Source organism: Anolis carolinensis, chromosome 2 (assembly GCF_035594765.1).
Source record: "Anolis carolinensis isolate JA03-04 chromosome 2, rAnoCar3.1.pri, whole genome shotgun sequence".
NCBI lineage: Eukaryota > Metazoa > Chordata > Lepidosauria > Squamata > Dactyloidae > Anolis > Anolis carolinensis.
The window spans coordinates 23,226,112-23,356,911 of NC_085842.1; the positions used below are offsets into that span (position 1 = coordinate 23,226,112).

The 130,800-nt window shown below is 41.9% G+C and overlaps 2 protein-coding genes across 2 annotated transcripts; both read right to left on the minus strand.

Moving 5' to 3' along the window:
- Positions 1 to 549: 549 nt before the first annotated feature.
- LOC103278127 (uncharacterized) lies at positions 550 to 17,973 on the minus strand. Its single transcript, XM_008105902.3, has 6 exons — positions 16,573 to 17,973; positions 11,859 to 11,966; positions 10,121 to 10,176; positions 9,007 to 9,133; positions 6,211 to 7,317; positions 550 to 3,559 (listed from the first exon to the last, which is right to left on the minus strand). Exons 3-6 carry the CDS (start codon positions 10,166 to 10,168, stop codon positions 2,865 to 2,867), a joined length of 1,977 nt encoding a protein of 658 aa, XP_008104109.3. The 5' UTR covers positions 10,169 to 10,176; positions 11,859 to 11,966; positions 16,573 to 17,973; the 3' UTR covers positions 550 to 2,864.
- A 2,133-nt stretch (positions 17,974 to 20,106) lies between these two features.
- Positions 20,107 to 112,080, minus strand: LOC100554736 (complement C4). Its single transcript, XM_003218071.4, has 41 exons — positions 111,937 to 112,080; positions 101,701 to 101,890; positions 94,462 to 94,651; positions 92,611 to 92,681; positions 92,158 to 92,246; positions 91,243 to 91,325; positions 89,975 to 90,065; positions 87,895 to 88,000; positions 87,471 to 87,594; positions 86,036 to 86,151; positions 83,505 to 83,681; positions 82,948 to 83,127; positions 79,828 to 80,010; positions 75,600 to 75,755; positions 73,657 to 73,783; positions 72,416 to 72,487; positions 68,657 to 68,857; positions 67,049 to 67,157; positions 61,132 to 61,202; positions 59,492 to 59,631; positions 57,845 to 58,054; positions 56,624 to 56,675; positions 56,018 to 56,107; positions 54,062 to 54,265; positions 52,584 to 52,659; positions 52,140 to 52,296; positions 48,665 to 48,796; positions 47,029 to 47,200; positions 44,474 to 44,688; positions 43,957 to 44,115; positions 42,473 to 42,532; positions 41,637 to 41,730; positions 39,396 to 39,567; positions 38,223 to 38,313; positions 36,511 to 36,585; positions 35,432 to 35,537; positions 31,833 to 31,922; positions 28,404 to 28,496; positions 25,398 to 25,481; positions 22,919 to 23,051; positions 20,107 to 20,588 (listed from the first exon to the last, which is right to left on the minus strand). Exons 1-41 carry the CDS (start codon positions 112,011 to 112,013, stop codon positions 20,447 to 20,449), a joined length of 5,160 nt encoding a protein of 1,719 aa, XP_003218119.3. The 5' UTR covers positions 112,014 to 112,080; the 3' UTR covers positions 20,107 to 20,446.
- Positions 112,081 to 130,800: the final 18,720 nt, after the last annotated feature.

Sequence of the window (130,800 nt, forward strand, 5' to 3'; positions counted from 1 at the left end):
TGAAGGGGACTCAGAGCGGCTTACAAATTAAATTTACATACAATATTATATTATTACCATAGCACAATACTGGCATTAAATTACTATATTGTACTATATCAATATATTGTAATATTATTAGTAATATTACATGCAATATATAATTAATATTATTATATTGTATTAATTAGTATTATAATGCATTTCAGCACTATTTTATCACGAGAAGAACATACTGGGAAGGCCTTCGTTGCTGGTGATAATATTGAACAGTTCAGTATCTTCCCCATTGATTAAAAAATGTATTGTATGTCCCCCGTATCTGCAGGAGATACACATCTGACCCTCCTTTGAAAACAGGACACAGTGGATAATAGCAAACTCTACTGAGATGTCTGTTTACATATCATACGATGCAACACTTAACTTCTGTTTATTGTAAGACTTGGGATTTTTGGTTTCATTTCCTCCTGCTTTTCAGTAGATAAATCTAAGATGCCTCTTTCTACATATCACAGAATGTAACACTTAACTGCCCTTTCTGTAGTATAAGACATGCCGTACTCACAATTTTGCTTGTACAAAATTAAGGCTTTTATTTTTGTTGTTTGTTTTTTTTAAAAATCATAAATACACCAGATAGTACAATCCTAATATGCCTACGGTATGAAGGAAGCATTTTATGTTGCTAAAGTTTGGATTTGAAATTAAAAATAAGTATTGCATATAAATCCTCCACTTAATCCTTTTCCTAGGAAAAACCCCCCAAACATTTCACCCCTCATGGCTTTCAAATTTCAAGAAATGCTGTCTCTGCAAAAGAATCTAGACAATGGAGAGTCTTGATTCGCCTCCTCCAACGTGGTGCCCACCAGATGTGTTGGACTACAACTCCCATCACTCCTAAAACCACACTGCCGACTTTTAAAATAAATTATATTCTCAAGCCTCCTCTGCACTCTAGGCATTTCAAGCAGAAGATCATAGAATAGAAAATGCCAGAATTGTAGAAGAATAAAATCGTAGTAAACATTCTCTTGGCAAATAATAGGTAAAGGCAAATATATTCCCCTGATAATAAGTCTAGACACGTCCAAAACTAAGGGTTGGTGCTCATCTCCATTTCTAGGCCGAAGAACCGGAGTTGTCCATAAACGTCTCCTAGGTCATATGGCTGGCATGACTGCATGGAGTGCCATTAAGGCTGGCAAATAATATCCAACCTTAAAACAAAGCAGCCCTTTTTGCTGCAGTGGAGGATGATTAGTCACAACTGCGCCAAAAGAGTTGACTTAACTTTTATTTTCCACTCTGTTGGAAGATTAAGTGGAAGGCAGCAATGCTGGTGATGCAATATTGGCCATTGTACTGCAAACTATTTTTTTAAAAAAATCCAGATTCAAGTTTAGTAAATAATAATAAGGTAAGAAGACCCAGAGTAGGATTAAGGAACATGCCAATCTCTTGATGCTGAACTATAACTTCTATTCTGGAAGTTGCAGTCCATCAACATCTTCTGAAACTTCGGAGGCCTGCATTTTTTAATTTCTTTTTCATAGGGAAGTTGTTTTAGTCTTTCCTGACTCCGCTATCCCCTTTTGTTTTTTTATCGTGTCAGAAACGACTTGAGAACATACTACAAGTTGCTTCTGGTGTGAGAGAATCGGCCGTCAACAGAGACGCTGCCCAGGGGATGCCCGGATGTGTTACCATCCTGCTGGGAGGCTTCTCTCATGTCCCCACAAGCTAGAGCTGACATATGGGAGCTCACCCTGTCTTGTGGATTCGAACCGGCAGCCTTTAGGTCAGCATTCCCCTTTTGTTGAGAAATGGGGATCAGTGTTCTTAGAGTGGCTGTGCCGCTATACTATTCTTGGGCTCAAAGTCCTTAAGTTCATTAGGATACTCTATTGTCCATGTATTCACCCAACATCTGGGGCCGGGCTGTGGCACAGGCTGGTTAGCAGCCAGCTGCAACAAATCACTCTGACCAAGAGGTCATGAGTTCGAGGCCAGCCTGTGCCTGCGTCTGTCTCTGTTCTATGTTATGGCACTGAATGTTTGCCTTATATGTGCAATGTGATCCGCCCTGAGTCCCCTTCGGGGTGAGAAGGGTGGAATATAAATGCTGTAAATAAAATAAATAAACATATCCCAAGTGGATATGGGGGTTGTACGGTACTTGCAATGGACGTTCTAAGGTAATTTTGTCCACATATAAGGATGTTTTGCAAATATTTTCCTGCTCACAAGAGAAACAATGACACTTTAAGACAATGGTGTTAAAATGTTAAGCCCTTGAGGCTCTACCAGACTTTTAAATTTTTTTGTCAGAAGTGATCATGCTACAAGTAGCTTCTGGTGTGAGAGAATCGGCCACCTACAGAGACATTGCTCAGGGGATGCCCAGATGTGTTACCATCCTGCTGGGAGGCTTCTCTCATGTCCCTGCATGGGAAGCTAAGGCTGGCAGACGGGAGCTCACCCCATCTTGCGGATTTAAATCGCCAAGTTTTAGGACAGTAGTTCAGCTGGCACAAGGATTTACCACATTGCGCCACCGTGGCTCCTAGTCTACCAGACTGGAATCACATAAGTCCCAGTCAGCACAGCCAATGGTGAAAGACAATTTGGTCTGACTGAGTCAACTTGTCTCCTATCTTTCCCCTATGGATGGCTTATGATAAAATGCCATGAACGCAATTAAAACATAAAATGAAGAAAAGCATACAAATTTAATGCACAACTTGGAAAAAATAGAACACAGAAAAAAGATACTGATGGGAGTTGTAATCCAATATCATCTGGAGGGATGAGTATCCCTCAAGCCTTGTCTTCAGGCTATTATCGCTTTCTGCTACTTTGGTCTCATCCCACCCCATCCATTAGGTGTCTTTTCCTTCTTCTGAGGCTGATTTCTCAGTTAGAGGAGACTCTTTTGGGGGGCTTCCAGGACTCCCCTTATTAGGCAGCTGGGAAGGAGATGGCGTGGTACTCTCTTGTCCAACCGTTACAGGCGTCCCGTCTCTAGAAGCCCCTGAGGAGGACTGCGGAGTAGCCACCCGCCCATTTAATGAGTCTGCAATACGCTCCAACAGAGTTGTTTGCCTCTCCAAGGCGGCAGTATAGCTCTCCATGCACCGCTGGAAGGCTACGTCTGAGTCACGCATGGCCGTGGCCATCGTCTGGCTGGAGTCCCGTATGCTTTTGGCAATATGCCTGGCGCACCAGAAGGCCACCCGGCGGTCATCCACCCGCCGCTGCGACTCCTTGCTGTCGAGGTCATAGAGAGCATCCCGAATTTGCTCCCCTGTTTCCTTGGTGGCTTTGATGAGGTCCTTAGCCAGCTGAGCTCTCTCTATTTTCCTCTTGTTCCTGAATCTAGCGGCTCTTTGGGCACTGGTTAACGGGGCATCGCCATCGAAGTCGCCAGGCGGCAGGACGTGGCTTAAGGGGGGTTCGTCACCAACAGTATCGCCACCAGAGTTGGGATCCTTGCACCCCACAATGTCCAAGAGGATAGAGGCTGCATCGGCGTTTTCAAGTGCTTTGCGTTCCTGTTCCTGAATGAGACTTTCAGCTGCAGAGAAGTAGAAATATCACCATTAGTACCCTGAAATAGAGCTCTACATCAGTGGTGGGGTGTAATGAAGTATGAATTTTGGTTTACAGATGTTATGTTTAATTATAGGTATATGTTTGGAATGGGTAAGTATTATAGTTATTGCATGAAGGGAGTAGCCATGTCAGCATTCTGTGGCAGGTTGCCATAGAAACGTAGCTGCTTCTGTAGAAATTAACTATTTCGAAGCTAGCAAGAAAAGGGGCGGAGCTAGTTGGATGAAAAAGGAGGGAATGTTTTGAAGAGAGTTCAGTCTGTGATCGGAAGAATCACAGGGGAAGACTAGTTCTGAGGTGGTTAGAACCAGGAAAGTTCAAATCTCAGTCTGTGCTCTGATGAGGCACAGGGAAGATCGATTCTAGGTTGATGGGATCAAGGAGACTCAATTGTTCATTTTGAGTCTGTTTTAAATAAGTTTGGTGACTTATTTAATGTAGTCTGTGTCCTGGAAAGGCACAGAGAATCTGTGATAGTATATCACAGGGGTGACTGTGGTTTGAAGTCACTGGATAGTCCAAGTTTCAGACTTTGGGAACCAATCCCAACTGGACTCACAGAGATCCACTGAGGTAACAGTTAGAAAGGAGCAGAGGAATAGGTTTTAACTACTTTAAAAGAAGTGATACTTTAGAGAGTTGATTTATCTCATTCTAGTATTGTAACTGTTAATAAGAATACCTCTAAGTGAAACATCTTTGTAACCACCAAGCTTGTGCCTGAATAAACTTGTTATTGTTCTCTCAACATCCAACCCTCTGTCACATATATACTAAACCAAGTTACGCTACCATCTAAAGTGAAGAAGAAGAAAGGAAAAAAAAAGTAAAAAGGTCTCCTCCCAGAGTCTTCGGTGGTCGCACATTGCTGAAATAGGAGACACCTCCTTGCCAATTGGTGGTTGCATCTTTCCAAATTGGTGGCAGCCGTGGGATAAAAAGATTCCCCCTGCCTGAAGGAGTCTTAGATGTTCATAGTCCCTTACATATTGGTGGCAGCGGTGGGATAAAAACGATTCACCCTGCCAGAAAGAGCCTTAGTCGTTATTAGCTCTTCGCATGGGGCAATTCACCATCTAAATGGCTCTCAACCTGGGGTCCCCAGATGTTTTTGGTCCTAGACTCCCAGAAATCCCAACAGCTGGTAAACTGGCTGGGATTTCTGAGAGTTGTAGGCCAAAAACATCTGGGGACCCCAGGTTGAGAACCACTGACCTAGATCTTAGGTTTCTCCCTCTAGTATTAGTGTACCTCTATTATAATCTCTGATTGGAAATAAGAGATAAGGCAAAAGAGCAAGCGTTCCTCAGCACTGTGTTGGTAAGCTGCACTTTTATCTCTGATTAGATAAAGACATTTAATCTTTAAATAAGTTTCCAAAAATGCTTCTCCTACAAGATAAGGTGGACCTCCATCCATACCGCCAGCTACAGAGGATCTTGTCGACCGGAAGGTCAGCAGTTCAGGCTGTGGTGGGATGAGTTCCTGCAATCAGCCAACTTCTGCCTACCTAGTAGTTCGAAAACAGCAATGTGAGTAGATAAATAGGTACCACTTTTAGCAGGGAGGAAAAAGGTACCACTTAAAAATATGCCAACGGTTTGATCAGGAAGGTGTCTATGAACAACAAAGCTCCTTGATGTGGAAGAATGGAGCAGCAACACCTCATGGCTGGGTCGAGCATAGCCTCCAGATGCCGGAGATGGAAAAAAGTGGGAAGCCTGCCTCTGTTTATGTACTGTTCTGTCTTTGTCAATTGTATAATGGCATTTAATGTTTGCTGTATATGTACGTGTAATCTGCTGTGAGTTCCCTTGGGGAGATAGAGCGGAATATAAAGTTGTTGTTATTATTATTATTATTATTATTCCTTGCTTTGACTCAAGATAGTCTTTTCAGAAAAAGGCAACCCGTGTGTGTCCATGACCCACAAGGAACTTTCAAAACAAAAATGCAGTCCTGAGGCTGAGAAAGGGTTTACCATTCCAGCCTAATACGTACGGTCAGAACAAGATTTCTCAACCATAGTTCACCAAAACTTTAGGATTCTATGAAAAGTCACTCGGGGTTAAGATGCAGATATAATAATTTTTAAAACATTATTTGAAGAGTCCCTACTGTGTAATAAGGTGGAGCAGTGGTTCTCAACCTGGGGTTCCCAGATGTTTTTGGCCTACAACTCCCAGAAACCCCAACCAGTTTACCAGCTGTTAGGATTTCTGGGAGTTGATGGCCAAAAACATCTGGGGACCTTAGGTTGAGAATCACTGAGGTAGAGAAACTCAACCTTTGGCCCTCCAGTTTAAGACTTCTAGAAAGCACGGCCAATGGTCAAGATGAGGGATCTGCAGATAACTAACTCTATTAGAATATGGTGATAATGCTTATGGAGCAAAGTCAAGTTATCTGCAAGTATGGGTTGCTTAGAATTATGGAGTTAGAACAAACCACAAGTGGGTTTTCTTAAGTCAGAAGTACTTAGAGGTGATGTCTTCTGAAATAGAGCCCACATCACCTGCTGTTCACTGGTGCTCTCTGTTCCAAGTACTAACCAGAGACAATCCTTCTCAGCATTTAGGATCCGGTGCTTTCAGAATACTGAAACCAACTCACCTGTAGATAAAGCTCTGGAGAGCGGGCGCTCTTGGTCTCCTTTTTCCCGGTCCAGAATGCTGTCTTCAAGCCCTTGGTAAGAGGAGAATCGGTCTTCCAAAGACTGCAACAAATCCCCGGGCACATCTTCAGCCTCACCGTATAGTTCCTCTGAGAACTCTGATAGCCCATTGGGGTCCATCTGGATGGCCACAGCTTCTGGAGGGTCACCGTCAGCGACAATACTTTTTATGAGCTTGGTGTCAAAGTCCATCTCAGTATCGGCAGTCTCAGGATTTTCCTCTTCCTCGTCCTCATCCTCCTTTTCTTGTTTGCACTCCACTGAGGCAATAGTGATGCCGTTCTCGTCCACCACCCGGACTTCGACAGGCAGGAGGATACTTGGAAGCACAGCGGAAATCGAGCTGCTTTGCTCGTCCTGTGGCTCTTCCTCCTTGATTTTTGGAGTGAGCAGACCCAGGTGGTTTTTGCCTGTCTGTGCCGAAGTCATGCTCCCACTAGGAGTAGGGGATGCCTGAGTGAGGCCAAACTTACTATCTGGCAGAAGGCGAGGCTGCTTCTGAGGGGGTGGCTTGCCTTGGGTGGTGGACAGTGCCGATCGCAACACTGGCGCAGCTGTTAACGGTGCTCTTGCGGCCTGTCCAGAAGTCCCAAGAGCAAGTGGGGAGGTCTGCCTGGCCAGCGCCAGGTTCGACTGCCTTTGCCACTGTCCTTTCTCAGAAGCACCGCTTGAACCAGACTTCGGTGTAGTGTCCCTTTTCTCCAGGATCATGGCAAGTTTGTTGTAGTAAGGCATGACGCTCAGATCGACTCCAGAGCCTTTACTCTGAGTGGTGACTTCCTTGTACTTCTTCTTCAGAGCGTTCATCTTCTCGCGGCACTGGCGGGCCGAACGGTTGTACCCGCGCAGACCCATTTCCGTGGAGAGCCAATTGAAGACGGCCTCATTGTGGTACATATTCCGGAGTTCATTTTGCACCTCTGGGCTGATCCAGAGGTCAACAAAGAGCCCGATCTCTTCCTTGCTCCAAAATTTTGCCCGCTGCCTTTGGGACTCTTGGGTATCTTTTGCTGTGGCAGTGGGGGCCTGTGAGATGGGAGACGTGCCTGCCAGGAAAACACAAAAGAGATCAAGGTGACTAGGGAGAAATTGCTAGTTAGGTGTCATCCCTAAAAACTCATTTGTAAGTAATCCCTTCTCCCACTAATAGCATTCCAAATCACAGAGTTGGAAGAGAACAAAAGGGCATCCAGTCCAAGCCTCTGCCTTTCAAGATCATACAATAAAAGCTGGGCATATTACAATGTAATTTAAATAGATAAATTTATTCATTTTGTAGTACAATTATGCCCCATGTGCCATGAGTGTTGAATAAGGCAGATGAGGACAATGTTTTGTTTCATAGGACAACAGGTTGTAGTGCATAAATATTTCTAACTGGGAAAAACTATGCAGCTACAGTACTTTTGAAAATTAATTTATCATTTTATTTATTATTTATTTATTTCATTTATACACCACCTTTCTCACCTTGCTCAACTCAAGGCAGATTACAGATACCAGCAAAATTCAATGCCGCATATGAACATAACAATAAAAACATATCCCGTCCAACTACCCTGTTTCCCCGAAAATAAGACATCCCCGAAAAATAAGACCTAGTAGAAGTTTTGCTGAATTGCTAAATATAAGGCCTTCCCTGAAAGTAAGACCTAGCAAAGATTCTGTTTGGAAGCATGCCCAACGAACACAACACCAGAGCACGCAGGATTGGTAAATGTACATACCAGTTGTACATGGAAATAAAGGCAGTAACAAGAAATTATTGATAGGATTTAGTTTGTCTGGTTATGTTTGTTTGTGATGACAACTACTGTACAGTATATAATAAATGTTCATTTTTTAAAACAATAAATGTGAATTCTTCATGGAAAAATAAGACATCCCCTGAAAATAAGACCTAGCACATCTTTGGGAGCAAAAATTAATATAAGACACTGTCTTATTTTCAGGGAAACACGGTATAAAACAGTTAAAACGCATGAGCAAACAAAACACATAGAACAATAAAACAGATTTTAAAACATATAGAATCATAGAGTTGGAAGAGACCTCATGGGCCATCCAGTCCAATCCCCTGCCAAGAGGCAGGAAAATCACATTCAAAACACCCCCAACAGATGGCCATCCATCCTCTGCTTAAAAGCCTTCAGAGAGTTCCCCTGCTGAACAGCTCTCCAAGTTAGGAAGTTCTTCCTAATGTTCTGTTGGAATCTCCTTTCCTGGAGTTTAAAGCTGTTGTTCCACGTCCTAGTCTCCAGGGGAGCAGAAAACAAGCTCACTCCCTCCTCCCTATGACTTCCCCTCACATATTTGTACATGGCTATCATGTCTCCTCTCAGTTTTCTCTCCTGCAGGCTAAACATGCCCAGTTCTTTAAGTCGTTCCTCATAGGGCATGTTCTCCAGGTCCTCGATCATTTTAGCCGTCCTCTGGACACATTCCAGCTTATCAACATCTCCCTGCGCATGGCATGTGTAGAGTTGGCGGCAGCGCTGCCCCACCTCCAAGTCCATGCACAAAGCCCTCTGCAGCTTGATGGCCACTTAAAACAGTAGGTACTGTACATTAAAAGAGGGAGGCAGGGAGGCTATACAGTATTTATTAAAATAAATATAAAGTCCCTACTTCGTGGATTTTCACTTATGGCGGGTGGTCCTAGAACGGAACACCCGCAATAAGTGAGGGAACACTGTATATCTTTTTAAAAAGAAACAGATGGACGAGGTTCTTACCCAGCGACATCACATTTTGGTAATTCTCCTGCATGACCTCTTTGTAGAGGGCTCTTTGTGTCCAGTTCAAGAGAGCCCACTCTGCTTTAGTGAAATAGACGACCACATCCTCAAACGTCACCGGACCCTGGAACAAAATCCGAGAGTTGGAAGGAACAATTTTAACGATTGTTTTTACTGTAATTGATGTTTTTATTGGATAACTGTTTTATTGCTGTGTTTTGATATTTGATTGTTTTATCGGGCAAGGCCCCATGTAAGCCGCCCCGAGTCCCTTCGGGGAGATGGGGCGGGGTATAAAAAGTTATTATTATTATTATTATTATTATTATTATTAACTGTCAGGGACCCAATGAACCATTCAGTCCAATCTCATTTTGTTTGATAGGAATACACAATTAAAGCACTCCCAAGAGATGGCCATCTAGTCTCCGATTAAAAACCTCCAGAGAAGGAGGCTCTGCCACACGCCCAAGCAGTATATGCCACTAGTGTTTTAACAAAATGTTTTTTCATCCAGATTGAATCTAGTACCATGATATCACTGCTATGGCCCCATTCTATAGAATCATAACATTTGTATTGGGGGATATTGAATATTTTCATCCAGTACCTCACCAGACTACAAACTCTAAGATTCCATAGGATGTAAAAATAGCAGTTAAAATAGTGGTAATTATAGTGTGACAAGGCTTTTCATCTATCCAGTGGTTCTGAACCTGTGGGTCCCCAGCTGTTTCGGCTACAACTCCCAGAAATCCCAGCCAGTTTACCAGCTGTTAGGATTGCTGCGAGTTGAAGGCCAAAACATCTGGGGACCCACAGGTTGAGAACCAGCGATCTAATCAGTATTTTGTTTTCCATCAGATAGCTTTTTACCTTTCCCAAACTATGGTAAAAATCCCATTATTCCACAGGGTGCAGTAACGGCAATACACCGCTCTCACTAACAATACCTTGGAGCCACCTTGGAGGTTTTGATGCCTGAAGCAATTGCCACATTTTGACCAATGTGGGCTGATTTATAAGGCTGCTAACCCATCCTGGGGTGCATTTTCACAAAGTCCCTCAGTACAAATCCCACCAATAGTTTTGGGAACTAAGCCCCACTTACCAGATTAATCTTCTGTTCGTTGTCCCCACCAACGAACAGGGAGGTCATTCCGCAGCCTGTGGAAACAAACAGAGATGAGTGTTGTTGTCAACAAAGTTAACAAATAATATTGCATCCCACCCCATGATGCAGGCGTGATTATATACCACAGAAGGGATGAGGATATTAATCTAAAAGCAACATGATGTCATTAAGCTTCTCAAATGATCTATCCTGGAAGTTCATCTGAAGTCCCCAGGAAGACTTAAAGTGTCATGTAGGGATTATAGTTCTGGACTAGGAGTTGGGAATAGGAGACATAGTCTTAACAACAGGTATCCATCAGGAATGGGAAGGCACCGTGCCCAACAAAAGGGAAAACTAAAGTCAACTTATTCTCATTTTGACTCCTTCATTTCCCTTTACAATGATACAGTAATACAAATCCTTACTATTTAATTTCTAAGCAAGCTCAGAAAGCTTTCCCATGATCAGGCTTTATTTTCTTTAGTTACTGGAGCAAATCCAGCAAAGTGAAGGATTTGATCTTCAGGGGCAACTATCAATGGTTGGGGGAGCAGCACCGACTCTTTGCAGAACCAACTACAACTTTGTTTATTTTAGTAGACTTTACTATGAGGAGTATAGGGTTTTCCTGGCTATAAATCATCGCCCTGTCCAAAGATGGTAGTAGGGCTTTTTTGGGTAGGGGGATGCTTTATGGCCAGGAAAGCCCTGCCTAGTCCAGAGACCTTTCGCACTACACAATTACAGTAGCCCATCCTTTTTCACTTGAGTGAGATGGAAAAATAATTCATCTAAGAAACGATATTTTCTTTAACCTGAGGGAATACATATCAAGGAAACTCTAGGTCCTCCACATGGATCTATCACCAACATCTGTCAGAGGTTGACACCAAAATTGCACTGGACAAACTACAAATGCCCAAAGAAGTGTTCTGCCTAGGTATCTCTATGTTGTCCAGTACAATTTGTCAACGTGTAGGAGAAGTTGACAGTGTCATTGCATTGGAGGACCTAGACATTTCTAGAGAGACCATGGGCTGGGCTTTAGCACAGCAGGTTAACCACCAGCTGCAGTAAACCTTGCCAATCAAAAGTTTGACAGTTCGAAGCCCGGGTTGGGGTGAGCTCCTGGCCTCTAGCCCAGCCTCTGCCTATCTAGTAGTTTGAAAGCAAAATGTGAGTAGACAAATAGATACCGCTTAAAAGCATGGAGGTATTAAGGCATCCATAAGGAAACGCCAGGAAATGCCGGTGATTCAATCAAGGAGGAAATGTATGAACAAAGCTCTTCAGCAGGGAGATAAAGTGACAGCATCCGCCCGTGGCTGGAACAGAGCACAAGACTCCAAGATGCCAGCAGATGGGAAAAGCCTATATATACCTCTATGTATGTAAAATTGTCTGTCTTGTCAATGTATAAACGGCATTGAATGTATGTGTGTTCTGTGGTCTGCCCTGAGTCCCCTTTGGGGTGAGAAGAGCAGAATATAAATACTGTAAATAAATAAATATTGCTCAAATTCACAAATGATTAAACCCCATAGGATGTTGTGAAATGCAATCAGTGCTCTAGTTGTGTAGTGTGAAAGGTCTCTTTCACTAAGCACCAGAGCACTCTAGTTGGTACATGGATGCCTATCTTTCCAATCTTAACAGAGTTCGGTTGCATTGTTTGGAACACGGACACTGTAACCATGCATTAAGATGGGAAGGTGGGATGATTTCCACTTACTTCCAAGCGCGGGGAGCCAGCGCTGCGGCGTTCGGGGGCCCTCCTGCTCATTCTGTTAAAGGCACCCTGGCAGCGTTTCCCACAAAATCCGGTCCTGTTGCGGCACCACTGGATTGCAAGGATAAAAGCAGACCACCATGTATACCATCTGAGCTTTCAAATTGATAAGTATGAATTCACACCAGCATGCAGCATCAACAAAGAAGAAGAAAACCCACAACTTTGGATACTTGAGCTACAGCAGATACCTGCATACACATACATACACTTCTTTCTTTGCAGCTTTCAGGAGATCACTAGTTTCACACATTCAGTTGATCTAGTCCAAGCAGAAAAAGTCTTAATACAAAGGACTAAAGAAGAAAGAGATGGGCCTGCATTTTAAGAGTATTTGTTTTTAAATCTCTCATCACAACTATTACTTTTTCTAGGCAAAATGACTCTGGCACACATGTCGGCACCCTCATTTATTTTTCGCAAAAGCCATGGAGTTGGGTGGGAAAAGATCCAGAGAGACTTGTTATAGAGATTAACAGTGAAATCTTATCCACATCTGTTTCATATTACAGTCATCCCTCCACATTTATGGTTCTGACTTTTATAGATCTAAATATTAATATGTTTGATTAAGATGTTCTCTATGAATCTCAGTGTGACTCTATAGCCAACATCCTCCAGTCATGCTGGGGAACCTAGAGATTTCTAGAGACAACACATCGCTAGAAGTCTCTATGTCCTCCAATGAGATTCTATGGCCAGCTTTTAGTGGACCACAGAGCCATGCTACAGACACAGCAGTATTTATTATTGCGGAGTTTCACTTTCCCAGGGGTCCTGTGCTCCTTACCCCAGCCAATGTGGAGGGATGACTGCATATTACACTGGAGAGGAGGAACCTGTTGAATTCCAAATTTTGCTAGATGGCAACTCCCATCATCCCAGACCACTGGCGGTAGGAGCTGGGATATAGCAGTATCTGGAGGACAGAATATCCCCCATCCCCAGGGATGAAGTTCTGAATCTTGAAAAAGTTACATTCTTTTTGGACTACAACTCTTAGAATCTATACGTTATGCTGGCTGGAGGGATCCTCAAATCTGTAGCCCCAAAACTTTCCCAAGCTGTTTAATACCAGCTCAATAGAACTGCCATATTTAGAAGAAGGTAAAGGTTTCCCCTGACGTTAAGTCCAGTCGTGTCCGACTCTGGGGGTTGGGGCTCATTTCTACTTCTAAGCCAAAGAACTGGCATTGTCCATAGACACCTCCAAGGTCATGTGGGCGGCATGAGTGCATGGAGTGCCATTACTTTCCCGCCAGAGTGGTACCTATTGATCTCACATTTGTATGTTTTCGAACTGTTAGGTTGGCAGAAGCTGGAGCTAACAGCAAGCGCTCACTCCGCTCCCTGGATTTGAACCTGCAACCTTTCGGCCTGCAAGTTCAGAAGCTCAGCGCTTTAACACACTGCACCACCGGGGTAGAAGAAGTATACCTCCAATCCCCAGGCTCAAAGAATAGGGCTGGGCCAATCTGTTGATATACCTAGAAGTTACACACCCTTCAACAGTTGTGTTGTCGTGTGCCTTTGGGTCATTTCTGATGACCATATCATAGGGCTTTCTAAGGTTGACAGAGTCTCGCTCACCCAGGGCCCTTCCACACAGCCATATAACCCGGAATATCAAGGAAGAAAATCCCACAATATCTGCTTTGAATTGGGTTATCTGAGTCCATACTGCCATATATTCCAGTTCAAAGCAGAAAATGTAGGATTCTACTTAGTTGTGTGGAAGGAGCCTTAGTGGGTTTCCATGGCTGAGCAGAGATTTGGACCTTGGTCTGCAGAATTGCAGTCCAAATCTCAAACCACTACACCAAGCTAGCTATAACAAAACGTCCTTTGTAACTACTAGGTTTAACATTGCAAAGGAGGACTTATTGATCTATCAGATGTGTTCTAGAAAACTTTCATGCCCAGAATATTTGGGTTGCTATGAATTTTTTGGGCTGTATGGCCATGTTTCAGCAGCATTTTCTCCTGGCATCTTTAGAGATGCCAGCCTCTGAAGATGCCAGCCACAGATGCAGGCAAAAGGTCAAGAGAGAATGCTGCTGGCACATGGCCATACACTCCGAAAAACTCACAGCAACCCAGTCTACCAGATCTTTCCTGTTCCAGATGGGAATTAAATTCAAAACATAATTTAAAAGAAAGATTATAAATGTAAATACTTCAGAGCTGTACGGAATGCAGAGCTTGACCAAGTTCCCCTTTCTGGACCAGTTCTCAGAATCAAGTTCTGGGAACTGGAGTCCAAACACTAAAGTTTTCCCAAACTCCACTAAGATCACACACTACAGGCCTATCTATCCCAGTGTCCTCTTTCCCCACCAGTTGCGCCAGTACTGGAGTAGCTGGGAATTCAAAGGTATTTTTCACATATACAATGGCTATTCACCAAAGCTTGTGGACTCATACAAACAACCAGACTATCTGCAGACTGTAAGAATTCCTTTGGTTATTTGCATGTGTCTGCTAAACACAAATAGGGATGATAATGATGATAATAATAATAAGTACTACTACAGACTGGGCATTACTGATCCAAACAAGTTGGGAACAGAAGTGTTTCCAGAATTTGAGGAAATTCTGAAATACTTGTATTGGCACAAATGTAAATAAAGAGATATTGTGGTGATGAGACCCAGATCTAAACAGGAAAACAATTGATGTTTCACAGTAGACAGTTAAATATATCCTGGAGGCAACCTTATACAAAATATCTTTCAATAATGTTGCATCTGAAACAAAGTTTGCTTAACACTGAACAATCAGAAAGCAAGGATGTCACTGGGTTGCTCTGAGTTTTCCGGGTTGTATGGCCATGTTTCAGAAGCATTGTCTCCTGACGTTTCGCCCATATCTATGGCAGGCATCCTCCGAGGTTGTGAGGTCTGTTGGAAACTAGGCAAGTGGGGTTTATATATCTGTGGAACATCTGGGATGGGAGAAAGAACTCTTGTCTGTTGGAGACAAGTGCGAATGTTGCAATTAATCACCTGGATTAGAATTGAAAACTCTTGTAGCTTCAAGGCCTGGCTGATTCCTGCCTGGGGGAATCCTTTGTTGGGAGGTGTTAGCTGGCCCTGATTGCTTCATGTCTGGAATTCCCCAGTTTTCTGAGTGTTGTTCTTTATTTACTGTCCCGATTTTAGAGTTTTTAAATATTGGTAGCCAGATTTTGTTCATTTTCATGGTTTCCTCCTTTCTGTTGAAATTGTCCACATGCTTGTGGATTTCAATGGCTTCTCTGTGTCGTCTGACATGGTAGTTGTTACAGTGGTCCAGCATTTCTGTGTTCTCAAATAATTTGCTGTGTTGATGAACCAACAGTAAATGAAGAACAACACTCTGAAAACAGGAGAATTCCAGATATGAAAACAGGAACCAGTCAGGATTTGAAGCCACAAGGCTTTTCAGTGCCAATCAAAGTGATTAATTGCAACATTCGCACTTGCCTCCAACAGACAAGAGTTCTTTCTCCCACCCTGGACATTATTCCACAGGTATATAAACCCTACTTGCATGGTTTCCAACAAACCTCACAACTTCTGAAGATGCCTGCCATAGATGTGGGCAAAATGTCAGGAGAGAATGCTTCTGGAACATGGCCATATAGCCCGGAAAACTCACAGCAACTAAGTATGTATAAAAGGTAAAGGTTTTCCCCCCGACGTTAAGTTCAGTCATGTCTGGTGGTTGATGCTCATCTCCATTTCTAAGCTAAAGAGCCGACGTTGTCCGTAGACACCTCCAAGGTCATGTGGCTGGCATTACTGCATGGACCGACGTTACCTTCCCGCCGGAGCGGTACCATTTGATCTACTCACATTGGCATGTTTTCGAACGGCTAGGTTGGCAGAAGCTGGAGCTAACAGCGGGTGCTCACTCTGCTCCCGGGATTTGAACCTGGGACCTTTTGGTCTGCAAATTCAGCAGCTCAGTGCTTTAACACTGTGTAGGTATGTATATATGTGTATATGTGTGTGTGTGTATATATATATATATATATATAATGGATATGGATGCTGATATGCAAGGAAGGAACACACACAAGACATATGGATGAAACATCCGCTGTATATACACATAGCCTTGTAAAAAGTTAGAAGCACAATCCTGACCAACAATGCAAAAGGAGTATTAAAAGGAGGGGATATATTAGATTTGGAGAAAGGGAAGAAAAGGGGAGATAGAGGGAAGGTCCCAACTCCAGGTCTACAACAGGCAAGGGCAAACTTGGGGCCCTCCAGGTGTTTTGGACTCCAACTCCCACCATTCCTCACAGCCTCAGGCCCTTTCCTTTTCCCCCTCAGCCGCTTAAGCGGCTGAGGGGGAAAAGGAAGGGGCCTGAGGCTGTGAGGAATGGTGGGAGTTGGAGTCCAAAACACCTGGAGGGCCCCAAGTTTGCCCATGATGTGAGCTATAACCCGACTTGCCTAAAATATGGGTTGGCTGTGTAGAATCAAGGCAGTTCGCGGACTACTTTAACTGCAGTGCAATCCTGGGAGTTGTAGTTCGCCAGGGCACCCGTCCCTCGCTCCTTGCCAAAACTACAACTCCCAGGACCCCAGAGCAGCGAAAGTGCTTCCGAAACAGATCCGAAACGCGAAACCTTTTTTGCAAAGAGACAAAAGAAAGCCGCACTTACTACTAATGGAACCCACCGGAGGAACTCGGGGAGTTTAGCTGCGCTTGATCCGGTTCGGGTGTAAACAGGCTCGCTCCGTAGTAAAGCAAGGCAATGGCGGCCAGCAGAGGCTGGAGGTGGCGGGATCCATGCGACCGGGGCCGGGATCTGCTCTCCTTGGGCCACCTTCCCCTCTCCAGTCCCAAGCACCGGGCGCCAAGGCCTTTGCTTTGCCTTGCCCTCCTCCTCCTCCTGGGCTTCTCCTTCTCCTTCTTCCTGCTCCTCCCCAAGCGATCTGTTCTAGCCAATGGGAGAGGGATCCACCCCTCTCCTCGCTTGGGATCCTCTCGCTTCTGATTGGCCGCCTGGTCAATGGAGGCAGGCAGGCAAGGGAGCGGGATCCCCAGCTCAGGCTCTGGTGGGTCTCCCCCATTCTTCTGGAGGAGAGCCACGTGGAGAGAAGAAGGAGCTGCCCCACGTTGCTTCTCCCAGTCACAATAATAGCCTGGGGTTCAATCCTGGTGGGCTTGTTTACATCTTCCTTGGGGGGGGGGGGGGGGCATCTAGATTAGCTGATGACCAGGACGTAAACTCATCTAGAGGACCAAATACATTGATATTGACACCGCAATTGAAGGGAGATGTGTCCAGAAGAGGGCGACAAAAATGATCCAGGGTCTGGAGAACAAGCCCTATGAGGAGAGGCTCGAAGAGCTGGGCATGTTTAGCCTGCAGAAGAGAAGGCTGAGAGGAGACATGATGAGGGCCATGTATCAAGATCATCATCATCATCATTTAATTACTTATTAATCACCCTCCATCCAAGATGCTCTAGGCGATTTACAAGATAAAATTGTAAAGGATAAAAATACATACATACAAATATTGATAAAATTAACATAGATCAAAGGCTCTAGTAAAAAGCCAGGTCTTAAGTGCTAGGGTAAAAGGCCTTAACTCACGCATGGCTCTCATATAGGGCGGCAAGGCATTCCATAAGGCAGGGGCAGAAATAGAAAAAGCTCTGCGCCTGGTCCTTTCCAAGTGCACTTCTCTAGGACCCGGTACATAAAGTAAGTCACGTTGGGATGGTCGTTGCGACCTCCGATGATGGGAGAAAAAGAGATGGTCCCTAAGGTACGATGGGCCCTGGCCATAAAGAGTTTTAAAGGTCAGAACTAGCAACTTATATAGCCCACAGTAATCAGTTGGAAGCCAATGCAACACTGGTGTTATATGGCATTTCATGGGTGTTCTTGTGAGTAGCCTGGCTGCCGCATTCTGAACAATACGGAGCTTTCGGGTCGTGGACATCGGAAGGCCAACATACAGGGCGTTGCAATAGTCCAGCCTAGATGTGACCGTGGCCTGGATGACTGTTGCCAGAGCCTCATCAGATAGATAGGGTGCCAGTTGCCTCGCTTCTCGTAGATGGAAAAAGGCCTGTTTGCTGGCAGCAGCGACCTGAGCTTCCATTGTCAGCTGCGAATCCAAAATGACACCCAGGCTCTTAACGGTAGGCGAAGGAGATAGGGCAGCACCATTGAAGGTGGGTAGCAAATGGGTCAGACCAGTCGAGCGGCCATGCCAGAGAATCTCAGTCTTCGCCGGGTTCACCTTCAGTCTACTAGCACGTAGCCAGTTCGACAGAGCCTCCAGACATAAGGTGAAATTGTCTGGTATTGACGTTGCTCCAGGCTCCAAGATGTGAGGGGAAGTCACAGGGAGGAGGGAGCAAGCTTGTTTTCTGTTGTCCTGGAGGAAAAGGAAGGGGCCTGAGGCTGTTAGGAATAGTGAGAGTTGAAGTCCAAAACACCTGGAGGGCCCAAGTTTGCCCATGATGGGAGCTGTAACTCTATGATGCAGAAGAACGGCTTCAAACTACAGGAAAGGAGATTCCACCTGAACATCAGGAAGAACTTCCTCACTGTGAGAGCTGTTCAGCAGTGGAACTCTCTGCCCTGGAGTGTGGTGGAGGCTCCTTCTTTGGAGGCTTTTAAGCAGAGGTTGGATGGCCATCTGTCTGGGGTGCTTTGAATGCGATTTTCCTGCATCACACTGGGACCCACATATTAAAACTTCTTTTTTGTTGGCCAGCCAGACTCCTAAAATAACACACAAAACAACCCTTTTCCTATTCAAACACAGCTGAGAATTGCATATTTGGAATTAATTGGGGTAAACTGGAGGTGATGCAGATATTTGACCTGAACGGGATCTTGTTAACAGCTTGTTTATTTTAACTTCGTTTGTATCGCGGGTTGTATGTTGTATGTATGTCTATGTGTTAAATGTTTTGATACAGCCGATGGGCTAATCAATAAAACGTGATTTAATTTGATTTGATTTTCCTGCTTCTTGGCAGGGGGTTGGACTGGATGACCCATGAGGTCTCTTCCAACTCTATGATTCTATGTCACTGGCACTTTAATGTTTGAAATTTGGTTGGGATACTGTGAGTTTTCCGAGCGGTATGGCCATGTTCCAGAAGGATTCTCTCCTGATTTTTCGCCCACATCTATGGCAGGCATTCTCAGAGATTGTGAGGTCTGTTGGAAACTAGGCAAGTGGGGCTTATATATCTGTGAATAATCAGGAACATGGATGAAATAAAAACAGAAAAATATAACAAATTAGAAAAAAAAGATGGTATAGAACTCCTGAACAATATGGGAAAAGGCAAGAATTCGAAGTATTGGCATTGTAATAAAGAAAAGGTACTTGTTCACATATGTGGTGGGAATGTTCTGAATTTTAAAACATTCTGGCAAACGATACAAAGAAAAATTCAGGAGATAATACAGATAAAAATTCAAATTAATAATAATTTGCTACTGTGGAGAGTGTTGGATTACCTGATTATAAAAATCAACTGCCAGGAATTATTTAAAGTAACAATAAGAGCAGCACACGTGGTGATTGCTAGAGGATGGAGAGACAAATGGAAATGGACGTTAAGTAATTGGAATGATTATATGTACCAGCAAGTATATATATCTGTGAATGTCCAGGGTGGGGGAAAAAACTTTTGTCTGTTTGAGGCAGGTGTAAATGTTGCAATTGGCAACCTTGATTAGTCTTTAATGGCCTTGCAGCTTCAGAGCCTGGCTGCTTTCTGCCTTGGGGAATCCTTTGTTGGAAGGTGTTACCTGGCCATGATTGTTTCCTGTCTGGAATTCCTCTGTTTTCTGAGTGTTGTTCTTTATTTACTTTATCTACGCTTAGCTTAAGCGGCTGAGGGGGAAAAAGAAAGGGCCTGAGGCAGGTAGGAATTGTAGGAGTTGGAAGTCCAAAACACCTGGAGGGCCAAAGTTTGCCCATGCCTGCTCTAACCTCAGTGAATGGCTGACTATATGCAAGTGAGACATGAAAAGAGCTCAAAAATAGTAGTACTTTTATATAGTACTTTTTATGTACTACAACTCCCAGGCTGCTTGTATGGAAATTAAAACTGGGTCTGCCAGTTGGCTCCATTGCAAAAAAACTGGTTGTGGTTCAATGGAAGAACACCAAAAGCACATTCAGATCAGTATTACTGCACAAAGAACCAGTAGGTAAAGGATACAATTTTTTTATTGAGTAAACAGTAGTTTAAAATAGTGCAAACAACTTGCAAGTCATGACTGCTAGTGCAAAAGGCAAGAAGGGTTTAAAAAATGTAAAATGTTAATAAAAAAAACAATGGCAGCAGGATTAGTTGCAGTGTGCTCTGAGGGCAGTTCTGGAGGATGATGGGTCTTGTTAACTATGTGTGCTTTGATCATGAAGCCTGAAATGGCAATTGATAGAGGGAATAAAAAGTAGATTATTGTGTAGTGATCTCTCATCCCTCTAAAGAGTCAGCGTTTTGGGTGCATTGATATGAAAGAGGGCTGGAGGGATCCTGTTTTCTGGCTCAGACGCGACAGCCATTCTCAGCAAAGGAGGACATGAAGCTTTGGAGCTGAGAGCAAGCATTGCGATTCCTGGTGGCTCCACAGATTTTGGGGGGAGGAAGCTCCTCCACCCAGGAGTCCTTATCCAGTAGGTACTGGGGGCTGCAAAGAAAGAATGGGGTCAGAATGTAGAAGAATTCGAATCATAGACCTATAGAATCATAGAGTTGGAAGAGACCTCACGGGCCATCCAGTCCAACCCCCTGCCAAGAAGCAAGAAAATCGCATTCAAAGCACCCCCAACTGATGGCCATCCAGCCTCTGCTTAAAAGCCTCCAAAGAAGGAGCGTCCACCACATTCTGGGGCAGAGAGTTCCACTGCTGAACAGCTCTCACAGTGAGGAAGTTCTTCCTGATGTTCAGGCGGAACTTCTTAACTGTGAGAGCTGTTTGGCTGAGAATTATGAAGGGACAACGTCTAGGAAGTCATCATAATTTGACAATACTCCCATATATGCAGACCATCACATACAGGCACTCCGCAAATTATGAACAAGACAGGTTCTGTAGGCTTGTTCTTAAGTTGAATTTGCATGTAAGTCGGAACAGGTACATTTTTTAAGTATAACTCCAGCCGCATGCATGCACGCACGCACGCACACACACATATTTACTTTGCATACCATAGGAAAGGGTTAACACCCCTATGGCATTTTTTTTGCTTTCTGTGCCCCTGTTCCGAAGATTTCAGTTTATTTTCAGTTCCTGTGATCATTGAGTTTTGAAAATGTGGCTTGTTGTGGAAACAAGAACTGGGGATAAAGCTTCAGTGGAGACACCTTTTCCCCATGATAATAACTCTTTCAGGAGTGCATTTCCCTTCCGAGGTAGATTTCTCTCACTTACTGTTGTCTCACCCCCATTTGTAACTTTGAATCATTTGTAAGTCAGATGTTTGTAACTCAGGGACTGCCTGTATACTCATGTACAAATTGACCTCATGTAAAAGCTGAGAGCAGGATTTGGGGCAAAAATTAGAGATTTTGATATGACCTGTGGATAAGTTAAGGGTCATTCTCAGAGGCCAGCTATATAGGGTAAGCTATATAGGGTGAGCATGTCTTTCCTTCCTTCCTTCCTTCCTTGTTTGTTTGTTTGTTTGTTTGTTTGTTTGTTTGTTTGTTTTCTTTCCTTCTTTCTTGTTACTGTATTGCAAAAGCTGGTAAAGTCGGCCCTCCACATCTATGGAATCTGCACCCATGGATCAACTATCCCGAAAAACAAACATTTGCATTTTATATAAAGGGTACCATCCACAGATTTTGGTATCTGGGAGGCCGAGGGGATATCCTAGAACCAAATTCAATGGATAACGAACAACCACTATATTTAGTTTCTCCCTCTGCAAAGAGAAAAACCTACAACTTACTATTGAGATCCAGCTCATGTCCAGACACAGAATGATTACATGATTACACGAGCTGGCAACTCCAGACAACTTCAGCTAATTATGTAACCCATCTGAATCTGACTATTGGGAGATACTTAGATGCTTTTCCAATTCACTTGCCCTCGCTTTCCACCAGCCATTGAGTGGCCACGGAGAACTACAAAAGTTAAATATTGAGTTTTCTGATTAAGAAGTATACTTTTGCCGGGCTGTGGCGCAGCTGGTTAATAGCCAGCTGCAATATATCACTACTGACTGTGAGGTCATGAATTCGAAGCCAGCCCGCATCGGAGTGAGCACCCGACTATTAAAAAATAGCCCAGCTGGTCATTGACCTAAGCAACCTGAAAGATAGTTGCATCTATCAAGTAGGAAAATTTAGGTATCGCTTATGCGGGGAGGCTAATTTAACTAATTTACAACACCAAAAAAATCATCCAGCAGCATGCAGAAAGGAATGAGGAACCAATCCATCAAGGACTTGGTGTTACAGTGAATGATGAAGCGGCAGCTCCCCCTGTGGCCGGAATCGAGCATACTCTCATGAAGCCTGGAAGCTGGAAAATGTTAAATTGTCTCTGTGTCTTCATTTCTGTTTCTGTCTGTATGTCTAATGGCGTTGAATGTTTGCCATGTGTGTGTACATTGTGATCCACCCTGTGTCCCCTTCGGAGTGAGAAGGGCAGAATATAAATACTGCAAATAAATAAATAAATTATGTTTCACCGTACTGGGTCTCAGTTGATCCCTGAATAAAAATATCTTAACGTGCTTGTGGGAAGAGGGAGACGATGAATTGGATATTTTATGTTTATTATGCAACTATTAAGGGTACAAGAGCACCACTTACTGTTCTTGTTATCGGATCACCTCTGATTTTATTTAAACCTCCCAATCTTCATCAATGGGCATAACCCCCTCCTGCACTCTAAACTAATTCTCTGTATCATTGAACTCTCCACAATCCACAATGCCTGTACTTCTGCTTTCCCACCGATCCCACTACACGTCTAATTCTTCTTCCTTTCCCTTATTGACTTACCGGCCTTCGGAGTCACGGGTTTCTCCATCACGGCCCATCAAGAGGTACTCGCGGCCTGTGGCCAAGCGTGTCCGACACGCTGCACGCACCACGAAGCGCCGTGTTGCATCAGTGGCAATCCCACTGTCTGCGGCTGGTAAAGAAAAGAACGAGAGGATGACGGAGTCAGTGGGGGAGATGATGAAATCCTCTAAGGAGGCAGCGGTCCTGAAACTAAGTGAGCTGAGACAATCTCTGGAAGTCCTTTCTTCCTCCTTGTGTTTGTCTAAGATGATCTGCTAGATCTTGAGCATGCCTAGGTTTTTCTTACCAAGGTCTTTAGCCTTCTCTGCCAAACATGTTGGTGCCTCACCAAACTACAAAATCTAATGCTTCCATAGCACTGAGCCATGGTAGTTAAAGGAGTATCAAACTGCATTAATTTTATGGGCAAACTTCGGCCCTCCAAGCCTGTTGGACTTCAACTCTCACAATTCCTAACAGCCTAGCGATTCCCTTTGAAATGGATTTTATCTGATAATGTTGGATCATGTTCATTGTGTGTCTTCAAGTCATTTCCATCTTAAGATGACCTGATCACAGGGTTATCTGGACAAGATTTGTTTAGAAGAGACCTGCATACCTTGGCAGTTGTAAAGAGCCATTAAAAAAAAAAACTTTTGCAGGCCACTTCTCCCCCCTTCCTCCTTAGTTAATTGCAATGGGTTGTGTTAGGATTTGAAAAATACCTGCCATTTTCTAAGTGATAGCAAAGTTAATACTTTTGGCCTAACCATCTGTAAGAGAGTCAAGCCACTTTGATTAGGGTGTGGTGGTTAAGGCAATAGTAGTATATAGGTTGTAGTGATATTGAGTAAGTTTGATGAGGGTTGATGAAGGAACCGATAGTGTTTTGGAGAGTGTGTTGGACAATTGCTGCTCTGAGTGGTGAGGAAGAGGAAGCTGTAAAGTTGTATATTGTGTATATACTTTCTATATTGCTGCAACAAAGGAGAAAAAAAGCCTTCCTGCTTGTTTAGGAAAGAACAAAAATCTCTGCAGATTGTGTTGTTCAAGAATAATAATAATAATAATAATAATAATAATAATAATAATAACTTCAAAGACTCTGGCAGGAACCAGTGCAAGTGGTCCCGGTGGTGATCGGCACACTGGGTGCCGTGCCAAAAGATCTCAGCAGGCATTTGGAAACAATAGACATTGACAAAATTACGATCTGCCAACTGCAAAAGGCCACCCTGCTGGGATCTGCGCGCATCATCCGAAAATACATCACACAGTCCTAGACACTTGGGAAGTGTTCGACTTGTGATTCTGTGATACGAAATCCAGCATATCTATCTTGTTTGCTGTGTCGTAATAAAATAATAATAATAATAATAATAATAATAATAATAATAATAATATACTTTAAAGCTTTGCTTTATCTCCCCAAAGGGACTCAAGAGCTGATTACAGTATGCATATAAGGCAAACATTCAATGCTTTTTACACAACAACAACATATGATACATGTACACAAAAGTAAAGGCCATCCCCTTTTTCATCTTTAGTGTCTGGAAGCAATGCTCAACTCTGGCCATGGGGAGGTGCTCTTGTTCCATTTTCCATGCTGAGGAGCCTGTTGTCTGTAGACATCTCTGATCGTGTTTTTGCCAGCATGTCTGCACGGGGCAGCCTTTTACCTTCCCACCGAGGCTGTACGTATTGGGCTCTTCGCATTGCATGCTTTCGAACTGCTAGGTTGGCAGAAACTAGGGCTAACAGTTGGGAGCTCACCCTGACCCGCGGCTTCAGACTGCCAACCCTCCAATCAGCAGCTTTCCTGAAGCTAGTGGTTTAGCCCACTGAGCTACCACGGCCCCTAGAAGACCCTTCCAACTGTGCTTTTGGATACCTGGATCCTTAACCGGAACTAACAGAGTCATTTCTGCAAGAATAGGAGTTTTATGACTGCATAGAGCCCTTGACAGACTACAACTCTTCCGAACCTTCAAAATTTTCAGCAATTGAAAGGAGGAAAATTGAAGGAGGAAAGAGAAACTAGGGCATTTTAAAAGCAGCTGAGGAAGTGGGATGAAAAAGGATCAATCCCATGCCTCACAACCTCTGAGGATGCCTGCCATAGATGTGGGCGAAACGTCAGGAGATAATACTTCTAGAACATGGCCATACAGCCTGGAATACATACAACAACCCATAGGGAAGCCCTTTGTGGGTCGCATGAAGCAATTGGCCGTATGTTGTGCAGGCCTGGTTTAGAGAGTTCCTTCTCAGAAGTTGAGAGCGTAGGATGCACAGTACCCAAGTCCATGGGATTCGAACCCTGCTCAAAGCACTATACTCCATGAAACACTAAAATCACTAACTCCATGAAATTTCGGTAGCAAGTTGCCAACTTCTGCTTGTCACTGCAGTACTGCCAGAAAGCATTGAATCTAAAGGGTTGCTGAAGACCCCCAACCAAACTATTACTCACTGAAGTACAAGGGCTCCAGGATTGTCACTTCATAGACGCGGAAGGCGCTTTCCTGACTCTCACGTGCCACTCGGGCTCGGAACGCTGCAGATAAGAAAGAAAGGCTTGCAGTAAGATGGGCAGCAACTTGTGTTTGAGAATTCATCATTTTATACTGTATACTGTGCTGTTAGCCAGAAAAGGAAACTATACACCCTGTAAATAAATAAAAGACGCATAGATAATAACCTGCCCATTCCTGCAGTTGTGGCTTTAAAATGAGCTTGAGTTAAAAATCAATAATAAATCAACAACAAAGCTTTATTTATATTCCGCCCTATCTCCCTGGAGGGACTCAGGGTTGATTCCAAACATAAAAGGCAAACATTTGATGCCTGAATACAACAACAATACACCCATAATAATAAAAAATCACAACCCAACGTATAAAAATAAATTATGACTTAACAACTAAAATTAGATTAAAAATGCAAACTGTTATATTGGACAAAAAGCAAAACATCTAAACGTCGAACAGAAGCCTTCCCAATTCCTTGGAGGCAAATAATTGATCAAGGGAATTATTTCATGCCAGTAGTGATTGCGGAAATTTAATAGTATTTGACTATTAAATATCTGTATATAATATGTTGTAAAAACAACATTGTGCTGTTTACTGGACAATGTCGGTTTTTAAAACATATATACAGTAGAGTCTCACTTATCCAAGCCTCACTTATCCAAGGTTCTGGATTATCCAATGCATTTTTGTAGTCAATGTTTTCAATATACTGTGATATTTTGGTGCTAAATTCGTAAATACAGTAATTACAACATAACATTACTGCGTATTGAACTGCTTTTTCTGTCAAATTTGTTGTAAAACATGATGTTTTGGTGCTTAATTTGTCAAATCATAACCTAATTTGATGTTTAATAGGCTTTTCCTTAATCCCTCCTAATTATCCAAGATATTCGCTTATTCAAGCTTCTGCCAGCCCATTTAGCTTGGATAAGTGAAACTCTACTGTAATACTATATTAAAATAGAGAAACAAATCATAATTTATAATCTTGTTTTAATCTCATCCACCACCTATCTCCAAGTCACAGACATTTAAATACTACTACCACTTACTAATAAATTGCCTTCTACTTGACTTGTTTAATTTTATTAATAACTAGTTTGGGGACCCAGCGATGCTCGGGTCATTTGAAAATGGTATTATTTGTGTTTAATGTTATGTATTCTGTTTGGAGTGGGTGAACTACAATTCCCAGAATCGTGGCTGAATCCTTCCCAAACCCTGCCAGTATTATAAGTTGGCCATTTTGGGCGTGTGTACAAGGTGTGCTGCAGTACTCTCTAGATGGGGTTCCACTACTACAACTTCCAGATTCCCGGGGCAATTGGCCCGAAATATCTATCAGTATCCACAGCAGGCAATATTCAGTCTGTGTGGCAAGATTCGTTATTGGCTGGGTTCAGTGGTCTTTGGATGGAGGTGAACCACAGCTCCCAAAATCAAGGCCCCTTCCCACAAATCCCTGCAGTATGTTCAGTAGGTCATGAGGCTTCTCTGTGTGAAGTGTGGTCCTAGTGCATTGTCGGTGGGGGTCAGTGTTTATCTGGCTGCAGGTGAACTATAACTCCCTTTTCCCCAAACTTGTCCAATATGTTGTATTGGTTATGGGGGCTCTGTGTGCCAAGTGTGATACTCATTCATTGCAGGTGAACTATAAATCCCAGTACCTGCTACTCCCAAATCTCCAGGCCAATTCCCCTCCAAACCCACCAGTAGTCAAATCTGGGCATATTGGGTCTGCATGGCAAGTTTGGCCGAGAACCATCATTGTTTGGGTTCATAGCGTTCTGGTTATAGGTGAACTTCAACTCCTCTATATTATCCAGTAGGAGTCACAGGGCTCTGACTTGATGCAGGGTGAACTACAACTTCCACCATGTGGAGTCAATCCCAAAACTCCTCCAGTAAGTTTAGTTGCAGCTCAGTTCTGCTCTGTTTGTTATGCAGACAGATTTGAAAGGAAAGGGCAGTGGGCAGGGCCATGGAAACTCCACAGAAATGGAGAACCCTGGGATGCCTGCCTGTGGTGGAAGAAAAAGCAAAATGTAGGATGAAATGGTCCCCGAATGAAAGCATTCCTTGCATGGTGGGCCGTAGTGCTTGGCGAGGACATTGGCAGGGTTTGGGCTACATGTTCATGGCGCTCGCTGTGACCACAATGTCAGTGGAAAAGAGTGACTTGCTGGCTCCTCAGCACTGGGAACTAGAGCCTGTTTGTGGAGGCCGGAGGCTGTCTGTGTGAGCGGACACCCGTGCCACATACACACATACGGATTTTCGCTTTTATTATGGATTTAGATAGTAATATTTCCCTAGTTATTTATACAAAATCCCCCCTTTTTCATTCGTGGTAGAAGCCTGTGCATACTATCATCTTAAATTTTTGTTAGTTCATCAAGGCAAGTTGTGGAACTGCCAAAAAAAATAGAAAGGGATGGAAAAGTTACTAAGGAACCAAACTGAGAGAGGTATGCATGAAAATAAACAGACCTCTGTGGCTTGGAGGGAGGTGATGTTGACAGATTTGTAAGGGTGCAGCTACACTGTAGAATTAATGCAGTTTAATACCACTCTATCTGCCATGGAATCTTGGGAGTTATAGTCTGATGAGGTATTAGCACACTGGCAGAGAGCCTTAAAAGCCTTGCAAAAATACAGTGTTTACAATTCCATAGCATTGAGCCATGGAAGTTAAAGAGATGTCAAATGGCATTAATTTTATAGTGTAGATCAGGCATGGGCAAACTTGGGCCCTCCAGGTGTTTTGGACATCAACTCCCACCATTCCTAACAGTCAGCAGCTGTTAGGAATGGTGGGAGTTGAAGTCCAAAACACCCGGAAGGCCAAAGTTTACCCATGCCTGATGTAGATGCATCCTAAATAGCAAGTTAGAAAGTGTGGCACAGCACTCTAGTCCCTGCGCCCACCAACTCTCTCTTACCATATTGCACCCGAGGACTGTAGCATGCAAACTCCATGCGAGTATCTTCTGTAATGCCATCCTCAATGGTATGCTTCAAGCGTGGACAGGCTCCTGTGCGGAAAAAAGTAAGGCATGTATTCAGATTGCATGCATTCCTCACTTTCTCTAGGAGCAGTGTGAAATGTCTAGTTGGTATTGGTTATAAAAGATCAGTAGAAAACTAAGACTTCAGAGTTCTCAAAGGGACTTAACAGAAGCAGTGGTTCTCCTGGTAAAGGTAAAGGGTAAAAGTTTCCCCTGACGTTAAGTCCAGTCATGTCCGACTCTGGGGGTTGGTGCTCATCTCCATTTCTAAGCCGAAGAGCCGGCATTGTCTATAGACACCTCCTAGGTCATGTGGCTGGCATGACTACTTGGAGTGCCATTACCTTCCTGTAGAAGTGGTACCTATTGATCTGTTTACATTTGCATTTTTTCGAAATGCTAAATTGACAGAAGCTGGGGCTAATAGTGGGAGCTCACTCCGCTCCCTGGATTCGAACCAGCAACCTTTCAGTGAGTAAGTTCAGCAGCTCAGTGGTTTAATCCACTGTACCACCAGGGGCTCTTGAGATAAGAAGTGCAATTATAAGGAAGTTCACTACTTGTTGCAATAGCTGGGAGTGATGTGCTTAGTCCAATGGGTGCAGATAACATGGCTATTTTAAGACGATAGTGGAAGTCAGTGGTGGGGGCACCTGCTAAGCAAAGCCCCAAAGGCCACTACTCCAATGTGGCTCAAGGTGTGGTTAAAGGTGTGCTAGAGAATTCATGGGCCCCTGGTGGCGGCGGGGTGTGTTAAAGCGCTGAGCTGCTGAACTTGCAGACCGAAAGGTCCCAGGTTCAAATCCCGGGAGTGGAATGAGCACCCTCTGTTAGCCCCAGCTCCTGCCAACCTAGCAGTTCAAAAACATGCAAATGTGAGTAGATCAATAGGTACCGCTCCAGCGGGAAGGTAACGGCACTCCATGCAGTCATGCCGGCCACATGACCTTGGAGGTGTCTACAGACAATGCTGGCTCTTCGGCTTAGAAATGGAGATGAGCACCAACCCCCAGAGTCAGTTACGACTGGACTTAACGTCAGGGGAAACCTTTAATTTTAGAGAATACATAAAATATGGTCTGGGGCCTCACTGTTACTACTACAGATAATAATACAGCCCAACCAAAAACAAATTCTTGGTGTCTTTGTTTTTAGGCCTGTTCCTGGGGTTATTTGGGGTCCTGATTCAGAAAATTGCATTGGATAGACCACATTAGTTCATGATTATTAAATATGTTTTTCTGTGGGCGAGCAGATGGTGACTACTGGATGGCATATGTTCTGTATCAGAAACTAGATCTGATGTGGTCTATCCAATGCAATTTTTTGAATCAGCACCCCAAATAACCAAATCGAATCTAAAGTTGACCAAAAACTGATTCGTAACCCTTTTGGTACTAATGTTGGAGAGTGGTCCCTGGTCAAAGTGGTTCCTGGTTAAAAAAAAATGTTGGGAACCACTGCTATGAAGAATATTTATCAGAAAATCTCTAGTCCACAGCTTTTAATACTATGGGTCCTGGCCTCAAATAAGACCCCCTTAGCTCAATGTCGGGTTCACAAAAATTTCGCAACCAAAAATGTTTCTAAATGCCATCCATTTACACTAATCTGTTAGCAACAACATGCAGTGCTTAAAGTGGGCTCAGCATAAAATGCTTCAGCTGTACTCCACAAAAAAGGAAGACCAGCCTGTTTAGTAAGGCTTGCAAATGTTGGTTTATTATCAGTAAATGTTTGCTTTTACACCTACTTTATATACCTATATAACTGGGGCCACATAAAAATTTCTTGGATGGAAAGAGGTCGCAAGTGGAAAAGTTTAAGAAGACCTGCTCTAGGCGATTCTACGGTTGATTTATGGTGCAAGCCCTTAAGACACTGTTATACCCTCCATGGATCAATCCTCTGCCATTCCACTTTTTCAGCTACTTTTAAAATGTCCCAGTTTCTCAATCGTCCTCCCACTTTCCCCCATTGTCCTTCAATTACAGCAAATGGGGTTTAAAGCCGTTTGCACTGAATGTGTTGTCGAAGGCTTTCATGGCTGGAATCACTGGGTTGCTGTGAATTTTCCGGGGCTGTATGGCCATGTTCCAGAAGCATTCTCTCCTGAGGGTTGTTGTATGTCTTTCGGGCTGTGAAGTATGGATAAACTAAGACCATTCCAACAACTATCATGTCAGACTACACAGAGAAGCCATTGAAATCCACAAGCATGTAGACAACTTTAACAGAAAGGAAGAAACCATGAAAATGAACAAAATCTGGCTACCAGTATTACAAAACTCCAAAATCAAAACAGTAGATGGAAACCAACACAATGAAGGCTTGACTGAACAAAGGATGCCCCCAGGCAAGGGACAAAACATCTCCAATGCTAATTAGGGTGATTAACTGAAACATTAATGCTGGCTCCCAGTGACAAAGGACTCTTTCCACACCTTGGACTCTACACAGATATATATTCTTTCCTTTCCTTACTTAGTTTTATCCATACCTCACAACCTCTGAGGATGCCTGCCATAGATGTGGGCGAAACGTCAGGAGAGAATACTTCTGGAACATGGCCACACAGCCCGAAAGACATACAACAATCCTGTGATCCCGGCCATGAAAGCCTTCGACAACACATTGAACATTCTTTCCTGACATTTCACCCACATCTATGCCAGGCATGCTCAGAGGTTGTGAGGTCTGTTGGAAACTAGGCAAGTGGGGTTTATATATCTGTGAAATGTCCAGGGTGGGAGAAAGAACTCTTTTCTGTTTGAGGCAAGTGTGAACATTGCAGTTGGCCACCTTGATTAGCACTGAATGGCCTTGTACCTTCAAAGCCTGGCAGCTTCCTGCCTGGGGGAATCCTTTGTTGGAAGGTGTTAGCTCGCCCTGATTGTTTCCAGGGTGGGAACCAGGACCTTCCACAGATATATAAACCCCACTTACCTAGATTCCAACAGACCTCACAACCTCTGAGCATGCCTGACATAGATGTGGGTGAAATGTCAGGAGAGAATGCTTCTGGAACATGACCATACAACCTGGAAAACTCACAGCAATCCATTTTTATACTCAATTAACCCAACAGGAGCGGAGTGGAAGTCTGTCTTTCACAGTGGGCTCAGGGGAAAGAAAACTACTGTAGTTTTTCTGGTGTGTTCTTCCTCATTAGTAACTTTCCTCATCTTGGGAACACATGTTGCAAATGTTGGAGGGTATGCACCCTAGCCCTATTTTCCATTTCTAGAGCTATACCAATGGCAGATTTTTCATGTTGGCAAGGCAAGCCTCTGTTCAAGGAAGTCTTTTATTGTTGTCCACCCTGACCTTCAGGAATCCTAAATTCAGTTGCAGCCACTTTACCTTCAGCACATTGGCAGACGTCATCGGAGCATAAGGCAGAGACATACTGAGGTTTGTTGGGAGCACCATAGAAGATGTTGCAGCGCTGATCTATCCATGGATATTAGGTTGCAAAAAGAGAGGGAGAGAGAGATAGACAGTATATGAGAGGTTTTTATTTAATTCAGTGATTCAACCTCATCCAGAAGTTCAGTCTGGCTGAAAACAGAACTACAAATGTCTAAAGAAGTGTTCTTTCTAGAGATGTCTAGGTCCTCAAGCATGGATCTGTGGCCAGTTTCCAAGGACCTAGACATTCCTAAAAATAACATATTAATGAAATCAGCAAATAATCAAATCTGTCAAGGTTAAAGCCTGGAAATGAGGAGAGTTGACAGTACTGATGAAAGTACTTTGATGAAATAGTCACGCTGTTCTGGGGGATGTTGGACAATATAAGGTGTTTCAAAATGACGGACCCAATTTCAAAGCAGTGTATTTCACAATGGCAACATACTGCAATTATGCAAAAAGTAACAAGTGAATCAATGAGTTCTCAAGTTCTACAGTCTATTTTTATCCTGAAACAAACCTCAAAAATAACATCTCATTGGGCCTTAATGTTGTGGAGTTGTCATCTTTCAAATGGCTGAGACCAGGGGCTGTTTGTGCACTAGGAGTGACATCTAGCAGCAATCAATTGAAACTCTATCCCCAACCCTTTCAAGCAGTGAGAGCTTCATTTATGTGTGGTTCATGGTTGCAGTCTTGTAGACATTTCAAATCAGGTCCATCTTTTTGAAACATGCTGCATAATAAGAGTAACATCACATCAGCTCAATAGACATCTTGAGCAATGATCAATCTATTTGCCCCCAAGGAACTGGGAAATTGACGCTCCTATTTAATGTTTGATGTTTTGTTTCATATCTGATATAACAGGTTGCATTTTGTATTTAATTTTAGTTGTTAAGTCATAATTTGTGTTTATATGTTTAGTTATCAATTTTTTCATTATTATGGGTGTATTGTTATTGTGTTCGGGCATTGACTGTTTGCCTTTTATGTTTGGAATCCACCCTGAGTCCCTCCAGGAGAGATAGGCTGGAATATAAATAAAGTTTTATTATTATTATTATTATTATTATTATTATTATTATTATTATTATTATTATTTCCAGACTCAAATTTGGCATTGCAGAGGAAGTGGGGGGCACATTTCTGATCCCAGGCATCATAGATTATCTCCGTGTGCCATGAGCTCACTTCACCCTGCCTTCCCACGCAGGGCAGATGTCAACCCAGATTTCATCAGGCTCCCAAGATCTGTCAAAATACAGAACCCCAGTAATGCATACCAAACAAATAATGCAAATGCAATATGCTACACAGCCTATTAAAAATTTACAGGCTGCCAGAAAATTTAACTGACTTATCAGCCAAGCAAGTAATGGATCAATTAAATTTAAATACATTTGCATTTCTTTCCCTAAAACCTCAATATTCTTGCTTTGGGGGAAGAATGAAAGTCATAAGCAAGCTGCAAAGGCAAGCAATTTGTGACCCCTTATCTAAAAGATCTACCTCATGGTGTCTAGGGCAGAGCTTTCCAAACATTTCATGCTGGTAAGACTTATCAGACATGCATTATTTCACGACACAGTAGTTCAGTTTTACTAGCAAGCCGGAGGATAAACCAACCCCTTATAAGATATATGGGCACATATATAAATTGTAATAACAAAATGTATGGGAACACAACATATCTCATGAAAGGGTTGTTGTATGTTTTCCGGGCTGTATGGCCATGTTCTAGAAGTATTCTCTCCTGACGTTTCTCCCACATCTATGGCAGGCATCCTCAGAGGTTGTGAGGTGAAACCTCTGAGGATGCCTGCCATAGATGTGGGTGAAATGTCAGGAGAGAATACTTCTAGAACATGGCCATACAGCCCGGAAAACATACAACAGCCCTGTGATCCCGGCCCTGAAAGCCTTCGACAACACATATCTCATGAAAACTTTTCATTTATATTATAAAAAATGTATGATTTATTACTTACTAGCTTGGGTACCTGCTGTTGCCCAGGTTATTTGAAAGTTAATTTTTAAATTGTACAAATGCATTAGGTTGTGGGTGAACTACAACTCACATCATGGCAGGTTAACCCCCAGAAACTCCATCAGTACTGAAAGTTTGTCATGTTGGGGAAGTTTGCTCTGGATGCATCATCAGAGAGGTTCACTATGCTCTCTGGCTGCAGGGTAAACTACAGCTCCCACCATGGTGAGTCAATCCCCCTCAGTTGGTCATAGGGGTTCTGTTGGTTCAGTTGGTAAAGGGAGTTCTGTGTGCCAAATTTGGTCCCGGTCTATTCTCAGTGGAGGTCATGGTGTCTCCGGATATAGGTGAACTAAAACTCTCAGAAATGAATGTCAGTTCTCCTTCAACCCCTGCTGAAAGTTTAGTTGGTCATGGGGGTTCGGTGTGCCAAGTTTGTTTGCGATCTATTGTCGGTGGTGGTCACGGTGTTTCCGGATGTAGGTGAACTATAACTCCCAGAAATGAAGGTCAGTTCTCCTCCAACCCCTGTAGAAGGTTCAGTTGGTCATGGGGGTTCGGTGTGCCAAGTTTGCGATCTATTGTCGGTGGTGGTCACGGTGTCTCCGGATGTAGGTGAACTATAACTCCCAGAAATGAAGGTCAGTTCTCCTCCAACCCCTGTAGAAGGTTCAGTTGGTCATGGGGGTTCGGTGTGCCAAGTTTGCGATCTATTGTCGGTGGTGGTCACGGTGTTTCCGGATGTAGGTGAACTATAACTCCCAGAAATGAAGGTCAGTTATCCTCCAACCCCTGTAGAAGGTTCAGTTGGTCATGGGGGTTCGGTGTGCCAAGTTTGTTTGCGATCTATTGTCGGTGGTGGTCACGGTGTCTCCGGATGTAGGTGAACTATAACTCCCAGAAATGAAGGTCAGTTCCCCTCAAACCCCTTCAGGAGATTCAGTTGGTCATGCTGGTTCTATGGGCCAAGTTAAGTCCAGGTACATCATTGGTGGGGATCAGAGTGTCCTTTGATTGCAGGTGAACTATAAATCCCAGTACCAACAGCTCCCAAATGTGAAGGCCAATCCCCCCTAAATCCCTCAAGTATGTTCTGTGGTCATGGGGGTTGTGTGTTTGAAATGTTCCTTGGAGGGAGGGCCATTGGTGACTCCTCAGCACTGGGAGTTATATCTGTTTGTGGAGGTGGGAGCCTGATTGACACCCGTACCACATACACACATACAGATTTTCACATTAATCATGTGTATAGATTTTACAGAGACTAAATGGTTTTGTATTAAGTTCAGGTGACACATCTACACATTGTAGCCAACACACTAAGGTGTCATGACACACAGTTTGGAAAGCTCTGGTCTAGGGAACTCCCTGCCTCGTGATTTGCCATTTCTTTATTGTTATTGTGTGCCTTCAAGTATATTCTGACTTAAAGGAACCCTATCATGGTGCTTTCCAAGGCTATGACTGTGTGACTTGTCCAAATTCACCCAATGTTTTTTCATGAGTGGGGATTCGAACCCTGCTTACATATTCCAACACTTAAACTATTAGATCTTACCTGGTTCATAAAAATCATAGATGGTGGCACTGGCCGGCTGGAGCTTCCCAACCGGTACTGTCTGCTTGGCTTTAAATGCTAAGCATTCACGTTCTGATTCGGGCACCTGCACATAAGCATGCATATGTATTATTTCTCTTGCTAATTTTAAACCAGCTTTCAGTCTAACAGAAACAACAAAATCAGTTGGGATAAGGGAGGAAAGCTAAGCCTCCCATCCCGGTTTCATCTGCTATAGATCAGTTACAAAATCAGCTTCATTTAGACAAATCTTAACCTATAGATTAGGGGGAGTGTAGGGTTGCTAAGTGAAATAAGGGAAAGGGCTCTTGGCAATTTAATGGTGATGTATGACAGGGAAAATTGTTTGTTTGTTTGTTTGTTTATTATCATGAGACTCCTGGAAGATCCCAGAAACAGCAGAAGAAAGGGATGTCGTAGATAACTATGGACAACCCTCTACATTTGCAGGTTTAACTTTTGCGGATTTGATTAATATGTTCACTTTAGGAAACTAGGTCCTAGGTCCTTAACTTTCATTATGAAAGCTTTATTATCGTGTCAGAAGTGTCTTGAGAACATACTGCAAGTCGTCTCTGGTGTGAGTGAATGGCTGTCTACTGAGACATTGCCAGGGAGGCCCGGATGTGTTACCATCTTGCTGGGGGGTTTCTCTCATGTCCCTACAAGCTAGAGCTGAGAGACAGGAGCTCACCCCATATTGCAGATTTGAACCAGCAACCTTCAGGTCAGCAACCCAACCTTCAGGTCAGCAGTTCAGCTGGCACAAGGGTTTAACTGTGGCTTCTTATGAAGGACTTAAAGACTGCTAGAGAGGGGTTCTCTCATATTGAAAAAAGTGGCATTTTTTATTTGCAGCTTTTCCGCTTTCGTGGGAGTCCTGTACCCTTACCTCTAGCAAATTTGGAGGGCTGACTCTCGTATTTTCAACTAGTTACCCCTGAGCTCAATTCAGAAAGCAGTGCTGGGTTTATGCAAGGGGGAGTTTATTGGAACGCCTCTATAAAGCTTTCCCTATTTCCTCCCTCATTAAGTCCCTTCTTGCAGGTTTCTCTCACCGAGTCGATATACAGCATCAGCCGTCGTCCTTGAAGCTCCCAATGGCTGATGTATCGATCTGGGACATCGCGTAGCTGAGGAGGTGGTGGAGGGAAAAGAAGGAGAGAAATAGCAAAATGAAACACAAGCATCACCTCCCAAAATAGAGCCAGTATAGCCCAGTGACATAGGAGATCTGGGTTCAAATCTTCCCTGACCTATAAAATTCTTAGTTTATTTGGTCAGGTATAGAATGTAGTGTTTAGGAGTTGATACATGTATATTTATATTTTATTTTTGTTATTTCTTTTGTATATCATCTTCAATGTTGTTTTAAGTATTTAGAAATTATATGCGAATAAAACACTTTTAAAATAATTATATTTATGTTAATAATTTTTTTTTTTTTAAAAAGAACGGTCATAGCAGTAGTTTGGTCCCACTTTTGTCTTAGGCCTCATCTACACTGCCAAATAATACAGTTTCAGAATTCAGATTAATTGCATTTGAACTGGATTCATAGAATACAGTAGAGTCTCACTTATCCAATACTCGCTTATCCAATGTTCTGGATTATCCAATGCATTTTTGTAGTCAATGTTTTCAATACATCGTGATATTTTGGTGCTAAATTCGTAAATACAGTATTTACTACATAGCATTACTGTGTGTTGAACTGCTTTTTCTGTCAAATTTGTTGTATAACATGATGTTTTGGTGCTTAATTTGTAAAATCATAATCTAATTTGATTTTTAATAGGCTTTTCCTTAATCCCTCCTTATTATCCAACATATTCGCTTATCCAACGTTCTGCTGGCCCGTTTATGTTGGATAAGTGAGACTCTACTGTAGTTGGAAATGGATTATATGGCAGTGTAGTCTTATATAATCCAGTTCAATCTGTATTAAATGAGTCTACACTGTCCATATAATGCAGTTCAAATTGCATTATGTGGCAGTGTAGATGAAGTCATAGTCTTATCACATGACATCATTGTTTTCCCAATAAACCAGGAATGTGGTTTCTTCCATGCTTAAATGATCTACATTGCAGAATGAATGCAGTTTGACACCACTTTAGCTGTCATGGTTCCATACTATCAAATTTTGGGATTTGTAGTTTGGTGAGGTATTAGTACTCTTTGGCAGAGAAAGCTAAAGACCTTATCAACTACCGTGTTTCCCCGAAAATAAGACATTGTCTTATATTAATTTTTGCTCCCAAAGATGCTCTAGGTCTTATTTTCAGGGGATGTCTTATTTTTCCATGAAGAAGAATTCACATTTATTATTGAACAAAAAAATGAACATTTATTATATGCTGTACAGTAGTTGTCATCACAAACCAGCATAACCAGACGAACTGTGAATCCTATCAAGAATTTCTTGTTACTACCAATATTTCCATGTACAACACTCTATGGTACGTACATTTACCGATCCTGCATGCTCTGGTGTTCTGTTCGTTCGGCATGCTTCCAAACAAAAACTTTGCTAGGTCTTACTTTCGGGGGAGGCCTTATATTTAGCAATTCAGCAAAACCTCTACTAGGTCTTATTTTCTGGGGATGTCTTATTTTAGGGGAAACAGGGTATTAAGATTCCATAGCAATGACCCATGGCAGTTAAAGTGGTGTCTAACGTTCTTAACTTTTCAGTGTAGACGGGATCTGACTGAAGAATGACATCTCTGCCTTTCAGAAAGTCTCACAGTCTCCCACAAATAGCTACCTGGTTAAGGTCCCCTTCATCAGGTTGGAATCCACTAAGCAGGGTGATGTCCACAATGACCATGCCAGTGACATGTGCCCCTGGTTGTCTCCTACAAAGGAAGGAACCACAGGGTATTGAGAAGGAGGAGGAAACAGCAGTAGTATAATATGGCCTTCACATCCACAGAGGATACATTCCTAACTTCACCATCAAAATATAAAGCCATAGATAATAATGAATCCTATTGAAATGAATGTCTTTCAGAAGGATACAATAGAAATGTGCAGGAGGACTTAGGAAATTCCCAAAGAGAATTTTTTTTTCCGGATATGGGAAAATGAAACTGTAGGTGCCAAATTCCACTTATTCTGGGGTGATACTAGATAGTAGCAAGGGGAAACAATTTCTGGGCGAGTCCGGCAAAATCTGGAAGTGAGCTGGTTCCTGTCCCTGTTTTGGATTTAGGCAAGTGAAAATAGGAAGCAAAGCCCCCTCTGAACATATCTTGCCAAGAAAACCTCATGGTAAGCCTGTCTTAGTGTTGCCATAGGCTGGAAGCAACTTGAAGGCACACAACTACCAGAAAGTACTTACCATGTGATATGAATGAGAGGAGAGGGCAAAGTGCAACCTTGAAGCTGCATGGAGACTCCTTTTTCCTAGCTATTTTTTGGAACTCTCTTTCTCCAGACTGGCCAGATCTTTTTCTAGTCCACCCAAAAGGATGAAATTATTCTCCTGAAAGTTTCCAGGGTTATCAATTCACTTTTCAAGTATTGGTAAGGGGCTCTCGATGTTTACTTTTTAAACACATATTTTTTAAAAATATATTGGAAATTGATTTTGGCAACTTCCAGTTTTATTTTGCACTTTTGTTTAGCAGTCTGAGCAGTCTCTTAGGCTCCTAGGGACAGAAATCAGGTTCCTTATCCACCACAGTTTCCCATCTCGAATTATAAAACAATATTAGAGAAAGCCTTAGTTATGATACAATCCCTTCCATGTCAGTGGGTTATCACTCTGCCTCAGTTTTAGTCAAAACATTTAAAATCTTTCCAAACAACTAAGCTCTATTCCCCAAACTTGATATACCTTGTTTAAAGTTTAAACTAAGTGTCACCACTGGCATGAAATGATTACAATTACAAAGTTTTTACCCTCAAAGTAGAATAATGCTCCCCTCTAATTTACCAGAAGCAGACATTGTAGGTGACATCCCGTTGTGGCTGTCCAGGCTCTTTGGCCTGTCTCTTCCGGCGGCGGCGGGCATCAAACAACTCAATGGGCGATAATGGCTGGTCAGCAGGCTGTGATGATGTTTCAGCCTCATCTTCATATTCATAATAGTAATCATAAGCATCAGCTGTTAAGAATATGAGAACCATGTTGGGTTAGACCAAAGGCCCATCTTGTCCAATGTTTTGTTCACATATTAAGTCATAAACTATAAATAGGATTAACAGTATGGGATAAACAGTAAACAAATGGGATAAACAGTAATCTGTTCATCTATGATCCAGTTGCTTATTGTTTTGTATGTATGTTCTAGTATGCAGCTTCCTTTACTTTATGGTTCCTGAGAAGTTGTAGGAGGGGCTGCAGACCACAGGGTCTGCTCAGACCACACACTTTCACACATTTGCTTGCTGGTTTTTTGTTTTTTGTTTTTGTTTTGTAAGAGAGATGCCCTGGCTGGATGGCATAGAAAATTATCTCAATCATATCTGAAACTGGATTGATACGTTTGTACCTGTGTCTGCTGAACACATGAAGATTATGAGTAAACCAAATATGTTATTTTTTAAATCAAAGTCTAATTCATTTTTGTCTCTTGAGTCCATGATATAAAACAAGTTGTTTTATCGGAGCATATATATATTTTGGGCACTGAAAAACACTTTTGAAGCACTGCTGTTTTTTACACACTGGCAAAATCTCTGTTTTCCTAACAGATCAGAGATAACTGAAACCATTGCTTTGCATAATTATATCTGGTTGTATACTACAAAAGAAGATTCTACTCTAAAGGGTTTTGGCTCTTCTCTGAAAGGTCATGTTGTTCTAAAAAGTTATGATCTCCAAAAAGGTTATGTTTTCGAAAAGATTATATGATATATTTGGAGCAGAGGTCTTTCATTTTAATAGATTTCACTCTTAATGTCCAGGGATGTAAACCTGCAGATATAAGGGTCATGCTGTACTACATCTGATAATGGAGCCATCTTGACTAGTAGCCATTGATATCCTTAACCTCCATGAATTTATTCGGTTTCTTTTTAAACCTATCCAAGAGGAAATCTATAATTATATGTCATGTGAAACTGTCAGCTGTGACTTTTTCCATCCACCTCCACTTTTGTTTCCACTTTTTAAAAATCACATACTTGTCCAAATCTCAAAACTATGTTTATGGCAAGGCAACAAGACAACTTCAGAAAGCATGGTTTGTCTTACTTCAAACTCACCATAGTTGATATCAAACACGGTTCAATAACATGACAAACTATGATTAGGGGGGAGAAAGGGAAGCTTGAAAATCCTTCCTAGATGTTAGAGAAGGATGGAAGGAGGAAGGGAGGGAGGAAGACAGGCATAAGAAAGAAGATAACTGAGGCTCATGTATGAATGCAACTATTCATTTTATTGAGGATAAAATAATTAAGAAAGAGAAAGAGAAAAAAGAAAAATAGTAAGTGCTGTCTTTCTTTTTACAATGAAAGTGGTGGAACAATTCAGTTATAGAATAGTGGAAATAAGAGCAAAAGAAGATAGCACCAAAAAAAAAGAAAAAAAAAGAATAAAACAAGAAAAAGGAGGGGGGAGTGCAGTTCTTTTTTCCTTCTTTATATAAAACTGGTTATACCAAAAAAAAGGGGGGGGGGGAGGAAAAAGAAAGGGTGTGAGGGAAAAGATAAAAAATGAGAGCAATGAAATAAACAAGGGTAGTTGTTGACTTCCAATCTCTTCCTCTTGGGATAGATCTCTGTATAATTTTTCTCCTTTACATAGTCCTCTCTTATCAATGTATATTTAATCAAACGAACATTTTGCTATTGTCTGAGTTTATATAGTCTTTCAAACATGTCCAATCCATTTTATTAATTGAAGTGACTTCATAAGTTTTTAGATGGTATGTTAAAATATCCATATTCATAATATCCATAATTTTTATAATCCAATCTTCCATTCTGGGTGTTTCTTTAATTTTCCCATTTTTTTGCATATTCTATTCTAGCTGCCATTGTAAAATATGTAAATAATTTCTTGTTTTTTTTGTTAAATGTTAAATCTGTTATACCTAATAAAAAGTAACTTTCACCAACTTTGAAGAGTCAAGAAATATTAAATTATAATCCCTATGATCTCCAGCCTCATTGTAGGGAAGAACAATACCAAGTGTCCGAGAGGTATCTACTGCCCCCTTTGACTTACGTTGACGCTGAACAGACCCGCTCAGGGTCACTTCCAACCCGAGGGTTTGGCATGAAGTGTTCTGCATAGTTAAGATGTTAAATTGCTTGAGGACCTGCAAGGAACAGGAGATAGAAGACCAGAGCACGGCTTGGTGACAGCGTTTGCAAAGGTCACATTTTAAAATTTCCATTCTCAAAACTCCCACAACCAACACAATACCTAATTACTGTAAACCTCCTGAGTCCCCTGGCCACTCCTCTGTTGAAGAATAGAACTCTGCAAGGTATATCCAAGGCATTTTAAAGTCATAGTTATCTGTGACCAGGCAAATACCCTGGCCTGGTTTTTACACAGCCAGTGGAGACATAGGGATGCACATAATTTCATCAGTGAACCATGCAATTCCCACCCATTTTATCACCTTCTGCAAGTTAATGCAAACCACAAATATAGGGTGTGTCTTCCTTTTCTGAAGTGCTTGGGACCAAAAAGTTTTCTATTTTTTTCAGTTTTTAGAAAAAGGAATTGGGGAAGGAAAGGATTAGCTACACATTCAGAGCGTCCATCAATGGTACAAAGGGCAAGTGTGGTGTGGCTTGGCCAGGTAGTCGGAGCTTTCCAACATTAACAGTGCACACAGTAGCCAAATGCATTTAGACCTTTCCTTTCCCTGGTACCTGTTTTTGTGTAAGTCACAAAATTCAGGGGGAGAACTATTTTAGGAGACCTATGGAACACACAAGCTGAACTTTAAACATAGAAGAAATATATTGTACCACTCTGAGTTTATACAAATACACAAGAGAGGGGGAAAACAATAACTTATAACAAAAAAACAAAATGAAGATACTCACAGTTAAAGTCCCCTTTCCTTTCCCTTCCACCTTTACATTGATGTTGGTTCCCAAGGAAAACTAATAGAAGGAAAAGGTGAAAGTGAGCGACTCATCTAACTAAAACTTTAATATCACTATGGCAGCCCTTCCTAAACATACACTTTCTAGATATGCTGGCATTTACATTAGCCATTTAGTCAAAACTGGTAGGAGTTGTAGACCAAAAACATCTATTAGACCTTAGAGTAGAAGCAGAACTACGATATGGAGACTGAGATGAAAGTAATTGGCTGGATTTAGAAAGAGAATAAAATAAAAAGTACCTACTCAAAATTTCTCCTGTGCCAACCTTTCCTCACCTGGTGCCCACAAGACATGTTGAACTATTTAATTTGGACAAGAATGTTGTGAATTGTAGACCAACATATCTAGATAACTACATATTGGGAGAGATGCCCACTGCCCTTTATTTATGTTGGAGATTGAGAACAATGCCGTTGACAAAATAGTATTTTTTAGCATTTAATGATAATAGTAGCAACTTCTCCAACCAATAGGTGGTGCTCCTCCAATGTTATGTTGTCTTTTTTATTTTTGTCTTGGGGACAATTTTTTGAGATGAAGAGACTTGATATCAATGCTGTAGGTTTTGGAAGTAACAAGTTACAAGGAGCACAGTAACAAATAAATTAGTTTCAGCATACTGAGAGTGTATCAAAGCCAAATGAGTAGGAACAATGTTACTTTACTGGTCTAATGCAATAAATAGAAGAGGTTACTTTGTTGGTGTACTGAGTTCAGATCTATTTGAAATTTTTTGAAATGGTATTTTAAGACATTTTTATAAGGGTTTGGGCAGGAAATACGTGAGTATTATGCCAGCGGATCCAAGTTCCACAACTTCAGGTAACCTATACAGTCAACTTTTTGTGGATGCGATTATTTGCAGATTAGATTAGTATCTTTCTAAGCATCTCTAGGTCCTTCTATCAGCAGTTGATCACAGAGTTGTGCTGGAGGACCTAGAGCAGTGGTTCTCAACATGTGGGTCCCCAAGTGTTTTGACCTACAACTCCCAGAAATCCCAGTCAGTTTACCAGCTATTGGGATTTCTTGGCGTTGAAGGCCAAAACATCTTGGGACCCACAGGTTGAGAACCACTGACCTAGAGTCTGGAACTCCATTATATGGTCAGTGTAAACTCATATAATGCAGTTTAACTGCACTGAATTGCATTATATGAGTCTACACTGACCATATAATTCAGTTGACCACAGAGATGCATTGGAGGACCTAGAGATTTCTAGAGGTACTATCTCAGGTCCTCCTCCTCCTCCCTTTTCCCAGTATAAACATGTTTCAGATAAATATTACACAACCCACATCTTAATCATGTCTGCCTAGTATCCCAAAACAGCCAAGGAGAAAGTAGCTTAACTAACCAAAACAACCAAATGGGTGGAAAACCACCAAGAAGGAAAATATAACATGGACATATATACCTGCAGTTCTTCCTGGACTGGATCATCGGACCTTCCAAATGAAAGAAATATCGGCAAACGTCTGCCTGGGATGTTGAGGGTCACCTTCAGTTCATTATCATCCTCTTTGAAGGTGCTGATCCAGTAACAAGACAAGGCTTCCAGTGCTACCACAGTATCCTGAAAATGGAAGATGGTGTTGAAGTCAGGCATCCAGCCAACTCAAAGTGGAAACAGAGGTTGTTCTTGCCTCTTTTCTGCAGTTGCACAAGAGGGATTATGGCGTTGCTAAATGGTAAGGTTTGAAATGTGATTGATCATCATAACAGTCCTCATCCATTCATCACTTTATTTTTATCTCATCTTTTCCCCAACTGAGATTTTTTTTACCCTCTAGAAGACTGAACCCTGGTTTCCAGAATAGCTTTGCAATGCTCAAACCACTACACTGCACTGGCTCTTGGCATTTCACTGCCGCTTTTACAAAGGTAAAAAGGTACATTTACAAAGGTACATTTGGAATAATATCAGAGGATACCTGAGTTGATCTGAAGCCTCCGCCATAGTTCCTCTGCTCCGTCAGCCACCGAGCCACTTTGCTGGCCCTTGGATCATCTTTCCGCTTCACCAAGTAGAGGAGGGCATAGGCTGTGGCTTCCACTGTGATGGCTGAAGCAGCTGGGACTCGGCGGGAGTTTATTTCTCCTTGCAAGCGGTCCTTCTCTTCCACTGCCCAGAACATTATGGTTTTGTCTGAAGGAGGCACCAATGGCAAGGGAAAAATGGCAAGAGGTAAGTATATATATACACACACATATGTGTGTGTGTGTGTGTGTGTGTGTGTGTGTGCGTGCGCACGCACATATATATATATGAGCCCCACCCCCCCGGATGGCGCAGCAGATTAAATCTCTGAGCTGCTGAACTTGCTGATTGAAAGGTTGGTGGTTCAAATCCAGGGAGTGGGGTGAGCTTCTGCTGCTAGCCCCAGCTTCTGCCAACACAGCAGTTCAAAAACATGCAAATGTGAGTAGATCAATAGGTACTGCTCAGGTGAGAAGGTAACAGTGCTCCATGCAGTCATGCCAGCCACATTACCTTGTAGGTGTCTGCAGACAACACTGGCTCTTCGGCTTAGAAATGGAGATGAGCACCAACCCCCAAAGTTGGACACGACTACGCTTAATGTCAGGGGGAAAACCTTTACCTTTACTATACACACACACACACAATATTCCACTCCTCTGGGGCTGGCAGACTACTCAGTGCAATAACTATGAAAATCAATAAAACAATAAAGTAAACAGTTCAAAACAGAAGCAATATACAGTAATAAAAATAGACAGATGCTGCAGATTAAACATGAGGTAAAATACATAAAGCCACTGTCTATCTATCTATCAGCTGTAGTTGTATCCAATTGAGATCTGGACCACAGGAATAGAGGAGTTGGAATTACCCTTTTTCTGTAAACCTGAGAAGGAGAGATCATGGGGGGGGGGGGGTGTCACATGGTGGGAGACACAGAATCAGTGGCTTTCCTGATATTCCCAGGCTACAACTCCCTTCATTATCAGCCACTGGATTCAGTGGCTGATGAGACGTAAAATATGACAATACGTGGAGTGTCATAGTTTCCCATATCCACATCAGACACAATCCTGATGTTCACATTGCCTCAAAGTGGTAGGGGATACCCTTAGGAAAAACTGGGAGCCCTTCAAAAGGTTTTTAGAAGGAAAGACTATTTCAACGTGGGGGTTTCAAATTTGACTATTATAAATTTTAATTTTCACCACTCATTTAACTTCCTTCTGTAAAAAAAAAGAAGTCATTATGAAGAAAAAAAGAACTAGAGTTCACAATTGCTGGTGGCTTGTGAACAGGTTGTGAAACAGTGAAAATAAGCAGATAATTCAGGTGTATTTCAAGGGATTCTGGACCTTGTGCTAAATAGAAAACTAACTGAGCATATTTATGGAGAAATTGTTATATTCCTGGGAATATCTGAATAAGCATGGAGATCTCTGGGTTATCTTACTGGAGTGCTTTACTGGAAAAGCAGAGAGCTAGACTGTTTAATGGATGACCTCTGGAACAATAGATAGTATAATTAGAACAGGATGGACTCAACACTGGTATTTTCATTAAGACATCCTAGTCTATATATTTGTAGAAATGCTCTGACTCACTGCCTGCATATTATAATTTAGTATGCTTTATTTTATTTAATAAAAGAACATTCCTAAAATAAAAAGTGATACAACAGACCATAGGATAATTCTGCCTGAAATGCAGGCATTTATATTCTACCATCTAAGGAAATACATTAAAAAGTATTCTTAATGTACTAAAAAGCAAAAATATACTATTCTAGGAGTAAGAACATGATTTATTACTAGCCTTAATGAAATATAGACTTATCATAAATGCACATTATATTGTTCTTCTATATCTCTCTGTTAACCAAATGATGACATACTTCTTGGAAATCCTGACTATTAGTATTACTACTACTACTACTACTACTACTATTATTATTTTATTTTCCAACTGTCGTACTGGATCAACAATGATTGTTTAGTTTAAATTTAACAGTTTTTGGCAGTTCTTTGTTAGAGCATTACCAATGTCAGCTGCTTCTAACCTAGCGAAGTGTTTAATGCCAGTGCTAATGCTTTTTGCTTTTGTGTTTTGGTGTGCTTCTTTGCCAAGTACTTTTGCATTTTTATATCGCCATTTGTTCAGATTTATTTATTTTTCTTTTTTATATAAATATGGACACTTTAGCTTTAAAAAAAGTGGTAGGAGATACTCTAGAGTTTGAATAGAGTCCTTCATCATTTTCTAATACGAGGCTAAACTAGAATAATGTCATTGGGACAATCAGGACATAGGGTGAGTCTGAGTTATAATGTCTGTGTAGATGAGTCCTACATCACATGCACCTCATTGTACCATACAGGCAATTCTACCTTCAATTCCTCAAGTAGGAAATGGGCATATGAAACCCTGAGCTTGTACCAGTAGCTCAACAAGATTTGTAACCCCTGAAGCAGACATTGTAAATAGTGTTTTAAAAGGATGGCGTACTTTGATCTTCAGTAGCACGTTCCATCAAGAGGACACCCGCAGTAGTAATGGCCGACTGGTCATCAGAAGCAAGCGCAAGGGCATAGCTGGCGATGGCAACAGGGTAAGGGCCCAGCGATTGATCGTTCAGCGAGGTGGCAAGGTAGGAGGTGGCTTGAGCCAGGCTTAAGTTCTGAAAGAGAAGGAGATGGAACAAGAGCTGGTTATCGGGAGACCCAAACTCATGTCTTTTTCTACCTTGCCAATGAGGTTACTGCTATCTTTCTAACTATACTAAAACCATGCAAGGGCAGGGACAATTTTTCTCCCAGGCCACATGGTGTACCTCACTTTCAGTGATCCTCTTCTGCTTTCTGCCTATTTTTTTCTGATAGGTGGATAGGGTTTTGGATAGTCATGGGAATGAAATAAAGAAAACAGACATATTTTATCAATTCTCAGTAAACTTCATTAACATGGAAAAATTACATTAGGTCTAAGGTTTTTGGAAGTATCCTGTAGTGTTTGGGGAGCCATGCAAAGAAACTAGCATAGTGGTTTGATTGCTGGATGACAGATGGCTATGGAATAAGGAATACTAGTTTGATTTAAGACAGGGATTTGTCAGCGAACGCCTAACAGAGATTGTGTTGTCTGTCCAGAGGTGGAGAATGTACAGCATATTGCACTCACTTTTTACTTTCAAGTTCTAGACCAGTAGTTCCTGTGGGGATTTGTAAAAGGTGCCATGATGTAATGGGTTGACTGGAAAGATATGTGTCAGCAGCTGATTGGCTAAGCGTGCCAGGAGCCAACATTCTGATTGGCTACTGTCTCTGGCTTGCTGCTGAGAGAAACAGTTTGAGCAGGCACTTTTACCTCAGAGAGCAAAGAGGTAACAGCTAGGGAATTAATGGCTGCTGATTCTCTGAAACCTGATCATTTTGAGGTAATGAGGCATATTTAAAGCCTGTTTTAAAAGAACTGTTTATTCCCTCTGTTCACTGTAAGAAGCTAGAGAGACTACTGTATATATTGTTGCTCTGTTTAAGCTATTGAACTGAAGTAAAGTTACTGTTACTTATTTCACAAACCTGAGTGGCACGTTATTACACTGGAGGGTAAACTTTGGTTCAGAAGCCGTGGTAAAGCTTCTGTTTATTAACATCTACAACATCCAACAGTTCCCAAACTTTGAAGCTGTTTCTTTTTTAATGGAAGAAGCACCTCTTTACAAAACTCTAGATCTTCTAGCACAACTCTATGGACAACATCTAGAAGAGGGCTGCTTTAACATCTCTAGTATGTTTCCCAATACTAACTACAATTTGTTCTAACTTGCATTTTTTTAAAAAGAAAAAAAATAGATCTTCTCAACATGCTGTGTTCCATTTCTAATACAACTAGCCCTCAACATTTCCTGGGGCTAGGAGCACAACCCCCCAACGAAGAGTGCTAAATCTCTGACAGAAGTTGGCCATAAGGATGAACTGGAAAACCTAAGGTTTCCTAGAGAGATCACATTAATCAAGTCTGCGAATAATCAAATCTGCAGAAGTTAAATCCACAAATTTGCACAAATATATAATGTTTACTCCTGGAAGTCTATGTGTTGAATGCCAGTGGGCTGCTCATTTCCCAGACTCTTCATACTTACCACTTGGTTCAGCTGGGTTTTCAGGGCTGCATCAAGCATGGGTTTCCCTTCATACACAGCCAAGGCCTGCTTAAGTGCAATGGCAACGAATGCAGTAAGGGAAATTCCCCCGTGAAGTCCGCCAACACCTCCCTGAGAGAAAAACAAGAACGTTCAGGGCAAGGAGTTGGAAATTAAGATGAACTTGGGTGTTCTGTTCCAATGGATTTAGTGAAAATAAAAGCTGAGGGTTTTGCATATCCTCTAATGTTTTTACTGATGAAATCTGGAACATATGAAAGTCAAGACAGCAAAAAGGAGTAAGAGGATAAGCTCCAGAAATTTGCCTTTGTCTCAGTCTACAGCAGTGGTTCTCAACCTGTGCATCCTCAGATGTTTTGGCCTACAACTCCCGTAAATCCCAGTCAGTTTACCAGCTGGGAGTTGAAGGCCAAAACATCTGGGGATGCACAGGTTGAGAACCTCTGTTCTACAGGGAAGGACGTAATTCACCACCTTCCTTTCCTTTCCCCCAATAGTTAAGTGAGTACAAACTACTTTTTCCATTTGCACTAATGGGAATAAGCCTGAGACAAAGCAGAGGAGTGGAAGAGAGAGAAACTAAGACATTTTAAATGCCATGAAAAAGTGGAATGACGGAGAATTAATTCAGAGAGTCTATGCCAAATAGAGACAGTCAGAGGATGTGGCATCCCTACGCACAGATTTGAAATGCAATCATCTCCCCACATTTACCAGGGATAGGGGCACAGGACCCCTGCAAAAGTGAAAAAACTGAGAATAAAATACTATTGTTTTATATGAGAGAATACACTTCTAGGAATCCCTAGGTCCTCCAGCAAAACACTGAATCACGCTGAAGGACCTACAAATACTTAGAGAAGCATTCTTTCTAGAAATCTCTAGGTCTTCCAGTACATCTCTAGAGTCAGTTTCTATCATGCTGGAAGTCTTAGAGATTCATTGAGAGAATTTATTAATTGAACTCATGAATCAAATCCACAAAAGTAAAACCCATATAGGTGGGGGGCAGACTACAGCATCATTTGTAATTTGTGATTTTAAAGATATACTGAGTGGAAATGCGAATAATAGTCATGAATATATATACATTTTAATGTTTGTTTTCAAATAGAAAATGGCATAATTTTAAATGCATCTTACATGCAAATATAATGTATATAGATAGGCCAATGTATCAGATAGCTATTACCAGCTATTGGTGTTTATTTTTTCCATTTTTTTCATTTTGAATTGCAAATATTATTGTGTTATCGAGGGCTTTCATGACTGGGATCACAGGGTTGTTGTGTGTTTTCCGGGCTGTATGGCCATGTTTCAGAAGTATTCTCTCCTGACGTTTCACCCACATCTATGGCAGGCATCCTCTGAGGATGTCTGCTATAGATGTGGGCGAAACGTCAGGAGAGAATACTTCTGGAACATGGCCAGTCAACCTGAAAAACACTCAACAACCCTGCAAATATTATTATTTGCCAATAGAGTAAGCACAGTCCCTATGGCCATATGACCCTGACAGAGCTTGGGATATTTAAACACATCTTAGAAGACATATCTCATAAACTGATAAGAACAAAAATTGCTTGGGAACTGTCTTTGAAAAGTTTAAAATACTGTCTTCAGCAGGATGCTGATTCAGATCTGCTCAAATGAGGGAAAATATCCTTAAAATGTAACACAGATGGCATTTAAGCCCAATAAAAATAAGCATTTTTTTTTAAAAAAAAAACTTCCAAAGCAATACAGTAGAGTCTCGCTTATCCAACATAAACGGGCCGGCAGAACGTTGGATAAGTGAATATGTTGGATAATAAGGAGAGATTAAGGAAAACCCTATTAAACATCAAATTAGGTTATGATTTTACAAATTAAGCACCAAAACACCATGTTATACAACAAATTTGACAGAAAAAGTAGTTCAATACACAGTAATGCTATGTAGTAATTACTGTATTTACGAATTTAGCACCAAAATATCATGATGTATTGAAAACATTGACTACAAAAATGCGTTGGATAATCCAGAACGTTGGATAAGCGAGTGTTGGATAAGTGAAACTCTACTGTACTTGAGAGGTTGTAAGGTGAAAAATACACTGTTACATATTGCCCACAAAAATTCTAGAAATCAGTAACTCTGATTTGTTGTATTTAATATTCAGATTATACATATTCATACGTAAGGGACTTCACTAAGGAAAAAGGAAATAATAATGAGATTCTTTGTACTTTGGGACTTCATTGGTGAAATTTCGTTTGCATATAATTATAAGTGATTTCTCTGTGCAGACATGTTTTCAGGAAAAAAAATTCCATAACAACAATTATGTTTACAGAAATCCAAAATACGTTCCAAAATACACTTGTTTCTGGTAATAGAAAATATGTTTTCGGTGCAGATATTAGTATATATATGGCTTTAGATTGATGAATATGATTATCTGATTATCTGGCTTTAGATCTATGTACAATAGTCATCTAATGCTTACATATATTGTTTTAATGTTGTGTTAAATTGTTGCTTAATTGCTTTAAAATGTTGTTGTTGTTCAGGCATGAAATAATGCTACCCATGTAAGCCGCCCGAGTCCCCTTTGAGGTGAGAAGGGCGGGATATATATGTCGTTAATAAATAAATATTTGAGCTGCATGAATCTGCACAAATTGTATAAATTTATGTAAATTGTGTAAATGCTGTGCAGAAAACATGCTTTTGGAGGGACCAGCCATTTGCATAAAAAAGCACTGTTTTGATAAAGGAAAACATTTATTTTGTGTGAAATAGCATTTTTATGTCCTCAAAACATTTTCTGCACACAAAAAACACGTGCATTTTTGCATAGACAAATTCCCGCCTATGAAATTCAGAAATACAAAGGAAGCTTATCATTTTCTTATGTAGCAGGGAGAAAATCCTGAGTCCCTTCGTGTGAGAAGGGTGGGATATAAATGCTGGAGAAAATCTCTGCAATGATTTATTCTTGAGTCCAAACAAAATGAGACAAGATTTGTATTCTTTGCATTAACTATGTAATGAAACTTTTAAAAAACTACTTTTTTTGGTTTAAAAAATAACTTCTATAGTTAAATGTCAATCTTACAACTTATCCAGACAGGAAAAATGCCGGTAGGCTGTTAGGAATTGTGGGAGTTGAAGTCCAAAATACCTGGAGGACCGAAATTTGCCCATGCATGTTTTATAGTAATTCTGAGCTTAGATTTTATGGTGGTCCTTGATATCTGCTGGGGTTTGATTTCAAAGGCACCTTGTGAATAATGAAATCCATGGATGCTCAAGTCCCATTCTATAGAATGGTGTAGTAAAGAGGCATCCTTTATATAAAATGATAAACACCGTGTAACACGTTGCTTTTTAAAAGTAGCTTTCTAAGCTGTTCATATTGATGCAAAGTAACAAATGAAGACAGACAGTGTTTGGGCTATAAGAGCTCACCTGCATCTCTCGGTGATAGACAGGATGGGGATCTTGGAAGGAGCCGTCGGACTTTTGTTTTCCCAGGAGCCATTGCACCGACTCAAGGAGCTTCACTTCATCCACACCCTGGTAGTCACGGCTCAGTGATAAAACCTTGACCACAAAGGCTGTCAGCCTAAAATGAGCAAGAAAGGAAGGGATGAGGGATGGATCAGGGATGGTTATGGTATTTAGACATTGTCAGAACTCTCCATTTGCCCTAAAAATTATATGTGTCACATTCAAGGCCCTCACATGTGTCAAATCTGCCCCTCCATGTCATTGTATGTGTCCCTCCACCAGATGCTGGACTACAACTCCTGTATTCCTCATCATTAGACATCATGACCAGAGCTGATGGGAGTTGTGATAAGGTATTTCTGTGGCTCCCAAAAGGATTCATTTTCCAGTGCTGGCTCTTACCATGTACCGCTGGGATCGTCCGGCCAAGCTCCATACGAGCCATCCTTCTTCCGGAAGATGAACATTCGCTCATAGCCTATGATGCAATATAAATATTTAAATATTGGAGAGAAACTCTCCCAGTGCAATTGTGATTTTTTTGCACTTGTCTGCAAACTTTCTATATCAATACTGTTGGTTGCATGGAGCGAAATACATGCTATAGCCAAAGCATAAATGCATCTCAGCTGATCAAATTGTGGGTGTCTTCACCATGGATATGCATTCAAGAAGAAATAAAAATTGTACACAACTTAATTTTATTGCATTAGTAATTCATTTCTTCCACATACTGTAACAAGCACACTACAACGAATACTTGTAAAGACTTTTCCATCTCAAAATTTGCTGTGATGTGAAAATTTAAAAGCAAGAGGAAAGATTCAAAGTGACAGACAAGTAATTTAAAAACAAAACAAAACACTTTTTGCATCTGGTTGTTAAAACACCTTAAAAGATATGCAAGGACTGCTGGACAAGAATCCCTATTCCAGAGATGGGTGTTGAACAGGATTTGTAATGATTTATTATTATTATTTACTTCATTTATATCCCGCCCTTCTCATCCTGAAGGGGACTCAGGATGGCTCGCAACAGACACAATTTGGTGCCAAACATACATAATATAGAAAAACAACTATTACTTTAAAATCACATAATTAAAACATATCAATCTTAAAACCATTATTTAAAAATCACACAACCCAAGGCAAATCTCTGGAGCCATTCCAGTTGTCATTTGCATTGTTCATTATTGCATTGAGAAATCATTATTGCACTAGAAGTCACAGGCACGGGCCCTACAGACCTGTCAGCAATTCGCTTAATTTGGTAAGGTTACCTAAGATACAACATTAGATAATATGGGTCATAGTTAATTGGGACATTATGACACACGGTAACATGCAAGGTACTATCTTGCAGTGTTCCTGTGTTACAGAATAATAGCAACGTACCAACCCCCAGAGTCGGTCTTGACTGGACTTAACGTCAGGGGAAACCTTTACCTTTACTACTATCATTGTGATGGGCAACATTTCACAGCACTTAGCTGTATGAAGCTGTATTTCCAGGTGGGTAGTGTTACTTTTCTTTTTCTTTTTAAGACCTTAAAACTATTTTCTAAATTTCTCATTGCACTAGGTATATCCCAGCACATTGGTGGCAGACTAGCAACAAAACTGTGCAATACTGTGTCTGTTTGCCCCCTCCTTGCAATAAAGTCCATAGTTAAAAGTGTCTGCCAGTTCAGGGCCTGGGGGAGAATTGGAGACTACAATTCACAGACTTGTCCACCTTCAAGTAGTAGTTCAAAGAATACTGTTTCTCAAAATCTGCCACAATCCTTTTCTCAGAATTAAAACTATTCGAGGCTGCTTGCTTTTATATACAACAATGGATCTCTTTTTTATGCACATCTTAGTGTATAGGATCCTTACCTATGCGGAGGTTTTCCAGTGCCTTTTCCTTGCTGTCTGCTTTCAGGTGCAGCCATTGCTCCGTCTTGTCCAGGTAGTGCATTGCATAGACTCCAGGGGCTAACAAGACCATTGTTTGTTCTCCACATCCTCGTGGAACTCGCAGCAGAGACGTCAGGCCTTCTGGGGTCAGAGAACTTTGCAAGGTGTCAGTTGGCACCGATCCTGGGAGGAAATGAAAGAATGGATCGGTGTGCAGCACAGAGCTGGAGACGGGGCAAATTAGGAGCACAATTCTAGGTGAGGAAAGAGAACAATTCTTTCCCCCGAAATAAATTTTAATAATTGCATTCTAGCACTACAGTAACTTAAAACTTTAGTTGAAACAGTGGTTAGGGAAAGAAAAAGGGAAACATGGAATGCAAACTCAGCAAATAGAAGAGTTCTCGATGTGAGCAACTGTCAATGCCTCACCATTAAAATGCTAGAAATTTGGACACAGAAGGAAAATATTATTAGGAAGCAGAATTCTTATTGAATCAAAGGCTTCCTTCCCTCTGTCTGTGCCCTGGGCACCATTTTGGCTGAGGGAGTTGCTAGGACATCAAGGGAGCAGTGCCTAAAGGCAGCAGGGCCTACCTTTCTGACTGGCAGTTAGGGGGGAAAAGGCTCTTCCTCATCCTCTGTAATTTGGACTATTTTTCTAGGTTTTCATTATTGAAAGACATAGATTGGATGACCTTGTCTTCTGTGGCCAAATTTGGTGTGATCTGATCCAGTGGTTTTGTTGTTTAGTCCATGGGGAAAGCGCACATTACATTTTATATATATAGATAGATAGATAGATAGATAGATAGATAGATAGATAGATAGAGAGAGAGAGAGAGAGAGAGAGATTACAGTTATCACCCCACATTTGCTCGGATTAGGGGCACAGTACCCTCATGAAAGTGAAAAACGGTGAATAAAGAAATTGCTAATTTTTTATCTGAGAGAACACTTCTCTGGAAATTTCTAGGTCTTTCAGCATGATTCTATGGTTTACTTCCACTGGAAGCTGACCATTAAAACACATTTGAGAACCCAGAGATTCCTAGAGAGATGTTCTCTCTAGAAACCTCCATTTCCTCCAATATGACCACAGAAAGTGGATCTAGATATTCCTAGAGAGAACATTTTAATCAATTTCATGATGAATAAATCTACAAAAATCAAACATACAAATGTGGAAGAATAATGGTGATTTCAAGCTCAAGCTGTTGATTCCTGGTTCTGTGGGATTTTTTTATCAATTTCAAAACATTTATACTGTACATGAGTACCGTATTTTATCACATAATAGTCACACCCACTTTTTTGTGGTTTTGGTATTTGGGGTCCTGGTTTTGGGAGGCCTCCTAGCTCTTGCTTGCCTGAAAACAGGATCTCACTTGGCTGCTAGCCAGGAGAGGCCCCATAGGCCTCCCTCTGTCAACTCCAGCTCCCCATGTGGGGACATGAGAGGATGGTAAAACATCTGGGCGTCTCCTGGGCAACCTTCTTGCAGATGGCTAATTCTCTCACACTAGAAGCAACTTGCAGTTTCTGAAGTCGCTCCTGACCTGAACCCCCCCCCCCCCCCCGCCTTTTAAAGGGAAAAGAGGGGAGTGCAACTATCATGCAATGAGATATGGTATATATGTTAACTGAATGAACTTGTGGTGGTTCCTCAGTTTTGGTTGCGTCTATCTCACAAGGTCATTGTGATCATAAAATGGGGAGGAAAAATACTATGAACTCAGTGGGTGAAAATGGAGATATAAATGCAACTGATAAATTCAAACCTGTATTCTCCTGAAAGCCAAATGCCAAGTGAAAATGATTAGAATGGGGCTATCTGAAACATACTGTAACCTCTACCAGAAACAGTCCTTGAGAGATAGAACCTCAAAAGTTTAGGCAAGGTTACAATTCAAGTCTCAGGTTCTCAAACCCCACCTGTCAAGAGAACACTCATCTTGAAGTCTCCATCAGGAATGGCATTGGAGGGCATGTCGCCTGAAATCTCCACAGATTCGGAGCGTCTGTCTGTACCAAGCAGAGAAAAAGACTGTGAATGCTTTGCTTCTTGTTACTCCAAAGAACCCCCAGCAAATCCTTCCAAAGAACTTAAGAACTATGAATTAAAACAAAACCTATTGAGCACCTATCCAGACTTGTAAACTTCATGCTCTGGTTCAGATAAACAAAATGCTGTACAGGAAACATTTGAAAGACTGGGCTACTATGTGTGTGATATAGTGGACAACTGGTATCCGATGAGATTTGGACCTTCTATAGTTTCTCAGATCTGTAGATTATACATAGACATATTAAAATAGTCTCCAATAAATAAAATGGTAAAATCAAGGTTTGCATTTTTGAGATTTTCTCCCAAACCGTTGATGGTTGAATTCATGGTTGAAGAATCAATAAATATGGAGGGACAACTGAACATTCAAACATTAAAGGCTTGCACTATATCCCCCACCATTTGGAATTCTCTTAATTTTTGCTTACTCCCTATTTTTCATTATTTTCACTTCTACCTTCATTTTCTCCTACCTTGGTTGTCCAGGGCAATGGTATATTCTTCCAGTTGGACAGCTCCCTCTCTCTGTGAATGGACAAGAAATATTTTTTATTTATTTACAATATTTATATTCTGCCTTTCTCACCCCGAAGGGGATTCAGGGAGGATCACAATGCACATATACAGTAGAGTCTCACTTATCCAACACTCGCTTATCCAACATTCTGGATTATCCAACGCATTTTTGTAGTCAATGTTTTCAATACATCGTGATATTTTGGTGCTAAATTCGTAAATACAGTAATTACTACATAGCATCACTGCGTATTGAACTACTTTTTCTGTCGAATTGGTTGTATAACATGATGTTTTAATTTGTAAAATCATAACCTAATTTGATGTTTAATTTTATGTATTAAAACTATTTGATGTATAGTTTTAACTGTTTTATGTGTTGTTTCATATTGGTTTGTATGGGCATCTAATTGTTGCCACTGTTGTAAGCCGCCCTGAGTCCCTTCGGGTGAGAAGGGGGGGATATAAATGTGAGAAATAAATAAATAATAAATGTTTAATAGGCTTTTCCTTAATCCCTCCTTATTATCCAACATATTCGCTTATCCAACGTTCTGCCGGCCCGTTTATGTTGGATAAGTGACTCTACTGTACATGGCAAACATTCAATGCCATTAGACATAAGAGGAGCCCCCCCGGTGGCATAGTGGATTAAAGCCTTGTGACTTGAAGGTTGGGTTGCTGATCTGAAAGCTGCCAGGTTTGAATCCCACCCGGGGAGAGTGCAGATGAGCTCCCTCTAAATTTATTTACACATTCATTCCAATGCTGTGGCGCAGGCTGGAGAGCAGCCAGTTGCAACCAGCTGCAATGAATCACTCTGACCAGGAGGTCATGAGCTCGAGGCCCGTTCGGAGCCTATGTTTGTCTTGTCTTTGTTCTATGTTAAAGGCATTGAATGTTTGCCTATATGTGTTATGTGATCCGCCCTGAGTCCCCTTCGGGATGAGAAGGGCGGAATATAAATGCTGTAAATAAATAAATAATAAATAAATTAGCTCAGAGTGGTAGATATGACCCTTTTCCTTCCACTTTATCTTCACAACAATCCACTGAGAGAAAATGCTTAGTTTCAAGTCATGCAATAAGTTTCAATATTGATTGAAGTTCCCACTCAGGTGACATACCAGCCACTATATTGCGCTTAAGGGAAGGGCTGCTGGGGAAAAGACTCTTACCTCAACCCGTAGTTTCTTGGAAACTTTGTCTCCTGCTCCAAAGCCACCGAGGGCGACCACAGTGATGGGGATATCGCTCGCTCCCATGGGCACCAAGACGAAGGGCACGGGGACGGCCGAGTTCCCAGGAACCACCACTCGCTGCTTCCGCTCGGGGCCCACCGTGGCTGGAGAGCAGATGCCCTCGGCCGGCTCCAGATAAACCAAGGCCTAAACAGAGGGAGAAAAGCAGGGAGAAAGAAAGGGAGCAGTAAGACTAGATCAGGCATGGGCAAACTTTGGCCCTCCAGGTGTTTTGGACTTCAACTCCTACAATTCCTACCTGCCTCAGGCCCTTTCTTCCCCCCCCCCCCAGCCACTTAAGCTAAGCGTAGATAAAGTAAATAAAGAACAACACTCAGAAAACAGAGGAATTCCAGACAGGAAACAACCATGGCCAGGTAACACCTTCCAACAAAGGATTCCCCAAGGCAGGAAGCAGCCAGCCTTTGAAGCTGCAAGGCCATTAAAGGCTAATCAAGGTTGCCAATTGCAACATTTACACCTGTCTCAAACAGACAAAAGTTCTTTTTCCCACCCTGGACATTCACAGATATATATATTGCTCGTACATATAATCATTCCAATTACTTAACGTCCATTTCCATTTGTCTCTCCATCCTCTAAAAATCACCACGTGTGCTGCTCATATTGTTACAGGAAATAATTCCTGGCAGTTGATTTTTATAATCAGGTAATCCAACACTCTCCACAGTAGCAAATTATTATTGATTTGAATTTTTATCTATTATCTTCTGAATTTTTCTTTGTATCATTTGCTAGAATTTTTTAAAATTCAGAACACTCCCACCACATATGTGAATAAGTATCTTTTTCTTTATTACAATGCCAACACTTTGAATTTTTCCCTTTTACCATATTGTTCTGAAGTTCTATACCATCTTAATACCATCTTCTTTTTTCTAATTCGTTATATTTTTCTTTTTTTTACTTCATTAATCCTCCTGATTATTCAGATATATAAGCTCCATTTCCCTAGTTTCCAACAGACCTCACAACCTCTGAGGATGCCTGCCATAGATGTGGGTGAAACATCAGGAGAGAATGCTTTTGGAACATGGCCATACCGCTCGGAAAACTCACAGTATCCCAACTAAATTTCAAACATTAAAGTGCCAGTGACATAGAATCATAGAGTTAGAAGAGATCTCACGGACCATCCAATTTAACCCATTCCAAAGAAACAGGAAAATCACATTCAAAGCACCCCCGACAGATGGCCATCCAGCCTCTGCTTAAAAGCCTCCAAAGAAGGAGCCTCCACCACTGTCCGGGGCAGAGAGGTCCACTGCTGAACAGCTCTCAGGTTAGGAAGTTCTTTCTAACGTTCAGGTGGAATCTCTGATCCTGAACAGTGTTCCCTCACTACTTTGCAGTTCACTTTTTGCAGACTTGCTGTTTCATGGTGTTTAATAAACACTAAAATAATATTATAAATCATAAAAACTATGATTTACAGTGGACCTGGAGGGCCAAAGTTGGTCCATGCTTGCTCTTGAAGCAAAGTGCTCTTAAACAGTTTCCCTGAAGATTCAGGCAAGAAAAGGACAGCCAAACGGGATAAACAGTAATGTAGTTTCTACTTACATTGACTTGCTGAGAGTTGTAGTTGTACAGAACTGGGCGAAGCTCTATCTGCTCAAACCGTTTCACCGAGTACGGAAGCCTTAGAGAGATGTGGAAATTCTGGAAGACTCTAATCTGAAGGGGTTCTGAGATACAGATTCCTGAGAGTTTGAGAACAAAACAATAATTAGTGCAAGGGGACGGGAGAGTGAGAATATCGGGACAGTTAGCAAGAGCTCTCTCACATGCTTTAGTGCTTTAATAATAACAACTAATAAGAACATTCAAATGAAAAAAATATATTAGTAAAATACGGAAATCGATACAACAATAAAAAAGCAACACAACGAGTGAGTGCATCTACACTGTAGGACTAATGCAGTTTGATACACTTTGCTTTGGAATATTAGAGTTTGTAGTTTGGCAAGGCTCCAGTACTCTTGGTAGTGAAGGTAAAAAGCCTGGTAGAACTATAACTCCCAGGCATTTAAAGTGGGATCAATCTGCATTGGTTCTAGGGTGTAGCTGCAGTCCTTGAAGCAAAACTTTCTGATGGAAATACAGTAGAGTCTCACTTATCCAACATTCGCTTATCCAATGTTTTGGATTATCCAACACAGTTTGCCTCCCGCCCGGATCCACAGCTCTTTCTCTAGGCAGCAAGGACTGAATGTTTTATGGATTTAATTTTCGACAATGTTGTTACTGTAAATTCATTTTATGCAATTCTACCTTTATTTGTAGTCAATTTGTTAGTAGTCAATGTTTTTATAGTCAATGTTTTCAATACATTGTGATGTTTTGGTGCTAGATTAGTAAATACAGTAATTACTACATAATGTTACCGTCTACTGAACTGCTTTTTCTGTTGATTTGTTGTAAAACATGGTGCTTAATTTGTAAAATCATAACGTAATTTGACGTTTAATAGGCTTTTCCTTAATCCCTCCTTATTATCCAATATTTTCACTTATCCAACATTCTGCCAGCCCATTTATGTTGGATAAGCGAGACTCTACTGTACCATTAAAACACACTGTAGAAAGATTTTTAAAACATATACATTGAAAATTCATAGTTAAAAATTGGCTGGATAAGCCTGCTGGATAGGTCTTTGCTTGCAGATGGTAAAGGACATAGGCGTACCACACACACACACACACACACATATACAATGCAACAATCATCTTCCACAAATGTGGTGAATATCATCTCTGGTGCCAAGCAGAAAACATAACAAAGGTTGGAGAACCTTTTTCCCCTGGCAATGTATGGATCCCAATTCCCATTAAGGACATTACCTCGGTGCATGGTAATGTTTATTATTGTATATTGGTTTTTATGATGTTTTAAATGTTTTTAGTTTTTAATGCCTATTGTATTGTTGATGTGATGGCATTTGTGTTGCCAACTTGTAAGCCTCCCTGAGTCCCCTGGGGGAGAATGGCGGGGTAGAAACACCAGAAATAAATAAATAAATAAATAAATAAATAAATAAATAATCCCCAGCCCACATGGTCAATTAACAGATATGAATGGGATTGTAGGACACCAGAGGTATTCCACCTAAGAGGTGGTTATCTAGATTAGGATAATTTTAAAAGGGTTCTGCTGATTTGGTTCCTAGACATGGAGAAATATAGCAACTACCTGTTTCTTACCTGTTTCAGAAGACATGCTGACTGCCTGTATCTCCCAGGTAGTGATGGAATCAGGGAGAGTTAATTGTTCCCTGTAGATAGAGAACATTATTATCCAGAGAAGGCAATAAAGAGATTAGATAGAACCACACCAACATTTTTTAAAAAAACAATTGGGAGAGAAAACCAAATGTTGTCTCCATCCACCCCTATTCAAGGGCATGGTAACCAAATTTTAGCTTAAAATGGAGATGCACTGCACAGTTCCATCAGTTCCATACCACTTTAATTGTCAAGGCTTGATTCTAATGAATCCTGGGATTTGTAGACTTGTAAAATAGTACAGTTGGCAATCCACATTTGTGGGTTTAACTTTTGTGGATTTGATTAATAATAATAATTTGATTATTTACTGATTTGATTAATACACTCTCCCCAGATATCTCTAGGTCCTCCAGTGTGACTCTATGGCCCATGTCTAGAGAGTCCTAGCAAAAATCTTCTCTTACTTACCTACTTAGGCGATCCCTCGTAGCTCGAGGACGATTGTCTTCCATCTTGGGGGTGGGTTCTTAGGTGGCTGAAGAGACCGATTCTTGACCCGCATGTTCTCCCACAGTGAAGACATCGGTTTCCAGGTGGATGGCGGTCCCGGTCGGGGTTAGCTTGACGCTCCTTCCTCTTGGCACGTTTCACCCTTAGGCCCTCCGTTCGTGCCTCTTCGAACTCCGCAGCACTGCTGGTCACAGCTGACCTCCAATTAGAGCGCTCAAGGGCCAGGGCTTCCCAGTTCTCAGTGTCTATGCCACAGTTTTTAAGGTTGGCTTTGAGCCCATCTCTAAATCTCTTTTCCTGCCCACCAACATTACATTTCCCATTCTTGATTTCGGAGTAGAGCAACTGCTTTGGGAGACGATGATAGGGCATTCGGACAACGTGGCCAGTCCAGCGGAGTTGATGGCGTAGGAGCATCGCTTCAATGCTGGTGGTCTTTGCTTCTTCCAGCATGCTGACATTTGTCCGCCTGTCTTCCCAAGAGATTTGCAGGATTTTCCTGAGGCAACGCTGATGGAAACGCTCCAGGAGTTTGGTGTGACGTCTGTAGACAGTCCACGTTTCGCAGGCGTAGAGCAGGGTTGGGAGGACAATGGCTTTATAAACAAGCACCTTGGTCTCTCTACGGATGTCCAGGTCATCAAACACTCTCTGCTTCATTCGGAAAAATTCTGCACTCGCAGAGCTCAGGCGGTGTTGTATTTCAATGTTGATGTTGACTTTTGTGGAGAGGTGGCTGCCAAGGTAGCGGAAATGGTCAACGTTTTCTAATGTTACACCATTAAGCTGTATTCCTGGCATTGCAGAGGGATTAGCTGGTGCCTGTTGGAAGAGCACTTTGGTTTTCTCGATGTTCAGTGAGAGGCCGAGCTTCTCGTATGCTTCTGCGAAGGTGTTTAGAGTGGCTTGTAGGTCTTCTTCTGAATGCACACAGACTACGTTGTCATCAGCATATTGGAGTTCTATAACAGATGTTGTGGTGACCTTGGTTTTGGCTTTCAGTCTGCTGAGGTTAAATAGCTTGCCATCTGTCCGATAGATGATTTCCACTCCGGTGGGAAGCTTCCCATCAACAAGGTGAAGTATCATAAGGTGGGGGCAATAACACATCCCTGCTTGACACCTGATTCCACCTTAAATGGGTCACTTTGGGAGCCGTTGCTGTCCAAGACTGTTGCCATCATGTCATCATGGAGGAGCCGCAGGATGTTCACAAATTTGTCAGGGCACCCGATTTTTTGGAGGATGGTCCAGAGAGCGCTGCGATTCACTGTGTCGAATGCCTTTGCAAGGTCAATGAATGCCATGTACAGAGGTTGGTTTTGTTCCCTGCATTTTTCTTGGAGCTGTCGTGCAGTGAAGATCATGTCTACTGTTCCTCTGGAGGGGCGGAAGCCATTCTGGGATTCTGGGAGGGTGTCTTCTGAGACAGGGAGAAGGCGGTTTGCAAGGATTCTTGCAAGGATTTTCCCGGCGGAGGTTAGAAAAGAGATACCACAATAGTTCCCGCAGTCTGTTCTGTCCCCTTTCTTGAAAAGGGTGATGATGGTGGCATCCTTGAAGTCTGCTGGGATTTTCTCGGTCATCCACACCTTTTCAATGAGCTGGTGGAGTTGTTGTATCAGCTCAGGTCCACCCCCTTTGAAGATTTCAGCAGGAATCCCATCAGGTCCGCTGGCTTTGTTGTTTTTTTGTTGGCTGATGGCATTGCTGACTTCTTCCAAACTAGGCAGTGCTGCAAGCTCATCCCTGGTTTGTTGTTGCGGGATTTGTGAGAGGGTCTCTTCGGCCACATTGGAGCTGCGATTCAGCAGGTTCTGGTAGTGCTCTTTCCAACGTAGTGCAATTGATGTTTTGTCCTTCAGAATTTTGGTTCCATCTGATGAGCGTAGAGGCTGTATGCCATGGTTTCTTGGTCCGTAGATGATCTTTGTGGCTTTGAAAAATCCCTGAGCCTCATGGGTATCTGCAAGGTGTTGGATTTCTTCAGCCTTCTTTGTCCACCAGATGTTCTTGAGTTCTCTGGTCCTTCTTTGGACCTCAGCTTTTGCACTGGCATAGATCTTTTTCTTGGCAGCACAGTTGGTGTCTCTCTGCCATGTTTGGAAGGCTTTCCTTGTCATAGACAGAACGCCAGCAAGTAAAACAAAACTCAGTTTATTGAGGTTACAGAACTAAAAACGCCCGTAAGGAACAAAGAACAGGGCAAACACTTGACTTCAGTGTGCTAAATAACCAAAAAGCAGCTCAGTTTGAGCTTAAACAGTTCAAAGGGAAAAACCGGGTTAAACAGGAGTATAATCCGGATTAAATCAAAGAGCTTACTTCAGCTTGGCAAACAATGCAAACAAAAGAGAATCAACAGGAGTTGGAATGTAAACAAAAGACTGGCGGCAGATTCCTCTCTGCTGCTCAGGAACAGCAGGGGAGTAAACCAGGCTTGTTTACTCCTTCCTGCAGCAAACGAGAGCGTGGTTGTAGTCAAGATTCAGGTTTAGGGTAACGGCAGTCAGCAGGGTCCCAATCCGGTCCAGAAGATCAAAAGCCAAGCGTAGTCGTCAAGGAATCCAAAGGTCACACCGATAGCCAGCAGAAGGGTTAATCCGGAATCGTAGTCAGTCAGTCCAGCGTCAATCCAGTGAAAGTAGATATTGCCCGTCAAAAAGACGACGGAGGTCCAAGGTATCCAGTAATGAAACACACCCGTCTTCAGGAAATTCCCCAGCAAGAGCCCAAGCGTCCGTCCAGATTACCTTGCCCAACGCAATTAGACATTGGTCCCAAACCCCATTTTATCACAGTTCAAGCTCATCATCGCTGTCAGCTGCCATCCCAATTCCAGACGCCCCAACATCATCATCCTCATCAGAGCTTAAGCACCTTCGACTACGCCCCACAGCATCCCCAGCTGTGGATCCCGCTCCATCCCTCCAACCAGTCCATGGGTCTGATCCTGCAACCCGCCAATCACCTCCCATGCTTTCATTGCCTGTTTCCCCAACACCCAAATCCTCCCTCACACGAGTCCATTCCATATCATCCTCCTCCGAGCTGGCCATCTCTTCCTCCAAACCCTGAGAAAAACCCTCAAATGAGTCCTCATCTGTCGGCTCTGCAAACAAATCCCGGAGCCGTTTCCTTTCACGCTCCTTGAGAGTGTCTGACTCTCGAGGAGTCTTACGACCCCTTCTTTCATTACCAGAGCCCGAAGGCTCAACCATAACATTCCTTTTCTTATCAATTAGCTGTTGGATCTCTTTGTCGTTATCATCAAACCAGTCTTGATGTTTCTTAGTTTTGTATCCAATAGTTTCTTCGCAGGCTGTGATGATGGAGGTCTTCAGTTTGTTCCAATGTTCCTCAACATTTTCGGGGTGTTCTTTGGGTAGATGATCCTTGAGTGTTGTTTGGAGAAGGGCTCATTTGGAAGGCTCCTGAAGGGCTTGGGGTGTTCATTTTGCGCCTTGTTTTTCTTCCTTGGAGTCTGCGTTTGGGGACGATCTTGATAGCCATTGTGGATCGGATTAACCTGTGGTCCGTCCAGCAGTCATCAGCACCTGTCATGGCTCTTGTGAGAAGCACATCGCGGCGGTCTCTGGCATGTGTGATAACATAGTCCAAGAGGTGCCAATGCTTTGACCAGAGGTGCTTCCATGATGTCTTGAGCTTGTTTTTCTGGCGGAAGAGCGTGTTGGTGATGACAAGGTTGTGCTCTCCGCATTTGGTGAGAAGCAAGATGCCATTTGAGTTGCTGTTTCCGACCCCGTCTTTTCCTATGATCCCTGGCCACAGGCCAGAGTCCCTTCCGACTCTTGCATTAAAGTCCCCCAGGAGGATGATTTTGTCCTCCTTAGGTATCTCCGATAGGATGGTGTCCAGCTGACAGTAAATTTTTTCCTTGATGTCTTCGTCAGCATCTAGAGTTGGTGCATAGGCGCATATGATGGTTGCCTGTTGGTTTTTGGCAAGGTTAATTCGGAGGGTTGAAAGTCGTTCATTGATGCCGGTGGGTGCTTCAGTCAGGTGCTTCACCAGGTCGTTTCTGATAGCAAAGCCAACTCCGTGTATTCTTCACTCTTCTTCAGGCAGTCCCTTCCAGAAGAAGGTGTAGCCTCCCTTTTCTTCCTTCAGCTGCCCCTCTCCTGCTCTCCGGGTCTCCTGAAGGACTGTATGTTGATCTTAAAGCGTCCCAGCTCCCTTGAAATGATAGCAGTCCTGCGTTCGGGGCGTTCTCTGTCAGTGTTATCCAACAGTGTCCGTACGTTCCATGTTCCAAAGTACATTTTTCTTTTTTGGCCGCAGAGTGGTGACCCCTCTGGACGCGGCAGTCCAGTCAGGGTAGGAGAGGCAGACTATGTTTAGGGCACCTTTTCTAGCCCCTTCCCCGTGTGGGGTGAGCAGAGCGGATCCTAAAAAGGGCTGCTCAGTCATGGATACAGCTGCCGGACTACTCAACTGCCTCGGTCCTTGAGGTAGAACGACTGAGTCCATATCCACCGCCCATGTGCCAGTCTGTGACTAGGGGCTCCCAGATTTCACAGTCCTGCCCCCATGGGACTTTTGTAGGTTTGTTTTTATTTTTGTTGGAAGACGCCTGTGCGTGATTTTTTTTAATGTGTGGAGGTCGGTGCACGGCCGGTCAACACACAGTCTTCACAGAGTGAGGTTCCAGCAGTGGTGTGGTTAACACAACGAGAGTGGCTTCTCAGCTTCTCTAAGCATCTGTACGTCCTCCAGCACAATTCTATGATCAAGGTGTGGCAGAAATTGACCACAAAGTCATACTGGAGGACCTAGAAATGTGTAGAAAAATATTCACTCAGATTTCATTAGTTATTTCATTAGTTGATATGGAAGAACTTTGCATCACATAAGTCTCTACCTGCCTGATCCACTGGAGACTTAAGTTTGAGCAATGGTATACTGTATTTCCTAGATACTAAAACACACTTTCCCCATCATCTAAACATCTCTAAATATAGGGTGTGTCTTAGAACTGGCTGCTTTTATACACCTTTTTTCTTTTTGTGGTACTGAAATGAGTGGGCATCTTACAATTGATGGCATCTTAGAATTGATGAAATATGGTATTGGTTAGTTGGTTATTTGTATAGCCTTCCTTTTCTAAAATACATTCAAGATGATACACAGAGTTCTCTCCTCTCACCCCATTTTATCCTTACTGGAACAACTTCGAGACACGCGTCTAAGTTAGCATGTAACTCAAATGTATACAGTCAGCCCTCTATGTCTGCTGGGATTAGGGGCACAGGGATCCATGAAAGTGAAAAACCATAAATGAAAATAATGCTATTTTTTAACCTGAAAGAACACCACCCTCAATAATGGAACTAACCTTGAGAAGAAGTATTGGTCTACTCACGTATGTGTCTTGTCTACAGTATATGTTTTCCAGAGCCAGCTCTCGGGGAAGTAACTTCGGACTTCAACATACCCATCGTCAAAGAAATCCTCGTCCTCATCTTCCAGGACTACATAAAAATATTGATTTTATTGATTATATTTTGGAATTCTTTCTTTAAGAATGAGAGCCATAGAGTACACAGTCACAATGATGGAACCAACCTAGGGCTGGGCAAGGTTAGTCCTAACTAATTCCCAACAGTCTAAATCTGGCAGGCTTCAGCTCATTTAGGGTCCACCTCAATTAGCTATTAGGCACCTTGGCCAGTTAGGATTGCCTAGACCAGTGGTTCTCAACCTATGAGTCCCCAGGTGTTTTGGTCTACAAATCTCAGAAATCCCAGCCTGTTTACCAGCTGTTAGGCTTTCTGGGAGTTGAAGGCCAAAACATCTGGGGACACACAGGTTGAGAACCACTGGCCTAGACTGAACTGGCCTTATGTCTAGATCCATGTGTAAAGAAGTGTGATGTTTTAGTTTATAGATGTCATGTTTAATTGTGTTTTAAAAGTCATGTTTGGCTATGTTTAAAATGGGTAAGTATTAGAGTTAACAATACGTGGGGGAAGATAACCAGCTCAGCATTCTGAGGCAGGTTGCCATAGCAACGGGGGCAGAGCCAACCGCCGTTTGAAGAGAAAAGGAGGGAATGTTTTAAAAACAGTTCAGTCTGTGATTTTTAGTCACAGGGAAGACACTGGTTCCAAGTTAGGAAAAACCAGGGAAACTCAGGTCTCTAGTTGTGTCAAATTAAGCAAGTTGGGTGACTTGTTTATATTTATTGTAGAGTCTGAGTAGTAAGGGGAAGTAATCCCGGTTAGATCCAAAGTGATCAGGTTTAGACTGCTCAAGGGAAAGGAGCAAGTATTTTGAAAGTGTATTCCTCATAAGTTATATTTGCAACAGATTAAGAAAGTTTAACTCTGAGAAACAAATTGTAACCACTAAGCTCTGTACCTGAAATAAACTTGTTATCTTTCAACATCCAAGCCTCTGTCACACATATCCTAAACTTAAGTAACGCTACCATCTAAAGTGTATGAATAAAAGATTCCTCCTCTACCCCACATCTTCACACCATGTTTCTCAAACTGTGCTCCTCCAGGTGTTTTGGACTTCAGCTCCCAAAAATCCCAGCCATTTTACCAGCTGCTAGGAATTGTGAGAGTTGAAATCCAAAACACCTGAAGTAGCTCTGGCCTAGATACTGGTTTTCTGTTGATCAATCTCAGAGATCAGCTGGCACCGAGATCCCAGATCCTAACTTCTTCCTGGACAGAAACAGGGATAGAATGCCACCACAAAGTTAAAGCAAGGCCGAGAGAGGTTTGGATCCCACACAACTTCAGTTATCCTATAAGCAAGCAGGAAAATATACAGATCTTAAAAGGAAATTTCAAATACGGCATAGTGAAAGACCACAGAGATTCCCACCTTTTAACCACTAGCCACTGACAACATCTTTTCTTGGATTTGACCAGCCTTAGCTAATCTCTACCCTGGAAACTGGAATGTCTACTTTCCTGGGTCAGGGATATAAGTAGGTGGCCTTGAGCTCTCCACTCACCCCGCCCAAGGTGGTGAGATCCCCAGGACTGGCGGCGTAGCTTGGAGGCGTGCTTGCAGCACTCAAGGAAGACTTTGCGACACTGCCCAGCATTCTCTCCTCGGATCCGTTTTGCCCGGTCCTCACATGACCGCGCTTGGCGAAGCAGCTCCATCCCACCTCGACAGCACTTTTGATCTTTGGGATCAGTGTACTTGGAAACTGCAGGTGAGGGAAGGAGAGAAGCATGTAGAAAAGAGAGTCAAAGACAGCCACACTTTTCCTTCTCTGATTTCTCTAAGCCTATTTTGTACTGGAAGGAGGCATGGAGAGAGACTGTTAAACACAGCCCTGGAGAGAACCGGAAAAGCAATTCAGAACATACTATGTCATTTGCCAACACTCCTAGAGAGAACATCCATATCCTCATACACAATCCACAGAGGTGATCATCATCATCATCATCATCATCATCATCATCATCATCATCATCATCATCATCATGATGATGTTTATTTATACTTTGCTTTTTCTCTCCACAAGGAAACTCAAAGAAACTTACATTAAAAACACTAGTTTGTGGGTCTCTTTAGCTTCTTCATTGATTTCATGTTATGCTTCTGGCCTGAGTAGAGCCAAAATATAGCATTTGCTTTTATCCACAGGGTGGTGATGGTCTTGGTTGGAAGAGATCTCCTGCAGATACTATATTCTACAAATATTGACCAATATAGGATGTTTACTGATTGCCTACCTCCTTGGGACTACAGATGCTTTCTTGAGTTTTGAAACCGAATTAAGAGCTCTCTTGGGTGGAGCACAATTGTCTTTCAAATCATAGGATCACCTCAGCAAATTATAACTCAGTTTTTTTAAACAAATCTTCAAAAAAGCCTCTATGCAGATTTGACAAATCACCACAAACAGCCCTACAGAAGAATAGAAGATGTAAACATAGAAGCAATAGCAATTGGTAATGTTGGGTAGGGCTGTTTACTTCTTCTGTTTTGTATCTTCCAAATGAGACACAAAGCTAAGATGAGACCTGAAACTGAATAGGAAGGCAAACAGATAATACACAACGACTTTGGCCAAAGAATCTGCCAAGTCCCATAACTGCTTTCAGTCCAGCTTACTCAGAGCATCAGCATTTTATAGAACTTATGCAAAGAACAACAAAGTGAGCATCAGCAATATCTAATACATATGTGGTAGTCCTTATTTGAGGTCTATGTGATCAGCATAGAATGAGCTTGTTTGTTGTTTAAGAGGATTTTTTTTTTCGTGTCATGACCAACTTGCGAAACTGCAAGTTGCTTCTGGTGTGAGAGAATTGGCCATCTGCAAGGACGTAGCCCAGGGGACGCCTTGATGTTTTGATGTTTTTACCATCTTTGTGGGAGGCTTCTCTAATGTCCCCACATGTGAAGCTAGAGCTAATAGAGGGAGCTCATCCATGCAACCTTCAGGTCAGCAACCCAACCTTCAAGTCATCAGTCCTGCCGGCACAAGGTTTTAACCCACTTGCACCACTGGAGGCTCCCGTTTAAGAGGATGATTTCATAATCATAATATTGCAATTATAGCATTTCTAGCAGAGCACAAACATATAACTCAGCAACGATTACAGGGCACGTGGAGTTGATCAGGTTCACTAATACAGATCAGCATATAGCTGATCTTATTTTCACACCAAAAATAATACCCAGCAATATCCAAAGAATTCTGTCATGAGAATTCAGACTTCTCCAGACCAAGCTGGAAAAGCCCTGCATCAAATAACTAGCTACAGGGTGTGTATCAATTAGTTATATGTCCCCACACCTCCAAGTATCTATGTTTTGACTGTGGTTTTGAAAGAATAAACCTTTCCTTTCTTCATGCTTCAATACTCTTGCTAGTTTCGTTTCTTTTTGATTCACAGGAATGTTACATAAGTAATAGTAAGGCCAAACTCATATAACTATACAAATACCCAATACCACTTCTGTTTATGCCGCAAAGACACTAACATTGCTCCACAAGTTTACTGTAACTAACTTATGCCTTAGTTGTGGATAAACCAAAATAATTACAAATCAAATAGTATTTGTATCTAATAATTCCCAAGCTGTGGTACTCCAAAGCGAGGAATTACCGTATATACTCGAGTATAAGCCGACCCGAATATAAGCCGAGGCACCTAATTTTACCACAAAAAACTGGGATAACTTATTGACTCGAGTATAAGCCGAGGGTGGGAAATGCAGCAGCTATGGGTAAATTTCAAAATAAAAATAGATACCAATAAAATTTCATTTCATTAATGGAGGCATCAGTAAGTTAAATGTTTTTGAATATTTACCGTATTTCAAAGAAAAACAATAAACTAGCTCTATAAGTGGAAAAGTAGGGGCAACAAAAACAATATGGCATCAACAATAACCTAATAATAATAATAATAATAATAATAATAATAATAATAATAATAATAATAATAAAAACTTCATTTGGATCCCACCCTATCTCCCCATGGGGACCCAGGCTTCCAACATAGTAAAAGGTAAACATTCAATGATTATATAAACAATGCAGAGCTAGATATAAATCTATAATTATAGACACTAATTTCACATATGCATTTCCCCCTGAAACGTTTGCAAATCCCTCTGTGTGTGTGTGTGTGTGTGTGTGTGTGTGTGTGTGTGCATTTCCCTTGTAATAATTGCAAGCCCTATATATAGGTAGGTAAGAATATTCATATCTATCAAGACATCTCTCTTTATATAGATATTTGCAGAGACTTGCAAACATATGAGAGTAAATTCATATATAAAAATAATGTATATGTATGGCTACAGATACACAAGTACATGCATCTATACGTATAAAGGATTTGCAAAGACCTGCAAACATATGAGGGCAAATTCATATATAAAATTAATGTATATAGATATATACACATATAAAGGTACATAGAGATGGCAAAAGCTTGCAAGGGGTTAATGCCTATATATCTGTAAGAGAGTTTAACAAATATTTCAGGGGAAAATGCTTTCATAAGATTAATGAATATATATTTTTCTTCTTCCTGACTTGCAAGGGTGTCTTTCTCTTTGCAAAACATTCCCTTGATTAAGAGCAAGGGAGGGTTTGCAAAAGAAAACACTGGTAGGGAGAAGAGAGAAATAGATCACATATTGCAAGCAGTAGCCTGCAGGCTCTGTTGCTGGCCTTGACCCGATTATAAGGTACTAGCTGTGCCCGGCCACGCGTTGCTGTGGCGAAGTCTGGTGGTATGGGAAATAAAGTATTGAGGAATTGGTGGTAGTTAAGGTCAAGGGTCCCCTGGGCTGAGTGGGTTGCTAGGAGACCAAGTGAACAGAGCTTAGCCTTCTAACTGGCAGCAATTGGATAAAAACAATTATTCCTCTCCCTCTAATTAGGACTTTATTTTTCTTTTCTTTTTGTTGTATCAACCTAGAGGCATGGATGAGGGGTTGTGCTGTCAATTTTCGAGGTTGTAGGGTGTTTACTTTTGCTGTTTTGTCCGCTGCCGTGATGCCATCACTCTTTTATATATATAGACTAGTCCTACCAGGTAAAAAGAAACTGAGTAGGTATGACATCTTTCCCTCTTTTCCCTGTCTTTTTGCAGTGTTAAAAAAGATAGAAGCAGTGGCCTAGCACAAGTGAGCTCTGGAGCAGGTTTGGTGGTGGTTATGGCCTATAACTTCAAATATCAGTTGAACATTTGGAAATACAACTTAGAAATCCAAAAAAAACCCTCTCGGCACTCACCCGTCTTCTGGAACGCAATCTGGAGCGGCAATGAACGCTTCTTCCGGGAAACATTCTCACTGCATCCATGTGCTGAATGAACATAAAAAGAAGGGGGTAGAATGTGTGTTAGCAATATCATAGAAGACAGGATCCAAAAAAGGAAGAAGAATTTTTTAACATGACCGGTACAGTAGCAGGTGTCACATAACTGATCTAAAAGGATTTATTTTCCTTTATCAAATAGTTAATCGAAAAGGATGAATGTTTGGTTATCAAATGCTAATGATCTTCTGAGTCTCTGATTATCAGACTTTGGTCTCCTAGATGTTTTAAACATTGACAAAACTGTCGGAAGGTGCATCTATATCAATAATTCCCAACCTTTTTTGACCAGGGACCACTTGACCAGGGACCACTTTGGCCAGGGCCCACTCCCCAATATTAGTACCAAAAGGGTTCCGAATCAGTTTTTGGTCTACTTTAGATTTGGTTTGATTATTTGGGGTGCTGATTCAGAAAGTTGCATTGGATAGACTACATCAGCTCTAGTTTCTGATACAGAACATATGCCATCCAATAGTCGCCATCTGCTCGCCCACAGAAAACCATATTTAATAATCCATGCAACACCGCAAATAACCCCAGGAACAGGCCTAAAAATGAAGACACCAAGAAAAATTTTTTTGGTTGTGTTGTGTTATTATCCGTAGTAGTAACAGTGAGGCCGCGGACCATATTTTAGTTCTTACGGACCACTGGTGGTCCATGGACCACAGGTTGGGAACCACAGGTCTACACTGTGATTTTGTATTTTGTGTCACACCTTGAGTGTTTTGTGAGTCGCCCCGAGTCTCTCTGGGAGATGGTGGTGGGATATAAATAAAGTTTTAATATTGGTATTATTATTTAATGCAGTCTGGCACCACTTCAACTGTCATGGCTCAATGTTATGGAATCCTGGGAATTGTACTTTTACAAACTCATTAGTCTTCTCTGCCAAAAAGTGCTGATCCTTCACCAAATGTCAACTCCCAGGATCCCATAGCACAGAGCCACTGCAGTTAATGTGGAGTCAAACTGCACTGATTCTACAGTGTAGGTAGAAAATCATCATCTGGAATCAGCAGTTCCTCACAATCCCACTCCGTTGCACCAGACTGCTCAGATTCCAGAATTTAAGTAATGACACTCAGTATCTTTTGGGCCACATAAAGCCAAGGGCTCCCTTTTCTCTTCTCATGCTCCAAGTGGTGACTCACCTTTCCGGAGGGGGCTCTGGAAGTCACCAATACGGAGGGAGAGCCCAGCATCTGCAAAAACACCAAGTGAATTTTCTCCGCTCCCAGCAGTGCAGCCAAGATCATAACTTCCCATGGCTTGGAAAACCTGTTTTCAGGAGGGGGAAAAAGAATTAAAAATAAGATTGGGAGGGGATGTTGATATAATAGATTTAAAGAGGCTGAATAATAGAGATGTAGGAAAGGAGATTGAAAGACTTGGGCCAATAACTTATGGTTAAGATCTTGGCTTTAGAGACAGGTCTGTCATTATAGTTTGGATTTATGAGCCAAAGGGGTAAAATCTTCACAAGTGGGACTGGCAGTGTCTATTGACAAATGAGATGAAAGCCCACAGAATATTGGAATGGCTTAATCTATAAATGTTTTATGCAGCCTTCAACTCTTAGATCTAATAATGCCCATTGTAGGATGAGCAACTATTATCTTAAGTAAAGTTTCTACACTTTGAGTGTTTGTGCCTCACCAAACTACAGCTCCTTGGATCCCATGGCATTGAGCCATGTCAGTTAAAATGGGGTCAAACTGCAGTAATTTTACAGTGTAGATGCACACTTGGACCTCTAGAGAACCAGAACGAGAGAAACATGGAAAAGTTTTCAGTATGTAAAATGCTACAAAGGTTCTAAATGCACAAAAATGAAAAGATTCAGAAACACCAACATAACTTATCTGCCAATCCAAGATTTTGCCAAAATGTATACATTAACAACCTTAGTTAGAAAGAAAACTGGATAAATTTGAAGAAGCGTGGAGCTTAGAAATTTATTACACTATATAACACAATTTGAACATTTTCTGTTCCTGGTTTGAAAGTGTTATTTCCTGTTTAATTGTGCAGTATTTACTTTGAAAGCAGTCGTTATACTCCAGAAACTTCATTTTTGTGGCTGCCACAAACTATGTTGAATTGGTTGAGACTCATGAGATATTCACTGAAAAACTACAGCAAAAGTTTTTGCAGTTTAATCAATGTTTTCCATGTTTTTAATGATAGAACCAATTAGGAAATGACATTTATAACCCAGGAACAAAAATCGTGTTACATAGTGTTATATGAGATTGAAATGGTGGGTTGAAGCTCTAGACTCATCTTACAAATAAACAGGGTTTTACTAAATCTGGAAATAATACTTTAGGTAAAATACTAGGTTAAGATTTTTTGGTAGTTCAGTAGAGGCGGAAGAGTGATTTTATTGACTACAATCAGAACTCTTTAAGTAGGAAGTTACATTTAATCTGTATTAGTTTAGTGTTAGATGTATTGTGCTTAAACATAGATAACCTACAATTTTGAGTTTTTTTCTTTTGTTGTGTTTTATTAGAAGTGTAAACAAATGTCTTTATATCTATAACAACAACAAATTGTTTTATGTGCAATTGTCCATCCATGTTGCAATTCTGAATTTGGATTAGTCATCGATTGTTCCTCTGGTTCTTTTGGAGGACCTAGAGATTTCTAGAGAAATACCTTTCTGGGAATCTCTAGGTCCTCCAGTGCTTTTCTATTGTCAGCTTCCAGCAGAAGTTAACTCCAGAGTCAGTACAGAAAACCTAGAAATTCCAAGAGATATGTTCTCCAAAATAAAAAATAGCCATTTCTTTATATGTATTTATATATTATTAAAATAATTACAGTAAAATAAAAATAGACTACACTTCTCAGAATCTGGACATGCTGAAGCCATAGAGCCTGTAGTTGAAGAACATAGCTCTTCCATTACGTAGGTATCATAACAAGGCAGCAAGGGTTTTGGTCTGTGTCTATGACATCAGGGCAGCAGTGGGGTGCCACACCAATCACAATAGTCAGGAAAGGATTTGGTAAGGGATTATGGACTGAAAATGAACATATTGAGATGAGAGAAGGAAGAGGCAAAGAGTGAGAAAGGTGGGGAAAGTACCTTGCCCTGGGTGAGGCGGTTCTTCCGGCTGAGAGCATAAATGGCAGAATCGGTGGCAGAAAGAGACACGACAGATCGCGTGTCAGTGGTTATGGTGAGCGGCACACGGCCCTGAGGCTGCCACTCGCTTCTAGGTTCTGATATGCGGAGCTCCAGCTGAAAGGGAAACAGGCAGAATTCATGTACTCAGAGACATTTTATCATGATGCACCATTATGGCAAAAATTGCCCTTTCACAGAATTATAGCACTGCAAAATTTGAGATTTAGAAAAGACTCTATGGACCATCTAGTCCAACCTCCTGCCATGCAAAAACACACAATCAAAGCGCTCTGGACAAATGGCCATCCAGCCTCTGTTTAAAAATCTCCTGAGAATAATATACTTTATTTATATTCCACTCTACCTTCCCGAGGGGACTCAGGGTGGATTACAGAACACACATATGGCAAGCATTCAATGCCACTATATAATTAACAAGGACAGACAATACACAAGCATAGGTAAAGGTATTTCCCATCTTAGAATGAGACTGTTGCAGCCCAGCCACCTATGTGACTTCTTTTCACCCAAGATGAAGAGCTAATTAGCCCAAATATAGCTCCAGCAACAGGAATCAATCAACTAATTAAAAGTTTATTAAAGAAAAGAGTGTTCTATAGAAAAAACTAATTCAAAAATACATTTCAAGGTAAAGAGTATAAAAATAATTCCAATGTATACGCAAAAGGCAAAAGCAAAAGTACATCTAAAGTATAAGCTTCAAAAGTCATTCCAAAATCTAGGTTACAGTCAGAGTATTCTTGAGGCACCAATAAACAAAGTTCCGCACTCAAAGCAAAGCCAAAACTTAGACCAAGAACTGTATCCAAATGAGATTCCCCAATCTCAAACAGGAAATAAAGTACATGACATGAAAGCAAGGCCAGAATCTCCATTCACGGAGTGTAAGGAAAAGGTGACTTTCTTTGAAAAATACAAAGTTTCTCTCACACAGAGCAATCCAAGGGATTCGTTTAAGAAACTGAATTGTTTCCTATGAAGATACTATCTAACTAACACCTGGAATCCCTCTGTTTATCTTTCAGACACTGAGAAAACCTTAATTGCTTCTGCTTGGCACTATCTCATGGTAATGGAAGACATTGAGTTATGGGGCAACAATCCAGAGCCTTCCACCTCCCTCACAGAGACTCCATCACAAACCCAGGCAAATAGTTTGCACTGTCAGAAAATAGTTCCTAAAATCAAAACAAAATCTCTTTGCTTGTAGTTTTAGTCCATTGCTCTATGTTTTAGAGATTTCTATATCTATTCCAGAAACATTCTGGAGCAGAAGTGTTCCAGACTGGCCCCAGAGGCCTGATCCCAGCCTGCAGCAGCAGCAATGGTGTCTACATGGACAAACAGGACAAAATCCATTTGGTGTGGCTGAACGGTCACCCTGCCTGACCTTTCCCTGTTGCTGCCAAAGAACTCTGGAGTGCTCCTGGTCATTGCATTTGCTGACATGAGCAAAGGTGCCCCATATGGTCAGGATCTCTTTGTAGTTCTGTAGCCATCTGAAATGATGGGATCTGGGATAAGAGAATGGCGAGGACAGCCCATATGGACAGCAGACCAGTTCACATTGAAGATTGTCTGCTGTCCACACTCTGCCCAAAGTGAGGGGCTCTTTTAGAGTTTTGCCGAAACTTCAGACCATTCCTTAACACTCAACTAAACTGGGATCAGGATGTTGTGTGGATATCCAGGAGAAATGTCTGGTCCACTTTGGGTCTTTGGTTTCATATAGATATAGGGCATCAGAAAACAAGCTTGCTACCCCTCTCAATATGACATCATTTTAAATATTTAAACACGGCTGGCATGTTCTCTCTTAACCTTCTCTTCTTCAAGCTAAAACGAAGCAACTCCTCATTGGGCTTGGACTCTAGACCTTTGACCATTTGCACATGGTCAAGCTTTTCAATAGCTGGAGTGGACACTATATTCTAGGCCAGGGTTGCCTAAAGCAGAAGAGTAGAACCATTCCTTCTCCAGATCAGTCTCTACTCTGTATACTCCTATTGATCCAACCTGAAATCACACAATGATTGCACTTAAAATGCCATGGGTACATCTTATGGGATTCTGGGACTTGGAGGTTTTTTTGTCACAGCTCTGTAACAAAAACCCTGGGATTCCATAGTGTGCTGCCATGGCAATGAGAGTGGAGTCATAATGCTATAACTGTGCATTGTGAAAAGTCCCAAAATTTTCAAAAACATGGTTAGGCAGGCACCCAATGCTTGCTCTTCACTATCTCTCCTTTTTCCTTCTAGTGTTTTTCACAATGCCTTATCTTCCCCTAAGTGCCACATTTCACTCTCCCTTGTCTTCCAGCCACTTTCCATTCTGCCTTCAACCTCCAGTCAGGGCTATTTATTGACTTATTTATTGCACTTTTAAAGTGTCCACTAACCAATGTTCTTGGGGGGTTTACAGTCTATTAAAAATATAAAGTTCAGCAATAAAACAATGACTAAAGACAGCAGGATATAAAACTCAGATAAAACCAGCAGAAGAAAAATAAAGCAGGACAACATATAAAACAAAGCCTTAAAAAAAGAATCAAGATGAAGTTACAAGGTGGTAGAAACTCTATAATAAACCAGAACAGAAAAAGAACAGTTTTCCTGCCATGTTAGGGTCAAACTAGATGTTAAGGGCAATGCATGCGTCTTATGATTAACTCAATGTGTTTTGCTTCACAAACTTTCTTTGGGGATGTTATATATTTTTTATTCTAAGACACACTTTTTTCTCGATATGAACATCCCTGAAAAACAGTGTGTCTTAGAATCGTGGATGTTTTTCATATATTTAAATAAAGTTTTTTTCTATTGATGGTACTGAAATTAGGGCATGCTCTACAACTAATGACAACTTAGTATCAATAAAATACATTATGTATCTTGGAAACCAGATTTTTGAATTAAGCCTGTGTTTATCTTCCAATTGAGCCCCGAGAATTATCTGGGAAGGAATCCCAGTGGAGCATTGTAGCAAATCAAAATACCTGGGAGTCTGGACCATGCTCTGACTTACAAGAAGCACTGCTTGAATATCAAGCAAAACATGGATGCTTGAAATAATATCATACAAAAGCTTCCCGGTACAACCTGGGGATCACAACCAGATAAAGTGAAGATATCTTCCTGTGTGCTTTGCTTCTCGGCTGCTGAATATGTGTGCCCGGTGTGGAATACATCTCACCACGTTAAAGTAGTGGATGTGGCTCTTAATGAGACATGCCACATTACCACAGGATGTCTACGCCCCACACCATTGGAGAAATTATACTGTTTAGCCAGTATTGCACTACCTGCCATAAGTCGGGAAGTAGCAGCCTGTAAGGAAAGGATCAAGGCAGTGACATTTCAGGCCCATCCTCTGTTCAGATATCAGCCAGCATGCCAATGTCTTAAATCAAGAAACAGCTTTCTAAGATCTACAGAGATACTCGCAGGAACACCTCAGCAAGCGAGAGTCCAAAAGTGGCAGGCTAAAACCTGGAACCTCAATCATGGCTGATACCGGATAAGACTCTTCCTCCTGGGCACAAAGAAGACTAGGCAACTTGGAAGGCGCTGAACAGACCGCCCTCTGGCACCATTTCTTAAGATTAGCAGTGCTAATCTTAAGAAATGGGGCCACAAAGTGGAGTCCACGGCATGTGAGTGTGGAGAAGAGCAAACCACCGACCACTGACTACAATGCAGTCTGAGCCCTGTCACATGCACAACGGAGGACCTTCTCACAGCGACACCAGAGGCACTCCAAGTGGCCAACTTCTGGTCAAAGAAAATCTAGTCTAATGCCAAGTTTTTAACTTTGCTTGTGTTTTTTAAAAAAAAATATAACTGTACCTTCTATTCGCTTCTGACACAATAAATAAATAAAATATTCAAATGTCTAATCACAATAAAAAATTAACTACACAGGTAGTTACGTGAACTCACACATTGTGAAAAAACCTATTTCCAACGTTTGGGGAACCACTATATATTTCTACTAAAAAAATCTACTACCATCTAGTTTGATGCTTAGCTTCATATAACTTTTGGCTTATGTAAAATGCCATTATTTGTAATTCTACAGAACTGTTCAGTGTTTGCTTCCAGGAAAAAGAGCCCTCAATCGAAGGCCAATTCATGAAATTGAGCTCATTTCAAGTACGACTCACTTTTCCCTCGCAGTGATCCTCAACATCCACCCAGACGGAGTTTGCCACAACCTCATCCCCGAGACGGTAGAAGGCCACGAAGCGAAATGCCGGCATCAAGCTGGGTGTGATGCGAATGGGGACGGCGGTGAAGGAGGAACGGGCCACTTGGTTTACAGACACGATGTCCCCTTTGTTCAAAATCTGCGCACAAAAAAGCCATTTCAGTGAGGAGTACTCAGCATATATATGTTTTGCTTTTCACCATTCAAAGAGTCATGTTTGGATCACATTTCTACATTTTAGGATGGGCAAATTGCTCAATTGTCCTTTCTTGTTAAATGTTTTTTTTTTACCCAAAACAAACAAAACATTACTATCAGCCATCCACATTTGCATGTTTCACTCTTGTGAATTTGATTATCTGTGAATTTGATTTTGGGTCTTCCAGCTGACTACAAAGCTGCACTTTGGAAGACTTAGAGATTCTCGAAAGATAACTTCTTTAAGCATTTTAAAATCCTCCAGCATGATTTTATGATAAGTTGACCATATGGTTGCGATGAAAGACCTAGAGATTCCTACTGAAATGCTCTCCTTTGCCTTTTCCTCTAGATAAAGGGATTGATTGATCTTGTGTCCTCTTCCTTATGATTATTCTTGACCACTCTAGCATGGCTTGGCCACAAGTGTCCTAGATTTCACCTGTGACAGTATAGGCCTTGAGCTTCATTGAATACCTACAAATACCACTCTGATGAAACCGCTTTTAAGAAAATGAATCAGAGGTCATCCAATCCAACCCAGTATTGTGAGCAACCAGATGCTTAAAGGAAGCTCACTGGAGGGATCTACACTGTAAAATTAATGCTGTTTGACACCACTTTAATTGTCATGGCTCAATGCTATGTAATCATGAGAGGATGTGGCTTTACTATTAGTATTAGTATTATATATACAACAAGAATAGTACACAACAAACAAGATCGCTATGTTGGCTGTTGTATTGGATCACACATTGGACACTTCCCAAGTGTCTAGGACTGTGTGATGTATCAGCAAATGATGTGTGCAGATCTGAGTAGGGTGGCCTTTTGCAGCTGACAGATGGTAATTTTGTCAGCACCAATTGTGTTTAAATATAGACCAAGGTCTTTAGGCACTGCACCCAGTGTGCCGATCACCACTGGGACCACTTTTACTGGCTTGTGCCAGAGTCTTTGCAGTTCGATCTTCAAATCCTCATATTGTGTCAGCTTTTCCAGTTGCTTCTCTTCAATCCTGCTGTCGCTTGGGATTCCAACATTAACAATCCACTCTTTGTTTTTTAACATGATCGTGAGGTCAGGAGGATTGTGCTCCAAAACTCTGTAAGTCTGAATTTGGAAGTCCCAGAGTTGTTTGACGTGTTCATTTTGTTCATTTTGTTTAACTTTTTCCGGCTTGTGATTCCCACCAGTTCTTTGTCACAGGCAGACAGAATTTGTGGCACAAATTCCAATTGATCATTTCAGCAACAGTATTATGCCTCTGCTTTTAGTCTGTCTGTGTGATCTTATTATTACGTATTTCTATCCTGCCTTTCTCCCCTCAGAGTAGTTTGGTGAGTCACCAGAAATGTTTGGCAGAGACAGCTAAGGATCCCCTAAAACTATCATTCCTGTGATCCCATAGCATTGAGCCATGACAGCATTAACACTACTATGTTTGTACACCCAGAGTGAAGGACACTCTTATCCTGAGGTTGAAAATATAAGGCTTAATTACTTATATTAAAGGAGGGAGTAGAAGTTGAGAAAATAAACAATAAACAATGGAAGTATCAAAGAGCTCTTAATCTTCTTCCTCCCCTTTCTCTTCCCAACCCTTACTGTCTTCTGGAAGCAATTAAAAACATGGCTGTTCTGTTGTGCTTTTGAGTAGACAAGTCCATCATAACCTGGTCCTTATCTACACTGAAATTTGCCCTGCTTACTTTTTAGTTTGATTCCCGTTCAGATTTATCTTCCCTACCTGTTGCATCTATTTGATGTATGTCCTATTTGTAATAGACACTCCCTAAATCAGTTTTGATTATCTCCCAGATGTTATCCTATATTGGACCTTTAATGCCTGGATGATTGTTTAACATTTTAAATATGTCGATTTTAACTATGACTTGTTTACATTGTTTTTAAATTGTGTTGTCTGATGTCTAAATTGTTATTTTATTATTTTATGTGATTATATTGGATTTGTTCCCCATGTGAGCCACTCCGAGTCCCCAGCTGGGGAGATAGAGGTGGCATACAAAAATATTTTTTTATTATTATTATTATTATTATTATTATTATTATTATTATTATTATTATTATTATTATTATATTGTATGACACAGCAAACAAAATAGACATGCTGGATTTCGTATCACAAAATCACAAGTCGAACACTTCCTAAGTGTCTAGGACTGTGTGATGTATTTTCAGATGATGCGTGCAGATCCCAGCAGGGTGGCCTTTTGCAGTTGGCAGATCGTAATTTTGTCAATGTCTATTGTTTCCAAATGCCGGCTGAGATCTTTCGGCACGGCACCCAGTGTGCCCATCACCACCGGGACCACCTGCACTGGTTTCTGCCAGAGTCTTTGAAGTTCAATCTTGAAGTCCTGATAGCGGCTAAGTTTTTCCTGTTGTTTTTCATCAATGCGACTGTCACCTGGGATGGCAACATCAATGATCCAAACCTTTTTCTTTTCCACAACTGTAATGTCTGGTGTATTGTGTTCCAGAACTTTGTCAGTCTGGATTCGGAAGTCCCAAAGGATCTTTGTGTGCTCATTTTCCAATACTTTTGCAGGTTTGTGATCCCACCAGTTCTTTGCTGCTAGGAGGTGGTACTTGAGGCATAAGTTCCAATGAATCATTTGGGCCACATAGTTGTGCCGCTGTTTGTAGTCTGTCTGTGCGATTTTCTTACAGCAGCTGAGGATATGATCAATGGTTTCGTCGGTTTCCTTGCACATTATTATTATTATTATTATTATTATTATTATTATTATTATTATTATTATTATTATTATTCCCCCTTCCCCCTTTCCTCTTCCCTCCTTCCTTCCTTCTTCACAGAAGTGGTTGTCTCCACTATTTGGCACCATGGACTCACCATATAATAGAAGTTGGAGAAGGCAGACGATCCAACATATTTCAGATTTAGTGTGAAGGAGTTTCCTGGGCTCACTACTTGGTGGCTTTGGCTTATAATGGTCAAGTAATTCCCATTTGGGGAATTCATGGCTTTGGCCGTCACAGTGACTTCTGCTGGAGATTCCCCCCCTGCTGTTAGCTGTGTGGGCAAAAAAAACCAAACAGACATTGTTATACAGACATAGGCCGCATCCAGAATCGATTGCAAGGAGATCTCGTATCCATGGGGAATATCAACTACAATCTCGAAAGACCACAGTTTTGCAGTCTAAATTGTCTTTATGAGGGTGGTTTGGAGCTGTTGCTATTATGAATCTCAACAGTAATTTACTAATTTCTGCATCAAACCAACAATTCTTTTTGATTTTAAAGAAGTTACTCAGACTTTTGAGTATGTTGTTTTCCCAGTTTGTCATTCCAAGTCCCTCTTTTCTTTCCTCCAGTTACCCTTTCCTCCCTCCTCTTGGTATAGTTCTTCCCGCTCCAATATTCCCAACAGGACCACAAAGCATATACCGTGACAGTGATGGAGGTCGCTTTGGACGGAGTGTTGATGATGTGCTTGACGATCCCACGGTCGTTACTCTTGATGTTAGCATTGGCACCGTCTGGAACTTGGGCTCCAGTTAGCTGGGTTGAGAAGCGAACTGGGAGGTGGAGAGCTGGTGATCCATCTGGAAGTGTAACTGTTGCCTTGGAGGAAAAAACAACAAAGTTTTAGGAAGAACACATTAAAGACATGAGCTGTTTGGCAGAGCGTTATACTGCCTTGGAACATGGTAGAATCTCCTTCTCTGGAGGTTTTAAAGCAGAGACTGGATGGCCATGTATTGGCAGGACTCTGATGGTGTTTTCTTGAATGGTAGAAGAGGGTTGGACTGGATGGCCCTTGGGGTCTCTTTCAACTCTGTGATTCTATATGTGCACAGAAAACAGGTAAATGTTTCTGTGGATGCTCCCAAACCTCCATCCTAGAACTGGAATTCCCTCTGTTGAGAAGCCAGTAGTGTGTCTACATGCGATATGGCCAAACTTGGGCCCTCCAGGTGTTTTGGACTTCAACTTCCACAATTCCTAACAGCCGGTAGGCTGTTAGGAATTGTGGGAGTTGAAGTCCAAAACACCTGGAGGGCCCAAGTTTGGCCATATCTGGTCTACACTGTAAAATTAATGCGGTTTGATACCTCTTTAACTCCCATGGCTCATCCAGGGAGTGAGGCACCTGCACTCTTAGACAGATAAGGTTAAAGACCTTGTAAAATTACAACTCACATAATTCTATAGGATTGAGCTGTGGCAATTAAAGTGGGGTGAAACTGCATTAACTCTACAGTGTAAATGCATCCCAGGATGGCTCCGTCCCTGCTTTCATAGGCAGGTGAAAATATTCCTCTGCAAAATAGTATTTATGGTTTGATGAGAAGCAGGCGTTTGGGGATAGTGTGATTGTGATTTTGGTGTGAGTGTGGAATTTTAATGCCTTTTAATCTTTTAAGAGTTTGAATGACACAAATGGTTTATAACTGCTTTTTAAAAGAAAATGACATTTATATTTTAATGCATTTACATGGTGTTCATTTGCATGCCTTTATCAGAAGAAAGGTGTGATAAACTAAAGTAAGTTAATCTGATTGGTTGTGCTTTTCCTGCATAGCAGGATGGGGTTGGACTGGATGGACCTTTGGATGTCTTCCAACTCCATGCATGATTCTATGATATAAAATAACACGCCACTTTCACAGAGGCAAGAGGTGCAGCACTGACACAAAAATAGGAAAACTGTAAACTTAAAACACACTTTTTACGATCTAGAGAGTCAGCTTTCTCTGGCCTTAATTACATCCTTATTCTCAATTAGAGCAGACCCAGAGACTCAAGGTGAATCTAGTAAACACTCCCCTACAATAGATTCTGTTACTTCAAATTAACTTACTCTCCTTAGAATAGTTTGTTATCTGTGTGGAGTTGTTAGTTTATTCCCGATATACTATTTTAAAGGGTTTTGTTTAGGTTTTTAATAGCATAATTAACGGCATTCAGGTTTTATTGGGTACAATTTCCTTGTTTTTATTGGCACATTTTCATTATATGGCAAGCACCTTGCATCCCAGACTGGTGAGAAAGGCCAGATGGAACTCAAATAAGTAAACAGTTTATTTATTTACTTTATTTTTATCCTACCTTTCTCCTGATATAGGGACTCAAGGGAGCTATTTGGGGGAGTGTGTTTGCACATAAAACACAGCATTTGGGACTTAAATAACTCACAATAACTTGCAATTCAAATAAATTAAGGGATTCTTGAGACTATTAATGTACAGTCAGCCCTTCATGTTCATTGACGTTACGGGCACAGGACTCCCAAAAAAGTAAGAGGGTCTTAAATCTAATATGATGCCTGATCAAACATTGAAGGCTTTAGAGGCTGGAATCACTGGTTTGTTGTGAATTTTCCGGGCTGTATGGCCATGTTCCAGAAGCATTCTCTTCTGATGTTTCGTCCACATCTCTGGCAGGCATCCTTAGAGGTTGTGAGGTCTGTTGGAAACTAGGCAAGTGGGGTTTATATATGTCTAGGGTGGGAGAAAGAACTCTTGTCTGTTTGAGGCAAGTGTGAATGTTGCAATTGGCCAGCTTGATTAGCACTGAATAGTCTTGCAGCTTCAAAGCCTGGCTGCTTCCTGCCTTGGGGAATCCTTTTTTGTGTACATAGCCATATGTATAGTCTGGAAAACTCACAGCAACCCATTCCAAATCGAATTCCTTCTTGTTCAGCATTTAGTCAGAAGCGTTTTGTGAGTCTCACTATTATTTCAGAGGATATCAAAATGATACTGATCTCTAGGAACAGCCACTTCTGACCTTAAAAGTTCAAAAATTCAGGAAAGACATGGTGGAAGGAACTGGCTAAAAGTCAAGAAAGAGAAGCATTTGGGGAAAGGAGAGCCAAGGAGAAGAAATTCAGGATCAGATCTGGGTTATCTTTTGCAACAAAATCTCAGTTGTCATATGGAACTTGTGCTTTTCAGAAGACTTAATATACGCACTTGCACTTCGAAGGGGTCACCGGGAATAAAATAGTGCTTGGTTTTGGACAAGTCCACTGAATATGGAGATGACACAAATTTAACTGAAGAGAGCTCCTGTTCTTCCAACTCGCCACCTGCAATTGTAGAGAGAGAAAAGGAAATAAGTATGTTGCTCTAGAGTGCCTTCAAGTCATTTCTGAGCTATGGTGACCCTAAAGTGAACTAATCGTGGGGTTTTGTTCACTAGATATATCCTGAAGGGGGTTGTCTTTGCCTCCATTTGAAGCTTGGGCTCCCATGACCAAGAAGGGATTCGAAATCCTGGTCTCCAACATCATAGTCCAACATCCCAACCACTAAACCACATTGTTCCGTACTTCTCCACTTTGTTGTTGGGTTGCTGTGAGTTTACCGGGTTGTATGGCCATGCGCCAGAAGCATTCTCTCCTGACGTGTTCTTTATTTACTGTCCGGATTTTAGAGTTTTTTAATACTGGTAACCAGATTTTGTTCATTTTCATGGTTTCCTCCTTTCTGTTGAAATTGTCCACATGCTTGTGGATTTCAATGGCTTCTCTGTGTAGTCTGACATGGTGGTTGTTAGAGTGTTTCAGCATTTCTGTGTTCTCAAATAATATACTGTGTCCAGGTTGGTTCATCATGTGCTCCAGGGGCAAACCAAGAACGGACAACTTGGAAGTCCCTGAACAGACTCAGAAGCGGAGTGGGCAGACCAAAAGACAACCTGGCAAAATGGCACGACCTAGAGGAATCGTCCACCTTGTGCGACTGTGGGGCAGAACAAACAACTGCATCTGTATAACTGTCCACAATGCCTTGCCTCATTCACAGAGGAAGAACTGTTTAAAGCTACAGAGAATGCAGTAGTTGGTGACTATTTTTGGTCTAAAACTATTTAGCGGCTTGTGATCCCTTTATTTTATCAGTTTTAAACTTATCGATTTATGCAATGCTTTAGACACAAAATAAAATATTCATCTGGAATGCTTCTGGAACATGGCCATACAGCCCAGAAAATGCACAACAACCCACAAAATAACCATCCATGACTTGAAAACATTCCAAAAAAGCAATGCTTCATTTTGCCATTTTATATAAGTTTATATAAGGAGCCCCGGTGGCGAAGTGCGTTAAAGCACTGAGCTGGAGACCGAAAGGTGCAGTCATGCCGGCCACATGACCTTGGAGGTGTCTACGGACAACGCCGGCTCTTCGGCTTAGTAATGGAGATGAGCACCAACCCCCAGAGTCAGACATGACTGGACTTAACCTCAGGGGAAACCTTTACCTTTACTTACATTGTTTTCCTATGCCATTGTATGTAATAGGCCTTGGGCATCTATGCATATTGGTATCCATAGTGTGGATACTCCAATGGATACTCCAATGGAATTCAAGAACCCACTGTAATAAATGCCACTCTCAAACTTACTTGCGGACTCAATGACCATGGCGGCAATGTAGAGAGAAGTTCCAACCAGATCCTGCAGAGGGCGCCCCAGCTTTTCGGCGAGAAGGCTGCGTTTTAGGGTTAAGCTCCCAAGGCCATCTGTTACCTGACAGAAGTAGAATTATGGTGAAATGCGGCAGGATTTAAAACCAGATCAATCATACACATTTCAAGAAAGGAAGCACACAACAAATTTCTCACATGCTGAAATAGTGAAATAGCTAGAATGGGGTTGAAAGACTTGAGAGCTAACAAAACATCCAACATTCCCAACCTGAGTTTATGGGGTTGAGCTATTGAACCTGGTTTTTGGGATCAACCCCAAAGATGGGACCCAGGCAAAGAGTGTTTTTGACCATGCACAGAAACTTCAGTTTCCTTATGGAATAAGGAACATTGCTCTTACCTTGACCTGTTGTTCCAGTCCGGGTATGTACATTTTTTCACCATTTTCATCACTCACACCAAACCTTAAGTAAGCTGTGCCTTCAACACCTTTTCCATAGAAAAATCTGCCAAGAAATCATAGGTTGATATGGGATGAACCAAGGTGCACCATGGTTGCATGTCTCCAATTATATTAAATCTAATATATAATGATGACATCTAGGGACTGTTGAAATTGGAGCTGGACAGCTATGGAGGGATAAGGGGCCACATTAGACATTCTGGAAACCTTGGAGGGCTGCTTATTTACTACTACTGCTACTACTACTATTACTAGGGCATTAAATCAAAACTAAATTCCCACCAAAATGATTTTTTTCAAAAAAAATTGTTATAGGAAATCAGGCTCCCAATACCGTGTTTCCCCGAAAATAAGACAGTGTCTTATATTAATTTTTGCTCCCAAAGATGCTCTAGGTCTTATTTTCAGGGGATGTCTTATTTTTCCATGAAGAAGAATTCACATTTATTGTTGAACAAAAAAATTAACATTTATTATATACTGTACAGTAGTTGTCATCATAAACCAGCATAACCAGACATATTGTGAATCCTATCAAGAAATTCTTGTTACTACCAATATTTCCATGTACAACACTTTATGGTACGTACATTTATTAATCCTGCATGCTCTGGTGTTCTGTTCAGCGGGCATGGTCCCAAACAAAGGTCTTACTTTTGGGGGAGGCCTTATATTTAGCAATTCAGCAAAACCTCTACTAGGTCTTATTTTTTGGGGATGTTTTATTTTAGGGGAAACAGGGTAGCTATGAATTGTAAGTTCCATCATCTCCAGAAAAGATAACCTGAGGATGACAGGACTTGCTATCTAATCTATCAGGATGATGATAAACTGAGTGTTTTGTCTTATTCTAGACTAGCTTGCGTACCCGACGTTGCCAGGGTTATTTGAAAAAGTCATTTTTTAAATTGTACAAAGTGCATAAGTGGATTAACTACAACTGACATGATGCCAGGTTAGCCTCGGGAAACTCCATCAGTACCTAAAGTCTGTTATGTTGGGCAAGTTTGCTCTAGATGCATCATCGGTGTGGTTCAGTGTGCGCTCTGGATGTAGGGTAAAGTACAATTCCCATTATACTGAGTCAGTCCCCTCAAACCTCTCCAGTAGGAGGAGTTAGTCACGGGGGTTCTGTGTGCCAAGTTTGGACTAGGTCCATCATTGGTGGAGGTCACAGTTTCTCTGGCTGTGGGTGCACTACAACTCCCAGAAAGGAAGGTCAGTTCCCCTCAAACTCCTCCAGTAATCAAATTTTGGCATATCAGGAATGTCTGCCAAGTTTGGTCCAGATCCACTGGTGTTTGGGCTCACAGTGCTCTCTGGATATAGGTGAACTACAACTCCCACAAATCAAGGTGAATTTCCCCCAATGACCTCCAGTATTTTTTTGCTAGTCATGGTGGCTATGCATGCCAAGTTTGGTCCAGGTCCATCTTTGGTGGAGTTCAGAGTGCTCACTGATTGCAGGTGAACTATAGATCCCAGTACCTACAACCCCAAAATGTCCAAGCCAATTCCCCTCAAAACGCATCAGTATTCCAATTTGGGCATGTCAGGTATGTATGCCAAGTCTGGCAAAATCCATTGTTGGTTGGGCTCATAGTACACTCTGGATGTAGATGAACTACAACTCCTACAAACCCCTCCAAAGACCTCCAGTATTTTTTGTTGGTCGTGGGGGTTCTATGTGCCAAGTTAGTTCCAGGTCCAGTGTTGATGGAGTTCAGAGTGATCTTAGATCGCAGGTGAACTATATATCCTAGGACCTACAACTCCTATAAATCATGGTGAATTTTCCCCAAACCTCTCTACTATGTTCAGTTGCTGATTAATTCCTCTGTTTGCTGAGTGCCATAGAAAAAATAGAAAACGGTAGATATCTATCTAATCTTTTTTCCTGTTGGTGTTACCAAAATTAGTGGGCCTCTGACAATTGATGGTGCCTTAGAATAGATGGAATACATAATTTTTAATTAGTTAACTATATCAGAAATGGCACCCCTTGAATGCAACGTACTTAGCCTGAAGCTCAATTTGCAAATCCTTGTCCCCTGAGATCAGGATATACTTCCGTTCTGGAACAATCGTCACCTCAAAATGGGGGAGCACTGAGGAAAGAAAGCAAGAAAGAAAAAAATTAACTGATGCAGTTTTGTTCACCATTCCTATAATTTCCATTTTAGAACAGTTATGTTTAGACTTCAGTAAGAACTGTATGCTTCAGACTTCAATGCAGGAACAGTATGCTGTACAGAAGCCATTAGACTCCACTGAACTACTGTGGACTGTTGGTTCTAAGAATGATGCCCTGTGTTACCTACACTTCAAACCCTATTTGTAACTGAATTGATAAGCAAAGTACCTGTATGCTGAACACATGAAGTTTGTGAGTAAACCAACTATGTTACTTTTAAGAAGTCTGCTTATTTTTGTCTCTTGAGAGCATGATTTAAAGGCAAATATATTTTAAGGGAGAGTAAATGGTCTTGGGCAACTAAAGGAACACTTCTGAATTTCTGCTGTTATGTATGTTTTTTGTGCATTGGCATATCTTTGTCCCTAACCATTCAAAGACATACCTAGGTACATCAGCGTAACAGCTGAGAAACCTACCGTAGTTGCCTTGCATGAATGATAGTGAATGCCATTTTCCCAAAAAGGTTATGACTCTGAATAGGCCATGCTTTTACCAAGAGGTTGTGGCATCATTTTTCAAAAGGTTGTGACTTCTGACAAGGTCATGCCTTTCCAAAGATCAGAAAATCTCCAAAAGGTTATGAAGATTTCCATTTTCCAAAACTGTAAGGTAACGGTAAAGGTTTCCCCCTGATGTTAAGTCTAGTCGTGACCGACTCAGGGGGTTGGTGCTCATCCCCATTTCTAAGCCGAAGAGCCGGCGTTGTCCATAGACACCTCCAAGGTCATCTGGCCGGCATGACTGCATGGAGCGCAGTTACCTTCCCGCCAGAGCGGTACCTATTGATCTACTCACATTTGCATGTTTTCAAACTGCTAGGTTGGCAGAAGCTGGGGCTAACAGCGAGCGCTCATTCCGCTCCCGGGATTTGAACCTGGAACCTTTCGGTCTGCAAGTTCAGCAGCTCAGCGCTTTAACACACTGCGCCACCACCAGGGGCCCTAACCCCAGTGAATGTGGATAGCTGACTATACATTAAAATGGATTCAGCCAAATGCTGCAGTACAGCATGGCACACAAGCTCTTTGGGGTACTTATCATTCAAAGTAGTGGAAACGAGACAAGATGGAACAACACCAAGAACGTACCATATTTTTTCACCTCAAACTCTGTTGTCGTATTGGAATCTGGAGTCTGCAAAAAATGGGCTGTGATACGCCAGGTGCCGGGCCTAAAAGACAAAAGCAGAAAGAGCTGGGTGAAACCTGTACCGATGCAGCCAATTCTGAGAAATAGGGAAGGAACTATTTCTAGTATATAATTTTGTAGATGGGTTGGACTGGAGGACCTTTGCAGTCTCTTCCGACTCTTTGATTCTGTTCCATAACTATTATTATATACTTTATTTTTTACCCCACCTTTCTCCCCATGGGAACTCAAGGCAGCTAATAATCCCACACTTTGGTCATAGATTTAGAAACACAATACAAAAATTAAAAACCAATGAAATAATTCAGTGTGGATTAAAGTAAAAAATAGATTAAAATGTAATAAGGTAAAGGTTTTCCCCTGACTTTAAGTCCAGTCGTGTCCGACTCTGGGGGTTGGTGCTCATCTCCATTTCTAAGCTGAAGAGCCGGCGTTGTCCATAGACACCTCCAAGGTCATGTGGCCGGCATGATTGCATGAAGCGCCATTACCTTCCTGCCAGAGCAGTATCTGTTGATCTTCTCACATTTGCATGTTTTCGAACTGCTAGGTTGGCAGAAGCTGGGGCTAACAGCAGGCACTCACTCTGCTCTCTGGATTCGAACCTGCGACCTTTCAGTCTGCAAGTTCAGCAGCCCAGCACTTTAACACACTGCGCCACTGGGGGCTCCCAAAATGTAATAAATACACTGACTATAATAAAATGTAATAAATACACTCAAAATAGCATTTAAAATTCACAATCCCTCTATGACTACAATTCACTCAATCAGTTGCAGTCTCTGAAAGATGTCAGGTTTCACAATGACACCGATTTTGAAATTGCAACTGGTGAAACTGCTTCCAAAACTTACTCCGAGATGTCAGGAATTGACAGGTGATCTTTGATCACAAAATTTTGTGGCATACGGTCCACCTTCCGCACCTGGAGACCCCGTGGGTTCTGATGGAAACAATGGGGGAAATAATAGAGATTTAATAGCAAAACTAATAAAAATGGTGTTAAATGTAGCATGTGCTGTCCTTCCAAGCATAATGTTTTTTTTTCATTTTCTCTGAGTACATCTGGATTGTAGAATGAATGCGGTTCGACACCCCTTTAACTGCCATGGCTCAGTGCTATGGAATAATGGGAGATGTAGTTTTACAGCTTTTTAGCCTTCTCGGCCAAAGAGGGCTGTCGTCTCACCAAACTACAACTCCCAGGATTCCATATCATGGAGCCATGGCAGTTAAAGTGCTGACAAAATTAATTCAGTCTACATTGAAGGTGCTCTCTTTTAGCTTGACAACAAATTGCTGATTACCTGAATAATGATAGTAACAGGTTCAACGCTTGGCCGCAGTTTGTGATCCAGAACAAAGACTCGGAAATTCACTGAAATGAAAGAACCATATTTGAGTGTGAGAATGACAAGACAGAAGATGACAAACATTGCCAAAAATATGATCAATGTCACTGGGACAACAGATGCCTCTACGCCAGGCATGGGCAAACTTCGGCCTTCAAGGGGTTTTGGACTTCAACTCTCACAATTCCTTACAGCCTCAGGCCCTTTCCTTTTCCCCCTCAGCCACTGTGAGTATATGGATATAGATATACATTTCTTTAATTGAAACATTAATACTTTTAAATTGTTATAGCCACTGTTTTTTCCTTTTATTTAGACCCCAACATTGAGTAAGGATACATGCATACAATCTGTAGAAAGGGATACAAAGTGTCTTTCATTAGCATATAAAATTGTGAGTATTTGTAGTAGATTTGTAACTGTATGTATATGGAGATGTATATATGATTTTGTTAATTCAAGATAATATCCACAGATAATTCACCTGAGGAAGACCTAGAGTCAAAACCGGTCATGTTTAAGTTAGGAACTACAGTACTTTGTTATACAGAGCATTACGTTTGTAACTACAGTAGAGTCTCACTTATCCAACATAAACGGGCTGGCAGAACGTTGGATAAGTGAAAATGTTGGATAATAAGGAGGGATTAAGGAAAAGCCTATTAAACATCAAATTAGGTTATGATTTTACAAAAGGTAAAGGTTTCCCCTGACGTTAAGTCCAGTCATGTCTGACTCTGGGGGTTGGTGCTCATCTCCATTTCTAAGCCGAAGAGACGGCGTTGTCCATAGACACCTCCAAGGTCATGTGGTTGGCATGACTGCATGGAGAGCCGTTACCTTCCCGCTGGAGTGGTACCTATTGATCTACTCACATTTGCATGTTTTCGAACTGCTAGGTTGGCAGAAGCTGGAGCTAACAGCGGGCGCTCGTTCCACTCCCCGGATTCGAACCTGCGACCTTTCATCTGCAAGTTCAGCAGCTCAGTGCTTTAACACACTTCACCACCGGAAGCCCCATGATTTTACAAATTAAGCACCGAAACATCATGTTATACAGTAGAGTCTCACTTATCCAACACTCACTTATCCAACGTTCTGGATTATCCAACACATTTTTGTAGTCAATGTTTTCAATATATCATGATATTTTGGGGCTAAATTCGTAAATATAGTAATTACTACATAGCATTAATGTGTAATGAACTACTTTTTCTGTCAAATTTGTTGTATAACATGATGTTTTGGTGCTTAATTTGTAAAATCATAACCTATTTTGATGTTTAATAGGCTTTTTCTTAATCTCTCCTTATTATCCAACATATTCACTTATCCAACATTCTGCCAGCCCGTTTATGTTGGATAAGTGAGACTCTACTGTACAACAAATTTGACAGAAAAAGTAGTTCAATACGCAGTAATGCTCTTTGGTAATTACTGTATTTACGAATCTAGCACCAAAATATCACAATGCACTGAAAACATTGATTACAAAAACATTGACTACTAAAAGGCAGACTGCGTTGGATAATCCAGAACGTTGGATAAGTGAATGTTGGATAAGTGAGACTCTACTGTATATAATTTTGTACTGTGTGTATTTCACTCAATATAAGTCTACACTGTATATAACGGTTTATTGATTATTGATGGTATATATCTTTGTGCCTGTGGGCTAATACTGTTTCAGTTTTCATGATTCCACAGCCTTGAGACACGGCAATTAAATGGGTGTCAATCTACATCAGTTCTACTGTGTAAATGAACCTACACATGCATTAAGAAGGGCAATTGTAAAGGCCTCACCCCTTTGCTTTGGGGTATATATGGGCTTGTCCGTCTGCACCAAAAGGTAGCCTCGACGGGAGCTCCAGCGGAGATTCAGGCTCTGGACACCATTATGGCCGGGCAGCTGCTCACTGCGGGCAACTAGTTGGATGTAGCGGTCCCTTCGTTGTTGCTTTACCCCACATTGGGACAAGAGCTGGGGGGTCACCTGCGAGAAAGAGGAGAGAAGGTTGAAATTGGAGAAGAAATCAGATCTTTGCATGCAAAAGTATCATTTTTCACAAATGGTCAGAGAATATGGTCAGACTTCTTGAACCAAATTCTTCAGCTTGTGAGGTTTGGAGCTTTGCATGAGAACAAATATGGCCCAGAAGTATTCATGGCCACATAGCCCAAAAGACATACAACAACCCTGTGATCCCAGCCTTGAAAGCCTTCGACAACACAAATACCCTGTTTTCCCCAAAATAAGACAGTGTCTAATATTAATTTTTGCTCCCAAAGATGTGCTAGGTCTTATTTTCAGGGGGTGTCTTATTTTTCCATGAAGAAGAATTTAAATTTCTTGTTGAACAAAAAAATGAACATTTATTGTATACTGTACCGTAGTTGTCATCACAAATCAGCATAACCAGACAAACTGTGACTCAAGAATTTCTTGTTATTACCATTATTTTCATGTACAACAATCTATGGTACGTACATTTACTAATCTTGCATGCCTGTGGTGTTCTGTTCAGCGCACATACTTCCAAACAAAAACTTTGCTAGGTCTTACTTTCAGGGGAGGCCTTATATTTAGCAATTTGGCAAAACCTCTACTAGGTCTTATTTTCAGGGGATGTCTTATTTTCGGGGAAACAGGGTATGGGCCACTTTAATCTGGAGGGGAATATTTGAACTATAATGTCCATAATCCCCACCTAACATGGTCAATATTTTAGGCAAAAATGCCAAGCAGTCAGGAAAATAGACTGTTTTATCTAGGAATGCAACTAATTGTAGAATTAATAGAATTTGATACTTCATGAACTGGGTTGTTGTGTGTTTTTCGGGCTGTATGGCCATGTTCCAGAAGTACCTCACAACCTCTGAGGATGCCTGCCATAGATGTGGGAGAAACGTCAGGAGAGAATACTTTTGGAACATGGCCAGACAGCCCGGAAAACTCACAGCAACCCTGTGATTCCGGCCATGAAAGCCTTCGACAACACTTCATGAACTGTCATGGCTCAATGTTATGGAATCTTGAGACCTATAGTTTTACAAGGTCTTTCACTATCTTTTCTAAAAAGTACGATTGCCATACCAATTGCAATTACCAGGATTCCATAGGACTTATCCATGACAGCTAAAGTGCTGTCAAACTGCATTAATTCTACAGCGTAGATGCATCCTAGAAAACTAGTGAAAGGATTTTAAAAAATGGAATATTTCATGAAGGATTACCTATAGTTTATTCTGCATACGGTAAATCTACATCTGATTTCATTTTTTTTTCAAATTCTTTTAACCACTGCATTGTATTTTCCCTGAAATTGTGTTGTTGTGAGTTTTCTGGGCTGCATGGCCATGTTCCAGAATCATTTTCTCCTGATGTTTCACCCACATCTGTGTCAGGCATCGTCTGTGAGGTCTGATGGAAGTATTAAAAAATTCTAAAATCAGGACAGTAAATAAAGAACAATACTCAGAAAACAGGGAAATTCCAGACAGGAATCAATCAGGGCCAGCTAACATTCCCCAGACAGGAAGCAGACAGGCGTTGAAGCTGCAAGGCCATTCAATGCTAATCAAGGTAGCCAACTGCAACATTAACATTTGCCTCAAACAGACATGAGCTCTTTCCCTCACCCTGGACATTATTGCATAGCTATATAAACCCCACTTGCCTAGTTTCTAATAGACCTCACAACCTCTGAGGATGCCTGCCATAGATGTGGGAGAAACGTCAGGAGAGAATGCTTCTGGAACATGGGCATACAGCCTGGAAAACTCACAGCAACCCAGTGATTCTGGCCATGAAAGCCTTCGGGAACACATTCCCTGAAATTTATTGATTTCCTACTTATTTCAGATATACTGTACATTCATCTCATAGAGCTGGTGATTTAAATAAATCTTTAATTAAATGCATTGGGGGAAAAACTCCAGGTCATTTTTGTTGTCCCCTTTTACCAGCTGGAGCAAAAGGAGAACACGATTTTCACTCTGAGTGATTGTTTTATGATGCTGCTTGGGAGTTGATATATATGGCATTTGGAGCTTATTTATGTGTTTGTTGTACATTGGACGGGAGAAGAACCTGCAAAAGGGTGGCAAATAAATCTGGGAAAGAAGGAAGGAGAGACAAGCAGAAAGAAATACAAATTTTGCAGCAGCAGTAACAGTAGCAATAACATTTAACTCTTGAATCTTTAAACTTTTAAGGCCATAAAAGTGTTAAGAAGGATGTATGATCTATTGTATAAACGTCTGTGTCGGCATTTCTGTGAAAAGCGGAAGCTTCCCCATTGCATGGAACAAAGATCATTAATGCCGATTTTAATTACCCATTTACTGGAATTTCAAGCTGTGTAGGGCCAAAGGTTTCCCTTTTTTCATGTTCCAGTTTTCTCCCCACATCCTCTTTTCCCTTTAAGTTCTCCTTCTGACTTCTGCATGTAATACAGTAAGTGCACATCAGCATCTGATCACCATCTGGACGTAAACACGGAAATGCGAAAGTGCAGACAATAGCAAAATCCTATCAAGGTGAACAACTTCTATTGGAAGCACACCACAGAATTATGCTGGAGGAAATTCCTTTATGTTTTAGAGAAGTTTTTCCCAACCTCGTTTTGACCAGAGACCACTTAACCAGGGACCACTCTCCAACATAAGTACGAAAAGAGTTACGAATGTTTTTGGTCAACTTTGGATTCAGTTTGGTTATCTGGAGTGCTGATTCAGAAAATTGCATTGGATAGACCACATCAGCTCTAATTTCTGATACAGAACATATGCCATCCAGTAGTTGCCATCTGCTCACCCATAGAAAACCATATTTAATCATCTAGATCTGATGTGGTCTATCCAATGCAATTTTCTGAATCAGCACCTCAAATAACCTCAAGAACAGGCCTAAAAATGAAGACACAAAGGAAAAAAAGTTTTTGGTTGGGCTGTATTATTATCCGTAGTAATAACGGTGAGGCTGCAGACCATATTTTAGGTCTTGTGGACCACTGGCAGTCCACGGACCACAGATTGGGAACTACTTTTTTAGAGGATGGAGCTACACTACAGAAGTAAGGCAGTTCAACACCACTTGAAGTGTTGTGGCTCAATGCTGTGGAATCATGTGAGTTGTAGTTTTACAAGGTCTTCTCTGCCAAAGAAGGCTGGTGCCTCTCCAAACTATGACTCTCAGGATTCCATAGCATTGAGCCATAGTAGTTAAAGTGATGCCAAACTCAATTAATTCGGCAGTGTAGATGCAGACTCCAATACAATGCTGCTCTGAATCCATGGAGCCTGCTTTCACAGATTCAACAATCCATGCCTTGAATTTTTTTTTGAAAATCCCATAGTCAAACCTTGATGTTGCCATTTTATATAAGGGACATCATTTTCCTATGCCACTGTATCTATAGGGACAAAAGCATTAATGGATTTTGGTTTCTGGGGTGTGGACCTTGAAACCAAACCCCTTAACATTTGGTTAGCATGGTCCATTCTTATCAGATCAAACAAATGTTATCTCAGTTTCAACAATCCATGGCTTGAATTTTTTTTAATCCCCAAATCAAACCTTGATGTTGCCATTTTACATAAGGAACATCCCTTTCCTATGTCACTGTATCTATTGGGACATAAGCATTAATGGATTCTGGTTTCTGAGGTGAGGACCTTGAAGCCAAACTCCAATGAATAACAAGAGCCCACTGGATTTATCACGCCATAACATTTGGTTAGCATGGTCCATTCTTATCAGATCAAACAAATGTTATCTCAGGTTGGCAGATTGGGCAAACAAGTGTGGATGGGAAATTGTGAGATCAAAAAAGAAGAAGAAAGAATTGTACCACTGTTTGGTGCCTAAATAAATATAAATTGGACTCTGAACAGTTCTTTTGTGTAGTCTTACTTGTGTGCAGGCAGGATTTGTCATATATAGCTGGTTTTGATGAGGTTTAAAGGGAGTTTCAATAGAGGCAGCTCTGGAAATAGGTCTCTTCTTTTACATAATGGAAACTGTGGGTTTTAATTTTCACTTAGCCTGCATTTGACTGTAGAATCTGTGAAAGCAAACTCCATGTGGGTTGTTGTATGTCTTTCGGGCTGTGGAATACCTCACAACCTCTGAGGATGCCTGCCATAGATGTGGGCGAAACGTCAGGAGAGAATACTTCTGGAACATGGCCACACAGCCCGAAAGACATACAACAACCCTGTGATCCCGGCCATGAAAGCCTTCGACAACAGATCAAACTCCATGTATTCAGAGCAGCACTGGATTGGAGTCTGCATCTATACTGTCGAATCAAGTTTGGCACCACTTTAAGTGGCATGGCTCAATGCTATGGATTCCTGGGAGTTGTAGTTGTTGAGGCGACAGCCCTTCTTGTAAAGCACCAACCCCCAGAGTCAGACACAACTATAATCATAGAATCATAGAATTATAGAGTTGGAAGAGACCTCACAGGGCATCCAGTCCAACCCCCTGCCAAGAAGCAGGAAAATCACATTCAAAGCACCCTCGACAGATGGCCATCCAGCCTCTGCTTAAACGCCTCCACCATACTCTAGGGCAGAAACTAGATTTAGAAGACCTTGTAAAACTACAACTCACATTATTCAATAGCATTGAGCCACAACAGTTCAAGTGGTGTTGAACTGCAACTTGACATGTCTTTAATTGTGATGGCTCAGTGCTAAGAAACCCAGGAAGTTGTAGCTTGGTAAAGCGCCAGCACTCTTTGGGAGAAATGGCTAAAGAACTTAGAGAATCACGATTCTGATTAATCAAAAGCATTGAACTGTGGGAGTTAAAGTTGTATCAAAATTGCATTAATTCTACAGTGGGAATACACCCTTACTCACATGCTCCAACTAAAGGTGTATCTACATTGGAGAAATAATACAGTTTGATACCACTCCAACAGCCCTGGCTTAATGCTAAAGAATCATGGGGTTTGGTGAGGAACCAGCACTCTTTGGCAGAGAAGGCTAAAAGACTTTATAAAACGACAAATCCCAATATTCCATAGCACTGAGCCAGGTCAGTTCTAGTGGAATCAAACTGCATTGAGTCTATGGTGTAGAAGATGCACCCCAAGAGTCACTAACACAGATGTTTGACATACTTTAGGTAGACATTGGTATCATGTAGACCAGGGGTCCCCAAACTACGGCCCGCGGGCCATATCCGGCCCGTCGGAGCCATTTATCCGGCCCGCGCATGCACACTTCTCTCCTCCCTTGCCCCGCACACACCTTTTTGACCGCCACCGCCGAGGAAGGCGCACATGGGGTGAGAAAAAGGCGTTCGCCTTTCTTCCCTTGCCCCGTGGGCAGTTTCCCACTGCTGCCACCAAGGAAGGCGTGCCGGGCGAGGGAGGAGAGAAAGGCACAGGCCTTTTCCTCGCCCCACACACAGCTTTTCCACTGCTGCCGCCAAGGAAGGTGCTCACGGGGTGAGGAAAAGGCCTGCACCTTTCCTCCTTCACCCCGCGGGCAATTTTCCCACCGCCACCACTGAAGAAGGCAGAGGGAAAGGTGTGTGCCGGGCGAGGGAGGAGAGAAAGGCGCAGGCCTTTTCCTCGCCCCACGCGCAGCTTTTCCACTGCTGCCACCGAGGAAGGTGCTCATGGTGCGAGGAAAAGGCCTGCGCATTTCCTCCCTCGCCTGGCACGCACCTTTCCCGCTGCCTTCCTCAGTAGTGGTGGCGGGAAAGCTGCCTGCGGGGCGAGGGAGGAAAGGCACAGGCCTTTTCCTCGTCCCATGTGCATCTTCCTTGGTGGCGGCGGCAGCGGGAAAGGTGAGTGCGGGGCGAGGAAGAGGCCTGCGTCTTTCTCTCCTCCCTCGCCTCACAGGCAGCTTTTCCGCTGCCTTCCTCGATGGTGGGGGTGGGAAAGCTGCCCACAGGGCGAGGGAGGAGAGAAATCCTCGCCCCACACGCAGCTTTTCCACTGCTGCCACCGAGGAAGGTGCGCATGGTGCGAGGAAAAGGCCTGCGCCTTTCTCTCCTCCCTCGCCCCGCAGACAGCTTTCCCGCTGCCTTCCTTGGTGGTGGCGTTAGGAAAACTGCCTGTGAGGCGAGGGAGGAAATGCGCAGGCCTTTTCCTCGCACCATGCGCACCTTCCTCGCACCATGTGCACCCTGCACACACCTTTCCCGCCACCGCCGTCACCAAGGAAGATGCACATGGGGCGAGGAAAAGGCCTGTGCCTTTCCTCCCTCATCCCGCAGGCAGCTTTCCCGCCGCCACCACCGAGGAAGGCAGCAGGAAAGGTGCGTGCCAGGCGAGGGAGGAGAGAAAGGCGCACGCCTTTTCCTCGCCCCGCACACACCTTTCTCGCTGTCACGGAGGACACAAGCAGGGAGTCCGCATGTGCCTCTCTCCCTCCTCAGTCATTCCAGTGTGAATGACTGAAAGAATACTCTGCAGCCCTGTTGTGGATTCTTTTTTCTTGAAAGCTAGCAATCTCTTCCAACCGTGATTATTACAGTGTTATTATTTTTGTTGTTGTTGTTAATGTTGTTGTTGTTGGTCAGGGGTGCTTTATGTTTTGGTGCACAAAGGCAGAAGGGGGTTGGGCAAGATAGCCGAAGGAGTATCTTCCAACCATGTTTATTATGGTGATATTATTATTATTATTATTATTATTATTATTATTATTATTATTATTATTATTGGATGGCTATCTGTCAGCGGTGCTTTGATTATGGTGTGGTGCACAAAAGCAGAAGGGGGTTGGAGTAGATGAGGGTCTTTTCAACCCTCTTTATTATTTTTATGGTGATAATGATCATTATTATTAACATTGAGGCTATATTTGTTCCCTATTTGTTTGTTTTTTTACTTCAAAATAAGATATGTGCAGTGTGCATAGGAATTTGTTCATATATATTTTTTTAAAAACTATAATCCGGCCCTCCAATGGCCTGAGGGAGTGTGAACTGGCCCCCTGTTTTAAAAGTTTGGGGACCCCTGATGTAGACTGTAATATCTTTTTGAGGTGGAAATGTCAGCTCCCATAAGTGATGCTTACCGTCAGTGAAAACTTTCTTGCAGAGCCATCTGATGGAAGGTTGAACGGGACCTCTCGAGAACACAGCCTCCCATTATTCTCATTCCGGAAATATAGGGTCCCCGAGAGTCCGTGAGAGGAGCCCTCCACCTGAAGCACAACCCCCACCTCTGCTCCTACGGTCACCACACTGGGAGAGACCATCAGCAGCCTGTACAGGGAGAGAGTGGAGAAGGGAAATCAACTGTTCTCCCAATACTTTCACTCCAATGAGCTTGAATTCTGTACTCCAAGGGTCCTTGATATTGCACTCTAGCCTTGGGGTAATCCTTTTTCATGCAGCACCACACCAGAGTCCAGTAATATCTAACTATAGCAGTTTATTTACAAAAGCGTATACACAAGGAGAAAAAAGCAATTCCAAAAAAGCAGTAGAAAGGGGGTTATAAAATAGCAGTAGTCTATATATACGAAATTCAATAGTCCATAAAGGCAAGGCACATGGAATCTAGGAAATTGAGATCATAGGCATAAATCCATAAGCATGAAAACAGTTACTTTTCAAAGGCAAAACTCTTACAGGAACATAGGCAAACACAGGAGACAAGATTCATGAGCATTAGAACTGATCCAGGAACTTGATTCTATGGCAACGTTGTCTGCTTTGGAGATTCTAAACCTGGGGTCCCCAGATGTTTTTGGCCTATAACTCCCAGCCAGTTTACCAGCTGTTAGGATTTCTGGGAGTTGGAAGCCAAAAACATCTGGGAACCCCGGGTTGAAAACCACTGTTCTAAGAAAACATAATTTAAGCTCAGGCCCTACCAAGAAGCCATGAGGTCATCTCTTTGACACCTGGGTCTGGAAGACTTCTCACACGAATTCTTTTGACCATCTAATTAGTCTTTCCTTCACTCCGGAGGCCCAATCTGATGTCATGGGTAAACTTCTCATCTGTTGAAGGCCGATTCTCATGAGAAGCCGAATCCCAAACATCCTCTGTAACTGCCAGCCCTTCTCTCTAATCTCTCTGACCTAAGGCCTGCAATTTAGCATGTGTTTCAGTCTGGTCATACACAGTCTCAGTGAAAAAACCATCATCCCCGTTATCCTCTGAGGTGGATTCCCCAGCATCCTGCTGCTGAGCCCCAACACTATTTTTTAAGGAAGCAGGCCAGTTCACAGTCCCTCAGACTGTTGAGGAGGTGGACTATAGTTTGAAAAAAAAAAAACACAAGGAATGAATTCCTATGCATACTGCACATATCTTATTTGTAGTCCAAAAAAAAAACACATGAAAAAATGACAATATTTAAAATGAAGAACGAACATACACTTACCAGTATTTCAATGTGAAGTGTGGACCCGCTTTTGGCTGATGAGAGTCAAGTTAATTAGGATTGTTGTTGTTGATTGCCTTCAAGTTGATTCAGACTGAGGACAACCCTAAGTCTAAAGTATAGGGCAGTGGCTGAGTAAATGGCCCACAGGCCTGAGTTTGGGGACCCCTGCTGTAGAGCTTCCATCTTTGCCATTTTGACTTTTACAGATTTGATTATTCATGGATTTGATTAAATCTTCTCTGTGGAGATCTCTAGGTCCTCCAGTCTAACTTTATGGCCAACATCCTCCCATCAGCTGCCCTGAGTCCCCTATGAGTGAGAAGGGCGGGATATAAATATTGTAATAAATGAATAAATAAATAAATAAATCAGGCGGGAGAACCTAGAGATTTCTACAGAGAATACATCTTTAGGTACTGCTATGCTCTCCAATGTGATTCTGTGGTCAGGTTCCAGCAGAAGTTGACTATGTAGTCATGGTGGAAGGCCCAGAAATGCCTAGGGAGGTGATATTTTATCAAAAATAAAATAACAGTTTCTTTATTCATGGGTTTATCCCTTCATGAGGGCCATTTGTCCCTAAAACCAGTGAATTTGGAGAACTGAAGGTATGTCGCATCCTTCCTCCTCTCATAATTCTCCTCCTCATCACCGAACATCATTCTCCTTCCTACAATATCCTCACACAATAACTTTTTACAAATGTTGCATTTCTATGGCTATTCACAAAGACCCCTTTTACACTGTCATATAAAATACAGATTATCTGCTTTGAATTGGATTATATGGCAGTGTAAGGTAAAGGTAAGGAAAAGGTTTCCCCTGACGTTAAGTCCAGTCTTGTCTGACTCTGGGGGTTGGTGCTCATCTCCATTTCTAAGCCGAAGAGCCGGCATTGTCCGTAGAGACCTCCAAGGCCATGTGGCCGGCATGACTGCATGGAGCGCCATTACCTTCCCGCCAGAGCGGTACCTATTGACCTACTCACATTTGCATGTTTTCGAACCGCTAGGTTGGCAGAAGCCGGAGCTAACAGCGGGCGCTCACTTCGCTCCCTGGATTCGAACCTGCGACCTTTTGGTCAGCAAGTTCAGCAGCTCAGCACTTTAGCACACTGCGCCACCAGGGGCTCCATATGGCAGTGTAGACTCATATAAACCTGTTCAAATCAGATAACATGGATTATGTACTTTGATAATCCGGATTATATGGCAGTGTAGAAGGGGCCTAAGAATCTGCCTAAAAGGTCTATGCTTTGGCATTGTACTTCATGTGTCTGAGGAAGTAGAATAGGGGTGCATGTACATTGCAGAATGAATACAGTTTTGACACCATTTGAATTTCCATGGCTGAAGGCTATGAAATTTTGGGATTTGTAGTTTGGTGAGGCACCAACCTCTTTGACAGAGAAAATTACAGGTCTCAGGGTTTTGTAGCATTGAGTCATGGCAGTGAAAGAGGAGTCAAACCACATTTATTCTACAAGGGATATGCACCTTTTGACATAGTCTACACAGGCCAAATAATGTGGATTCAACACACATACTTCAAATACCAAGGCTCAATGCTATGGAATCCTGAGAGTTGCAGTTTAGCCTTCTCTGCCCAAAAGTGTTAGGGCCTTACCAAACTACAACTCCCAGGATTACATAGCTCTGAACCATGGCAGTTAAAGTAGTGCTGTTTTCCATGGCTTGTATTGCCATGGCTTCATCCTATGGCAAGTTGTGACCCGTAGTTTGGTGACTGGCTTAGAATTATCTTGCTGGAGAGCTTTAGTACAGTGCTGCTTCAGCTTCTGATGTGAAGGATCACAATTTCTTTTTCTCAAATGTGCCAAGAACTACGGCAGCACTGCTATTTGTGCCCATTGACTGCAATGGTTTTTCCTTTCTGGAAATTCTCCAGGCACCAGCAGCTTGGTGGCCCGTGGACCAGTGCCAGTCTGTACTTCATCAGTTCACTCCCTTGAACTATCTCATTGGAGCTCTCTTGCAAAAAAAACTTTCACCAGTGGCGCAGGACCCACTGAAACCAATTAAGCTCAATCTTTTGTCTGTCTCATTTATATTTGTGGTTATACACTAAGCAGAACAAAAGCTGGCTGCCTTCCAAAGACAAACAATAGCATCATATCAATTAATTCCAGACTTAATGGGTGGAGTGCTGCTGCTCATGTTTCCAAAACAGCACAACACAGTGGAGGATATTTCATCAGGTTTGAGGGAATGCCAAGGTTTTACAGAATCACAAAATCAAAGAGTTGGAAGAGACCCCAAGGGACATCCAGTCCAATCTCCTTCTGCCAGGCAGGAAGACACAATCCAAGCACTCCTGAAAGATGGCCATCCAGCCTCTGATTAAAAATCTCCAGAGAAGGAGACTCCACCACACTCCCAAACAGTATATGCCACTTCCTACCCTCTGGATGTTTTTTATAATTTTATTAGGAGGACTCTCTTCTTCTGACATTTGAATCCATTGCTCCATGTTCTAGTCTCCAGAGCAGCAGAAAACACACTTTCCTCCTCCTTTAAACACCTATCTTCTCAACCTTCTTTTCTCCAAGTGGAAGATACCTAACCCACTCCCCATATGGATTGGTTTCCAAACCTTTGGTCATTTTGGTCGCCCTTCTCTGAACATGTCCTGCTTGTCTATATCCGTCATGAATTGCAGTGCCCAGAACTAGGCATAGTGTTATTCCAGGTGAGGTCTGGCCAAAGCAGAATAGAGTAGGACTATGACTTCCCTCGATCTAGACACTATGCCCCAGGCCCCTTCTACACTGACATAGAATCCAGTACAAATCAAATAATCTGGATTTTATATGGTAGTATAGAAGGGGCCTAGGATTGCACTGGCTTAAAACTGCCTCATCACACTGCTGACTTCTAGATCCCTTTCATATGTACATGCAATCAAGCCATGAGTCATAATTTTTTCTGACTAGTACCATACATTTGTCCCTGTTGAAATTTGTTTGGTTAGTTTTGGCCTGGCTCCCTAATCTGTTAAGGTCAATTCGAATTCTGATCCTGAACTCAGTAGCATATATTACTCTTCCTATGTAATACAAGAAAGAGTGAAATGGTGAAATGGAGTAGTGAAAATTACTTTTTACAAGTCCAGGGTAGTAGTAATAATAATAATAATAATAATAATAATAATAATAATAATAATAATAATAATGATAACTTTATTTTTATACCCCGCCCCATCTCCCCGAAGGGACTCGGGGCGGCTTACATGGGGCCTGGCCCGATAAAACAAACAAATAACAGCAATAAAACAATTATCCCAGTAAAAAACATCAACATCAATAAAAACAATCATTAAGATCAACAAGCAGGATACAGTATTAAAAACAGGAGACTAAGTCGTAGATCCCAGGCAAAGTGCAGAGTGTTACGAAATGGGGAAAGGAAATTTCACAGTTGAGTGGACAATAAAGTGCGGTATAAAATGGCAAGACAACAACAATGGGACTATTATGGAATGGACAGATAGATCAATCCAGCAACAATTAAACATCGAAGGCCTTTTGGAAGAGCCAGGGTACCAAAAAGCATTTTCCATTATGCTGTCGAAGGCTTTCATGGCCAGAATCACTGGGTTGCCGTGTGTTTTCCAGGCTGAACAGCCATGTTCCAGAAGCATTATCTCCTGACGTTTCGCCTGCATCTATGGCAGGCATCCTCAGAAGTTGTGAGGTTTGTTGGAAACTAGGAAAGTGGGGTTTATATATCCGTGGAGTGTTCAGGGTGGGAGAACTAACTATTTTTTCCACCCTGAACATTCCACAGATATATAAACCCCACTTGCATAGTTTCCAACATACCTCACTATCTCTGAGGATGCCTGCCATAGATGCAGGTGAAATGTCAGGAAAGAATGCTTCTGGAACATGGCCATACATCCCGGAAAACTCACAACAACCCAGTTTGCAGTATATTTCATTTTTTAAAGCCATTATCTCTAGATATTTTTTTAAAAAAACATCTTTCTCATAACCAAAAACATGATTGTGTAAATCATGAAAAACTATGGTTTAGTGTTACAAAAAAAATAAAAATAAAAATGTGTGTGCCACAACATTTGATTCTCTTATACGTAAGCTGTGCTCAGGACAAAAAGGTTAGGTAGGGTAGAACATGGAGTGACTGAGTGGTTTCCAATTGGCAAGAGGCCCGGGCAAGGCTGCATTTCATTTTGTCTGCTTAATTTGTATTCTAAATGTATCATAAACAAAACTGGATTAAACTCGGAGGAAGAAGGTTTGACCACTGGAGGACAGAACATGAGCCATTTAAGATATATAGATGAAACCATACTACTAGCAGACAATGACCTATACTGCAGAATTAATGCAATGTTGATATCACGTTAACTTCTATGGCTCAATGCTCACGAATCATGGGATTTGTACTTTGGGGAGGCACCGGTTCCCTTTGGCAGAGAAGATCTTGTTGCATTGAATTCAAAGACATATTTAGGACATGAGTTTAACAGCTGTGAAACCTAATTGCCTTGCATGAATGCCATTTCGCCATAAAGTTAAGACTCTAACATGGTGGTTCTCAACCTGTGGGTCCCCAGAAAATGAAGGCACAATAGCCATGTTTCAATATTTGAAATGATATCATATTGAGGAGGGGGCAAGCTTGTTTTCTGCTCATCTGGAGATGAGGACACAGGGCAATGGATTCAAATTTCAGGGGGGGAAAGATTCCACCTAAACTTTAGAAAGAACCTACTGATGGTAAGAGCATTTCGGCAGTGGAATATGTGATCTCGGAGTGTGGTAGGGTCTCCTCTGTAGGTTTTTAAGTAGAGGCTAGATGGCCATTTGTTGGGGAGGCTTTGATTGAGTGTTCCTCCATGGCAGAATGTGGTTGGACTGGATAGTCCTTGTGGTCTCTTCCAACTCTGTGATTCTGACTTTTTGTTAAAGAATACATTATTATTCAAACCAATGACTTTTGGTAAACATTGCACTTAAAGAGCACACCTTCAATTACTGTTGTTATGAGTCTTCAAGTAATCAGATTTTCTTCAGTAGAAAATTGTCACTGTCTTCCTCTGAGGCTGAGAAAGAATCACTTTTCCAAGCTCTCCCAAGGCTTATTCAGGATTTGAACACAGGTCTCCCAGAGTACCTCCACACTAGAATGAAAGTAGTTTGACACCACTTTAGTTGCCATGGCTCAATGCTATGGAATCCTGGGATTCATAGTCTGTTATGGCACCAGCGGAGCCCCCGGTAGCACAGCAGATAAAAGTGCTGAGCTGCTGAACTTACTGACCAATAGGTCAACTGTTTGTATTTGAGAAGTGGGTGAGCTCCCACTGTTAGCTCCAGCTTCTGCCAACATAGCAGTACGAAAACATGCAAATGTGAGTAGATCAATAGGTACCGCTCCGGCGGGAAGGTAACAGCACTCCATGCACTCATGCCAGCCACATGACCTTGGAGGTGTCTACGGACAATGCCAGCTCTTCAGTTTAGGAATGGAAATGAGCACCAACCCCCAGAGTCAGACACAACTAGACTTCGTGTCAGGGGAAAACCTTTACTTTTACTATGACACCAACACTCTTTGGTAGATAAAGCTAAGGAACTTGTAAAACTACTAGCATTGGCATGAACATTGAGCCATGGCAATTCAAGTGGTGTCAAACTACATTCATTCTACAGTGTTGGGCCAGATGTAATCCAGTGTTCATATAACTTGGCCATGCTGGCTCTCTGACTATGCTGGTTTTCACCATTAATGATACAAGTAACTAAAATTGGTAACAACTAAACCACAAAAAAGAAAGACATTAGTTGCAAGCAAGCTGTCCTTTGTAGAGTCTCACTTATCCAACATAAATGGGCCGGCAGAATGTTGGATAAGCGAATATGTTGGATAATAAGGAGGGATTAAGGAAAAGCATATTAAACATCAAATTACATTATGATTTTACAAATTAAGCACCAAAACCATCATGTTTTACAACAAATTTGACAGAAAAACCAGTTCAATACACGGTAACGCTATGTAGTAATTACTGTATTTACAAATTTAGCACCAAAACATCGCAATGTATTGAAAACATTGACTACAAAAACATTGACTACTAAAAGGCAGACTGTGTTGGATAATCCAGAACGTTGGATAAGCGAATGTTGGATAAGTGAGACTCTACTGCATTTAGTTCCCAAAGTGGGGTGAAAGAAGGGAGGGAGGGAAAGAGGCAAGAAAACATTCCTCAAAACAGCCAGGTAACCATGCAGACAAAAGCTGTAATCCTTGTGTTAGGCTCGCTGCCTGAATGCAGGGCTCCTCTTTACCCATCCCCTTTAAAAAAATAAACAAGGAGGTTTTGGTGGGGATGGTGGGGGAAATCATGAATTTCCACTCTTTCGCAATATTGATGTTGGCTACAATCCACCAAACAGCAGTGTCTTGGTCTAAGCCTTCTGGCTGTTCCATGTTGGATGCCGTTCAGACAACAAAGCAATTCTGGACTTTCCTGTATTTCACAAACTAGCAAGGTTTTTTCAAAAGGGCTTTTTATGTACACATGGAGGACGGGTAATGTTTAAAGTTGATCCCTCTGCATACCTGCAGAACAGCTACATGGCAATCCCTATGCCGATGTTATTCTGCCAAGCAACACTTGCAATATGGTACGCACCTACCATACTGTAAATCCCATTGAGTGTTGGACTAAGGGTGCATCTACACCAGGCATGGGCAAACTTCGACTCTCCAGGTTTTGGACTTCAACTCCCACAATTCCTAACAGCCTAACGGCTGTTAGGAATTATGAGAGTTGAAGTCCAAAACACCTGGAGGGCCCAAGTTTTCTAATGCCTGATCTACACAGTAGAATGAATGCAGTTTAAACCAACTCAATGCAATAGAATCATGGGAGTTGCAGTTAATAAGGCACCAGCACTATTTGGCAGAGAAGGTCAAACAACACATGAAACTACAACTTCCAGGATTCTATGGCACTGAGAGTGGTGCCGAACTGCATTCATTCTGCAGTATAGATGAACCCACAGACTGTACCACAAACAGTATAGTACCGTTTTCCAGCTCATTCACAGCAACAGCATATTTCAACAGACATGAGTGTTGGAAAAGTTATGTTCTGGATTACAGCTCCCAGAATTCCTCAACCAACAAATATCCATCCTGGCTGGACAAGTCTGCAAGGTGTTGTTTCAAATATTAACCTTACATAGGGCTGTAAATAGAGTGAAATAATACATAGAATCAGCATACGCCTAGCATAGGTATTTGAGGGTTCGACTGTTGGGTTGGAGACCAAGATGTGATTTCCCAATAATCACTGAAACTCACTGGATGACCTGTGCAAGTCACACACTCTCAGTCTTAGAAAAAAAAAACCATCATAGGGTCATCATATTGACTTAAATAAAGAGAACAACACTGTGTTTATCAACCAAGTATGTCAAGTGGCTGAATAACTATCTGAAAAGGTAATACAGAATCATACACAAGGAGTACAACATGGAAGTGTGGGCCACGTGTACAATGGGGTTTGCTTTCAGGTAAGTGAGCAGCCTAAACAAGTTAGCTAGGGAGGAAACTACAGACCTGCAATATATTATATTCCTCATTATTGAGTGCGCTTGGTAGTATCTGAAGGACTATATATTTGCCAACTTTATTATGAGTAAATTTCATTCAGACAGAGTGCCTCTACACTGTAGTATTACATTTGGTTTAACACCACTTTAAGTCCCATGGCTGAATGGGATGGAAGCTGGGAGTTGTAGTTTGTTGAGGCCAAAGACCTTGTAAAACTACAGGATTCCACAGCAATAAGTCCTGGCAAGGAAACGGGTTTCTAACTGCTTTAATTCTGCACCAGAGATGTACTTTTAGTCTAGCACTCAAACCCTTATATCATTTTATTGTAATTTCTAAAAATAAGTCATCATTTAAATGACTTATTTTTAGAAATAGTAAAAGAAAGGTTCGGAAAAGAGGTTTGTTTTTCCTTTCCATTATCCAAGTACTGGCAAATCTTTAGTAACACTACTTATTATTTCGATCACATTCTTTTCGGCTGTCTTGCCGTTCAGCACATTTTTTTCCCCCATGAAATATTCTCCATGACGTAAAATTAATCCATTCAGATAATGTAATTAAGTGATCCTATAATACTCCATCATCATTTTTTTGCAGAGAAGGGAAGGGCCAATAGTCAGTAGCAATACACATTACCATTTATTCTGTGTGCAGATTTTAGTCATCTTTTAAAGACTCCGAACGATCCATTAAAAACCATGAAAGAATTAGGTCAAATGAAGCGAGAAAGCTTCAGAATTTAGTTGCTTGTGCCATGCAGATTCCTTTACATTAAATAAGGGCTGCCAGCCTCCTGAAATGTTCACTTCTGAGCAAATGGCAAAGTTTTATTTTAGGAGGCTGAATGTTTTATCTGTTTGACCTCATTGTTGCAGCCTTAAAGAGCCTTAGAACACAGAAGGCCTTTAACCAGACAAGCAGAGTGCAGCTACACTGTGGAATTAATGCAGTTTGAGACCACTTTAACTGCCATGGCTCAATGCTATGGAAATTGGAGAGTTGTAATTTGTTGAGGCATCATCATTCTTTGGAAGAAAAGACCAAAGACCTTGTGAAATTATGATTCTTTGGATATTCCATACCAAATGAGACTCAGAAGTTAAAGTGGAGTAAAACTCCATCATTTTGTCAGTGTAGAAGCACCCCATCGAGATATGAAAGTCAAAACTATATCTAAGTGCACTAATTTCACAGTATAGATGCACCCCAAATCAATCAATCAATCAATCAATAAAAAGCATATTAGAAGTTAGAAATGGACTACAAGGTATAGTTTCCCATTCCTTTCCCAACAAATTTACCTTGGAGTTTGATGGCTCAGGGCTACCAAAGCCCCCATCCATGTTAGCCAAAGCGGTAGCCACTTTCCAGGAGACATCTCTGGACCCTGTCTTTGCAGGGTGGACGATTCCCCTGCTTTGAAACTGTGAAGGGATTTTGCAATCCAGTACCCAAGAGGGGAGGGCTTCTCTCTTCTTGTGATAATAATTAATGACTCAAGGTTCTGCCCTCAACAAGGCAGCAGGGACTGAGCCAAATATTTTCAATGCTCTCCTGCAGGAGGAAGAAATGAAACCGAAAGATGTGCAGAAGATTCAGGCAAAAACATTAGACACGAGTGGAGTCCAGATTGAGTTTCCCTTATCCAAAATACTTGGGACTTTGTCATGCCAATACTTAGGTCAGACTCTGTTCTGGAAATGGTTTTGAGCATGTGCAGAGTGTATTTCCTTTGCTACCAGCTGGCCCTGGATTTATGGCTCTATATGAATAGTGGTGGAGCCCCGGTGGCGAAGTGTGTTAAAGCGCTGAGCTGCTGAACTTGCAGACCGAAGGTCCCAGGTTCAAACCCCGGGAGCGGCGGGAGCGGCCGCTGTTAGCTCCAGCTCCTGCCAACCTAGCAGTTCGAAAACATGCCAAGGTGAGTAGATCAATAGGTACCGCTCCGGCGGGAAGGTAACGGCGCTCCATGCAGTCATGCCGACCACATGACCTTGGAGGTGTCTACGGACAACGCCGGCTCTTCGGCTTAGAAATGGAGATGAGCACCACACCCCAGAGTCAGACATGACTGGACGTAACGTCAGGGAAAACCTTTACCTTTACCTTATGGATAGTGGTGAACTAAGGACAAATCTACACTGTCAAATGAATGCATTGTGTTTTCGATTCTGGAATACCCGCATCTGCACATATAGGTTTGGTATTCCTTATCCGAAATGCTTAGGGCCAGATGTGTTTGGGACTTGTTTATTTTATTTGTAGATTCCTTTATTTGTGTAGATATATACAATGAGATATCTCAGAGATGGGAGTCAAGTTTGAACACTCTAATGCAGTGCTTCTCAACCTGTGGGTCCCAAGATGTTTTGGCCTTCAACTCCCAGAAATCCCAGCCAATTTACCAGCTGTTAGGATTTCCCAGTTCAAAGCAGATAATGTGGAATTTTATTCAGCTGTGTGAAAGGGGCCCAAAATGCTAGGAGATCAGGCTTCCAGTCCCTGGTCAACCTGTTGCTGTGACAATTAAAATGTCAAACTGCATTAACTTGACAGTGTAGATGCACCCAAAGTTCCTAGCTCTGAGTATTATTTGTTAAATGCACCTATCCTGCATCCCAATTAATTCCTCTTGAAAAACCACTGCTCCCAACGTGATGCAAATCTCACCCCTGCTGACTGTTTGCAATTGAACTGTTTTCTGCCTGCTAAACTATTTGGCTTTCTAAATGTAAATTATTTGTCCAACCTCCAGATGTTGGGAACTGGAATCCACGTGATTTTTGGGAATCCACTTGCCCTGTGTAAACAGAAGGCTTATTGGGCAAGTTTAATTTCTAACAGAACAAGATCAAGACTCTGATGACATCTATAGACAATACAAAAAAATCCAGACCGGGGAGTGGAATGAGAGGCACCAGCCATCCTCTGGGTACATCTACATCAGTGGTTCTCAACCTGTGGGTCCCCAGATGTTTTGGCCTTCAACTCCCAGAAACCCTAACAGCTGGTAAACTGGCTGGGATTTCTGGGAGCTGTAGGCCAAAACACCTGGAGACCCACAGGTTGAGAACCACTGTAGAATGATTTCAGTTTGACACCACTTTCACTCTCTGCTCAATTCAAAAGGGACCCTTGGAGCTATAGTTTTGAAGGTCATTCATTAGTCTTCTCTGCCAAAGGGTGCTGGAGTCAGACCAAACTACAAATCCTAGGATTGCACAGCCTTGAGGCATGGCAGTTCAAGTGGTGTCAAACTGCACTAATTTGGTTGTGTAGATGCACCCTGTGCCTTTTGAGGGGTTGTTGACAAGCTAAGCAGGTGAGAAGGGCGGACGACTTCAATGAATCCTTCTCCCTCCATGCTTAATTAGCAGCTCATTAAGCGTGCGGTTGGGGATGATATTAATTAGCGCTGATTGGGAGTGAGGAGTGGAGGCCCCTAATAAATCCCCCTCCTCCCTGTCTCTCTCTGGTTTTAATTAAGCAAAACAGCCAAGTAATTAGGGGACTAATTAGCGGAAGAAAAATGAGCCGGCGTGTCTTAGAATCTCATTGCTAAGCTGTTGTTGTTGGACACGCTCTGTCATTCAATCTGTTTCGTTCCCCCTTTTCCCCCTCCTCATGTTTTCGCTTGCTTCAGGTCTTGCCTTCAACTTGTCATGCCAATGCTTAGGTCAGGCTCTGTTCTGGGAATGGGATCAATAACGGGCTGTTTCTGAGCATATGCAGAGTGTATTTCCCTGGCTAACAGCTGGGCACGGGAGGGGGGATTTATGGCTCCGTCTGGATGGTGGTGAACTAAGTACTCATCTATACTGTAGAACAGTGTTCTAAACCTGTGGGTCCCCAGATGTTTTGGCCTTCAACTCCCAGAAATCCTAACAGCTGGTAAACTGGCTGGGATTTCTGGGAGTTGCAGGCCAAAACACCTGGGGACCCACAGGTTGAGAACCATTGCTGAAGAATAAATGGTTTGTCACCACTTTAACTGCCATGGCTCAACACTGTGGAGTCTTGGAAGTTGTAGTTCAGTGAAGGACCAGCACTCTTTGGCTGAAAAGAGTCATGAGTTTGTAGAACTACAGTTTCCATGATTCCATAGCATTGAGTATTAGCACTTCAAGTGGTGCCAAACTGCATCAATGCTACAACGTAGATGAACCCCAAGACTTCCAGCATTTCTCAGCATGGGCTAAAATGGCTGCTAAGAATGGCACACCATATGCAGAAGTCCCATGTTCCCCTTTCTGGGATAGTGTTCATCATCTAATCCTGTGATTTGTAGCCTGGCGAGGCACCAGTACTCTTGGGCAAAGGAGACTAAAGGGTTTGGAAAACAACAACTCCCAGGATTCCATAGCATTGAGCAGTGGCAGTTCACATACTGCAAATAAATACATTGCTGGGTTGCTGTGAGTTTTCCAGGCTGTATGGCCATGTTTCAGAAGCATTATCTCCTGATGTTCCGCTGACATCTATGGCAGGCATGCTCAGGGGTTGTGAGGTCTGTTGGAAACTAGGCAAGTGGGGTTTATATATCTGTGGAATGTCCAGGGTGGGAGAAAGAACTATTGTATGTTAGAGGCAAGTGTGAATGTTGCCATTGGCCACTGAATAGCTTCAAAGCCTGGCTGCTGCCTACCTGGGGGAATCCTTTGTTGGGAGGTGTTAGCTGGCCCTGATTGTTTCCTGTCTGGTATTCCCCTGTTTTCAGAGTGTTGCTCTTTATTTACTGTCCTGATTTAAGAATTTTTTAATACTGGTGTCCAGATGTTCATTTTCATGGTTTCCTCCTTTCTGTTGAAATTGTCCACATGCTTGCGGATTTCAGTGGTTTCTCTGTGTAGTCTGGCATGGTGGTTGTTAGAGTGGTCCAGCATTTCTGTGTTCTCCAAAAATATGTTGTGTACAGGTTGGTTCATCAAGTGCTCTGCTATGGCTGACTCATCTGGTTGAATTAGTTTGCGATGCCTTTCATGTTCCTTGATTGCAACATTCACACTAGCTTTAAATAGGCAAGAGTTCTTTCTCCCACCCTGGACTTTCTACAGGTATGTAAACCACACTAGTTTCCAACAGACCTCACAACCCCTGAGGATGCCTGCCATAGATATGGGTGAAACATCCAGAGAGGATGCTTCTGGAACATGGCCATACAGCCCAGAAAACTCAAAGCCACCAGTGATTCCAGCATGAAAGCCTTCGACAACACAAATAAACTGCTATTTTTTAAATCTGAGAGAACAGTTTGCTGAGGACAGATAAGAAATAAAACAACAACCTTTCTCTGTCTGTAGTTTATTGGGGGAACCAGAGTTCTCAAGATATAGAAGGGCAAATATCTCACCAAACTACAGCACATGGGATTCCACAGAATTGATCCATGTCAGCTAAAGCAGTGTCCAACCAGATCAATTTTACAGTATAGATGGCCCTTCGGTCATTATAAACACTTCAAGACAATGACACCTGGGTTTTGGTGCAGTTTTCTTCTTCTCTCCTCACCTTTTTTTTCCTTTCGTGTTGCATCTTTTGGTGTACACTTGCCACAGAGGTTGTTTTGTTTTTGTTCTAAAATTGAGAAGATGCTGCTTCTAGAGAGACACACAGAAGATCAATCTGTTAATCTGCCTGCCTTTTATTACCAAACAGGCTTTAAAAAAACAACAGAAATTCCGCAGAGGAGAGTCATCACAAATTCTGTTCCTTACAGCTACTTGTTTACCAGAAAGGTAACTGCATCAGGATGCCAACAATGAATGCATCTACACCGGAGAATTAATGCAGTCTGGCAGCACTTGAGCCCCCATGGCTCAATATTCTGAATTTCTGGGAGTTGTGGTTTTACGGAGTTTTTAGCCTTCTATGACAAATAGTTTTGTGGCCTCCCCAAACTACAACTCCTAAGATTCCATAGCCCTGAGGCTTAAACTGCATTGATTCCACAATGCAGATGCACTCTTACTTAGTTATTTGTTTACAGTGCAGGTCAAAAAATCCAAAATGTGGCTGAGACAGGAACACCTTTGCTTTCTGTTTGTTTAATGCACATAAACTTTTATTTCATGCACAAAATTATTAAAAATGTGTATAAAATTACATCCAGGCTATAAGTAGAAGGTGTGGAATAAACATATATGAATTTTGTTTATAATAGTGGTTTCCAACCTTTTTTTTTTTTTACCAGGGACCACTTTGACCAGGGACCACTCCCCAACAATAGTACTAAAAGGTTTGCAAATCTGTTTTTGGACAACTTTAGAATCAGTTTGGTTATTTGGCTACAAATTTGGCTACTAATCAGAAAATTGCATTGGATAAGCCACATCAGCTCTAGTTTCTGATACAGAGCATATGTTACTCAGTAGTCGTCATCTGCTCACCCACAAAAATCATATTTAATACTCTAGAGCTGATGTGGTCTATCCAATGCAGTTTTCTGAATCAGCACCCCAAATAACCCCAGGAACAGGCCAAAAAATGCAGACACCAAGAAAAAATTTTTTCTGGTTGGGCTGTGTTATTATCCGTAGTAGTAGTAACGGTGAGGCCATGGACCATATTTTAGTTCCTCTGGACCATTAGTGGTCCACGGACCACAGGTTGGGAAAGACTGGTTTAAAGGGTTGGGTCTCATCTCCAAGATATCCCATGATCTATATGCAAATATTAAAAAACAACCCAAAATTCAACATCCCAAACATTTCTGATTCCCAGTATCTTGGATATGGGATACTGAACCTGTATTTTTAAAATGAGCTTAATGTTTAGTGATAACAGCGGAGAATATAACTGTCTTGATGAAACTAATACCCTTCCTACATACAGTTGGTTCTCCACATTTGTGGATTAAATCATTGAAGATTTTATTAATAAGCTCTCTCTAGGAATCTCTAGGTCCTCAAGCACAACTCTGTTGTCAACTTCTGAGTTGCTCTGGAGGACTTAATCATCCCAGAGAAGCTCTATTTTGGGTTAACAAAGTGGGGGTTTTCTACTCATATTTTTTCCAATTTCAAGGCACTTCTGATCCCTAAGACTGGCCAAGTGCTAACTGCATAATAGGCAATTTAAAAAAATACAAAAGTCAGGAGTGGCCCTACCATTAGTCCAGGTGAAGCAGCTGCTTCATCGGCAGATGTTGGATGCTATGAGAGAGTAACAAAAACAATTCACTATTGTATTTTTATTGCCAGAGATGGGGAGAGATACTTGTGGCATTTTCTGGTTCCTGGTATTAAAACAGCTGGATGCGATCCATCTTAAACACTTCCTTGTGTCGAACAATCCCTTGTGTGACAACTTCAAAGCTAATAAAATAAATATCTATACAGTTAAAATAACAAGTTATAACACCTGTAGGGAGTCACCATGGATAAGATGCAGGTAGGATGTGCCTATCCTGGCTTAGATATCCATATCTAAAGGTGTGGTCATAAGGAGAGGCGCTCATTCTTCAGACATTTGGGTCCCCAGTTTCAAAGGCAAATTTCAGGCTAAATCTCAGGCTTTGAAGCTGCAAGGCCATTCAGTGCTAATCAAGGTTGCCAATTGCAACATTCACACCTGCCTCCAATAGACAAGAGTTCTTTCTCCCACCCTGGACATTATTCCACAGATATATAAACCCCACTTGCCTAATTTCCAACAGACTTCACAACCTCTGAGGATGCCTGCCATAAATGTGGGTGAAACACCAGGAGAAAATGCTTCTGGAACCATACAGCCCAGAAAACTCACAGCAACCCAGAGAATCTATACTGTCATAAAATCCAGTTTCTGAATCCAGAGTATCTATTTTGAACTGGATTATATGAGTCTACAATGTTATATTATCCAGTTCAAAGATGATAATCTGGATTCAGAAACTGTATCATACGGCAGTGTAGATGGGGCCCCAGCTAGGGATGTATACTTTCCTTTATTTTGCATGATCATGAAGGAACAAATACAGCAGGAATTCCACTTTCATGGGGGTTAGTGGTGCAGGACCCTCTGCCTCCAAAAGTGGAAAAATTGTCCACGCCAAAGACTTTTCAGGAGAGTACTGAGATTTGTTGTGGCTGATATGTAATGTTCAATTTAACAGACGATTTTTAAAAAAACGTTTTATTTTTTCATAGTAATAAGCTCCCCAGACCCTCAATACAAATCCTGTTTCATAATACCGAATGCTCTGCCCTGCCACTTTCCTTCACACTGTGAATGGGACTTTCTGGCACTAGAAAAATAGAGAACTCCACCTGGAGGCCAAAATAGTGCTGTCAAGAAAAGCCTTTGAAAGAGAAGTGGCTGCTAAGTTGGAGAACAGATAGATGCCTTGTACCCAAGTTTCCAGGTTTCTTCATGCTTATCTCTAGTAGATTTGGAACTAGAAACATCCACTTTGCACCCACCCTGTAGAATTAATGCAGTCTGTCAGCACTTTCACTGCCATTAATCCAGGAATAGCCAGAAAGTCACAAGCACAGCAGAAGTCCACAAGCAAAGGAATACTTTGTAAAACTTGAGCAAGAATATAAAAACAAGAACATAGAAAACTTCCAGGATACTTAAATCCCAAACCAAGGCATGACTTGAAGCAAGAACCAGGGAACTCAGGCCTAGCTTCTCCTTTGAACGGTACATTACCTGAACTAACTCCTAAGTAAACAACTTGCCAATTAATAGACACCCATGAAGTCATTTCTTTTCCCACAAATTCTCTCCTCAACTTTCCCATGTAAACACTCTGACTGGAGCTGCCTATTTTAAGCTGTAAACAAAGACTTTTGTTGATCTCTGTAGTTCCAGGTGTTTTTCCTCGGGAGCCTTTAATATCATTTAGCTCTTCGCCCGACTCCTTATCTAATGTTGCAGTTTCTGGCTTCTCTAATTGACCTTGAATCAGGTTTTCCCCAGAGAGAACCATCATTTCTCTGACTTAAGTTTTTCTTACTTTGTGCCCCAGGATTGGTCATCCCTTAAGTGGAAACTTTGAAGTTCAAAATACAGTTGGCTCTCGACACTTGCAGGTTTCGTTTTTTTGGATTTTTTTTATCAGTGTATTTGATTAATTTGATTAATGTTCTCTCAGCATGGCTCTAGGGTCAACATCTGCCATAGAGTTGCACTAAAATATCTCTAGGCAGCTTTAATCCCATATAATGATTCTATTAAGGTAAAAGTAAAGGTTTTACCCTGACATTAAGTCTAGTCATGTCCAATTCTGAGGGTTGGTGCTCATCTCCATTTCTAAGCCAAAGAGCCGGCGTTGTCCGTAGACACCTCCAAGGTCATGTGGCTGGCACGACTGCATGGAGCGCCGTTACCTTACTTTCAAAGCAGTATCTATTGATCTACTCACATTTGCATGTTTTCGAACTGCTAGGTTGTCAGAAGCTGGGGATAACAGAAGGAGCTCAACTCACTCTCCAGATTCGATTCAGTGACCTTCTGGTCAGCAAAACCAGCAACTCAGCAGTTCATCCAATGATTCTATGGTCAATCATAATTGTGCTGGAATACTGGAAAAATGTAATCTCAGATTAAATACATATATTTATTATGTTCCCATTTTTATAGGGGCCCTGCACCCTTATGCCTTAGTGAACACATAAGGATGGCTGTGCTTCAAAATTCAGTGTTGTCCATATGGTTGACTGTGATAGTGACTCCTGTGCTTTCTGATAATTCAATGTACACGTTCTGTTTCATACCCAAAATTATTTAAAATGTATTAAATTACCTCCAGGCTATGTGTATAAGATTGTATATAAAACATATATGACTTGGGCCCCATTAGTAAGATATCTCATGACATCTCCCTAAACCTTCTGCCTGGGAGGCCACATTTCCCTAATAAACCTATGACCACAATTAAGTACTGTTAGCTCTCCATATCCACGGATTCTGACATTCACAGTTTGAAAATATTGTAAAAACTAATTCCAAAAGGCAAACCTTGATTTTGCCACTTTAAAGAAAGAGACCATTTTATTATGCCACTGTGCATAATGGGACTTGAGCACCCATTGATTTTGGTATCCACAGGGGGTCCAAAACCCAAACCTCAGCAGATACTAAGAATCCACTGTACTTTTCAAACTATAATGGAATAAGAAGCCTAGTGGATAAACTGCTGGAGGCCTAATGTCAAAGCCAGATTAAGGTGTCTAATACCTGGAAATGTTCCCAAAATAGGGGCCCCTTTGTGCGCACATGCGAGCTATTCTAGGAGCAGCGGTGTAGAAATAACAAGCCAAATGCAGAATGCAGTTCGACAGCAAAACAACTATCTTCCTGTGCTGACCCAGTTTCAGCCTTGTAAGTTCAGTGAGACAAACAACCCGATCCTCCGCATTTTTATGCAATTATTCAAGTCATATGCAAACACTGATGATAAAAGCAACTCTGGGGGAAGGAGAAAGCAAGTGGAGAACTGCATCTTTTTTTTTTTTGGCACTAAGTCCCAGAAAAGGACCCTTGATCAACTGCACTAACTGCAATGCTGATAATTTGCCCTTCCCGAAAGTCTTCATTGCCAGAGATCTGTGCTTTAGCAAAAAAAAAACCCAAATAGGAAACCACTCAAAGTAGTAGAAGTTTTGCCATTAGCCCATTAAAGCCGAATTCACACGGGGTCCTTGGTATCTGCTGGCATTTGGTTTCAGGACCCCCACTGAGATCCAAATCCATGGATGTGCAAGTCCCATTGTAGCAATATAAAGTGGCATTATCCCTTATATAAAATAGCAAGATCAAGATGTTAGGAGCTAAAAAAAAATGACAAACTGTATTTATTCTACAGTGTAGATGCACCCTGGTTGGGTCTGTTCTAACTTGGAATACCAACAAGGTTTAAGCCAATAGTTCTCAACCTGTGGGTCCCCAGATGTTTTGGCCTTCAACTCCCAGAAATCCTAACCACTGGTAAACTAGCTGGGATTTCTGGGAGTTGTAGGCAAAAACCCCTGGCAACCGACAGGTTGAGAACCACTGGTTTAAGCCTTAGACTGAAAAGTTTAGGAATCGTCATAGTTATTTAAAGTCCTATTATACATAGTGTCTTGTTTGAAATGAATACAGAAAAAGGCTAATGGGATGTTCTGCTTCCTCTGTCAAAATCACTCACTAGGCATTTGGTGCTGTATCCCTTAGTACCGTGGGCAGGTGGGGTGTCATTTCTTGCTTTCCCTGAAGCAGCCAAGTGGTTTACTGCTGTCATGAATAAAATTGCCAACCTGTCACCTGTTATTCTTTAAATATTGTTCTACCTGTTGTGAGGGGGTGGGATGGGGGAGACTGCAAAGAAGGTGGGGGTTTTTTTGTGTCAGGAGCAACTTGAGAAACTCCCTGGTGTGAGAGAATTGGCCGTCTGCAAGGACATTGCCCAGGGGACGCCCAGATGTTATTTTTGTGTGTGTGTGTCAGGAGCGACTTGAGAAACTTCAGGTCGCTTTTGGAATGAGAGAATTGGCTGCCTGCAAGGACGCCCGGATGTTTTGATGTTTTACCATCCTTGTGGGAGGCTTCTCTCATGTCCCCACATGGAGCTGGAGCTGATAGAGGGAGCTCATATGTGCTCTCTCCGGGTGGGATTCGAACCTGGCAGCTTGCAGATCAGCAGCCCAACCTTCAAGTCACAAGGCTTTAACCCACTACTTCGCCGGGGACCCAGACGTTTTTGATGTTTTACTGTCCTTGTGGGAAGTTTCTCTCATGTCACTGCAAAGTAGGTATGGAACCAGAGTTTTGAGATGATCTAGCAATTCAGTGAGATTTGAGGCCAAAAATCAACATAAAAGTATAGGTTAAGTATCTCTTACGCATAAATCCAAAACCTGAAATCTTTCAAAATCCAAAATCCAAAATTTTCCATATGCATGACTGAGAGAGTGACACCTTTGCTTTCTGATGGCTCAGTATATGCACACTGGACTCAAAGCATCAAAAGTATTAAAATATTATATTATATTATCTCCATATTATATGTATAGCGATAACACAAAACGAATTTTGTGTTTAGACTTGGGGCCCATCTTCAAGATATCTCATTTTGTACGTATATACACTATATACATATATGCAAATACAGGTATCAAAACCTAAAAGTCTTCTGCTCCAAAGCATTTTTGATACTTTACTACTTACTTACTTAGGTGATCCCTCATTGTCCAAGTATGGCTTTCCAAGTGCAGTGTCTTGGTGGTGGGTACGTAGGTGACGTTGGAGCCCTATTCTTGACCCGCATGTCCTTCCAGAGTGAGGACATCGGTTTCCAGGTGGAAGGCAGTCCCGGTCAGGGTTGGCTTGATGTGCCTTCCTCTTCGCATGTTTCTCCCTTTCGCCCTCCATTCGTGCCTCTTCAAATTCCACAGCACTGCTGGTCACAGCTGATCTCCAGCTAGAGCACTCAAGGGCCAGGGCTTCCCAGTTCTCGGTGTCTATGCTGAAGTTTTTAAGGTTAGCTTTAAGATGATCTTTCAGTCTCTTTTCCTGTCCACCAACAATCTGTTTTCCGTTCTTGAATCGGGAGTATAGTAACTGCTTTGGGAGACAGTGATCAGGCATTCAGACAATGTGGTCAGTCCAGCAGAGTTGATGGCGTAGGAGCATCGCTTCAGTGTTGGTGGTCTTTGCTTCTTCCAGTACACTGACATTTGTCCACCTATCTTCCCAAGAGATTTGCAGGATTTTTTTGGAGGCAACGCTGATGGAATCGTTTCAGGAGTTGAGTGTGACATCTATAAGCAGTCCACGTTTCGCAGGCGTAGAGCAGGGTTGGGAGGACAATAGCTTCATAAATAAATAGCTTGGTATCACTATGGATGTCCTGATCCTCATCTCTGTTTCATTCCGAAGAATGTTGTACTCGCAGAACTCAAGTAGTGTCAATATTGACTTTTGTGGAGAGGTGACTGCTAAGGTAGCGGAAATGGTCAACATTTCCTAACATTACACCATGAAGCTGTATTTCTGGCATTGCAGAAATCCAAGCATTTTAGATAAGAGATACACAACTGGGGTATGGAAATATAGATATTCCAAATGCTGAAAAATAACCCTGAAATGCAAAAGTCTTTTGGTCCAATACATTTCAGATAAGGGATACTTAACCTTTATATGCAAATACAGGTCATATATACATATACACATCTAACATCCAAAACACTTATTGTCCCAAGCATTTCTGACACGGGATACTCAACCTGTGATCTGTTCACCTAATGAGAACAGAAGTGGGGAAACCGATCCAGAATCTAGATCTGGTTGCCCTTCAATTCTATAATTGGACTGAGACGTTTGCTGCCTGAGGCAGAACAATAAATGTCTCCTCCCATCCCCACCAGCCAAGTCAAAGTCAGCCAAGTTCTTTGGCACGTGAGTCACACAATAAAAGTAAAACACATAAACACCTACTCCCAATTTGAAAAAGTAAAAAATACAATAAAAAATTAATTAGCAAAGAATTTACTGCTCTTTCCTGACACCTCAAATCTGATGACTGTCTCATTCTATCTAGCAGCAGAACCGGCCCTATCCAATTACAATAATAACTCGAAACTGATGGGAACAGCAATCAAACATATAGGGGTCTTCAGGTTGAAGGGGAGAAAATGCATTGCTTGCGGGGAAGTGAATCGGTCCAAATGAATTAAGAACAGCCACTTCAGTTCCTTGCCCATTGCCTTGACTGGTTGGCAGCTTTGGCCGCAAGAACACCATCTGAGTTGACAGACTGTAGGAGCCTTTCGGAATGATGTTTTATTTATTCATAATCTTAATATTCCATTTACCTCTAAAAGCAAAATAGATGTTGAGACCTTTAGGCCTTTGAACAGTTAAACTACAAATCCTATAATGCAGAATAGAGGGAGGGAAGTTAGGCGGGGAAGGAAAAAGGGTCCCAAGGTTACACAGGGAATTTTGTGAATGAGCCAAGATTGAAAAACAACACAATCTTGTATATTTTTACCCTGTGGTGACTGTCTAGTAGCCACTCCATCATGCAGGTGTTCTATTTTAACAGTGGCCTTTCTGGCTGTGAGACTGGCAGAAACTGTAGTACAAAAGTGTAATATTTCCAAGCTCTACTTTATACTATCTAGTGATAGTCTTTATGTTAATCAAGGTGGCCAATTGCAACATTGACACTTGCCTCAAGCAGAAAAGAGTTCTTTCTCCCACCCTAGACATTATTCCATAGATATATAAACCCCATTTGCCTAGTTTCCAACAGACCTCACAACCTCTGAGGATGCCTGCCATAGGTGTGGGTGAAACATCAGGAAAGAATGCTTCTGGAACAGGGGCATTCAGCCCAGAAAACACACAGCAACCCAGTGATTCCGGCCATGGAAGCCTTCAACAACATAAATGGGAAACTGTAGCTAAGTGTACCTTTGTTTACAAAATATTTATTAAGGTCTTTTTTTGAGAATGGTATTCTTTTAGTGTATCTGAAAGTATGAGAAATATTTATAAATATAAAACATTAAAATATAATATAACATTATATTAGTGTGTTAATTTATGGAGACTTTTGGGATACGCTGTATATTAGTCATTGGGAAACTATATATACAGCAGTACAGAGAATTTGGTTCTGACCCAATTCCAGGATCTGAAGTATCTGCGGATTCACAGCCACCCACTCAACCCAACGCGCATGTGCAGATCATCGGAGCAACTTTCCCTTTATTGGTTTTTTTTTCGTGTCAGAAGCAACCGGAGTTGCTTCTGGAGTGAGAGAATTGGCCGTCTGCAAGGATGTTGCCCAGGGGACGCCTGGATGTTTTGATGTTTTACCATCCTTGTGGGAGGCTTCTCTCATGTCCCCACATGGAGCTGGAGCTGATAGAGGGAGCTAATCCGCGCTCTCCCCGGGTGGGATTCGAACCTGGCAGCCTTCAGGTCAACAACCCAACCTTCAAGTCACAAGGTTTTTATCCCCTAGGCCACTGGAGGTTCCATCACCAGGCGATATGGTTGACACCGATGTGTCAATGATGATGCAGATTACATGGCCTATTCCCTTATTCTGGTTGAAGGCCTTTAAAGCACATTTCTGCACTCGTGTCATAGGATCACAGATTCAAAGAGTAGGAAGAGATTACAAGGCCATCCAGCCCAAGCCCCTTCTGCCATGCAGGAACACAGAATACAAGGTCCCTTCCACACAGTTTAATAAAATCCCACATTATCTGCTTTGAACTGGAATATATGGCAGTGTGGACTCAGATAACCCAGTTCAAAGCAGATATTGTGGGATTTTCTGCCTTGATATTCTGGGTTATATGGCTGTGTGGAAGGGCCTCTTGCTTGACAGATGGCCATCTAGCCTCTGCTTAAAAACTTTCAGAGAAGGAGACCCCACCACCCTCCATGGCAGCATATTCCACTGTCAAATTGATGTTACTGTAAGAAAGTTCTTCCTAATGCCAAGGTGGCATCTCTTTTCCTGCCATTTGTCAAGACCCAGGCTGCAGAGCACCAACAACCATGCGCAGAGACCAGAATCTATCTAATATCTTTATTAAAGGAATATATAAAGTCAATAAAAACAAGTGAAGAATATAGTTCAGAAGTAGACCTTTCAGGAAAGGTCAAATATAGTCCAGGAAAACAATGTCCAATATGTGATATTAGAGTCCAAAGTTATAATCCAATAACCGAAACACACACTTTGCCAAGCAAAGTGTGGGGAAATGACAGGGTCCTTTAGTCCAATGGAGCTTGACAACAAGGCTGGAAGCAAACTAGATTCTTGGCAAACAAGGCTTGATACGTGGCAACAAGAGGCAAGAAGCAAGAACAAGGTCCGTGGCGAGGTCCGTGGAAACAAGGAAAGCTTGATGCTAGAACAAGGTCCGTGAAACAAGGCTAGGAACTTGGTCCTGGAGGCAAGGGACTGGAGTAGCGTAGTCCACACACGATCTCACTCCACAAGGTGACGAATTGACTCCGCAAGGATTTCCTTGCGGGTAAACACCTATATAGGATCTTGTTTTCCCGCCAAGGAACACTTTCCCTGGGGAACAAGAAACGAAACCCATACTGTGTCCAGATGCATGACTCCTTAAGATTTCCCAAGGGAAACAGGCTTAATCAGCTAATTGTCTGGCAGCAATCCTGGCGCTTCTGCGATTCGCCTCCCTAGCGCCTCTATCTCGATTATAATAATCCCGGCGAGAAAATGGGGGAGATTTCTGCTCAAGGCTTGTTTGGCTGACTTCTTGTGGGCAAACATCTTGCAGGTGCAAGGGCTCCAATTCTGGCTGAAACGGTGGGAAACCCAAGTTTTCCTCTTCATCTGCCACAATAGTACTAGGAACGGGACTACATGGCCCATGAGTCATCACACCATTTGAATCCATTGCTTCATGTCCTAGTTTCCAGAGCAACAGAAAATAAGCTTGGCCCCCTCCACAATGCGGCATCCTTTCAAATATTTAAACATGGCTCTCATGCCTCTTTCAGTCTACTTTTCTCCAAGCTAAACATACCAGCTCTTTCAGCCGTTCCTCATAAGGCTTTGCTTCCAAACCTTTAATCGTTTTGGTCGCCCTTCTCTGGACAACAATTTAATATCTTGAATTGTGTTGCCTAGAACTGGACAGATGAGATCCTAGCAGAGCAGAATTGAGTGGGACTATGATTGAGTGGGAGCCCCGGTGGTGAAGTGTGTTAAAGCGCTGAGGTGCTGAACTTGCAGACCGAAAAGTCCCAGGTTCAAACTCCGGGAGCGGCATGAGTGGTCACTGTTAGCTCCAGCTCCTGCCAACCTGGCAGTTCGAAAACATGCCAATGTGAGTAGATCAATAGGTATCGCTCTGGTGGGAAGGTGACGGCGCTCCATGCAGTCATGCCGGCCACATGACCTTGGAGGTGTCTACAGACAACGCAGGCTCTTCGGCTTAGAAATGGAGATGAGCACTAACCCCCAGAGTCAGACATGACTGGACTTAATGTCAGGGGAAACCTTTACTTTTTATGATTTCCCACAAACTTGGGTTTTCTGGGTGTTTTGGACTTTGCATGGGAGGTTCTAGACGGATCACAATCCAAAGACCTCAATGACGGATCAGGCGAAGGATAATATGGCACATGTTACAACGGCTGTGAAGGTGGAAGAAGGCTGCAATAGATTGGAAAACCACTGTTGTCCTGTTAACCACACCACTGGTTGGGACCCTCACTCTGTGAAGACTTGTGTTGATTGGCTGTGCACTGACCTCCACACATTAAACAAACTCACACACATGTGTCTTCCAAGAACTTGCAAGGCCATCATACTTGGACAACGAGGGATTGCCTAAGTAAGAATTGAAGGAAGTTGAAGCCTGAAACACCTGTAGCGTCCAAGTTTGGCCATGCATGTTAAGACACCATACCACTGAACTTACTCTTGGTTGGTGGTTCGAATATGGGGAGCAGGGTGCGCTCCCGCTGTGAGTCCTAGCTTTTGCTAACCTAGCAGTTCAAAAACATGTAATTGTGAGTAGATGAATAGGTACCACTCTGGCACGAAGGTAACAGCACTCCATGCAGTCATGCCAGCCACATGAAGTGTCTATGGACAATGCCGGCTTTTCAGCTTAGAAATGGAGATGAGCACCAACCCCAGAGTCGGACACAACTAGACTTAATGTAAGGGGAAAACATTTACCTTTACCTATAGGGCTTTATAGCTTATAACCAACACTTTGAGTTGTGCCCAGAAACAAAAGTGCAGCCAGTGAAGCTGTTGCAGCAAGGAAATGGTCTGCTCTTGGAGGTCTTTGGACAACCCAGCTAGCCTGAAACTGTGGCAGCCAGGCAAGAAGCCCCCCAAAGCAAGCCTTTACTGTGCTCTGTGTTTTGTGTAATCACCACCCAGGCCTCAAACTGGTTCCAGGGTATCATCTGCACAACTAAACCAGTTACTGTGTTGTCAAATGCTTTCATGGCTGGAATCACTGGGCTGCTGTGAGTTTTCCAGGCTGTATGGCCATGTTTCAGAAGCATTCTTTCCTGATGTTTTGCCCACATCCATGGCAGGCATCCTCAGGGTTTGTGAATTCTGTTGGAAACCAGGCAAGTAGGGTTTATATATCTGTGGAATAATGTCCAGGGTGGGAGAAAGAACTCTTGACTGTCTGAGGCAGGTGTGAATGTTTCAATAGATTGATTAGCATTGAATAGCATTTCATTTGCAAGGTCTGGTTGCTTACTGCCTGGGGGAATCCTTTGTTGTGAGGTGTTAGCTGGCCTTGATTATTTCCTGTCTGGAATTCCCCTGCTATCTGAGCGTTGTTCTTTATTTGCTGCACTGATTTTAGAGCTTTTTAAGTCAGATTTTGTTTATTTTCATGGTTTCCTCCTTTCTGTTGAAATTGCTCACATTTGTGGATTTCAGTGGCTTCTCTGTGTAGACTGACATGGTAGTTGTTAGAATGGTCCAGCATTTCAGCGCTTTCAAATAGTATACTGTGTCCAGGATGGTTCATCAGGTGCTCTGCTATAGAGGACTTCTCTGGTTTGCAGTGCCCTTTGTGTTCCTTGATTCATGTTTGGGCAATGCTGCTGCCCTTGGTGATCCCTACCATGTTTCCCCAAAAATAAGACAGTGTCTTATATTAATTTTTGCTCCCAAAGATGCACTAGGTCTTATTTTCGGGGGATGTCTTATTTTTCCATGAAGAAGAATTCACATTTATTGTTGAACAAAAAAATGAACATTTATTATATACTGTACAGTAGTTGTCATCACAAACCAGCATGACCAGACAAACTGTGAATCCTTGCAAGAATTTCTTGTTACTACCAATATTTCCATGTACAACACTCTATGGTACATACATTTACATGATCCTGCATGCTCTGGTGCTCTGTTCATTGGGCATGCTTCCAAACAAAAACTTTTCTAGGTCTTACTTTCAAGGGAGGCCTTATATTTAGCAATTCAGCAAAACCTCTACTAGGTCTTATTTTCTGGGGATGTCTTATTTTAGGGGAAACAGGGTATGTAGACATGTCCTCAGCTGCATGGTATATGGTAGACTTTTGTTGAACGTAGTATCTGTTGGATTTTCTTGGTGGGTCTGTAGATAGTTTGTAGGTTGTTTTTCTTCATCAGCTTCCCTATGCGGTCAATGATTCTCTTGATGTGTGGTAAGAACACTATTCCTCTGGGTGGATCTTTTCTATTTTCTGCAATACCAGTTTGAAAGTGTATTGATTGTTCAGTGCGGATGGGGCCCTCCAGAAGTCTCCACTGGCACCATATTCCCAGTTTTCCCCTCTGTGGTGAGCATCCAATTCCTTCCTCCAGCCTCCCTTGGTTCATCAGGTGCTCTGCTATGGCTGACTTCTCTGGTTGAGTTAGTCTGCAGTGCCTTTTGTGTTTCTTGATTCATGTTTGGGCCATGCTGCTGCCTTTGGTGATCCCTATGTAGACATGTCCACAGCTGCATGGCATACGGTAGGTAGACCTTTGTTGAATGTAGCATCTGTTGGATTTTCTTGGTGGGTCTGTAGATAGTTTGTAGGTTGTTTTTCTTCATCAGCTTCCCTATGTGGTCAGTGTTTCTCTTGATGTGTGGTAAGAACACTATTCCTCTGGGTGGATCTTTCCTGTTTCCTTCAATACCAGTTTGAAAGTGTATTGATTGTTCAGTGTAGATGGGGCCCTCCAGAAGTCTCCACTGGCACCATATTCCCAGTCTTTCCCTCTGTGGTGAGCATCTCATTCCTTCCTCCAGCCTCCCTTGGTTCATCAGGTGCTCTGCTATGGCTGACTTCTCTGGTTGAGTTAGTCTGCAGTGCCTTTTGTGTTCCTTGATTCATGTTTGGGCAATGCTGCTACCTATGTAGACAAGTCCACAGCTGCATGGTATATGGTAGATCTTTGTTGAATGTAGCATTTGCTGTATTTTCTTGGGGGTCTGTAGATAGTTTGTAGGTTGTTTCTCTTCATCAGCTTCCCTATGCGGTCATTGTTTCCCTTGATGTGTGGTAAGAACACTATTCCTCTGGGTGGATCTTTTCTATTTTCTTCAATATGACATGGACGCAGACTAGGATGTGGAACAATGGCTTCAAACTACAGGAAAGGAGATTCCACCTGAACATCAGGAAGAACTTCCTCACTGTGAGGGCTGTTCGGCAGTGGAATTCTCTGCCCCGGACTGTGGTGGAGG

What these genes read in the sequence shown, in the direction of transcription:
- LOC103278127 (XM_008105902.3), bottom strand. Translation starts at nt 10,168, where the DNA reads ATGACCTCCCTGTTCGTTGGTGGGGACAACGAACAGAAGATTAATCTG. An exon ending in ACGAACAGAAGATTAATCTG is followed by an intron (nt 9,134 to 10,120) that starts GTAAGTGGGGCT and finishes ATTTTGTTCCAG; the next exon opens with GGTCCGGTGACGTTTGAGGA. An exon ending in CCAAAATGTGATGTCGCTGG is followed by an intron (nt 7,318 to 9,006) that starts GTAAGAACCTCG and finishes TTTTCCTGGCAG; the next exon opens with GCACGTCTCCCATCTCACAG.
- LOC100554736 (XM_003218071.4), bottom strand. Translation starts at nt 112,013, where the DNA reads ATGTCTCCTGGAAAGTGGCTACCGCTTTGGCTAACATGGATGGGGGCT. An exon ending in CATGGTCATTGAGTCCGCAA is followed by an intron (nt 86,152 to 87,470) that starts GTAAGTTTGAGA and finishes CTACAATTGCAG; the next exon opens with GTGGCGAGTTGGAAGAACAG. An exon ending in ACCTACAATGTCTGCTTCTG is followed by an intron (nt 38,314 to 39,395) that starts GTAAATTAGAGG and finishes CTTCCTTTGTAG; the next exon opens with GAGACAACCAGGGGCACATG.